The sequence below is a fragment of the Drosophila albomicans genome, chromosome 2R (genome assembly GCF_009650485.2).
Source record: "Drosophila albomicans strain 15112-1751.03 chromosome 2R, ASM965048v2, whole genome shotgun sequence".
NCBI lineage: Eukaryota > Metazoa > Arthropoda > Insecta > Diptera > Drosophilidae > Drosophila > Drosophila albomicans.
The window spans coordinates 29,061,853-29,183,769 of record NC_047631.2 but is presented as its reverse complement, the minus strand read 5'-3'; the positions used below and the strand labels follow the sequence as shown (position 1 = coordinate 29,183,769).

General features: G+C 38.6%; 7 protein-coding genes and 1 long non-coding RNA gene across 10 annotated transcripts; 4 read left to right on the top strand and 4 right to left on the bottom strand.

The window, feature by feature from the left end:
• The first annotated feature begins 1,149 nt into the window (after positions 1-1,149).
• Positions 1,150-2,135, top strand: LOC127566092 (FAU ubiquitin-like and ribosomal protein S30). The gene is made up of 3 exons (XM_052007640.1): positions 1,150-1,299; positions 1,546-1,632; positions 1,707-2,135. Exons 2-3 carry the CDS (start codon positions 1,555-1,557, stop codon positions 2,025-2,027), a joined length of 399 nt encoding a protein of 132 aa, XP_051863600.1. The 5' UTR covers positions 1,150-1,299; positions 1,546-1,554; the 3' UTR covers positions 2,028-2,135.
• On the bottom strand, positions 1,872-5,858 carry LOC127566074 (ionotropic receptor 93a). Its single transcript, XM_052007582.1, has 10 exons — positions 5,549-5,858; positions 5,338-5,490; positions 5,056-5,192; positions 4,882-4,990; positions 4,264-4,811; positions 3,846-3,948; positions 3,641-3,789; positions 3,410-3,583; positions 2,970-3,345; positions 1,872-2,918 (listed from the first exon to the last, which is right to left on the bottom strand). Exons 1-10 carry the CDS (start codon positions 5,658-5,660, stop codon positions 2,182-2,184), a joined length of 2,598 nt encoding a protein of 865 aa, XP_051863542.1. The 5' UTR covers positions 5,661-5,858; the 3' UTR covers positions 1,872-2,181.
• Positions 5,859-6,561: 703 nt separating this feature from the next.
• LOC127566073 (glutamate receptor ionotropic, kainate 2) lies at positions 6,562-12,626 on the bottom strand. Its single transcript, XM_052007581.1, has 13 exons — positions 12,492-12,626; positions 11,962-12,392; positions 11,483-11,638; positions 9,706-9,800; positions 9,549-9,638; positions 9,307-9,464; positions 8,563-9,238; positions 8,326-8,495; positions 8,000-8,260; positions 7,811-7,942; positions 7,543-7,741; positions 7,253-7,484; positions 6,562-7,183 (listed from the first exon to the last, which is right to left on the bottom strand). The coding sequence occupies exons 2-13, from the start codon at positions 12,092-12,094 to the stop codon at positions 6,888-6,890; spliced, it is 2,598 nt and encodes an 865-aa protein (XP_051863541.1). The 5' UTR covers positions 12,095-12,392; positions 12,492-12,626; the 3' UTR covers positions 6,562-6,887.
• A 218-nt stretch (positions 12,627-12,844) lies between these two features.
• On the top strand, positions 12,845-15,078 carry LOC127566079 (nucleosomal histone kinase 1). Its single transcript, XM_052007620.1, has 2 exons — positions 12,845-13,214; positions 13,273-15,078. Exons 1-2 carry the CDS (start codon positions 13,002-13,004, stop codon positions 14,944-14,946), a joined length of 1,887 nt encoding a protein of 628 aa, XP_051863580.1. The 5' UTR covers positions 12,845-13,001; the 3' UTR covers positions 14,947-15,078.
• Positions 15,079-15,223: 145 nt separating this feature from the next.
• Positions 15,224-16,546, bottom strand: LOC127566084 (integrator complex subunit 12). The gene has a single exon (XM_052007628.1). It carries the CDS (start codon positions 16,431-16,433, stop codon positions 15,435-15,437), a length of 999 nt encoding a protein of 332 aa, XP_051863588.1. The 5' UTR covers positions 16,434-16,546; the 3' UTR covers positions 15,224-15,434.
• A 129-nt stretch (positions 16,547-16,675) lies between these two features.
• On the top strand, positions 16,676-43,297 carry LOC127566072 (cation-independent mannose-6-phosphate receptor). Of its 2 annotated transcripts, none has more exons than XM_052007579.1 (16): positions 16,676-17,226; positions 17,977-18,187; positions 18,259-18,422; positions 18,484-18,767; positions 18,831-18,978; positions 19,038-19,159; positions 19,225-19,337; positions 24,936-25,333; positions 25,470-25,583; positions 32,403-32,549; positions 35,104-35,283; positions 35,366-35,492; positions 37,183-37,250; positions 41,750-42,080; positions 42,170-42,300; positions 42,366-43,297. In XM_052007579.1, the coding sequence occupies exons 1-16, from the start codon at positions 17,116-17,118 to the stop codon at positions 42,444-42,446; spliced, it is 2,730 nt and encodes a 909-aa protein (XP_051863539.1). In that variant the 5' UTR covers positions 16,676-17,115; the 3' UTR covers positions 42,447-43,297. The 2 variants fall into 2 exon arrangements, with proteins under 2 accessions (XP_051863539.1, XP_051863540.1); XM_052007580.1 differs by having other exon boundaries at positions 16,677-17,226; positions 41,750-41,936.
• A 629-nt stretch (positions 43,298-43,926) lies between these two features.
• LOC127566071 (protein toll) lies at positions 43,927-95,606 on the bottom strand. The gene is made up of 4 exons (XM_052007577.1): positions 95,069-95,606; positions 63,089-63,246; positions 48,248-49,462; positions 43,927-47,497 (listed from the first exon to the last, which is right to left on the bottom strand). Exons 3-4 carry the CDS (start codon positions 49,456-49,458, stop codon positions 45,400-45,402), a joined length of 3,309 nt encoding a protein of 1,102 aa, XP_051863537.1. The 5' UTR covers positions 49,459-49,462; positions 63,089-63,246; positions 95,069-95,606; the 3' UTR covers positions 43,927-45,399.
• A 19,481-nt stretch (positions 95,607-115,087) lies between these two features.
• Positions 115,088-115,581, top strand: LOC117575020 (uncharacterized). 2 transcript variants are annotated; one of them, XR_007955388.1, is made up of 3 exons: positions 115,088-115,157; positions 115,221-115,429; positions 115,495-115,581. It is a non-coding gene; the product is annotated as an uncharacterized LOC117575020 (long non-coding RNA). The 2 variants fall into 2 exon arrangements; XR_007955387.1 differs by having other exon boundaries at positions 115,484-115,570.
• Positions 115,582-121,917: the final 6,336 nt, after the last annotated feature.

Below are 121,917 nucleotides of genomic sequence, written 5' to 3'. Positions count from 1 at the left end.
AATTCGCGTGCCGGAAAGACAACAAACAATGCCGACAATATGGGTGGAAAGTATCCTAAGCCGATTTTGCAATTGTTGCCGTTTTCATGGTCAAGAATAATTTGTTTTTCCGGCTGCCATTGTTTGCATACAACGGAAAATATCACATTACAAAGCGGCAGCTTCACCAAAAAAGCAAGAGAGAGAAAGAGAGAGATAAGAGGGGGAGCGCCGCGTTTAGAATAGTTTTGCAAATTCTGAAGACGCATATGATTTTGTCTGACAAATGAGTTTACGCAAATCCTTGCAATACTCTACGCCTAATCTCAGTCTAATCCGATCATATGAGTGGCCACGAACTGGACCAAGATGGGCAAAATAAAAACAGAAGATGGATGCTCTCTTTCCGAAATCATATTAAATGAACATCAGCAATAGAAACGGAAGGAAACTATGAAGAAAGGGTGAGTTATTGATACTATTTAGATGTCACTTGAATACAATTTGGGGACATTTGATATAGCTCATGAAACAGCTGGTTATAATAGAGATAGAAACTATTCCATTCGAAAACAAAGAAAGAGAAGGAAAGAGAACTTTTACAACTCATGCCATTTCAACTCTGCACTTAGCAGGCAAAAGAATTGCAAACGAAAAGATCTCTGGCAATACAATTTAAGCCACTCTCATTAGCCACAGATAATTCGTGCAAATTTGTCAAATCGGCTTATGATTTGCGTCCAATGAACGAATGTTTATGTTACTAATCTAGTCCTGTTTGACAAACAATGCGGCAATATTTATTCTAATGGCGTAGAATAACACAGCCATGCGCCGCTTTGGACTGTAAAGGTCCTATTCTTAGGGCCGAAGACTGTCTCTTATGCGCATATGCACATAATAACGGAGTGGATCAAGCGACCGCGACAGGCTAGACATATGTGGATTAACCTAATTCCCATTTTTACGTAGATTGCGGTAATCACAGTATGTGTGGCTTAGTGTGGCGTCAGTCAGACTCGTCCCTTGCCACTCACGCACTACCTAACATTTATTCTAGAATATTTGAAGTACTTTTAAAATGTATTCCATTCTATTTTAAAATCTTGTAAAAAATTAAAATCATAGCGGCTCTGCATTTTTAAAAAAGCGTTACCTTGATTTAGTATTTTTAATCTTCTGGCAACTCTTTAACGAAGTACAGCGTTGCTTCTATGCGTGTGGCGCCCTCTATCGGAAATACGGTACGACGCAAAGTGTAACATATCGACAACAACCCTAGTTTCTTTCTTTTCGATAGATCCGCATAGAAGTGACAAGGTGAGCAAAATTTTTTGCTAAATAAATGCAATTTTAAAAGGTTTTAATAACGAAATAATGACCAAAGCCTAGTAGAAAGTGCGTGTAATGTGATGAGCATAAAATATAATAGTTAGCGTTACGCTAAATTGTGAAAATAGCGATGCACAGTGCTACACGTGTTTTCGTACTGGAGCAGGCGTAGTCTGCATGTGTGTGTGTGTGTGACCGACAATATTAAATTGTATTCCTATTTGATTTCGACAGCACATCAATATGCAGTTGTTCGTACGTGGTTTGGAAACAATTGAGGCCTTGGAGGTGTCCCAGGATGCCACCATTGCTGGCGTCAAGGTAAGTTATTTATACTGGTCACGACAACAAAAACTTCCCCCTAACCTAACTTTTTTGTTTCCCACAAAAAACAGGCCCAGCTGGCTCAGCTGCATGGCTTCGATACCGAGGAGTTCAGCCTGAACTGCGAGGGTGCTGCTCTGACCAACGAGACTCCCGTGACCGCCTTGAGCTCATTCGAGTTGGATCTGACCATTCCCATGATCGGTGGTAAGGTGCACGGTTCTTTGGCGCGTGCCGGTAAGGTCAAGGGCCAGACCCCAAAGGTTGAGAAGCAGGAGAAGAAGAAGAAGAAGACCGGCCGTGCTAAGCGCAGGATCCAGTACAACCGTCGCTTCGTCAACATTGTGCACGGCTTTGGCCGTCGTCGTGGCCCCAACGCCAACTCGACGTAAAGAGGAGATAACTGAGATGAACAACAGAATAAGCTGGAGCTGATTTTTATTGCAAAATAATGTTCATATAGTAAAAACCCAAATTAAAACCACAACTTATTTTACACACTTCAAGTTGTAATATCGGATGCGACTCCATGTCTTGTTGTATTTCTCAATTGGCAAACGTAATGTTCTTACGCTGTCGCTTCACAACAACCAGACGATGATACCAGAACTCAAAGCAGGTGATCAACAGTGCTGCAATGATGCCAAACAGCAACACCATAAAACAGCCTTGCATGTCATCCATGTTCACCTTATGATTGGTGATCTGTCGCTGAACATTTTTAACATTGCACTTGTCCATTGACGGCAGATTGATTTTGTGCCAACGCTCAATGAAACCCATGCGAAACAATCGATCAATGTGTTGATTTATCAAATGCAAATAGGCGCTACTCGATGGTACTATCAAGCCGATTTGCTCATCCACAAAGTCTTCCTTGCCCAGGGCAAAGCGACACTCCTTATCGACTTCGAAGTGCTGCTGCACAATCAGCTGCAGATTGATGCGCCAATCAATGTTAATACGGTCTCCGTGTTTCACTGCCTCGACATTCTCGCCCTGTGCTGTGTTGTAGATAGCAGCACTTTCAACGAAACGCTTGAATTCCTGGCGAGTTGTGGTCTCCACATATTTCTCAAAGAAGGTGCCATTGCGTAGTCCATATTGCTTGATTTCCTTGTGGTTAAAGAGTTGGGACAGATAATCTATACCTGGCTGGAACTTGGGAAACGTGAGAAAAGCAACCAAATTGCCACAATAGGTGGTTACGAGCACAATGACAACGATCCACCAGAAGCCCACAACCAATCTGCCGCTGTCCGCTCTCGGCAAATACATGCCACCTAAAAAAATTGCGTAAATATCTTGTAGGCAATGGATTAGGCATAACTCACCTTGCTGAAGCAGCGCTCCATAGATATACCAGAAGCAGTTCTTGACCGTCGACAGTCCCTTGATTTGCAGCTCTTGCAGTGGCACTAGACGATTGACTGCATACAGCATGGGTGCTGTTAACAGTGTAATCCCCGCCAGGCAGCCCCACGTCTCAAGCGTAAATGGCGCCATAAAGAGATAAATACGACTCACTTCATCCGGTTGACGCAATATAAACGTGTATTTCTGCACACTTATGGGCTGTGTGTAATTGAAGCGCTTCTTGTGCGGCTCATCGATGGTGGCTGCCACAGCGGCCATAAAGTAATCATTGTGTTGCACCAGCTCAACAACGCGATAAGGAATGCGATAAGTCATCGAGCCCATTAGCTCATCCTGCAGATATTGTAATATTGTTACAGGCAATTGAATTATATAATCTTCTCTACTTGTTGCTTACGCTATCATTTGTGCCCTGGATCAGCGAAGGTTGGTATTCGTGAGAATTCGCTTCATGCAGGTAGTAACTAAAATTGAGAGCACGGCTTAGTTCCTTGAGGATTTCCATGACAATGCCTTTGTGCTCGACAATGACGCCGCGACTGTCTTTGGTTAGTATTTGCCAGGGCGGATTCTACGAGCATTGTGAACCAATATATATTAAAATTATATTCCTGATTCAAAGACTCACGTGCACTGTCACAATATCCATGGTAATGTTTCGAAAATGATGCTCGATGTGTGGGAACGTAAGCTCCCGGCAGTTGAAGCCCAACAAAGGACTCCAGTAGCCAATGTTTAGGAACTCGAAGTTACGGTTTTTGGATGTGCGAGTGGGCGCTGAGAACGGGTGGGATTAGGCTATGAAAGGAGTAAAGATTTAAAGCTAAGCTTACCCTGACGATATTTGCGATTCTCCTGACTCTTGCCCCAGGTAATGGCAGTCTCAAAACGCCACCTGGCACAACTGGCGCACTTGCTGTTTAGCTTCAGGTAATCCTAGTGTAAAAGGACTTAAAGGATTAGATAGTCCATAAAGAATTATTTCTAAGTTGAATTTTAAAAATTTCATATTCTTTTATGGATCTATTATGATTAATTTAAAACAAGTGAAAACCATACTCATTACTTTTTTACACAAATAAAATAATATGATTATTTAGGAAAAATAAAAGTATCTAAAATTACAACTGTTAAAAGTAGATCATTCAAAAAGAATTATTATGCTGCAATAAATTTCGTTCTAAGTTATTTTTTTCACTAAAAAACATCATAATCAGGAATCCGTGCCTGGTTTATTTAGAATATCTTCACCTTCATGTACTCCAGCATTTCGTCTTGTTTCTCCTGTTTGGTAAAACGTATCGACTCCCATTCCTCATCTGATATTTTGCCATAGATAGACTGTTCCTCCAGGATCATGCGTGACAATGAGGTGACCAATGCCATGGATACCTCAGTTATGGTGCAGTTCAGCGTGTCAACGCAATTCGCCACAGTTTCGTTGAGAGCAAAGGCAATATTAGCGCCCTCATCGAGATTAATAGTCACTGTATTGGCATCGAAATCCCTTCGAAGTTCATCGAGCACAAAGAACATCCATTGATTGTTCACATGAAACATGCTCAGCGTCTCAGCAATCTCAATAATGTCCTCATGAAACTTGGAAATCACCAAGAAATTCTGACGTTTCAGTTCGTGTTTGAGAGGAGCAAATTGAGCCAATGCCTCCCGCAGGGCAGCACGCTTTTGCTGGCCACGCAGTTTCTCATTGATCTTGTAGAGAATCACCGAAATGGGCGGTATATGATTGGTGGTGCTCTCATGTACTATAGATTTTACCAACATCGGATTGCTTTCAACTACAAGGTAGGAATGAAATGTATCTTTAAAAGCTAAAAGAGCTAAAAGTGGTACTCTTAAGCTACCCACGTATGGATTGATCGACTAGCACAACAACTGCTTTCCACTTGAAAATGCCTTGCACCTTGGCGTCCAGTACGATTTGGGGAAATTCATCGCCATGATCCACCATGGGTATCTTTTCGTTAATGGTAAAAGAAATCTTTAATATAATTACATATATAGTTTGCATAATGTGCTTACCATCAACGCACGATTTAGTGGTAAACGTGGACAATCCGAGTCTGTGATGGCAATTAATAAAACCGAAGTTCTCTGCGTGGTTTTATAAAAATTCCAGGTGTTCTCACAATCTGCCACCGTTATGGCAGCCAAGAAATCTAAAGATTGTCCATAGATAAATTTCAATTAGGAAGGTAACTACTTTTAGCTTTTATTTTTGGTCTAAGATGGGTAGTCTTCCTTATTTCATGATCATAATCATTATTTTCGGGGTTTGCTCTAAAGTATTCTTTTTTTATTTACCCTTTTTAATTTTGATGGAATTCCACGTAAAGTAACGCACATTAATGCCACCATTCTTCATATTCTCGCGCACAATATCGCTCAAGATTTTCTCAAAATGCGCCATAATATTCTGTCTGTGAGTGGCCATATACTCGTAATCCACAACCACGGCTAAAAGGATTATCATAAAGAATTGTCGACTATATCTTTAGCTGTGATTTAAGCTTACCAAGAGAAGCGTTTGCGCTGAGAAACGAGGAAAAGTCATTGGCCCTTGCCGGCACAAGAAAAAGCAATTTTAATCCACACAATAAGGAGAAAAGGTATCCGGAAAACTTCATGTTGATGTCGATAGCACTGCAAGCCAACTGAAAAGTGAAAGCGAACAATGCTTACGAAGTTGCCTTTTGTTTTCCTGTTTTTTTGAGGATATCGCGTAAAACATAAAGCCAATTAAAATCGGAAGCGATTGTAACGCATTTGGAGGAGGCGCATAAAATATTCAATACAGAAAGGAAAGAAAAACCGGTGGAAAACCTACTGCGGTTAACCATCTGATTGACAGTTTGCGGTTAGGTGTCGACATTCACATCCCCATTCACTCATAGACACCCATATTCACATTCACATTCACAGTCACGTCGAATGTCAGTCGAAGTCGAAGCAGCAATTTGCTGCAGGTGTTCAGTCGAAGGATTCCGGATTGAATTATTGTGTTTGCAGTGTTAACTTCGTTTATTTAATTATATTTATGAAATTGTTGTTCATCAAAATTGCGTGTAAGGTAATTACATTGTACAAACTTAAAGCTAGGAACGGATGGGGATCGGAACCATAAAGAGAGGAGGGTTTAAACTATCGAGTTATTATTAAATATACTTGACTTAGGCTTAGCTACATATGTATATAAGTAATCTACCTTAGTTATTATGAGCATTGGTTGGGGAGGTTTACTTCTCGTTTATTTTATTATTAGTATGTTTGTCAAAAGTTTATATATGTATATGTTTTTGCATTGGGGATGTATTAAATGTTGTTTGTGTATAATTTAACTACGCTTATTGGCTAAAGTACAATTCCAAAAATGCTTTTCATTTGTAATATAAATGCATACGATTTCGATTGTAATCTGTATTCTGTATTCTGTAATTGTAATCTATTTATATCATTCCATAATACGAAAGTTCGTTTATCATATAACTTTTGTGTATATATATTCTTGTATATATTTATGTGTTTTTATGCATGTAAGTATGTTTATTATAAGATTGTTGTTGTATATAAATTTTGTGACTATCGCTACTTGTCAAAAGATTTCAAGTGAAACGTTATTTTCTTCTATTTGGTTTTCTTGTGCGATTTTTCATTGGTGGCGCCATTTCTCTCTATATATCTTTCTTCCCAACATTATATTTTTGGTCTGATCTCAAACGTCAGATTAGTAGCTATATACTACACACATACACATGTATTTATTGGGATATCATGCAAAAGTTGCACAATTAATTCCTGGTCCAAAACGATACGACCGATTACTAAACCCATTCGTCTTGGGTTTACAATTTTCCTCATTCATTTAATATGGCACTTAAACGCTCCTCGACGGCAACTTTGCGTGACTTCCACACAAACTCACAGACAGCTATGACACAGGCCACGCCCATGCCGCCCATTAGCACCACAAACACACCGCCCACATTGGCCAGTCCCAGTTCATTGGCAGCCGACGAGGATTTGGATGTTTCAACACGACATTTGCCACCACCTCGTTTCTCCTTCCACCATTTAGTTTTCAGTATATGCAGTTTGCCCTCCTCCTGCAACTTGAGTATGACGCTATTGATGGCAGTGCGATAAGGCGAGTCTGTAAAATAGAATTAAATAAACTCTGTAGTTGACAATCAATTCAATCATCTTTGCTCTTTCCACTCACTTGGCGGTGTGGCTATGCCATAGCTCTTGGTGTCCAGCATGCCGCCCACCTGCGTTAATTCACAATTGCGCTCGGTCACATACTCAATCGATGTGGACTCCATCAGGAAAGCATAGGAGCCTTTGCCTTTGGCAACGCGCTCCACTCCCTCGCCATTGCTGGCCGTAAACACTGATGGACGTGCCGATTCCATGAACGACCACATGCGCTGATATGTGGAGATCTTTGAGTCCTGTAAGCATATCAATTAAATTAGTTATTTGATTTTCAATGCAGACTATTTAGCTTACCCTAAAGAAAGCTGCTGTGCTGCCGCCTTTGAGTGCGCCGTATTTGATTCTAGTTTGCTTGGCCAAATCCTCTGCACTCTCAATGGGCGAGTCCATGCGTTCGACAGTCAAAAATGCAGCCAAATTGGCAGTGTACGAGGAAATCATGATGAGTGTGAAAAACCACCAAATGCCAGCCACCATGCGCGTTGAAAGTGCCCTTTAAAATTAAGACAAATTTGCAATCGATTTAGTTAATTTAATATATATATAGTAGATGGTTGCTTACTTGGGCAAAAAGTCGCATCCCTGTTGCATCAATGAACCAATGGCAAACCACATGCAGTTGAGCAAGGTGAACTGACTTTCGACCTTCTCGCCATGAGCATCAGTATAAGCAGGCCACTCATAGGGTGTGAATCTATAACGAGCATCATTTGTAATTGAAATCGAAATAATTTAGTCTTGATTCACTCACTTGGCCAAGATGAAGAGCAGCACGGAAACACCTAAGTATGCTGTGGCCATGTAGATCCAAACGTCCAACGATAAGGGCGACAAGAAGGAGAATAAATTGGGCGGCTGCTTGATGGGTTTGCGATAGAGTATAGAGACGCCTAGATTCATAAACGGTGTGGTAAAATCAACAGCTTGTTCGCGTTCAAATGTGATTGTAAGATCCGCAATGGCCAGATCAGCGCGTTGCTCCAATAGGTCTCTTATCATGCCATTCCACTCGCTGTAAAGCAAATAAATTGAAAGTTAAAATAATTCACTAAAGAATACAAGCATTTAGAGGCTTACCCAGTCAACTTATTCAGACTTCCATAGCTGCCATCGGGAACCAGTTGTATTTTATAGTTGAAACCCAATGACCTGGATATCTCATGTATAAGATCCACAGCATAGCCTTCAAATTGATCGTTGCCTGTTAACGGCACTGCCGACTCCTTGCGCATGCAGTAAGGATTGCTCTAAAGACATAGAATAAATTTATGAATCGTTTGTTTTTCATCAGCACCGCATTTAAGCTTTACTCACCAATATGGTAGTGACCACTAAGGTCTTATTCTTCAAGTTCGCTTCGATTTCCTGTTGTTTCTGGCTGAACGTGCGCGTAAAGTTGATGCCCTCGGGTAGCGTGGAGTTCCAGGTGCCAATTTTGCGTATGCCACCCGGCGTTAGCTCCACAATGTCTAGCATAAAGTCCGTGCGAAAACCTTGATGGTCAAACTTAATGACATTCGTCAGACCCTTCATCTCAACAATCTTCATATAGTTGATTAAGCTAAAGCCATGCTGCCAAGTGCTTTGTCCATCACAGCTAATCGGATGTATATCAATCTGTTGCGAGGTATCCAGATCATGCAATGCCTTGGCAAACAGATGCACAGCATCATACATTAAAGCTGTCTCAGAGCGCACAGTTGTCAGATTGGCCGATCGCAACAGACCCTTCTCATCGATGCTCCACTGACGCACCACATCCGAGACGATTTTCTCGTTAATCAACCGAAAGCCAGTGATATTTGTTCCTCCATATCGAAACTCATCCAGATTGACCGTGTGTAGATCCAGCGATGTGACCAAATAACTGTGATAATCGCTCATCATGCCAATCTGTTGGGCTTGCTTGAGCACTTCATGTATGCGCTCTGTGGAACAGTCGAGCACAATGTGCGCTTCAGCCGAGTTCTTAATCTGCTTGAGCAGCGGCCTATTAAATAGAGAATGCATTTCATGTTTAAGCTGATTAATCCCTTTGATGGTGAAGTGATATCTTACCGATAATCTCCGCTATCGCTAAGTTGGCGCACAGTGATGGGAAACGGTGTCATGCCGTGAGCTTTGAGCAGCTCTTGCAGTCGCACAATGCCATCGTTGTTCTCATAGATGATGGTAAACGTCTTCCAGCCCCAATGACGCACAATATCCACATAAGCCTGAGTTGCAACACAAATAAACATAGTAAGTATAGTATTAAGCAAACAAGTAGCTAAAGTTGTGCACACACAAAAAGACATTACCTTTGAGAGTGTATTTGGATGGGGATAAAGATTCACCAGGCAACTTTCGCGTCTCAGACGGTAGTCCCAGCGATTCTCCAAATGCGGTATCTAAACAAAGTGAAAGATAGACATATTGTTGGGTGAGTGTAGTCATATTTTAAGACCACCCACTTACCTCCATGTTGTCACAGATGCTCTGCACATGACTCGCGGTATGCGAGGATTGTGGTCCAAAAATTGCAGCGACGCCAATGTTGAGCAAGCCGCAAACTGTAAGATGAAAGCAGATGGAATATATACTATACTATGTGCATGGCAAGGATTTGCAGTTATTGGCCAACTTTTTGTGCAAAATTATACATAAATCCCCGCAGAGCTGGCAAAGACTTAAATAGATTCTCACGTAATGCGCTTTGTGGTGCGCGTTCCCAATCCCAATCCCAATTGCAATCCCAGAGTCTCGGCATCACCATCGTCATCATCATCATGAGTGCCAACGAGATTATCTCGGCGGTAAGTTAACTGTGGGATTCTCTTAGATATAATGAGACCAAGTAGCATGCCACTTGGATGCAGTAACGTTCGGTTTTGGTTTTGGTTTTTGCCTAGTTACTACTACTGCTACATATTTAAAATGCACTTCAGAAAGACATAATTTCATTTTGCTTTTTGGCTTTGCCTTTTAGCAGCCTCACATCCTTTCTGCCTCATCAAATTACGTTGCACGTGTAAGTGCAGGTGCATGCAACCACCTACACACCAGAGCATGTTATGTTTGCCTTGTCTATGTGGGTGGCGGCACCTCAATTTGTGGCAAATAAACCAGTCATCTGTGTGTGTGTGTGTGCCTGTCCTTCTCAACTACCGGTTACTGTCGTATTTTACTTTGGCTTTCTGTAGTGCGCCTCAAGGTATTTCTGGTCATGTGACTCTCCATGTGGTCACAGTGCCCACATTCTCTTACTTGTATGTAGTCTGATAGCTGAGAGCTCTGTGAGTCTCATTTATCACAATCACACGCTTTCGGACAGTTTTTGCCTGTATATTGAATGATTTTTTTTAGTGTTAATGTCGTTTGTCTTAGCTTTGGCCTGGCAAAGCTTTAAAACCTTGCACAAGTTCTTGTCTTCTATGAGATTAACTGCAGGTGGGAGATAACATAAAAGGGTTTTACATCAAGCATATTTGAGTTGTAAAAGAAAATATTTGCTGAATTTAATGGTTTTTAAAGTAAACCAATTAACAACAAGTCAGACTAGTTGAGTTTACTATCTTATAGTTGACTTGTTTTCAAAATTTTGTTTACTAGCAAAATAAAGCTTATCGCGTAAAATAGGAGCAAATTTAAGAAATACGTTACACATTCAATATGTATTCAGAATTTAAAGTATCTGACAAATAATTTTATAGTAATTTATTTCGAAATGTATTTTATCTATTCTATCAATTTCTTCATGCCGCGTTCTAAGAATTCCTTTACTAATCTTTATATTATAAGAAACATATTTTAGGATTAAGCTTTTTAAATATTCCGACCTGAATTCTAAACAATTGTATAGTCAGCCTGATAGTATCATAATTTCCTTCAAGCCATTAATATGAATTGTTTGTGTACTAGTAAATATTTGCTTCGTATTGATGAGATCTGCAGGACAATTTACGATGCAATTGTCAATGACAATTGTTCTGAAGCAGAAAACATTATTGGTTTTCGATTACAAACAACAAGCAAGTTATTGTCTAAGGTAACCTGAGGCAAGCGATTCTATTTGCTATTGATTGGCATCGCATAAACATGTTATTAAATCAAAGTTGTGATGGGAACAAGAGCAGGAATAACAAGCTCAAGCTGGAGTGCAGTAAAGAGAAAGAACAATAACAGGTATATTGAGTGAGGTGTTTGCTTAAGACCTCTCTCCCCATCATCCCCGAACACATAACGGTATGCTTACCTCGTTTGCCGGCATGGAAGCTGTCGAATGGCGAGATGCGCTCAATTTGGGCCACAAGTTTGGAGCGGGGCAAAATGGAGCGGTCGGCATTGATGCGCTCAACAGCCTGGCGAAAGGCGAGCTCCTGATGGTCATCCGAGGGATGGAACAATCCACCTGCGCGACAATAAATTGTATGGGAAAAATGTAGCTTAATACACACACCAAGATAAATAGTAAAGTTTTGAAATGACAACAAACGAACAAGCAAGCAAACAAACATAGTGACACACTTTGTGTGGCGAGTGTACGATGAGTATTTTTGACAAGGATACCAAGGATACACACACGCGCGCTTTTCATAAAGATGATGTGAAAAAAATCGATATGTGCTGAAGATGCTATGGAAAATTCATCAATGAAATCATAACTACTATTGACAGCCCAGTTTACTATTTCGCTTCTGGGCTTTCAGTTGAAAACTCTGTTTGCAAACTTACCAATTTTGATGATGTCGGGCAATGCTTCTACCTTTGGGACATTGAGTGCTACTTGAATTGCCAACAACAATAGACACTTTAGCATGCGATAATGTGCCCCTCTTTTCTGCATCTTGCTCGGATTGTTTTTCATGCACTATATTTTCGTTTATTTTTACTACTTCACCACAATATTCACAAATATTTTGTTGTTTTTTTAGACGCGCGGTGTCATTTTTACTAGCCGTTTGTTTTGCAATTTTGCCCGTTTACGGAACTCTTGGTTTGTCTGCCGAGATGGTGGAACATCTACTGAGCACGGACACGACGATGCTCTGCCTTTTAAATGTGATGGCATTGTCCTGTTGCAGGCCTCCCCGAACTTGCTTTGAGGGTGGGTGGCATCCAAAAGCCGGGTGACAGTTCAAACAGCTGCGCATTGGATGTGGATGCTGTGTGTAGCCGATAGCAATAGAAATGCTTAACGTGTTTAGTTTCTTATACTTCATTTAAATAAATGAAAATTATGTTTATTTATCATCAACACTAACCTCATCCTTAGGTTTTAAAAACTATAAAAGAGTCCAACGGTATTCAGATGAAAATTATACAGATACTGTTAACAAATTCAAAAATTGTGCATCGAGATAGCTGGTAACACTCGAAACACCGTAATGTGCGTATTTAAACTGGTTATTGCCTACGCAAGTAACAGCTTTAAAATTATTATTAGATTATTTTTTATATTAAGAGAGAGTAGAGATAAATCGGATTTTCAAAATTTGATTTGATATTTGATTTGAGTTTTGCTGCTAGCCAAGCTACGCACTGTTAACGCAAAATTGAGAGTACATTTGAAATTCAGATGACGCGACGTTCAAATGTGAATGTCAAATTTTGTGTTTAGAGCGAATGCCACATTGTGCGTGTAATGGCGCGCATTGAATGCCGAAGCGTAGTTTCATTTTGTGTTTGGCTTTGGCTTTGACTTTATTAAAGCATTATTTCGTAATAAGTATTGTGATTTTTGTCAAATATCCGAAAAGCAAATAAAAACAAAAATGCCGCGCGCCGCCAAACCAAAAGCAGCACCGGCCAAGAAGGCCAAAGGCAAATTGTATGCCATGCCGGAGAAGATAAAGGAGGGCACAATTCTAACAGATCTTGCCAAGGGACAATGGCGCATTGGACCCTCCATTGGCATTGGCGGCTTTGGTGAGATTTATGCCGCTTGTCGCAACGGCGAGAAGAATTATGATGCGGTCGTCAAATGCGTGAGTCATTTAAGCATAAGCAAAAAATATGCAGAGTAAACAAAATTGCATTTTACAGGAGCCACATGGAAATGGACCTTTGTTTGTGGAGATGCATTTCTATTTGCGCAACGCCAAGTTGGAAGAAATAAAGCAATTTCAAAAGCAGCGGAAACTCAAATCACTGGGCATGCCCTACATCCTGGCCAACGGCTCTTCGGACATCAATGGCCAAAAGCATCGCTTTATTGTAATGCCGCGTTATGGCAGCGATATCTACAAATTCTATGTTCAGAACGGGAATCGTTTGCCCGAAGCCACCATCTATCGCTTGGCACTGCAGATGCTCGATGTGTATCAGTTCATTCACAATTCTGGCTATGTGCATGCTGATCTCAAGGCTGCCAATATTCTACTGGGCCATGGCAAAAATGATAATGGTCAAGCTTATTTGGTTGACTTTGGACTCGCTTCACATTTTGTAACTGGTGATTTTAAGCCGGATCCGCGTAAGATGCACAACGGCACCATTGAATATACATCAAGGGATGCACATTTAGGTGTGCCTACCAGACGCTCAGATCTGGAGATATTGGGCTACAATCTCATCGAATGGATGGGCGTGGAGTTGCCTTGGGTTAAGCAAAAACTGCTGGCAGTGCCTGTGAAAGTTCAACAGGCCAAGGAAACATTTATGAACGATGTGAATGCCTCATTGAAGGCACTTTTTGCCAAAGGTGTCCCAGCTGCCATTGGAGATTACATGAAATATGTGGTCAAGTTGACGCACAATGAGCAGCCCGATTACGATAAGTGTCGCGAATGGTTTGCCAATGCGCTAAAGCAAATGAAAGTTGCTAATAGCGGCGATTTGGATTTCGCATTGAAGCCGCAGAGCAATAACAATAATAACAGCCCACCGGTTAAAAAGACGGCAGCTAAACGAAAGAAGGAGGCAGCAGATGAGGAGTTGGAAGAGAATGCAGATCAAACGCCACGTGGGAGACAGGCAGCTAACAAAGCTGGAGCAAGGGCAAAGCCTTCGCCTAAGCTAAAAAAGAATGCAGTAGCGGATGAGGATTTTGAAGAAAATGTAGATAATACACCGCGCGGAAAGGTGGCAGCAAAAAAAGCAGAAACAGCGGCCAAGCCTTCGCCAAAGATAAAAAAGGAGGCATCAGTAGTGTCCCTTGATTCTTCAGATGATGTGATTCTCGACACCGATGAGGAAGAGGATGTTGATTATACGCCACGTCGCAAATTGGCAGCCAATAAAGCAGTTGGAGGAGCTGGCGACTCTTCGTCGCTACAGCGCGGCAGCCCGAAAAAACGTGTTAAACTGGACACCAATGGGACGCCCAAGGCACCAACCCCAGCTCCTGCTGCTGCTTCGAGTGCCAAACTCAATTTTAGCCCGATGCCATCAATGCGCGGCCGTGCCGGCAAAACGTTGATCAATGATGATTTAACGCCTCAGCCACGTTCCAACAAAACATACGAGTTCAACTTTGAACTGGATGTGAGCATGGATGCCAATGTCATTGTGAATGTGAAGCGCAAGAAGAAGGGCGGACAGTCATCCAGTAAAGTCTCTAATGGAACGAGTGGAACTCCTTCACGTACCCCAAATAAAGATTCGCCGGCAACGCGAGTCAATCTCCGTAAGGTTACATCGGATATCAGTACGCCCAACTCGGCATCACGCAAAAGTCCCCGAACTCCTGCGGTTACTGTTCGCAAGTTCAGACATTGATTAGTTCTATTTCAATTAATTAATTGATATATTTTCATGTTTCCTTTGTATAGTTTTCATTGATATTTACAATAAATTCTTGTCGCTTTTTGATACAAGTGAATAAAACTAAATTTAAGTATTATTGGAAATAATAATGGGACCATAAGAAATACAGGAAACATTATTATTTTACTTCGAATTATCAATAAACATTTTATTTGTTTTCATTTGTTAATTCCAATAAATTAGTGGCCCACAATTGAAGTACACAATATTATATTTTTCAATTATCCGCTCAAGTCTTATTTAAAAAATAAAATGAGCGGGTTAACATTTAAATAAAATAAAAAATAATATAAATTTAATGGTAATTTATCTTTTTTTTTTTTAATGTAAATCAATGAATTATATTTACTCTTCAATTAAATGAAATCAAATCAGCAAATAATTTTTATTTTCCTATTTTTTTGTTTTTATAAAAATGTTTATTGTTATAGACACTAATCTTATTTATTGCGCCGTTTGCTGCTGCTGCTCTCGTGATGTTTAGAACTCTTAGAACTGGACTTGGCATTGGAGCTGCTGCGTCGTGATGAAGTTCCGCTACTGCTGTGTTTTTCCGTCACGCTGATGGCACTTAAGCTGGGAGCCACCGATTTTGTAGCACGCTCCTCTTTATGCGACTTGGAGGATGATGATGAGGATGATTTGTGGCCATGTTTACTGCTACTGCTGCTGCTGGCATTAGTAGAGCTGCTCGCTTCAGGTTTGTAGAAAGGCGACGATGAGTTTGAAGAGGTCGAAGAACGCGATGAGGGCACCGATGACTTAGCTTTGCTTGCCAGCGGCATCGGTTCATCAGGAATAACAACAGTTGTTGTTGGAGCGGCCACAGTGGCAGTTGGTGTGGCAGCTGCACGACTGGTCGATGGTTTGCTGCAGCAGGCATCGCATTGCCAGATGTGCTCCTGATCGTCGGCAGCCTCCTCGTTGGTAATAGGCGGATTATGACATTCCTGGTGATAAAGTGCACCGCATTTGGAGCACTCAATCAAACGATTGGTGGCTTTGAAGACCATTTCGCCACAGACACAACAATTGAGGTCACCAAAGTCACCTGTATCGCCGGTGTTAAGCACACCGCTTATGGCCAAGCCAACGCCAACGCTGCCATCATCAGAGTCCGCAATCGTGTCCGGCGACTCTGATGGCAATTTATCGGGTGAGTTGGTAAGATTGATAATCTCATCAGTTGCTAGCGTTTGCGCTGGAGGTTGTGGAGTGGCACGTCCCGGGAAGTTAGCTTCGTCATCCAACATGCGTTGGCTCATATTTTTTGTTATGGTTTTCTCTGGGCCGAAGCGCAACTTGAGCGCTTCATCGAGCAACAGGCGCAGCTCGGCGGCCGAGCTTGGGTTGCTAGAGTGCAGTAATTTGACGGCTTTCTTTAGTACTGGATCGACTTCAGCGCCTGCAGCAGTGGCTGCCGCAATGTTGGCAGCCATTATTCAAGACAATAAGCAATAATAATAGTAAAAATGAAATGTAATTGTAACTTGTTTACTGTAGCTACAGGCTTTGGTGTGACCGCAAGTGGTAAATTTGAAAATATACCTAACGAAATTATACTAGCTCAGCTGCATATTTGACGAGGGCACCTAGACCAGTCGATCAGCTGTTTGTGCGCTACATCCCTGGTATTGCTTCTTCTTCAACCACTGTTGCTGTTTTTTTGCATTTCCACTACGGCTCCGGCGCGGCGACCGCTAACTATAATAATAATCAATTTCATCAAGTCCGCTGAACGGTATCGCTTGTGGTATTTACAAATAGAAAAGTAAACTCATTTATATGATTCATATTGTGCGCGCTATATATTTGTGTTTATCGGGTATTGCATTCAAACGGGTTAATCAGATAAGAGCAAAACAAAACGGTCGTTGAAAAATCGAAACACCACCAAAGACTTTTGCCTGCTTCGAGTCTAAATAAACAATACAAATACTTCACAGCCCAATTAACGACCTGCTTGCGATAAGAGTTCCCTAATCAAACTCCAACTTTTAATGTGCAAAACGGGTTAATCGTTATAACATATAAGTAAGAGAACAACAAGAAAGAAGTGCTTTGTTCGTGTTTGGTTGTCGCGGTTCTGTTTAAATTGCAAATGCGGGCACTTCTTGTAAAATGAGTAATGTAAAGAAAATTGGATTTTGTGGCGCCACCACGGCGTCAATAGTGGCCATTATTTTACTTGCAACTTGCAACGTAAGCGCTGCAAATGACGCAAATCAGCTGGTAAGTGGTTGCTTTGGGTGGCTTGCCAGGGGATGTAAAAAGAAAGAGTAGTTGAGAAGAGGAGGAGAATCGTCGGGAGTTTTTGCCATTTGTTTGTTTTCGTTACCATGTTTTGTTAACAGCTGAACGAATTGCGTACTGCGCACTTGTTGCCATGTTAACACGTCAAAAGAACACACAGTTATCGAATTTGACCAGCTAAACATGCGTCTGTGTGTGTGTGTGTATCGTTCTTATTGTTGCCTTTGTTGTCGCGCATATAAGCAATAAATCAGGCAGATTGCCAAGTAACAATAACAACAGCAACAGTGTAAGCACACCTGTTAACACTTTTAACAGCGCCTTAGCAGTGACCGTTATTTTTCAAATGTGCTGTTAATGTGCAAATTAAAGATAACTATTCAAACATATACATAGATACGAAATACGTTTTTTTTAGAATGCTAATTTGCTTGCATTAAAATTAATTGCGCATTTCCAATAAACCCGTAATTTTATGTGCAATATTTTAGTGTGTTGAATAGTGATTTCATCAAATTTTAAATTTTATACAATGAAATGCATTTTTTCAAATGCTAATTAAGTTGCATTACATTTAATTGCAAACTTCTAAAGAATTCATAAATTTATTAGCATTTTTATGCGTACTGAAAAAAGATACATCAATTTTTGTTTTGATTTTTAAATTTCAGTTTATTTTAAGTGACAACTTAATTTTTACAAATATACTATAACTATACTTTTCAATAGGATTTAACATCGCATGATTGCACGATAACGGAACCCGTTTACGGCTACAAGTTCAACTTCAGCGGTTTGCGATCGGAGCTGGCGCATGTGGTGAAGAACTTGAACGACGATGTCTTTGAGTTTAATGTGTGCGGCAATTTGACGCACAGCTGTAACAACGAAAGCAATGTGGCCGCTTGCCTCAAGAAGGGGGGCAAGGAGTATGTGCTGGGTAAGCGAAATTCGATACCCTTTGGGTTAACAATCGCATTTCATGGATTTCTTCTTTCTCATCTCTCACAGGTCACCAGCATGAGTTGAAGTATCACAATGGTAAAATGTATTTCAATTATTTGAGTGGTGCCAAGTGTCCGAATGGAACTGCTGACAATGCCAACTATCAGCTGCATGTGATACTAAGTTGTGACTACACCATGGATGTCAATCAGTTCCATATAACCTCTTATGTGAGTGTGCTGACATTACTGTAAATTGTTGGTTAAATTATCTAATTAATGCTCGCTTTAGTCCGATGACGCGTGTTCCTTCTACATCAACTACGAGACATCCTTGGCCTGTTTGCCTGTACCCGATGCCCTGCAATCGAATAGCTGTAGCGTTCGCTACAACGATGTGGGCGGCACATTTGACCTGATGTCATTGAGCGATGCTAATTATAGGACCATAGACCGTGATGGTGGTTTGTTTATAATTAACATCTGCAAGCCGGTGCTTTATGGCGAGAATACAATGTGTCCTAGTGGCAGTAGCATTTGCCTCTACGATCGCAAGGCGACAGATCTAAAGAAGCGGTAAATACACTTTGTTTATACCTCAATAGGAAGTGTATTAAAAATCAAGTTTTATTACCGTAGTTTCATCAACTTTGGCAACGTGAACTCGCAGCCTGAATTTAAGGACAATCTACTGTTTCTACGACACAATTCATCGACACCGTGTGCAGGAAATTCCAGTGCCAACTACAGCAGCATTGTAAACTTCCACTGCGACAATACAATTATGGTGCGGACTTCCCTGCAGTGAGTGCAACAAGTGCTACAGCTTTTTTGTTTTGCTTGCAGAATGAACATCCAGAGTTTATGGGCACAGATCACGATGGTTGCACCTATCATTTCAACATTTTCACGCCACTCGCCTGCAAGCAACTGAAACCTTGTGCGGTCATCGCTTCGGACAATGAGCTGTGAGTCGATTGTTACACGTAGTTTTTCAATACGAAATGTAATCCTTTTGTGTTTTTGCAAATAGGCTGGATCTGAGTGCGCTGAGTGAGCATCCACCGCACCAATTGACCAAGGATGGCAAAACCTATACGGTGGCTGTGTGTGCCAGCGCTGGGACGCCTTGCTTGTCGGATGGTGGTAAGTCGGTCATTTGTTGCTTGCAATATTAATGAAGATTTTAAGTGCAGTCGCAACACGTACGACAGCAGCTGCTGTTGCTGCTCTTGCTGTTGCTGTTGTTACCTGGAAAAAAGTGTAATTAAAATTTAACATGCAAGCCAGACATATTTAAGTGCGACAAAAGCAGCCAAATGAACTTTATCTGCTTTTGGGCAACACATAAAGCTGTAGCTGCTGCAACGAAACTGTTTTCCCTTTGGCAGCAAACACTTTAATTGCATGTAATTTAGTAATTAAATTTAGCCTTGGTTATCACAGTTTAAAGCGAACGCTGAAGCTGTGTCTGTTATTCCTTGCTGCGCATTGAGAATCACTCATGCGTGCCTATTTACAGCAACAACAACAACAGCAATGTAGGGAACGATGATTCATATTTGTGATGCGGTCATCATATAACGTATTTACGCAGTATACAACCATGTGCATATAGTAAATATATAAACAAATCATGTTTGGGGCATAAAGGGAGAAGAACTCAGTTAGTTTCCCCCTCGATTGAAATTTTGTGTTTTCGAATTAGAGTCGTGAGTGTGCAAATATGGTAAAGAGCGTTATACGAATTCCGATTACACTATAAAGACTTTACATTGTAGTAATTTTGTTTACTGCCGATAAGCGAACGGAAGACTGTTTTTTTTTATTACGTATACGTAATGTTGTCTTTAGCATTTGTGGTGTGAGGTATGCAGCTGCATCGTCTTTTACATTTGTTAATATGCCCAACATAATAAATGCATGCTGTCGTTGCAAATATTCAAGCCATGTGGGCTGTTGGCACTGCAAACGTGCCTGGGCACAAATTCATGAAATATACAATGTCCCATCGCACACACACACACTTGCACACTCTCACACACACACATGGATTGAGTGTGTGCCTGCATTTCTAGTTGACTGCAGACGCATTTCCGTTGGCGCGTCCTTTTTTTGTGCTTGGTTGGCTGCCCGCGGCTCTCAACTGAGCTGGAGCTGCATTGCTCCCAGTTCACGACTCGTCGTCGTTCGCACGTTGAAAACACACACACATACATACACACACACAGAGCGAGTGAGCGCTGCAAGAGTTTGGGCACGAAATCATGGCCACCGCTGGGCCTAAACAAATAAATAAGCTCACTTGCTTTTGGCAACTGACATTGCTATCCGGGCCAGACACCGACGCCGTTGCATTTCTACTTACATACATATACATATGTATGTAATACTCTACATATGTATATATGGGAGATATGTACGATTTGTATGAGCCTTGTCGTTGTCGTTGTCTTTGTTGTTGCTGTTGCTGGGCTGTCTGGGCATGGGGACAACATTTTTGCGACGGGACTACACGAAAATTTCATTTGTTAAGCAAATAGCAGATAGCAGGACACGGTCACGCGAACAGAGCCGTGAACAACGCGTGCATTTCTAATGCAACTCTCGTAACTGGTTGGCGCCCAGCTGACACTGACAGACGCCATATTGCTGGATGTTCTTTCTGACTTTATTGTTGGCTTTATACCCTGTAGACGGCAAAGGCAGCCGGGAGAATCTCTCTTTTGAGTAGAAGCTGCGGAAATTAGTAATGAAATTTGCTGAAAGTGTTGACTGATTAATTTCAAATCTAGTTCAATTGCTAAAAATATTTGCTAATTGTATTTCTCATTATTGTAGTTTAAAGTTGAATATTATATGTACATATATAGTACAATATATCAGAGCAACTTAGGTCTTCAGACTATAACGCTTGGTAATTAAATTGATTAAATTTACGTTATTCAATTAAACCTCAGTTAAGTTCTTATCAAATAATAAGAACATACCTAATTTCACAGAACTTTTTAAATTCTGAAATATTTATTTCACTTAAATTTAACATAGAATTTAAAAAATATAAATGTTTTCAATTCAAATAAGATTTTAAAATATACATAATTTCACAGAACTGGTTAAATTTCTGAAATATTTATTTCATTCATGCACAAAATTTAAAAGTTTTTAATTTAAATTAACATTTTAGCAGAATGTTTAAAAGAAAACTTGACCAAATATCTGACAGAATTTGATTTTATGTTGCTTCTATTTCTGGTCTTTCTTAAATACATTTTTTTGGTAGTATTTACTTGTAAACTTTTACTACACATGTATTTCCTTTTTCTTTTATCAGTAGTTGTTAAAATATATAAAGGATTAGCTTAAATCGAATTCTCAAAAATGATTCAATTCTCATTCTATCAATTTTAATGACAGCTTCTCTGCTGCACCAAACTGATCTTCAAAATCAAATATCTTAACTGTTTTTTTAACTGAGTGACTTCAAGTTTAGCTCACCCAATGCCCATATTTGTATATAGTCTATGCTTTCTCCCATTCAAGAATTCCGCGGCATAGGCCAAAACATTGGAATCAGTTTTGTTTGTTGCTGCAATTGCACTGTTGTTTTATTGAATTCCACATTTGATAGCGCTTTGCACGTTGCACATTGCCAGCCTGCAAGTTATTGCCTGCTGCAAGCTGCTGCTGCTGTTGCCTGCTGCCTGCCACCAAGTGCCTGCTGGGCCACGACTAACAGCAATAAAATGTTGTTAATTGCTTATGCCGCACACGTTGTGCCGTCATTTTATGAACGCGTAATTTGCATTCAACATTCTGCATTTTGCATTTTACATGCAGCATTTCTCTGTGAGTGTGTGTGTGTGTGTGTTTTTGGTATTTATGAACCCATGGGAAATCGTATTGTCCCCTAGTTTTATTTAGAAATTACAATGTGGTACTGTATCACATGCAAAACATAAAACGTTGCGTTGGCCAACGGTGCGTATGATATATGTACATACATATAGTATACACACAAAACTGCTGAAGGGACACAGTCGAGAATATAATCAAATAGCCTGGCAGCATGCATAAAATGCCCAAAAGCAATGCCAAACAATTGCAGCTGGACATCAGCAGCAGCAGCAGCAACAACAGTAGAAACATTTACAACAACAACGACAACAACAACAACAACCACAATGAGCAGGACGAGCACATCCTTGAAATAGTTGAATGTGTGTGTTTATTTGCCATCGGCAGTTGGTACACTTCAATGTTTATAATTTTCAATTTCTGTTTTTGGTATCCTCAACTGCTTGGTTTTATTTTATGCTTTTGTTTTTTATTTTTCATTTCCCTCTGTTGTTTGGTCTGTCGGGCAGATTCAATTTAGAGACACGCCCCGTTCCTGACACTTGGCCAGCAGCTGTTTTGCGCCAGGATGCGCCAGGATGTGCTGCTGTAGCCGCACAGTGGTTGGATTTCGCAAAATACATTGCTAAATTTATAACTTTTTAATTACTTGAGTAGAATTTTGTTTACTGTTTATTTTTTGAGTTTTCCTTATTAAAGATTTACTTTTAATTATAAGTTTTCAATTAGTAATGAAAAAATAGTTTAGTTGGCATCATAGTTGTTCAATTTCTCTATTAGGAAACATTTAATTCGATTGCAAAACAATATTTATATTGAATTAAAGGCACATGATTGAATTTCAAGATATTCTGAATCGATATATTTGATTTTAAGGTTGCTTGACAATTTCTGTAGTTTCTTTGGCGAGTTTCAATCTTTAATATTTGAAATTTATATTTTTAAATAGCTGTCTCTATAATTTCTTTAGCGTATCCCAAACTTAATTTTCGCAATGAGTTTTCGTTAACTCAGTCACTGTGCTTCAGCTACTAAATCGTTTATATATTTGTTTCTTTCCCATTTCTTGTTGAGCCCTTTTCTTGGCGCTTTCTTGACTGTTTTCTTATTGAAATTCAATTTGCCCCCGAGTTTTGTTTCTCGTCTTTTTTGCTGCACACTCGCCTCGTTTTTGCTCTGTCAATCTTAATGTACTACATACAAATATATATATACATATAACATATATATACAGTTGTATGTTATATACTTGTTTATGTTGTTGTTCTTGTTGCTTATCAACGCCACAAAATTCGACTTGCTTATCCCTTGTTATAGTTAACCCTTTCATGCAATTTAAACGATTTGAGCAATTTATTGTTGTTGTTTTTTTTTGTGTGTTGTGCTTGTGCTTGGCTTTCCCTGTGGCCACACATTGTAATGCCCCCGAGGCTCGAGAAGCTGAAGTTGAGATTGCATTGGAATTGAATTTGTGAGTGTTTTGTGGCACAGTTTTTCGGTGCGTCTGCGTTGTGTTTGTGTGTGTGTTTGTGTGTGTGTGTGGCAACAGATCAATCTCCTTTGGCTAATCTCGTCACGGAAATGATTTCAGTTCCCTCCTGCACACTGTCAAGGTGGTCAACAGATTGCCTGTTTCTGCTGGTTTCTTGTGTTTGCCTCAGCTGAACTCAATTGCATGCTTCCGCAGGACACAGACACACAGAGATTGTTATTTGCTTGCATAGTTGCTAACACATATTCTCTCTTTCTCTCTCTCTCTTTAGTATTGTCACGCAGCAACAGAATTGTCATTTATCAATTTAGTTGACAGTCGATTTCTTTTCAATTCACCCTCAAATACAAATACGAGTATTAGCAAAAATAAAAAAAAAGAGAAGGAGATGAGCAGAGAAACCCTCACTTCAATTGACTTTGACTGTGTGTGGCTTTGGGGCAACCTGTGCACAAAAAGCCAATGTTCGACAAGCTAGCTAGCTCGCTAGCTGCTGTTGTTGTTGTTGTTGTCCGGTTGCTGCTGTTGTGGCATGTGCAATAAAGTACAAAAAATTGCCAAATAGAAATCGACGGAGTGAGTGAGTGGAATTACCATATTCTAGTCAAATCACAATCACAATCACACACAGCAACCTGTCCACTAACATAGAAGCTGCTCAATCAAAATCAGACAACACATTGCCAAAGGGAAATGAAATTTGGCTGCAGTTGTGAAAGCAGAATTCAAATGCATTGACAACTGCTTAAAGCAGCCATAAATATGCAGTCTTTAAGCTAAGCAACCGCTCTTGCATAAATACTCTACTCAGCTTTGGCTTTAAGCAGACTTAAGCGGCCTCAAGAGCCGAGTTAATCCATACGCTTTGCCAGCCTAACGCCGCCTGTCAAACGGAATGCGTTGCTTAATTTGCTTGTTAGTTAAATATGCTTAGGCTGGGAAAAAGTGTAGAGTGCGTATACTTAATATGTGAGGGATTAATGTATTCAATGAGAGAGTGAGTCAGGCAAATAAAGTGCGTATACTTAATATGCCAGTGTTTGATGTAGCAGAGATATAAAGCCATATCTAACTCTTGTGTTTGAATACGCTCTCAATTTGCCAAAAGTCAACAGCAGCTCGCTAGAAATCTAAAAGGCAAAAAAGAGCAAAGGCGAAAAAAAGCGAGTGCTGCAACAAGAGCAGCAATTAATTTCGATTTTGATCGGCTGATGGACGTGGCTTTCACAGTACAAAACTGCTCCATTTGCCAACAGCGAACAGCGAATGAAAGAGTGACAAGGGGACGCGGTTTGGCGTGTCATTTGTCGCCGCGTTTTTGTGTCGAAACGAGACGAGTCGAGTTGGGTTGAGATAGTGAACATGAATTGTGCTTGTGTTTGTGCATTTTGCAGGCGCCTGCTATGCTCAGAATGAACAGACCTACAACCTGGGCAACTTCAATACACATTTGCGTTTCAATCAGAGCGGCTCGCCGTATTTACTGTACGAGGAGGGCGCCGTATGCGATGCAAGTGGACGCCGCTGGACGACGAAAATCGAATTTGTTTGTGCGAACAATGCGACGAAGGACAATGGAACGAACGATGCTGTGCAAATAATTGAGGACTCGAATTGTCAGTTGTTAATTCAATATCAGACGCCGCTTGCCTGCCTCCAGCAGATTAGATGCAAGGCAAAGTTCTATGAAGAGCTCGTTGACCTGACTCCATTGGTTAACGCCAACGACAACTACGAGGCACGCATCGAGTTGCCGCCCAAAGAAGCCCAACGGCTGGCCAAGAACACAAAGGTAAGTTTATCAGCATCAGCCATTGTACTGCACGCTGATTTCCCTTGGCGCTGTTGAAACTAATTTGATGCCCTTTGTCTCTGACTCTCTCTCTCTCTCTATATTCTCATCTCTCTCTCTCTCTCTATTCTTGCAGTTCTTTTTGAATGTGTGCCGACCATTAGTGCCGAAATACCAATTAGGCTGTGCTGGCGGTTCAGGTGCCTGCATGGCCAAAATGTCGGCAGCCAATGCGCCCGAGGAGGAGCAGGTAAGTAGCAGACAAAGCCGCTTATAAGCTTAACTTTGCCGATCGACGACCAGATGTGTGTCCGTATGCGTATGTGTGTGTGCGTCGGAGTGTGTGTGTATGATATTCCTCGTAATTGGCACCAATTTGCCAGCCACCAACTCCCATCTCTCATATCACATCTCTTAACATACCGACCATTTTCCCATTTGAACCTTTTGGCTAAACTGAGAGAAAAATCACGTAAATTACGTATTTGTATTAAGGATTTGAGAAGTGTGAAAATTCTTGCAACATGTATGAAATTCTTTATTTAAAAATCTTCTATTGTTGATATAGGGCAAGGGCGGATAAGTCTAGATTGTTTCATTATGGTTTTAAGAAATTTGTGTGTTTGAGATATTTTCTAGATTTGTTGCTAAGTACAATGAATTTAAGAAACAAATATTTATTCTAGTCTTAGATGGCTCTTAAATTTTAAAGTAAGATGTAAAATCAATCTCATAATGCTTAGGTCACTTATTGGTTTTATTTTCCTTTTTTTTTTTGAAAAGCATTTCTCCCAATTTAACAATATTGTTTCATTAACTCTTCAAATTCTTTTTCGTTTCTTTTGAACTAAGCAAAAGAAGCTTCACAGCATTCGTTGCTAATTTCAAAATTAATGGTTTTATTTTTTTAAAACTTGGTCAGCAACTGTGTGGTAATCAAAGATCTCACAGATTTTATGTAAAATGTGCTAATATTATAACGAAGATTTTAAGAATTGAATATTTTTCTAACTAACACTACAACAACGATTCTATAATTGCTCATTTGTCAACATTAAGAGCTACACTTAATTTCTGTTTCTGCTTTTCGTTGTTTGCAAAAATTTTTGACTTACTAAAGATTAATATTTAGAATTGTACAGAGTTTTTGCGAGTGTATTCATACTCATACATAAGTTCATGGTAAATGCTTCAATTTGACCGTTAAGCCGTTTTGGCCAAATGCCCAAAAATTGCGGCTCCATTCATGCATTAAATATGCTGCTGCAAATCCAATTGCTAAGCTCTGCTCCGCTGTACTCCACTTCACTTCACTCTGCTTCAATCTTTGCCTAGTGGCCAGTGGATTTGGTTACTTCATTAGGCTGCCACCAAAATATCTCTCAGTCTCATTCTCAGTCTCAGTCTCATACTCAGTCTCGCTCTCATACGAACCCATCGTTGACAACTGAAGAGCGCAGCGAGAGTTCAGTGTCTAAAAGTTGTTTAATGCCACAAATTGTGAGAATGCTGTTCAGTTACCCATTCCCCAACCTCTCTCCTCGCCCACTGCTTTGCTGACCGAGCTGTTGGCCTGCGCTTAAATACTTAAGCCCACAAAAGTATGCTATGAAATTCGCTTGAAATGAGATTTCAGCTCATGCAACAAAATGGTCACAAACATTGTCGGGTTTTGTGTTGTTTGCTTTAAATGCGAATTGCGAATGCGAATGTGAATGCGATAATTGCAAACAATGTGCTGTTGCTTTTGTGATATGAAATTATATAAAAATTGCTGCAAATTGAGACATTTAGTTAGCGTATTCTGAGAGGTGTGCCAGCTTAATATTATTATTTGTCAAGCACTTGGGTAACACGATTTTCTAAGCAGGGGTAAATATGGTCATTAAGTTGTGAATAGTTTAGTTTATTAGACATAATCGCAAAGACTTTGACGTGGAGAAGTTAGAATATTTCAATGTGGAATTAAAATTAGTTTTGAGTTGAGTTTAGGCAATTTATTGTTTCTTAAATGTTGGTTTGCTAATTTCTGTTTGATAAAAAAGTCGCTTGAAAAACAATGAAAATCTTCTCTGCCTCTTATGACAATATTTGATTTAGTAATAGAGCGATTTTGCCTATAAAAATTGCTTTGAGTTTGACCAAATTAAAAGTACAACTTATTTTTGGAAAACCTTTGTTAAAGCGGCTCAATTCAAAAGAAAATAGGTCTGTCTGTTATTTATACAACATTTTTCATTTATAAGCAACCACTTAAAAGTTTGTTCGCTATATTTTTGCGCTACTTTATTGATGAAAATATGCGTATTATTTCAATCGGATTTAATGCTCATCATTGGAAGCACATTCTTTATATCGATTTAATTCAGTAAACTGTCGCAAGAGAATCGTGAATGTCGCCTGGGAGCACACAGCTTCCACTTGCAACAGCTTCGAACTGTCTGTGGTGCCAGAGATAGAGATATAGAGATGTTTCCGCTTTGGCTCTTAACTTAAAGGCCGTAGGTCGGCTTTTGTGGCATTGAGATGCTCTTATGCAATTATTATGTGAATTATAATGCTATCGCTGTGTCGCTAGCGGGCATGAAGTGCGTGTGCTCAGCCTCAGCCATAGGCGACTGCTCCATGCCGCTGCCCCGAAACCTGGGCATAACTTTTATCACATGCCGAGAGCAAAAACATTGTTCAAGTTGTTAAAAAAAAATAATCACGTACGCGCGCTGCAAATGGCGGGGCCATATGGTCGTTGGGTTGGGAGGGAAGTGGTGGGGGGCAGATAGGGAACTGAGAACGCGAGCGAAATATTTGTGAACGTAACGCAAGGCCAACAAAAACGTAACGCAACGCAACGCAAAGCGAAGCGAAGCGGAGTAACGTTAAGAGGGCGAGGTAACTAAAAGGGAACGGAAGGATATGGCAAAATGCGGCTATGGCGTTGACGATGGTGTAAAAGTACACACACACACACGCACACATGCACAGCTGGATGATATACATATGCATATATAACTGTAAAAACAGCTTTTAGCGGCCAACAGCCATCAGTTGGCAGCAGCCCTTGCCTTTGCCTTTGGCCCTTCTCCCTCCCAAAGCAACCAATACAATACCAATCCAATCCATGCTGCATGAAGAGGCTCCTCTGTGTATCTATGTGTGTGTGCTTGTGTGCGTGTGTGTGCCCCATGCGACGTGCTGTGCAGAACATTTCCGGCTTGCGGTGGGATAAAGAGCGAGTGGTGGGGGGGGGGGAAAGAATGGGGATAGCAACGTTTGGGGCAAAGTGCCGTCGGCTTTTGTTTGCATGCCACTGGCCTAGAAATAACGTAGCCATGGTTATATATATTTTTCTAAAAATTTATATTGCTTTATTTGCACACATGCAGAGAGAGTGAGGGAGAGAGCGTGTGTGAGAGAGGGAAGGCGACAGTCCCTCGCTTGTTGTTGGCGGGCTGCTGTTGACATTTGTGCCACGTTTTGCATTGGGAAAATGCTCCGTTTTCAGCGCATTTCGTGTGCGGAAACGGAAATGTGCTGCTAGCTGCTAACGCGCACTTGAACGTGCAACTCCTTTCGCATTCTCAAACTCAATTCTCTTCTCCCTGACTCAGTTACCCCGTTTTTTTCCTCCCTCTCATTGACAGTTGTCAAATGTCGAATGGCGTTTGGCTTCTTCTGATTTGCGCTCAGCATTTTGCACATATTTTAATGTGCTACAGCTGCAGTTGCACATCCTGCAACGGCATTATCCTTGAGCTGCTTCTGCTGCTCCTTCAACAACCTATTGGCTTGGCGCACATTTGACTTTGCAACCCAATCGAGATTCACGCTGCGACAGCTCATTGTCATGCAGCGACTTCTTGTCATAAATTTTTCGCTGTGCTTTCGCGTTTGGCATGTCTCAACCTGTTAATGGCACAGCGATGGAATTTTTGTTCGAAATTGATCAAAATTGCTCAGCAAACTATGCCATTTATACGCGGTATTTAAGAGTGATAAAAAGGTGTTATAACTTAAGGATAAACAATTCCGAACTAAAGAATAATCTGCTTATTTTGTCTGTCTGTATAAAAGTCAAATTATTAGAGACTCTGCCAGCTAAAACTACATACTCTAACAACAAAACTTCTTAAAGTAGCAAGTCATAAAAATCTCATTTTAAAATGACAAGTGGAATACAAATGATTAAGAAACTTCAAAGCTCTTGGCGAGCATTAAAATCTATTTTAAAATACAAATCTCTTTTAACAAGTATCTCAATGTGGAGCACACGCTCTATTGTCCTATTTTTATACATTTTGTCCTAATTTACAAACCATTGTTATGCCATAATATGGCCCAAAATTATGCTAGCCTTTGTGTTGTTGTGTATGGACACGGCCCATTTGTGGGCGTCTTTGCGGCTAGCCTTGAGGCTGGTCTGCGTGACGCCACAGGACACGCAGCGAATACACGAGATGTGTCCCTCAGTCGCTGTTGATGTCTCAATCCAAACGCTGAACTTGCACAAATCTTTATTGCTTTTGCTTCGCTTTTGTTGTTGTCATCCCAAGCGTGGACAACTTCAGTGTGGTCAAGTGGACACTGAACTGCGAAAGGATATCGCCGAAGAGCATTTGACAACATTTCGAATTGAGATACACGCTCTCAACTCTCAACAACTCGCTCTTATCAGCATTCTGTTTGATTTCAAGAGTTGGCAGCACTTTTAATTAGGGCAACAGGAAATCCTAACATGGCTTAAGCTTACATTTTACGTGTAGTTCAAAAAACTTAGGGGATTCTTTTCTTTTCTTCCCTATTTTTGTTGTGTGTGTGTGTGTTTTGTTTGGCATTTTTTATTTCTTCAATAGATTTCTACTTCTGCTTTTCTTTCGCAACTTATTTATTTATTTTTTTTTTGTTCTGTTGTATCTGCAAACAATTAAGTTGCCCACCCGCCTGTCTGCTGTTTTGTTCTTTTCTTTGCTTTGTCCAGTCAACGCTTCCACTTCGTGTCCTGCTCTTATGAGCGAAAAGTTCACAAAACTTAAAGCAGGCAAAAAAGAAAACATAGTAATAAAATTACACGTCACCTTTGTTTGACGGTTAAATACCCGAAAGTTTAGCATAAGAACAAATGAGAATACATTTGTTTGTTTGTTAAATTCAATCGAGTATTAAATATATTTAATAATATGTTATTTATATATATTACATTTAAATATGTTGAGGCTTCGACCATAATTTGTTAATATTCATCAATAAGTAATTTAAAGGTTGACCATGCAATATAGAAAATAGCATTTACTTCCATTTTTAACCAATGAGAATAAAAATTAGTTTTACATATGAAATTGTAGAATACATATGAATATTGTCTACAAAATTGGTAACTTTAGCGTGTTTAACCTCTGAGATTTAGGTGTTTTAGCTGATGGACAGACGGGCAGACGGATGACTGACTCTTCTGTAATAATCATGCTTCAATGGCAATCAAACATATATAGACTTTTTTGTGTTTAAAAACTAGTCTTTACTTTACGTTACTATCAATAATGGATTGTCGCAAAGTCTTCACACCTCTTTATCCTTAATACTGCCGGGTATCCCCAAAACAGAGCAAAAGTGCCAGGAAAAGAAAAGAAAATATAAACAAGCGACCAGGAAACATAGACAAACAGCACTTGCTTGTGCTTGTACCAATGCGATAAGAAAGTTTTTCAATAAATTTTGGAACAGCAAGTTACTCAAAAGTTGCCGTCTTCAGCTTTAGCTACAGCTACAGCTACAGCTTCAGCTCCCAGCTTTCAGCTACAGCTAAGCTGATAAGCTGGCAACTGGCGCCAGTTAGTCGCTTGCCCCTTGCCACTCTTCCAATTCGTCCTCCACTCTCTCTTCCTATTTGCTCAGCTCAGCTTACTTTCTATTCTAACTATATCCAATGCTAATGAGGATTGCCTGTTGAAGGACATTCCATGCTGCTGGCAGTTGCCAGTTTTGCTTGTTTGCTGACGCCGCATTAGTTCAGATTTTGAGTTTTCAATGGATTTCCGATATAGATATAGAGTAGAGGAGAAAGGAGCGGAGTGTGAAAAAAAAACTGCTCAGCTAGCGAAATGGTTAGCAATAAATAATAGAGCAAACTGCTTAAACCTTGCCTGAGCTGCATACGAAATGAGCTAGCGCCGTCTGCCGCCAGTGGCTAATACGTTTAAGATGAGACGACAACATGTGCAACGTTCGCCGCCATCGACGTCGCCTGACCCGGGCATAAATCTTGTGCCACTCGAGCGCCATTGCATTGGACATTAAGCGCACGTCTCCAGTTGAATGCCCGGTCGACTGGCCAGCTGCCTAGATGCCATCCTCTGCTGCTGCTTCTGTTGCTGCCACTGACAGTATTTAAGCTGCAACAAGAGCAGCAGCAGCGGGAGGAAGGAGGAGGAAGCAGAGTTGGGACAGCAGCAAAAAGAGTTGGGAGTAGGAAAAAGCTTGCATTCAAGGCTGACGCGTGCTTTGAGAGATTGAATGTGGAGAAGTGGGGGGGAGTGGGAGTAGTTGGCACTGAGTGTTGCCTGTTGCAATTGAAGCGTCATTGAACAGGCGACAAAAAGGTCGATCATTGAGCAATTTGCACAGCTAATGCCTCGCTAAGGACATTGCATGCGTTCTTCTCTGTGTTTTTTTCTCTCTATCTCTCTCTCACTTTCTGTGCTTTAAAGCTCGTTAAACATCTAAGGCTAGCGATGCGTGTGTTCGTTCCATCTTTGTCGGTTCGACCATCGAAATCTTTGCAATGCCATCCATTTTGTGCAATTGTCGTTTTGTGCTATGCTGTGTGTCGTGTCGTGTGAGGCTAACTGACGAGGTTACTGTCTGCCAGGGGCCATAACATTTGTCCATCCATTGCCACAGTCGCTTAACGCACTCATCGATAAAGTCGTCGTCGAGTTGGTTTTGTACTGAGAGAGATTTCCACATATTTGCGGGCGAATCTCAGTCATAAAGTTGGACACGTGTTGTTTGCTCATGTCATTTCATGTCACTCTCTTTTAACCCTTCTCTTTTCTTGTCTTCTTTTTCATTGCAGAGCCTTGGCTTTCCGCTGGTCAAACTGTCTGCACTCAACGACACCGCCGCCGAGCTGCTCTATCTACGTGGTGATCCATGTCCGAACGATAAGGCCATGAATCTGTCCACGACCATACACTTCAACTGCAACATGACTGCGGGTCGCGTAAGTATTACGAAATACAAATACATATCGAAAAAAGTTTTATAATTGAGTATGAAATCTTAAAAACTGAAACGAGATGAAGCTAGAAGAGTTATATATTAGCCAGTCATGAAATAAGAATATTTTAAGTTCGTTAGAAGTTGAATGGAAAAAAAATTTAATATCATAAAATTCTCTATAATATCTCAAAAAAAGATAAAGATACTTCTTCCAACTGCTTTTGTATCTTTGAGATACTTTTGTATCTTCCAACTGCTTTTTATGATAATTTTGTATCTTTGAGATGCTTTTGTATCTTTGAGGTGCATCCTTGAGATGCATTTTCAGAGATACTTCTTCCAACTGCTTTTGTATCTTTGAGATACTTTTATATCTTTGAGATACTTTTGCATCTTCCAACTACTTTTGTATCTTTGAGATACTTTTGTATCTTTGAGATGCATTTTTGAGATGAATTTTCAGTACAAAAGTATCTCAAAGATACAAAAGTATCTGCAAGATGCTATTGCAGTTAAAAAAGCAGTTGGAAGATGCAAAAGTATCTCAAAGATACAAAAGTATCTCAAAGTTACAAAAATATCTCAAAGATACAAAAGCAGTTGGAAGAAGTATCTCAAAGATACAAAAGTATCTGCAAGATGCAATTGCAGTTAAAAAGTCATGCAAAAGATTAAAAAGTATCTGTGAGATACAAAAGCATTTGATGCTAGAAATAGTATGTAATCAATTTCAGTTCCATTCTTGAAATAAACGATATGTTGATATCCATAAAGATACAAAAGTATCTCAAAGATACAAAAGTATCTGCAAAATGCATTTGCAGTAGCAGTTGAAAAGACACTTTGTCAAAAGTATCTGCGAGATACAAATGCTTTTGATGGTAGAAATATGTTTCAATTAATTTAAATTAAAATCTATCTCAAAGATACAAAAGTATCTCAAAGATACAAAAGTATCTCAAAGATACAAAACTATCTGTAAGATGCTATTGCAGTTAAAAAAGCAGTTGGCAGATACAAAAGTATCTTAAAGATACAAAAGCAGTTGGAAGAAGTATCTCTGAAAATGCATCTCAAAGATACAAAAGTATCTCAAAGATACAAAAGTATCTCAAGCATCTGCTTTTTTAACTGCAATAGCATCTTGCAGATACTTTTATATCTTTGAGATACTTTTGTATCTTCCAACTGCTGTTTAAATATACTTTTGTATCTTTGAGATACTTTTGTATCTTTGAGATGCATTTTCAGAGATACTTCTTCCAACTGCTTTTGTATCTTTGAGATAATTTTGTATCTTTGAGATACTTTTGCATCTTCCAACTGCTTTTTGCAGATACTTTTGTATCTTTGAGATACTTTTGTATCTTTGAGATGCATTTTCAGTACAAAAGTATCTCAAAGATACAAAAGTATCTGCAAAATGCTATTGAAGTTAAAAAAGCAGTTGAAAGATGCAAAAGTATCTCAAAGATACAAAAGTATCTGTAAGATGCTATTGCAGTTAAAAAGACACTTTGTCATGCAAAAGATTGAAAAGTATCTGTGAGATACAAAAGCATTTGGTGCTAGAAATAGTATTAAATCATTTTCAGTTCCATTCTTGACATAAACGATATGTTGACATCCATAAAGATACAAAAGTATCTCAAAGATACAAAAGTATCTCAAAGATACAAAAGTATCTGCAAAATGCATTTGCAGTAGCAGTTGAAAAGACACTTTGTCAAAAGTATCTGCGAGATACAAATGCTTTTGACGGTAGAAATATGTTTCAATCAATTTAAATGAAAATCTATCTCAAAGATACAAAAGTATCTCAAAGATACAAAAGTATCTGTAAGATGCTATTGCAGTTAAAAAAGCAGTTGGAAGATACAATAGTATCTTAAAGATACAAAAGTATCTCAAGCAAAAGGAATCTAAAAAATTCTATGCAGCACACTCTTAAAATAGGCTTGTTTCTAGCTCAATTGAAAATCAAATACTTTTGCAATACATGAATATAAAATTCTTCTATTTAAAAGTTCAAAATTTAAGCGAAATCAATCTTGAAAATTTCTACATTAGCTGCTCTTAGATATATATTATTATCAGCTCAATTTATGAAAGTATATTTAAGAACAAAACGTTTCAAAATTGAAACAATATCCATATAGAAAAATACTAGATATGCAATTATTGAATTAAGATTTTTATCAGCTTATTTAAAGATGAATGAATAAATTCTTAAATCTAAAAAAACAAAATTTTCAAAATTTAAAGGCTTGAAAGTTGCTTAGAAGGAAATTTTATAAAAATTCTCCAATGTTGTTATTTAAACATGAAAGAATTTATTCTTTGTTATAGAACTTAGAACTCTTAATCTAAAATTTATAAAAATGAAGAAAACAAAATATTGAAACAAAAATCTACTGAAAGCAATCTCGATAACAATTAGGTTGTTTTTAGCTTATATGAAAGTGAAAAACTTTCCGTAGTCAAGAAGACTAAATTCTCAACTTATAGAACTCCATTCTTACGCTTGTTCTCTGTGTAATGTCGTCTTATTGCAGGGCCAACCGGTGTTGACTGAAATTGATGACTGCCACTATCATTTCGAGTGGGGCACGAGTGTCATTTGCCCGCCACATGAGTGCACCTTCAATGCGGACACCTGTGAAATTGTGCAAGAGGAGGCGCATCAGCATTTCAACTTTAAGAACGCCTCGTTCACCAAAGATGGCAAGATTGAGGTAAGTTTGACAGCTGCCAGACAGACAGGGGAGCGACAAACACTCAGGAGTTTATATTGAACACTTCGTTTTTCATTTGCAGATTGCGTACAAACAGCAGAAGGTGCAGCTTAATGTGTGTGGCATGTATCGCAAGACCATGACGGATTATTCGCAGGATCTGGTCAATCTGTTCTTCACACACGACCTGCCCGGTTGTGGCAAAGAGGGTGAGTTGATGGCGTCATTTGATACTTGTGCATCGTAACTAACTAATTCGATTTGCGTTTTGTGAGACTTACTTGAGGAGTTGCTGCCTTGTCGCTTGTCGTTTCCGTATCCGTTTCCGCTTCCCCGCTTCCGTTTGCACTTCCGCTGGCGCAACACGCGCATTTCCGGCCGCCGTACGCCATTTTCTTTTTTGGTCATTCGCCTCTTTCTGTTTTTTTTTTTTTTTTTTTTGAGTGTTACTTTGGCTTTTTGAGCTGCTCTCGGAAAATGACAAAATCGCATTAGAATTGGCGCACAGCCCAATGCACTTTCCATTCGCTTATCTGTCAGACCTTCTACCACATCACTTCCAACATGTTGCACTCCTCCTTCTCCTCGCCGACCTCTTGACAATGTGTTTTTTTTCTGCTTGCTGCCTGCTTTTTGGGCGCCATTGCGACATTTTTCGCGCTGCGCTTGTCGCCATTTCGCCTTTTTTCCTGCTGCTTTTCCACCATTTTCCACTCCTCTTTTTTTGCGGTGCTTTTCGTGCTCTTATCTAGAAAACCTTTTGTGTCGGCTCGCCGACTAAAACGCAAAATACTTGAAATTATCAAAATAGACAGCGGGGCGAAAAAAAAATCTGCAGCAAAAAAAAATGATAAATAAAATTGTCGACGAGATAATGCGGTAAAATAATCTTGCTGTAGATTTTTTTTTGCTGACTGCTGTCGAGCGTTTTTTATGCGACGGCGGCTGCATTCGAGTCATGAATATTTAAAGCAGCAAAACAGAATTCAAAATAGAATAGAAGAGAAGAGAGGTGCCGCCTTCTATCGGTTGTTTCATGTGCATGGCCATGAATTTTATTGGCACTAAAAATCCCCAGCAAAACTTTGTCATTAAATGAAAGTTTTTTTGTGGGCTTTGTTTTGCGGACTGGACTCGTCTCGTATGTTATCTGGCAATAAAAGCGACAATTTAATTATGACATAACAATGAATACAACTAAGTGAGAAAAGCGACCATTATAAAACTCTGTTTCGGCGTCACATTTGCTGTGTGTGTGTGTGTTTGTGTGGTTTGGCAATCTGTAAGCGATCAGACAATTCTAATGTGCTCACTGACATGCGAAATGCAGAGTGGAAAAGCAGCAACAACAGCAGCAGCAGCAGCAAAGCCGAGTGGCAAAAACGGTTTACCAGTTGAGCCCATAACCCAAAAGCTGCCACCCATCAAACACACACAGAGCAGAAAGGAGCTGGAGCAGCCTTTTGTGGTTGTTACTTCCCAGCCAGTCCCCTCTGAGTTGCCTTGCATGCGGCTTTTGTTGTCGTCTCCAGTGATAATTATTTTTAGCTTTTATGTAATAACTTTGCAGCAGTATAGAACACCCGTAGTTTTTTGGGAGCTCGGTCTGGCAGCCTAGACGAGGCTATGATAAGGATTCATTTAAGCATTATTGTTGTGTTGCTGCTGAATGTTGTGGTTGTTATCCTTGATGCTGTTGTTGAGCTTGTTTTTCGGTCAATTAAAATAAAATGCCGCCTTTTGCTTTCTCTCTCTCAGTCTCTAAAATGACTTTCATCACATTTTATTGGGGTCAAGTTTGTGTCATTTGTTTGTGGTTTCATCTCTCTGCTAATTAAACGCCGTAGATTTTTGGCCCATTGCTAACCACAGAATCGGTTTCATTTATTTCATTTGCAGGCAAAATGAATGTGCATTTGCGCTTGATATGCAGCAATACCACGGAGAACACCACAACCATTACAGAGGTAAGTGCAAAACTTTTTCTTGATTTTATGATTTTATGAAACAGCTAAAAGAACACAAATATGTTTAACAAGATTGTGTGCTACTTAGGATTATTCAGGCAATATAAGCAAAGTATTTAACTACGCTTTAAATGAAATAGTTGCAAGTACAATTTGGAAAAAAGAATAGCAACAACTTGAGGTTTAAAATTGCAACAACAGATTTCAGTATCACAAGATTTGCGCCTTCCAATTTAGTTGTTTTTTTCAGAGAATATTTTCGATGTATTCAGCTTAACAAACGAAACTTTAATTGAAGTAGCTGCAACTACAATTTGCCATAAAAAACATCACTGAAATTGAGGCAACATTTTATTGTGCTGCCATCAAAGTATTAAACGACTGTAAGAGGCTTTGGCAACACTTACAAAAATAAGTCTGAAATGCTTTTAGTACAGCAATCAAAATCTTGTGTGTAGCAACATAACTTCATTGCTTTGAAAATTATTCCTTTTAAATGAGTTTACTTTTTAAATTATGTATGCGTGGTGAATGAATAATTCTTTAGAAATGTCCAGACAGCTTGATAAATATCGAACAACAAAAAAGTGTAGCATACTTTTGTGCGCCTAGGGAAAAGCGCATTAAATTGACACACTTAGAAGACAGGAAACTACATACATAGTATAAAGCATAAGTAAGGCGAGAAGCCTGAAGTGGATTTAGCGTACATATTTTTACTGTATGCATGTGCAAGGCGAAAGGAGTTGCTGAAGTTTTGGGTTGAGTTGGGTTGGTGTAGCTGGTGTTGTTGTCAAAGTGAAAATGTATAAGAAATATGCAGAAAAAGGCCGCACACAAGCAAAAGCAAGGCACAGAGCGTGGCAACTGGGCACAAAACAATGTGGCAGGTGTCCTTTGTTATGCTTACCACTTGGCAAATCCGCTTTGCCAGCCATTTGTTGTTGTTGTTGTTGGTGTTGTCCTTGCTGCTGCTGCTGCTGTTGCCTTTCAGCAAAAATGTTGCCTACCAACCTGTGCGGCTTTTGGTTTTGCCACCCCATTTCTTTTCTGTTTTCTGTTCTATTCTTTTTTTTCTTTCTTTTTGCTGCGTTATTCTCTTGTATTCCTTGGTGGTGTCTGTTGCTTTTACATAGTTGTGTAGTCGTTGATGCTTTTAGCTGGCGGGGCATTGCTATTGTTTTGGCCAAGCCTTTGTTGTCTTAACAATCGCTGCTAAAAATGCACGTGCCTGACTTGTTACAGCGAAAACATGCCTGGCCTTTGACTTAGATCGCCAGATATGGCTTTCAGGCAGCTCGCAGCTCGCAGCTGAGCTTTTTTGCGCTCTTTGTAACTGCATTTTGCTGTTGCCCGCTTTGTCCTTTTGGGCCAACACGTTGACCTGTTTTGTACGCATCTGCTTTTGCTTTTGTTTCTGCTTTCGTTTTGACCTCTTTATCAAATAATTGTCATTGCACTTTGCACTTTTGCATATTCTATTGCTGGTGCTCTGATTATAATTAGGCCAGTATTAATCAGCAGTAAGCTTAAGCTTCTAATTCAATTTGCTGTCGCGCGCTGCTGCTTTGTAATTACGATTTATGTAGTATATATATATATTCGCATTCGTCAAGATTGTGTGTGGCATTCGAGATGCTTCTGCTGCTGCTGCTGCTCACTCACCTAACTAATTCAATTAAATTGCTGCACAATAAATTTTCCACAGCAGTTTCTCGCGCACCAAAACCCCAATCTCTTAATTGATTTTGTGTTCTGTTTGCATTATGTACGAATGTGCAGCAAATACATATAGATATATGTACATATATATCTAGAGAGGCGGCAACCGCATGTTGCAGCAAAATTGTCAATTTGCAGCACGTTGTAATTAGTGGTCGGTTTCGACGTATGCAACTTTATTAGCCTGGTCCGAGAGCATGCCAAAAATGCAGCAATTAGTGCCTGAGGTTTAACCAAACACACACCCATATCGACACACACTCATCCACACACGCACTGCAACACACACTCATACACACACACACACAGTCATGCGAAAAGAGCTCGTATAACCGTCGTAGTCCATTACGCACAAATTGCCAAAGGAGGCGCCATCAGCAATTGAAAATATTTGCCTGTCCATTTTGTAGGTAGGCGCTCAGTTGTTTTTATGCCCTGCACTCAGACATTGTTAGCCAAACGGGCTTCATTGATTTGTGCACTGATATGAAACATATAGAGAAGAAAGTAAGGGGTATTTGTGACGGCATGTTGAATATGATAAAAGAACTTTTTGTTTGGCAAAGTTGGAGTTGGAAAGTCTTTAAAATAATCTTGTAAATTTAGCAAAGTTGGAGCTTAAATTCGGTGATATATTTTTCTAAGATTGCATTATGAAATTAGCAATATTAACTATAGTTAACTTAATCTTATTAATATAAGCAATAGAAAGTGCATTCCGATAAGACATTCTACATTGTTTAGTTTAGTTCAGAGAGAGAATAGTTTAGTTTAGAGAATCAACTAGGTTTGTATCTGAGGTTCAATCAGTTCAATCGTTGTCAAAAAAGTTTAGTGTTTCACTTTTTTCATCCTGTATATTCCAGTCGATCACGATTCAATCTTTATTTTACTTTGTTTTATTTAGCAATCTATCTACGTTCAGAATTCATTTTTTAAACTGCAATCACTGGCAAATTGACAGAAATATAAATGCAGTTGAAAGCATTTCAGCATTTGTTTTGAATTTCGTCTGTCATCGACAGCATATCTCGCAGTCGATCACGATTATTCGCTGACATTCTTAATTGTTGTTTTTTCAGTAGCTGTTGTTATTGTAGCACTCGCTACAGTTGTTGCTGCTGGCTGGCGCCCTGTTTGTGCTGGTTAAACAGCACAGCCCAACGCTCGGCGACGTTCTACACTCGGGTTTAGTTGTATTTGCTGGCAGTTAGTAGTAGTCAGTGAAGCTTGTTGCAATACCCAGTGTCGCACACTCGCATGTGGCACAAACCAATTGACCCAAATTTAAACCAGTTCACAAATAGCTGCAAGCAGCTTTTAACCAGAGACCGCCGTCGATGTCGTTTGTCGCATGATAGGGACAGACAGAGAAAGAGAAAGAGGGTGAGAGAGATAGAGAGGGTGGCAGTTCGTTCATTTCAGTTCGGTTCGGTTGAGTTGAGTTCAGGGAGTACTTGCGGTGTCAACTGGACACACACGCATGACTTGGCTATAGCATATAGCTTATAGTACTGCCAAGCTATGGGAGAGTGTTTGTCTGATTGCCGTTAATTGCATTGCATTGCATTACACACTTCACTTGTAGGTGTTATTAATTTAATTTCTTTGTCAAGCATACGTAATGGCAATTGGTTATTCGTTCCTCGTTCCCCGTTCCCTCCCACTTTCATCACTGTTCTATTTGATATGCATTTCATGCTCAATTAAGTGAATGCAACAAGTTACCATGTCCACTTCAAATACTCCATTGAGGCGTGCTCACAATTAAAAAATGATATAAACAATAAGTTTCGTGTGTGGAGATAAGCAAACAAATTAGATTAACCGTGACTATGACATGCAATTAATTAAGCCAATAGTTTACGATCTATCTATAATTCGCTGTGGACTTTGCAAATTGCTTGGGCCGCACACACACACACACACACACACACACACACACACACACGATAGGAAACTTCTAAACAATGCAGCGATAAACAAGCAAGCAACACGGCGACAGCTTTGCTAGTTTAGTTTTAGTTTTAGTTTCATTTTCGTTTTCTTTTTTGGTGTGTTGTGTTTTTCCGTTGTTGCAGAGTTGTCTGCAAGCGGCAGCGACGCTGTCGGAAAATTAGCGATTCAATGAAATGGGATTTTAAATGGCTGCAAACTTTTTAATGCGTCTACCCGCTGTCCGCTTTCCGTGCTGTCTTTTTTTGTGCGCGCTCGAGCCTTGGCTTGGCTTGCCTTGGGTGTCCTCGACATGTTTTAGTTTTGGTGTCTGGGGCGGCGCCACGGCCGGTTGCACGACCCGGGACGTCGACAAAGTTGTGAACGCGCGTCGTGCTCTCGCTCTAGAGAGTTTTTGCCACTTGCAGTTGTTGCCTCCAGTTGCCAGTTGCAGTTCGCGGCAAAAGTTTTTAAATTATGCGCACATTTGCAGCGCTTCGTTTCGCTCTTGCTGTTGCTTTTGCTGTTGGCCCCGCCGGAAATGGTCTTTGGCCGAAAGTGTTACACGCAGCGTGCAGCCGGACGGATGGACAGACTGGCGGACAGGCTGAGAGAGTGTTGGCCTGGCAGTTGTTGCGCCACAGTTTGCCGCCCTTTTGGGTAAAACACGCCATGAACAGAAGACGGTGCACAGAGCACACAGCACAGCAAGAGATACTGGCTTTTATGTTGCAATTTATGTATTTTTCCAATATCAATTTATTTATTTATTTTCTTTGCACTTAATGAAGAAAGTTTCTAATTACTAAAATGCGGTTTCCCCCATACACACACACACACAGGACACACAGTGCAGTTTGCTTTATGTGCAACGTACGCCGAGCATCTGCCACTTCTTGGGTCTCAGTGCGCCGCCAGAAGATACAACAGCAGGAGGAAGCAGCACGAGTTCTACAACTTCAACAACCACAACGACGCCGTCAACGACGACGTCGACGACGACGAGCAGCACACATACAACGCCATTCGGTAAGCCAAGCGAAGCAGTCACAACAACAACTACTCGTACTACTGCAGCCACTGTAAAGGCAACAGAAGCAACAGCAGCAGCAACGGCAGCAGCCGTACCCTCTGTGTTGGCAGCTGTTCCCAGCCCAACGGCCTCCGTGGGCAGTAAGTGCAGCTAGCCAAAATGTGTTTTTGCGTTCTGCGTTCTCTTATGCCATGCATTTCCTTTCATTTGATGTCATTTTTCTGTACAGCCATCATGGGAATTATCCTGTCTGTGACATTCTTTGTGGCCTGCCTGGGAATGTTTGCCTTCTCGCCGGCGCGAAGGCAACGCGTGCGTCGCCTCTTCAGACGCAGCAGCTCAGCGGTGCGCTATTCCAGGGTACGTAACTAATGTTCACAAAGTGCCATCAATCATTACGACTTCATTTTTCCCTACGCTTTTAGGTGCAGTCAAACGAGGAAGCCAATCTGCTGCTGGAGCCGAATGGCGAGTTTACCGAAAGCGATGATGATATGCTGCTCTAGAAGAGCAAATAGTAACAGAAAGTGGGGGAAACTGGACACGAACTCCATCCCAAGGCTGTGGCCGGCAGTGGTGCGTACTGATTGCTATTCAAAAGTTAACCAAAAAAAGATATGTAGAAGAAACTAAAACATAAAACCAAAAAAAAGACATGATAAAACCACAAGTTTGGAACGTTTAACACCAAAGACAAAATAATGAAACACGCAACTGATTGTGAGCTAAAGACCTAAAAAGTAGACAAGTAACGAAATTGTTGAAGGAAAATAATAATTATAAAAATATAATATTACTTACTTATGTACAATACGTCTCAACGACAACGACGACAACATACAAAGCCCAGTTAATGGAATTCTATAAATGTATACATATATATTATATATTTTATATACCTGCACTTCGTATGTAAAGGCAAAACCCCTACCAACAATTATGGCTGCATACAGTACTTAATTACTATATATATATATATATCTAGCATATAGTCAAATCTTGAGAATTGCTGCGACAATTGCTTTCTGAAACTCTGGCAGTAATTTCCACAATTAACTATGCCACTTTTACTTCTCAAAACCAAAATCTGTATTTATATTTTTGTATTTCATTTACACATAATTCTTATCTGTTCTGTTTTCTGTGTTGTCCAAAAACTATTTTTGTATTTTATTTGTGATATGAGACTGGACGATTTGTACTTAAATTTGTTGATTTGTAGTAATTATTTTTGATTTATTAGTTATTTTAAGCCGTCTGTATAAACTACCCAATTTTATTAAATACTAACGTAAATGTACACTTATATATTCTATATGTAAAAAGAAATTGAAAATAAATACAAAATAAAAATATATTTCTACTTTTTTTATTCAGAAAATAACCAGGAAATCAATTTAAACTTATGGAAAAAATTCAAATTTAACGATCTTTTTTCAATTTTTAAAATCTATCAGTCGAATGTTCTAAGCTACCTACGTTCAAGCTCAACGGTCGCACTGTTAAAAAAAGCAACAGTCAGCTTTTAAATTTGGCGCCGCCATAAAATTTTCTGCTTGCTGCTGGTTTCTGTTCCCCTGGTATTTCAGTAGGGATTTTAGCCGTTTGCGGTCATTGCAAACCGCAGCCGACAGACACACACACACACACGTACAACCGCTCACCCACACATGCTCACCAGTTCACATCCACACACACATACACAACAACACACATGTGCACCTGTGGCAGCTGCGCGAACTTCCAAAAAGTATCCAATTGCCAGCTGAATTACCAGGCGAACAGAAAAAACAGCAGGCTGCTAAATTTTTCATGAGTGAAAAAATTGTTGCGTGCTTTTAGGCTGAGGCTGAATGAGTGCGTTGCACTAGCGCATAAATCGCAAAGCATACTTTTAGGCTGGCGTTCTAAAATGAAAGCATTGCATATTTTTGCTTTCCCCTTTGCGTTTAGAGAGAAAAAACACGTTGCGTTTTAAATTTTAAAATATATTTTATTCATTGTATTTGTATTCTTTACATACACAATTATATGCAATAATGTATGTATTAGTAAATGAGTGTGTCTGCATAAATTTGTAGGTACCTTAGGTAATACATTTCAGAGACATATGTATAATATGTATGACATAGCTACTTACTTATGTATATATACGATATTTTAATGCTAATTACATGAGTATATGCTGCTTGATGTATTTTCTTGTCTTCTTGTTTGTAGATTATTGAATTGTGAAGTGATGTATTTATGCATAAAGTTGATAAAGTGATGTAATATGTAGTAAGTATGCCGTGTATCAGAGATAATAGCGTCATTATGAACTTGTCACATTAAACATATATTGCGTTTTGCATTTTTTTTTGTTGAGATTTTGGAAATATACAAAGTACTTCTTATGTGCTATATACAATGATATATTTTGTTTCTGTTTCGATTCTCTTTCTTCATTTACCAAATATGCAATTTTATATTATGAATCGTTTCAGTACACGGCATAGTTTATATGCTACTATTTGGATACGTCATATGTATGTATATTGCATGTGCATTACTCAATAGCCTATAACGATATAATAGATTGTACAAAATAAAGCTCAATTTGTTCAAATGAAAACTTAAGTAAAACTTGAGATTCGTGCAGAAAAAAATGATAAACTAAATTAAATTTCTCTTCAAAAAATTAAAAGCAATTAATTCGTGATGTTTTCATGAAGCTTCGCGTGCTGTGATCTTACATATAAAGTAATTACTAAAAACGTAATACAAGAAACTATAAGTAGTAGTATGCTAGAGTTGGTAGTGATAAATGTACAAATAATTATGATGCTTAAAGTACTTAACGCATACAATAACACTAAACAGAGTGATAAGCTCTTAAATAGCTTAAATTCTGCACATTTTTTGCTTTGCTCTCATTGCCGTCTGCACAATTTGCATTTTGTTTTTTTTTTCTCTTTACTATTTTTTTTTGTTTTCACTTTTTTTTTATGTCAACAAAGGCCACATGAAATATTGAAAATTGAAATTTTCACCAATTTTGTGCTTGGAATTTAACCAGCCGAAATTGCAGAATGCATTTCTAGTTAAAACTATTCTATAGAATGCAGCTAGACATTGTACACACACATACACACACACTTTACATACACACTCGCACTCGCACTCAGACTCACACACACACAGATGTAGAAATATGAATATGAATGAGAGTGCTATTTGAGGTTTTGCTACAAAAATGTTCTCGAGGCTTTTTACATTCAGCTGGAATTTGGAATTGGTCATATAGCATAAGTGAAGTAAGTGACGCGAGCGTGTGTAGAGTTGTTGGAGGGAGACAGAGAGATGGAGGAGAGAGCTTGAGTTAGAAAGTCAGAGCGAGGGGGAGGGGATAGTGTATTTCGCCCTTTCTCCTCAGTGAAACAAGAGCTCCTCGTCGTGGGGCTCCAATTTGTGCCAATTCTATACGTCGCTCTGCTTGGCGTTTGTGTTGATGATAAAGGCGCCATTAACGTGACCATTACCATGATGTGACTTGCCATTGGGCACATACAGATTCGACAGATTGCCGTTGCCATTGCCAATCATGATGGCCGTGTGCGGTGTGCTGCCATTTAATTTGGCCACCAACGGATTCTTTGTGGTCTCACCCGGCGGTGTGGTCAACGTTGGCGTCACCGGCGACGGTTTAATTAGCTCCAGCTTGTCATCGGGACTGCGTTTCAGCAACGATTTGATCAGTGTGCCATTTGTGGAATTTCTGGTTGGACCACGATGCGGCATCGCATAGTTTAACCTATCCCAGAACCATGGATCATCCCACTTGATGTACGTGTTCATGGTGAGATACGACTGCAGATCCTTCGGCAGCTGCTTGTGATCCCCAATGTCCGAGTAGATGATGACAATCACACGCGACACGCAATCGTTGAGCGCCGCTTTGTGCGCCGCCTGGAATTCCATTTTCGCCCACACGGATTCGATGAAATTCGGACTTAGCACAATGATGGTGCGTCGTGAATCAGCCACAGATTGGAAGATATTATCGGTGATGAGGCCACCCACAAGCCAGTCACGACCGTGCACACAGAGTTTGTACTTCTGATTGCCATTCTCCAGCCTGGGCACCAGATGATTCTCAATGAACTCGCGATCCTTGTGCGAATACGAAATGAAGGCATCGAACTTTTTGTCCTTGTCCACATCAGCCTCACTGACCAGCCACAAGCACAGACCATGCGCATACAGCCAGATCTTGATCTCCTGTTGATATTTGTAGTAAACCGCCGCACTGATGCCAATGAGGAAGCCCGTCAACGAGATAACGACAATGATGGCAATGAGCAGAGTTCGTGGCTGCGAGCACAAATCTGATTTGCGCAAATCAATCATACGCGTGGGCATCTCGGCATCGCTGCAGAAGAGATCAAAGCTATCGAGCACCGGATCCTGTTTCGATTGCATGTAGTGCAGCAGATCAGCTGCATCGCAATCACAGACCCAAGGATTGTCGGCCAGACGCATTTGCAGTTTATCCATGCTGCTGTTTAGATAGCTAAACACTGTGGCATTCAGCTGCTCCAGTTGATTGCGTCGCAGGTCCAAATACTGCAGATGACGTGGCAGATGCGATTCCTCCACTTCGGTGAGATTATTGCCGGCCAAATAGAGACTCGTGACATTCGCATAGCCAGGTGCATCGTAAGAAGGCAGCTTAAGTAGTGTATTGTTCTCCACATGCAACTCGAAGAGCGACAGATTCGGCGGCAGTCGCGGCAGTTTGGGTATCTTGGTGAGATCGCTGTTCGAACAGTTGATGATCAGCGCCGAGTCAAAGGTGCGCACAAAGCACTCGCATTTGGCCGGACAACGTCGATCCCTCGGATTGTCGGTCAGATCAAAGTTGCAGAGCAACTCTCGAGGATGCACCGAAGTCATGGAACGCTCGGCCAGCGCTGTTGGTTCTTGGCACTTCAGGCGATCCGCCGAAACGATCCACTTCTTGGCATAGTCCGGTTGGAATTCACCGCGTGCGAATTGCAGAAAACGCAACAAGGTGCAATCACAATCGATGGGATTATCATTGAGATCCACACGCAAAGTGGCGATGCCGTGCTCCAGCTTCGATGTGTCCGTGTCGAGCGTTGAGATATTGCTGATACTCGAGTAGAAATGCACGGTGCGAATTTGATTGTGCGTCAGATTGACTTGCAGTTGCGATTTGGTGAGAAACACCAGATCCGTGTTCTCCAGTATTGTCAAATTGTTGTAGCTCAAGTCAAGTTCACGCAGCTCATTCATCGTGTACTTCCAATCGCTGAAGATCACCATCAGCGAATTGTTCCGCAAATTGAGCGTCTGCAGACTCTGAAGTGAATTGAAGGGCGAACCAACATCGCCATAGGTTAAAGCCATGTATTCCTGCAGATCGATGCGATTGTTGGCCAAGTGCAGCTGTTGCAGCATCGGATTGCCAACAAAAGCGTTGCGACGTATCGTCTTCAGATGGTTGTTGCTCAGATACAGCTCCGTCAGATTGGCCAACCTGGTGAACAGTTTGCTGTAAGTAAAGGAAGTGGGTAAATTGAAGATTAAGATACTGTGTGAGAATGCTAAAAACTTATTAAAAATGTTTATAAATTGGACACTGCTAGAAACTAGGAAACAATCTAGAAATAAACAGAAACTGATCAAAGGTTTCTACATGACAAATTTGAAAGAAAGCCCTAGAAACTGCAAGAAGTAGCTAGAAAACTATTTAGAAAATATCACACAGTCAGAAAAAGGTAGAAATAGCAGTAGAGTAATGCTCAGAAGCATCCAAATATGTATAGCGAGAAACTAATTAAGATCTATTGAAACAGACAGAAACTGATAAAACTGAAAGCTGATAAGGATTACCAGAAACTGGCGGAAATTTAATAGAAATTATAAACTATATAGAAACTGGCCAAAATTTCGAATGATTTCTAGAATCTGTTAGTAGCATACAGAAACTGATTAAAAAGTATTAGAGTTAAGCCTAAGTTAACCATCTGGAAACTTGCTAAGAACAGCCAAATATAGCTGCCAAATAAAACATTTAGAAACTGAACAAAAAATGAGCTCGGAATATTTTTTACTGCTTGGAATTGTTATCTAATATTATGTACACTGACTCTTAAGTTCATTGACATTTCCAAGCTAATAGCTTGGACATTTTGTAAGTAATATTGGAATAGTTGTAATTGTAATTGTAATAGTACTCAAACTCTAATCAAATTATGTTTATAAATGAAAAATTTTTAGTAATAGAGTTTCTTGAGCTTACCTAGATATTTCCGTCAGCTGATTATCGGCCAGATTGAGTATCTGCAATTTGCCCTGATGATCAAAGACGCCATCGGGCAAATGCCTCAGACGATTGCGCTGCAGGTCGAGCAGCAAAAGATTCTCTTGATCATCCAGCAGATGAGCGGGCAGTGTGCTTAGCAGGTTGTCCATTAGCGTCATGTTCTCCAACTTCCTCGATCCCTGAAAGATATCAGCTGGCAACGATTCCAGTTCGCAACGCAAGTAAAGCGAGCCCAACTCTGGCAGATTGGCAAAGAGACGCGATGGCAACTCTGGCAGCGGCGAACGATTGTATTGCAATTTCACCTGCCTCAACTTGAGATTGTGCTGGAAAAGTCCTTCGGGCAACGAACGGAAGTTGTTGCTATTCAAATTGATCTCCGTCATGTTGGTGAGCAAAGCAAAGACATCGGGACGCAGTTGAACAATGCCATTGTTATGCAAATCAATGTCCACCACACTCTGGGCACCCTCAAAGTCATGTTTGCTCAGATTGTGCAGCTGATTGCTCCACAAATTCAAATGCTGCAACTTGTGCAGATCCCGAAAGATGCCGCGTGGCAACTGCCTAAGATTATTGCTACCCAACTCCAAGAACTCAAGATACTCCATATCGGCCAACAATCTGGCGGGCAACTCCACCAAGTTCGCAGAGCGCATATCCAGCCAGCTCAAGTTGCGCAGATGCCGCAACAAATCCTCGGGCACATACGACAAGCGACGTGCCACGAAACGGAGACGCGACAAATTCTGCAGACGCTCCAGATGCGTGCTCGTCACATTCATGCCGAGATCGTTGCTCTCGAAGAACATTGTGTGCGTATTGATGATGCCCAAGTTGTCGAGCAGTCCAGCAATCGGTGTGTGGAAGGGCAGCGGACAACGTTTGATCTGCACCATGGGAATGCTGCCGATTCGCATTTGTGGCATCTGCTTAAATTCCAGCGGATTCGTGATGTTGCATTCAATCATCACTTTGGTGCCCGGTCGAATGGTAATCTTGAATTTGGGACTAAAACTCTGACCCGGACAGCTAATGTCATACTCGCTGACGAGCACAGCGCATTCGCACGATGAGATGTTGAGATCTGTGCACTCATCGCGTCCAAAATCAGCTTCGCTCAGTTGCCAGCTGCTCAGTTGCAGCAACAGCAGCAGCAGCAGCGACGGCAACGCTGCCAAACTCATCGTTCTGCAAAACAATAGAGGGAAATTAATCAATTAATCACAGTGTTGCATACCTTGAGGCGTTAGTCTTTTATTTGCTCAACTACTTAAACAATTATTGTTTGAGAGTTGAGCTTTTGTTGTACATATGTATATAAATGTTTGCGTATATTTTTGAAGAATTGCAAATTGTATTTATTTAGCTGGATTGTGTATTATGCTTTCTTATTTTCTATTTTTAGGCCACATGTTTAATTTAGAATTAGGTTAAGCTACTTATTAGGTTGTACAGGTTCTTCATTATAGATAATGCTTAATTTGTAATTGTGTTAAGCTGAATACTAAATTTATTAAAAGAAACTCTTTAAATCTAAATTTTTAGTTTTGTGGTGGGTTTATGCAAGTATCTTTTCGTCAAAAAGTTGTATATTATGTTTTCAAATTGATTTATTTCTGAAAAAGTTAATCTAATTCATATTCTGTTTTCTTCCTTTCGTTTGACTTGTATATTTCATTTGCTAATAAAGTGTTTAATAAATGAAATTAATTTGCAATATTTTTTTGAATTAAAATTTAATAAATATTATTAACTGCAGCATTTCATGTGCTTGCAACTTTTGTACAGTTAATTAAGCATGCGTTGCATATAAAGAAAAACAAACGAGTTGCAATGCGTATAAGGAAAAAGGAAAATGACACGTGCGAAAAACTCCTGCCGTAGCACATCCACAAATGAAGCGGTCATATGAGAAGCCTCTTTGGGTCTGCAAGTCCCTTTATCCCTCAGCCATGCACCATCCACCATTCACCACCCAACCAACCATCCATCTCTCTGTGTGCAACGCAAGCAATGTTGCATTACATGTCGGTTGGACACACCTCCGAAAACTCCCTTGATGTGTGCTTGGTCGTCTCTTTGGCAACTCTGTGGTGTAATTACGGTCAGGGAGTGCATAAAATGTTGTAAAATGTTTGGCTAGAGTGTGTTGCACTCGCTCTCTCTCTCTCTATGGGCTTTGTGCATTTAATGAATTTGTCATGCACTTCGTGTTAAAGCTTTAAACCCAAATTGCTCTCACTCTCTCTCATTTTATCATGACCAGCGTCGCCCTGCTGCCTGACAATTAAATTGTGCCCATTACAAAGATTTCTGAAAGGAATTCAATTAAAAGTTTCGCCTGCTTTTTCCACTTGTCACTTGGCAATAGCAGTCAACCTCTAGCCAACTCTCCAGTCTCTTCAGTTTAGCTGCAAGTCCCCCATAAATTTGTTGCCTCTGACAGCTGCTTTTGAATGAACAATTTTTGATAAGGCAATTTAATTATGCGCGCCGTAATTTGATTTTCCATTTTTTGTTTTTTTTTTCGGGTGACTTTTTTTTTTATTTTGCTCGCTGCGCTCAGCGCACAATTTACTTGGGCATTTGGCTTTTAATTAGGCTACAACAATGACGCCGACGGCAAGTTCAAATAATTATACATATTGAATTTCCGTTGAGATTGCATTAACTGCGCTCGACTTCCTTTCAATTTTTTTTGTATTTACTTTAGATATTAGCTGGATTTACAACGAGACTTAAAGTTGTCTTGAAGTTTCTTCTTTTTGTGGGAATTGCATTAAATATTGAAATGCGTCTGTCTGGGATTTTTGCAATTTAGTTGATGCTACTTGAACTAATCGAAGTCTGAGCTACTTATTTACTTATTTTGCCATGGCAATCGCTGTTAAGCCATTAGCCGTAAGCGTTAACACGAATTCCACTTGTGTGTGTGTTCCAGTGTTTGTTAAGTATACGACCCAATGTACATAGAGAGAGTGAGAGAGAGAGAGAGTAAGTCGAGTCAGTCAATTCGATACCCAAGCGTCGTGTGCCAAATCTATTTAAATCTCAACACCTGATTTTGGCCTTGCTGTACAATTTGTTTATGCAAGAAGGTTGCAAACTAAACGTCTGCTCGTCGCTCGTCTGTTCATCGCTCTGCAGTGTGTTTGTGTTTGTGTAGCCAACTTCAATTTCGCATAAAACTTTAAGCACTTTTCGCCCGTTGGCGGCCAAGTTAACCGTGCAACAACGGCATATCCTTCTGTCTGCCAGCATTTGCCTTATGCCTTGCCTTCTCTTCCCTTCTCACCTCCTTTTCTTCGCCACAAGGCGCTGTTTTGGCTTTTAAATTTAGCTTGGCTTGGCTTATCTAAACAGGCTACGCTTGCCAGACCAGAAGAGGCTGGCTGGCCAGCTAGCTGAGCTTCTTCTTCTTGTTCTCTTCTGTTGTGTTGCGTTGTGTTGGGCAAACATTTTAAACATTTATATTCACTTAAGAAAATTACTTTTAGCTTTTATGCTACGCTGGCCGTGTAAATAACCTGCACATCTACTTTTGCTGTAGCTTTAGCTGTTGTTGTTTGCTATTTGTTGTTTGTTCATTCGTTGCTGCTGCTTTGCATTGATATACCTCGTCGCTTGTTTATGCAATCCAATCTAAGGCTGCCTTTCTCGTTGACAAGTTTTTCGAAAATGTCCATTCAATTGAAGCAGCAGCAGCAACAATGAGCACCATATTTAATGAGGCCTAAGCAAAAGCAATTTGTGTGTGTCTCTCATTCTCACTTCCTTTCTCCCTTTCTTGTTCAATCTCACACTGAAATTGAAAGCATACTTTCAGGCTGGCAATTAAGTTGCCTCTGCGATTGCAGATGGCCTGCTGTCTCATCTTTTGCCAGCGTCCCATCGGCACCTAATTCCACAGCCTGCCTCTCAATTAAAAATAATTGTTAATTTTAAACGTCACACATACACTCTCTCACACACACACACACACACGACTGCAGAATTATAAAATCATATGGACTGTGGCCCATTTCAGTGCGCTGGCATTTGTCTGCTTTAATTAGACGCACATCGTCCTCCTTCTGCGAGTCGTTAATAAAGGTTAACGAAGTTCTGCCAACGCGCAGATTTCTCACATATTTACACACTCACACACACTCGCTCACACCAGGACACATGTTGGTTTGCCAGGCTAGAAGAGAGTGCGCATTTTTGCACTCACGTGCTCTTTTCCGGTATGTAACGGTACTAAATTCATTAGGCACACTAAATTACAACCGCAGCGCATGATGCGAATGGTGTGAGTGTCAGTGTGAATGTGAGTGCGAGTCTGAGTTTCATTTCAGACGAGACGAGACAGAAGGGAGGAGGGAGGTGAAGGGAACGAGTTGGGGTTGCCGTGCCAGTTGACGCCAGGTTGCCTGCAGACTTTGGTTTTTTATTGCCCGCCGTTCTACAAAGTGCTTCAATGTACGCCTTTACAGTTACACACTCACTCACACACACACACTCGCACATAAACAGGCAGAGCTATATAGTACATTTCACACACATGTGTATATGTGTTGCTGCCTATTAAATAGTCGCGCCGCCCGCAGCGCTGCCTTGGAAAATTGGCTTTCGCATGCCTGCGGTGTGCTTTATTACTGCAAGTAACAACAACAGCAACAGCAACGAATAACAACAGCAACAACAACAAGAACAACTTAGAATAATAGAAACAGTAGTAGCAAAAACAAGTACAATAATGGCAGGTAAGAAAGTTTCACTGGAGTATGATTGACTAAGAGATACTTGATACACATATTCAATCTAAATATTTTATTACAAGCTGAGTTTAACTGCCAAAGCAGCTGCAATTTTATTGTGATAACTTTATTTAATGACTATCGAAATGGCATACAACTTTGTATATAGTATTCTGACGAATTTTACTTCTCAAGTAATGTTACGATTTATTGAAAGTTGTGAGAAATTTGTGTTAATCACATGAATTATTAAGTGATGTGTTGGTATGACCAAATCAGCCTGCGGTCTACAATTGGTTTTAAGATTAATTTTCTATTGTTTATATAATATAATATATTTTTTGTATATAATATATTTGTATTTATTTTATTTATATCTAAGAAGAAAGTATTGTGAAGTTTACAGTAGTTGTAGCTCTTCAATTTAATAATTAAGATTGAGAATAAGCAATACTATTGACGATCGTAACTTATTCGAACTCTAAAATAAACTTGTAAATACAAGATAAACTTATGGGACAGAAGTAAGAAGATATTGTGAAAACTCGCTAGCTAAAGCTTGCTTTAATAAATTCTTAGATAAAGCTGTCGATAATGACGGACCAATAGACATGTTGATACAGCTGTTGTTGCTGATCAATATTATTCATATGTGTTATTAAATACTTTGCAATGTTTCCAATTATCAGTTAATATTATGCATACATTATTTACTCAAAGTTGCTTCCATTTCTCTGTTAAATATATTTTTATCACTCATTACAACACAATACCCTTGTGTCTTTCTTGAGCCGGGTATCACAACAAAGTCCCGTACTGGGTAAGAATTTCAGGCATGGCATTAAATGCTTTAAATATTTCTTAATGCCCTGACAGCTGGATTACAGAGTGCAGAGTGTTTTAATGACGTTGACATTGCTGAGCGAGCTGTGCGCGTGTTTTTCCCCGCATTTCCAATTTTCGTATTGCTTTGAGAGGTTGCCATCCCCGAAAAGTATGCTACAGTAATTGTAAGACTAGAGTTAAAGCATTCATCAATCAACTTGACTAATTACCACAATTGCTGGCGTGCAACAACCAACAGTAAACAGTAAAAGCAATAGAACACATACACTAATACACACACACACATAAACACCCACCCACACCCATTAATATACACAATAGTTGCAGTTGCAAAACGTAAAAAGCAAATAAACTACAACTTGTTTAATAATTTCTTATTAAAAACTTAAGCGAAACGAAAAAATAATAAAACACTTGTGCAAGTTTGCTGCAAAGCACACACATACATAGAACACCCACACACACTCACTATGCACACACATACATTACACACTCGCTCTGCACTCACGTCTAGTGGCAAGTTTGCAGTTTGCTGGCCAAATGCTCTTTGCTCTGCTTGTGGTTTTGTATCTTTCCTGTGAGGCTCGCTGACTGCAACGAGTGTTGTGTGTGTGTGTGCGAGTGTGTGTTGTGTGTGTGTATTGCCGTTGCGTTTTGGCAAAAGATTTCAATACTTGGAAACTTTTGTGAGCCAGTTGTGAGTCAATGTTTATGGCGCCCAACGTGGTTTACAACAATTTGCCTCCTCTCCTCCGCTCTCTGAAAAATTTCGTGTACACAAAAGTGCCAAACTGGCAGCTGGGACATGTTTATACACAGCACTGTTGCTGAGGAGGTGGTTCGAGGGGGGAGGGATGAAGAAGAAGATGCAGCAGTGAAGTACTGTCATATTGGAATTGCCAGCTGAGTGAAGCCGTGAGCAAATATAACTCGCTGTACGTTCTGCTTATTGCTTTCGAACATTGCAGTTCTCTATATTGCCAAATACAGCCGTGACTTCATCTCCCTCTCTTTGTCTCTCTGTCTAGTACAGTGAACACACAATATACTAAACACACATCCTTTGTTTGCATTGCGATAATCATAAGCCTGTTGGCCAGCAATTAAATACAAATTAACAATTAATTAGCTGGATTTTGCTTTATCAATATTATGGCCAGCAGCAAGCCTAATGGCAGCTAATTACAGCAACAGCAACAACAAAAAAAGCAAAGCTCAAAGCATAACTAAGCTGCTTAATATCTAACTAAAGCTATGTGTATTTATGAGAGTGGGCGTGGTCCTGTAAATTCTCCGCTGTTTTGTTATATATGTATCCGGTCTTCGACTTCTTCGATGCTGTTGAGCTCTTGGCGCTCTGCTTGACTGTAATCGGAGTGTTCATGACTAAAAATAAACTGCAAGCTGATTACGCAGCAACGCCTCCAAGTCCAAGACGTTGCCACAGCATCCAACATCGTTGTTGCTGCGGTTGGGCGAAGCGTTCGTGTGGAACAGAGAAGAAAGAGAGCGCAAGCTACTTTGCAACATGCATTGAATTCTCATAATAGAATTTGCCACAACTGTGCGTGCAACATTTTGCCCCATGCATTATTATTTTGCCAACTCTGACTGTGAGATACATCTTTTGGCTGTGTTGCACCTTCACAGCACAGTTGTTCATTATGATAATTTGAGCCAGTTGGTAATGAGAGCTGCTGTTGCAGTTTAACAGACATCTAATGAGCTGTGTAAAGTCGAGGAGAGCACAACTTCAAAGCACAGCGACAAATCCATGAGATATTTTTTCGTGCCCACACCATCAGGCTCATTACTTTCAACGGAGAGGCTGCTGAGTTCATGAGTTGCATGCAACTAAGCAGATGCAAAAACCAGCAAGAAAGCAGGCAAAGAAAAGGGGTTAAGACCTGATTTGCGTTCGCCTGGAAAAACGAAGGGTCTGCTGTGCTTGAAAGGCAGCGCATTGTCTGCTGGTGGAAAGAAAAAACAAAACCAAAGAAGAGACGCGAAGCGAAAAGAAAGGCATGACCAACAGAGAGAGAGAGAGAGAGAGAGAGAGAGAGAGAGAAAGGGCACACAGAGTGTGAGCAATCACAAAGTGAAAGGCTTTGTAATGTCATTTGTCTGTTAATCATGTTGTCTTCTATAAGTTGCTGCAAACTTTTTTTGCATAATGCGCGCTCGTGCCCCAAGACAAACGCGCAGAGCGCAGAACTTGTTGAGCTCTCTCGCTCCGTTTTGAGGCGCCAGCACTTGAGGCCAGGCCAAAGACACTGGCCAACACTTTGGGCCGTGTGCGTGACGCATTCAAGCTTGATGGGCTTTCATAGTTGTGTTTGCCAATGTTGTTGTTGCTGATGTTGCTGCTGATGTTGCTATTATTATGATTATTATGACGAGCATTGTTTGGCTTGTTTACGCAACTCAAAGTCACTCGAATGCTTACTTTAGCGGTCGAGTCGCTGCTTCCTTGACTTGTTTTTAGTTTGCGGGTGGTAAGCCAAAAATTGATGTGCACTTTTGATTTTCTACTTTTGATTAGCCACTTTTGATTTGCTTCTTTTGATTTGCCACTTTTGATTTATACCATTTCCATTTTATGCTACTTATTTACCTTTTAAATAATCTTTAGCTACTTTTAAGTTGATTGAATACAATTAAGCCAAAGCTTAAACTGCTTTTATGCTACGCTAAGCAGCTTTCACTTCAAGCACTTTGATTGTTGAAGCTCTAGTATTTGCCTTTGTCTATGATGATCTGTTTTCTGTTTTCTCAGACATTCTATCTATCCAGTTTTCACTGACCATTTCCTTGGGGCGTCACTTGCCATTTACTCCAACTCCAGCCACTCCCCAAGACTGGGCAACGTTTCCTCTTAAGCAGCTTACTAAATTTATGTGCAACTTCCACACGCACACACACACACGCACGCACACTCACTCACACAGTCATTCACATAAATAAACAAGTTGAAGAGGCAGCTGGCAGCTAAATAGAAATAAAATAATAGACCTGCTGCTGCAAAAAGTAGTGGACACGTCTCCAAATGAAAATGTCGCCCATTGGCTTCAACAGTTTATTATGCAAGCGTATCCCCTGAAGCTGAAGGCTGAAGTAGAACTCTATATAGTCTGAGTCGGACTTGGAGTCGGAGTATACTTGGCATTGTAAATAATACAGCGTAATGCCAACCTGCCAAGTGTGGCCAGAGAGAACTTGGTCTGATTGTCAAGGGACGTACAACGCGAACACTTCAATTACGAGTGGCATGCAGCAGCAGCAGCAGCAGCAGCAGCAGAGGTGGCAGTGGCAACGATGACAACGTCGAAAGACGCGCAGACAGCAGTGAAGAAGACAGAGTCGACTCGCAGTCGGCGATGACTTTGCCGAATGCCAAATGCCGCCTTTGGCGTAGCGCTGTCTTCAATCTTCTGGGACTGGTTCTACAACTACTTAATTTTGTCGTGGCCACAACGCTGGGCAACCTCTCGCGACTAAACGCAGCTCAACTGCCTTCAGTGCGTTCCCTACGTTCCCTGAGTTCTTTCTTGGGTTCTGGGCGCTGTTTATACCCTGCAAAGGCAGTACTTTTAACCCTAGAAGGGCCAGGAATTTATCGCATAAGAAATATTGCTTCTACAGTGTTGTGTTCTGTTTACTTTAAAATAAATTATTCAAAAAACTTAAAATTAATATTTCAAATGAAATACAAATACAAAATTATTACTGAAAATGAATTTAAATGAAAACTGATAGTGAATTAACGAAAAAAATAATTAAAAATTATTATAAAAAATATAAATTATAAATAAAAAAAAATAATATCACTGATTCGAAATGAATGGCTTTTAAAAAGGAAATGGTCAGTGAAAACTAGATACATAGAATAACTGAGAAAATAGTAAAAAGATAATCATACTAAGAATAAAGTAATTATGAATAAAACGAAATTCTAATTAAAAATTGAGTAATATAAAATGTAATTTCCAAGGGAACAAATGAATAATGTTTCAAATGTTTTAAATATTGTTTTCAAGAATAGTTAACAAAAGCTTGAAAAACATATGAATGAAATTTTAATAAATAATTGATTAATTAATTAATAATTAATAGAGATGAACAATAAAATGGAAATAAAATATATTTATAGTAATATCGAATACCATTTTATAGTTGTATTATTGAAGAATTATAATTATATTTTTCCATTAAACATTAAAACAATTGATAGATAAAATATATTTATAGAAAGAATTCTAAACACAACTTTTCATGGTAGTTTGCTGCCTTCAAAAAACGACTCTTAATAATAAAGTCCTGCTGTCTTTAAGGTATTTTTTTCGTCGACTATTCTTGAAGACACTCTCTGACTGTTGCTCGCACTTTTGTTCTATGCTGCTTTGTGTGCCATTGTCCAGTGCTTGGGCCCTCATAATTTGCGCTTTGTTTTATTGCACGAGTTGCATGCTGCTTAATTCGCGGGCAACGCGATGATGTCCCATTGTCCATTGTCCAGCATACATTTACAGTTGGGGCGAACCGAGAACTGAGAACTGCGAACTGAGAACTACAAACTGAGATGCGAGCCCGCAGTTCTTATTGTTGCTTTGAAATGTGAGTCACGTTTAAAGTTGCGCATTCGCTGTGCCCAGCCAGCATTTGTGGCATTTTGGGACCATAAATGGGGTTTGCTTTACAGCGTCTTCCGTTCCATCCTTGCTTGCTTGCAATGAGAAGTCTCGGAGCCCCATTTATAGCGCTAATTGTGCACATTTTGTAGCGCTTGTTATTTAGAAATGTGCACGACTTTCTTGTTCTGTTCTCGCTCTTGTTACACAACTGACTGAGAGAGAGAGAGAGGGATGGAGAGAGGGAGAGAGAGAGACAGACCTTGACACAAGTGAACGCAATGTTGGCATCTGTTTGAAAAGGGCCATTAGTAAATTTGGACAGCTGCCAATGGTCAATGGGCAATTTTATTGCCATGAAATCTATTAAGCCAGGATTAGCTGGCGATTGATGCAGCACTCTACTCAATTTCTATATGCGTGTAATTATATAAAAAGCATATCCAATGCATGAATACAAAAGCGTGAAAAATACCCTTTAATAATGAGTAATTGTTGAGCTCGGTTGAATAATGAGTTAAAGAGTGAAGTCAGTAAGAGAAAATTGTCTAAAGTAAACAGTATTAAAAAGACGTCATATGAGCTTTAATTTAATTATGCTTAATTTATATATATACCATGAATTTATTGTAGAGTACAACGAAAGAAGAAATAAATGGAAGAGTTGAGAGTGATGAATTCAAAAATGAAGTAAATTACAATATAAATTCTCTAAATCAATCAGTATTGTAATGACATCACTTAAGCTAAAATTTAATTAAATTAAATAATCATTTCATCACATGTATTTATTGTAATATTGTAGAGTAACACAAGGTGTTCATTGACTAACGAACAAACATGTGTAATGTGTTGTGGCATATTAAAAATGCCAATATCATGCAATATTTATGTGTTGGCCAGGATTATTTGTGCATATTTGCGCTGATTGCATCCCACGGCGGATATTTAAGCACCGTCCCGACCCTCACACATCCATTACGTAAATACACACACACATTTGCAGTCACACGCAGCTGCAAACAGCGAACAGCTTCCGGTTATTTATTCTATGCCAACACACACCGTCAAACAGATTCCTGTGCTCTGTGTGCGCGACTTCAAATCAATGGATATTAAAATAAAAATAATATTTTGCTAAAACGAAAACAATGCCAAATGTTTTCATTTCGTTTTCTTTATTTTTTTTATAGTCCGGTATTTGATTTATATACTTTTTTTGAGTTTATTGAAAATCTAGCATTCAAATGAATATCTTTGAATAGTTTCGTGTGCGGCTTTTGTTTGTTTGTTGCAAACGCTGTTGTTGCATTAAAAATGCATAAATATGAAAGCGGCTTCGCATCTATCTGCATATTGTATTCTTTTGTCGGCTGATGATGTGTTAAAATCTGCGCTACATTCGCGTATTTATAGGGATATTAAAATGTATATAGCGTTGCTTAAAATATCACCCAGAACGGAGAGCGGACCGGACCGGATCGCAACCGCAGTTGCAGAGGCGATAAATAAAGATTAAAATCTCTGAAATGTGCACAAAAGTGGCTGGCACTTCATTTCAATTTATGTATTTATTTTGTATATGTATATGTGGTGGCAGGCAAACACACACACTCACAGATACACACACACTCATTTGCGCCTTGCAAAAGGATAAATCAAAAATCGTTGCATACTTTATGGCGAACGCCACAAAATAAGCGAACTGAAGCGCCACGTTTCAATTGCAAATGATTTAAGCTGCCAAGTCGTCAGGCAGCGAGTAAAAAGTGAAATAAGTTGCAAGCGGACCAAAGAAAATCATGCAAACGAGTAAATTCCAAAAATTCCATGGCCCACCAATGACATTGTGTATACGCACTGTTGCTGTGCCGCGTGTCCTTTGCCCGCGCGAGTTTTTATATTGAAATTCACAGCGTGCGTTGTGATTTTGTTTTCGATTTTTTACGAGTATGTACGTTCACTTTTGTCACGCTCCCTGCACGTCGCACTTTTTTTTTATGGCCATTAAATCAGAGTGCAAATAAAAGAAAGTAAATAAAAAGAAGTTATAACCTTGGCAGGAGGTCGAAGCTCGGTTTTCCCCGCTACCGAAATGGAAAAGCAAGTGTTGCATGGCCTTTGGGCGTTCCAAATGAAATGCCGTAATGAAATGTTGTCATAAAAATGCGAAAATTCGTAAAGTGCATTTAATGCCCCCAAAAACTCAATGCCAGGGAAAATTGTATTGACGAAAGCACAAATACAATGTGTTTGGTATTAGAAATCAGCGGGATAATTATGTAGTACAGCATACAAAAGGATGTGTGGCATAGTTTTCGGCATGTTTGTGACAGCTGTTTAAATTTTTTGGCAGCCATCCATCAGGCAATGGCCTTTTAATTACATTTTAATATTTGGCCCCACAACACAGCAGCAAAAAATAAAATTGCAATAACGCCATAATCGCTGCACGACGAGTTGTGGTATATACTATATACTAAATACTATATACTGTATGTGTGTGTGTTTGTGCACAAGCCAACACACAATTTGGCCTAATTGGTTGCCACAAAATGTCGGTGGCAGTTGCACGCTCGGTTGCTGTTGCTGCTGCTGGCGACACATTTTGGAGAGCTGAAGCATAAATTTAGTTTATGCTAAATACGCATGAACATTTTGGAAATGCATAATAAAAAGCAATAAACAACACACACACACACACACACATAGGATCAGCTAACGTTGCTGTTGCTGTTGCTGCTTTGACTCCTGTTGCCACCAACAGTTGCATTAATTAGTTATTTACCCCCCACAAACAACAACAGCAACGAGCTTTGGTCTCTGTTGCGTGTTGAAACTATTTCATATGCAAATGTAAATTTAATGAGTCGTTGAAGCTGCTGTCCTTTCACATTGTGGGTGTTAATACGGTGTGTGTGTGTGTGAGGATGCATATTTAATGGCAAATATTTTGTTAATTTTTAATTTTAATTGCAGTCGCTTGTTTGTAATTTTTGCATAATTGTCTGTGTTTGGGGGCGGCGCGAATTGTGCGCTGACAGTCGGCCAATTAAATTATAATATTTATTGGATTGTTAGTCGCACCAACAAAAAAATTATGCGAGAGTTCGAGTTCGAGTTCGAGCACATTTAAATGCGCACGCATTTTTCGAATTGTTTGCAAATAAACAACAGCAAATCATTTATGCAATGCGAAATACGAATTACGAAATGCGAATTGAATTATTTATGCATTAAATACGCATAAAATCAAATGAATGCAAAACCAAAAACCAAAACGAAGTTTGCCTCTTCTTTTGACTTTTCTACTTGCATTTCAAAGTGACTGTGTGGCAAATGTAATTGCATCAGTGTCTCTTTCTCTCTCTCTGCTTCTCTTTCACTCTTTCACTCTGTTATCTTTACGTTTTTTATTTTTTGTGTTTTGGTTGTGCTGCTGAAATTCAATTAAGTGGGCGTCTTTCACCAACACAACACAACACTACACTACACTGCGCTACATGTGAAAAGAGTTTTGGTCAGTTGCGCTTCGCAATTTAAAATATAACAAATAGCTGCGTTGTACTCTGTAAATTTGCGGCAAGTGCCAAAAGGTCGTTTACGACATTTTAATTGCTTTACGTAGTATCTGGCATTCGATCAGCAAACGCCGGCCTTGTGCGAGAATTTAATTAAATTCTTCAGCTCTTTGAGCCGCAGGATCGCACTTGACGCATAATTTGTCTAGCAGTCCAGTGTTGTTTTTTATTTTGGTTCTCTGTGTTGCAGCAATGCCAGTTACGAGTTTGCTTTTGGGGCACGCAAAAGTGTTGCATGCTGCAGGCTGTGTTTGTGCTGCTGCTCCACACACAGCAAAGAATATAAATTGTTGTGCATGTTTATCTCACCAATGCAGCCAAAGAGAATGAACCATTTTTGCTTCATTTTGTTTGCATCTCCCACACACACACTTTCTCTATATTTACGTCTATATATATATATGCATACATATGCATGAATATAAGTAACATAGCCCAGTGAAACCCACCAAATAAAATATATAAAAATGCTGCCGGGCATATGAAAAATATAGTCTACGTTAGTTTCTAGTTTTGTGTGGCGTGACAGTGAGTGATAAAAGTTATGATCTCTTTGGGGAATTCACTGCGTAATTTATGGCTTTCAAGCGTATTAAGCAAATGCTTAAGGTGTGTGTCTCTCTCTGCCTGTATTTAACTAGACGAATCAGATTAGATCATGTTTATGATACTGTGCCTTGTTGATGGTGTTTTTTTGATTAAGATATTGGCAATATTGTTGGAGATAAAATGTGCTAATTTTGTGTTGATATTTCTGTTTATGTTTGCCACAAGAAATAGTTCTTTAAATTAAAAATATTCCTCTACTGCCTTAAATTATAATAAAGTTTGTTGCCTACTTTATTATAGCTTCGTTCTACTTTCTCAACAGTTGTTTTAATTTATGCATTTAAGCAATTTATTTATCTTTTCTTTCTATATTTTTTCTTTTTTGCATTCTATTTTGTTGCAAAACAATCATTAATTATTGTTATTCATGCATATTAAGTGGCTGCTGAGATAATATTTATGTTAACTTACCTTTTCTGTTATTGTATGCGTTATCCCTTTTCTTTTTTTCTCCTTCCTTCCTCTTTTTTCCGTTCCTTTCTGTTCCGTTCCGGTGTGTTTGATTTGTTTCTTTTCACTCCTTTTACTGCAGCTTGTTGTACATTTTTAATGTATTTTTAAGCAATTTACTGCAAAAAAAGAAGAGAAATGGAAAATAAAAAAGCGTGAAAAATATGCAAAATAGTCAGTAGAGAAGAGTAGGGCAAAAGTTGCCTAAAGAAAACGTAGTCTCTAGAGAAGATGTCGAGTGGAGGCATCTTATTAACATTTCAAATGAGCTACGTACAGAATGTGTGCGACTTTTCAACTTTGCCACTTTTGAGCTAGAAGTGGTTTCCACACATACACATATGTACGTGTGTATGTGTTGGTTTTATTATAGCACTAATTATGTCATACATATGCAAAAGTGGCAAACAAGGCGTCGACGGGACGAAGCGTCCCCTCTCACAAGTGTGTATACATGACACGCTCGTGTAAGCCACTTAAATTTTAACGCATACCTAATGTCTATTCATGAGTGCCCTCACTCTCTTCTTGTGCCACCTTCTTACATGTGTGTGTGTGTGTGCATTTAATTTAATTAAGCTCACTGCTACTTAGCATTGCATGGCCATGCATCTGAAAAACCATTTGCAAGTCAAGTGTGTGTTCTCTGCTCTGCTCAGCTCTGCTCAGCCGAAGGTTGCAACACACATCGGTTAAGCTGCTGCCAAAGGGTTGAGTTAAGGATGCCACTTGCCACATACAGCACACAAAAAAAAAGATGGCGTCAAGTGCATGAAAAACGTTCCATATAAATTATATTTCATTTCCATCTAAATGATAATCTGCTGCAATATAAATATGTGCCATATTTTGTGAAATACATTTTGCAATTATTTTCTGCATCATATTTCAAGCTATGCAAATGAAGTACAAATCAAATTATATTTAATTGGAATTCGTATTAAAATAAATAAGCTAGAAGCTCTGTGGTTTGATATCCACTCTCTTTCTCTTTTTCATATTTATATTCATATTTCTTTTCACAACTTTAGGTTCCCGTTTACCCATTAGCTGAAAGCAAAGTTGTAAAAGCACACACAAAACACAACAAATCAAAATTAGGGCAAAAATAAATCCTTTCAAATAAATAACAAATTTATCCATCTTCAACCCAGAAAGAGGTCAAACTTTGTAATTTCAGTTGTGTGTGCGTGTGTGTTTGTGTTTTTTGGAAATTCCAATTACTGTGAAGCTGCATCAATTTAAATATTTTTGAGGCAGCAGCCTCATAAATATGAAATCACAATGTTTTTGTTTATTTATTTATTTCTTGTTGTTGTGCAAACACTTTGTCAACTCCCCCCAAAAAAGAAATGAAAAATACTGTAACCATATGCAAATTTTCACTCAAGATGTACAATTTTAGAGATTTCGTTCTTGATCTATTCATTGCAATTTGGAGCAGAGAATTTATTCATTATGCTAAGTATTTAAGCTGTTGCCACATAATGTTGCATGTTCATGCGAAATTAGAGTGAAATAAAAATGCATTTTGCATAAACTGAGCATTTCTAGCAATTAAATAGGTTGCTGCCTTTGTCCATACATAACATTTTGCGCATATATGTAGACAAAAAAACAGACATGTTATTACATGTCTGCTTTCTATGTATGTGTGAGTGTGTGTGTGTGTGTGTGTGTGTGTGTGTGTGTGTGTGTGTGTGTGCATTTGTATCTGTGTGCTTGTGTGGTATTCTGGTATGGTCTGAAAACCGCAGTCCATTGCTGCTGTTTGCTGTGTCTTTGTTGCCACATAATGTTACTGCTGCTGCTGCTGCACTCGAAACCAGCGAAGCATGCAACAAAACTCCACACACTCCCCCACACTCCCCCGCACACACACACACACAACGCTCCATCCGTCTGTCTGTCTGTCTGTTTGTCTGTCTCCCTTTTTGCATGCATTTTCATATTGAAAATCACTCAAGTGGCAGACCGACAACAACAGCCGCGTGTTTTGTGTGGCAATTTCGGTTCTTTAGCAAAGCAAAAAAGAGAAAAAAAGAATAAAAAATATACGTATGTAGAAATGAAGAAAACAAAAGCAGACTGACTGCATGTTAATGTTAATAGACGCACACAGTGGAGCCGCATAATGAGCGTCTGTTTAGAGCCAAAGTCTCAATGGATGTTAATAAAAGTCGAGCGCAAGAGGCGCATGCATAATTTAAATAGTATATAGCTAAGGTATGTAACTGATTTAATGCAAAATGCAAAAAGCTGAAAGCTACAGCTGGCGATGGTGTATAGAATTATAATTCCTGCGATTGGATATAATAATCTGGTATACTTTTTACTGTATGCTTTGAATGTTGTATATATGTAATATACCAAATATAGTCCGTGGTATATTTCAGTATTTTGGTATATTTTCTAATCTACTTTGAGTGTACAATATATATAATATACCAAATAAAGAGTGTGGTATATTTTAGTATTTTTGGTATATTTTTTTACCGTTTTAATCTATATTACATATAACCAAATATAGCTTGTGATATAATTCAGTATTTTTATTTGGTATTTTTAAAAAGAATATTTTTTAGTATTTTGGTATATTTTTACTCTACTTTGAGTGTAGCACATATATAAAATACCAAATAAAGAGTGTGGTATATTTTTAGTATTTTTGGTATATTTTTTACCATTTTAATCTATATTACATATAACTTAATATATAGCTTGTGATATAATTCAGTATTTTTATTTTGCTCTGTTTTGCTTTTATTCTTTCTTGTTCAATATTTATTAGTTCGAAAATGTCCTTGTCTTTAGAACATGATTTTCTTCAACTCTGTGTCTGCCTTTCATGTAGTGTATTTGCAGTTCGTTAGCTGCTGTCTTTTCCCTAATGAAATGTGCAAATGTGCAGTTGCAAGAGCTCCCTACAGTTTTAATAATTTTTAACATGTTTGCCAGCCAAGTGTGTGAGTATGTGTGTGAGAGTGTGCGTGTGTATTCGTGTGTGTTCTATGGTTGCACGCGCCCTGCATTTGTACATAATTTCATTGCTGCCGGCTCGCTTTTTTTTCCGCAATTTATACAAAAGAATGTCGAAATGGGGGAACAAAATAGAAGTAAGCAACAGCAACAGCAACAGGAACAGAAGCAGAAGCAGGCACTCAACTGCCCCACCCAGCAAAACGCTTTTAACCACTTTGCTTTGTTTTTTAGTTTAGTTGCTAATTTATTTGTCTAGATGTATGCATGCATTTGGGTCTCCCAACCAGACAGCCAACGATGCCAGCATTCAGCCAGCATTCATGCCTTTGTCTCGCTTTTGTGTGTGCCACATTTTGCAGCAGCAGCAGCATTCCCGGCTTTTTCGGGTAACATGCTTAAGCGCATCTGGCGGATGCAGTCGCCCTTTTCTGTGCCCCACCCACATATCCACCACATTAACTTGTTCTTGCTTTCCAGTTTTTGCTTTAGCTGTATCTGTATCTGTTTCTCTTACTTCTATTTGCGCTGTGCTGTGCTGAATATTTATAAACTGTAAATTTGTAATTACGTATAGAGCTGCAGTTGCATCTGTATTTGTATCTGTATCTGCATCTGTTTTGGACAAAATGTATCTTTTACAGTGTGTTGGCTGCATGTGCATAATTTTCGCTTGGCTGCCTTCTGCTCTTTATTCTGTTTAAATGTGCTGCTTCTAACAATGCTAATGAAGGAATATGAAACACAATTTCTCTTGTTGCCTGGAGCCATTCTTGAGGCTTTAACTTTAACTTGTGTAGAAGCATTCAAATGGCTGTAAGTGTGTGTGCTTGGCATTGTTATTGCTATTATTGCAATTGTGGCTTCGATTTCGCACCAGGAAAACTAAGATTGTTGTTTGGTTTTGCATTTCTCTCGTTCGCTTGGTAACCACATCTAACAAACTCAGTTCTAAGCATTCTCTACAGTTTGCTTGCATCGTGTTAATTACACATTGTGTGCCATCGTTTGGCTTCAATCGCCAAGTCAGCAAGTCAAACTCGCACGCATAAAACAACTTCCTTCGTTCTTCAGGGAAGGAATTTTATGCGGCGCGTACATAAATCATTTTTCATTAGCTCACGCATGAGCTGAGCTCAGGCCGACACATAAAGAATTCTTTACTTTTTTTTTCGTAAGTTTGTTGTTGACTTTGGGACAGTGAGCTCCCAAAGTTTAAGCCAAAAAAAAAAAAAAACAAAATTCTTGCGGCCTTTGCATGTTCAACTTTAATTGAAATATATGACTGACCTCAAAACAACATGAAAAAATCAGCGTATGCCAACAAAAAAAAAAAAAAGGAAAGGTAAAAATAAATTTGCCCCCTGGACAAGAGCACGCAAAGTCAGATCCCATTTTCTATCCCATTCCATGTTGTTGTTATTCCTCTTTGCAGGTACATAAACTGCTCACTTGACCTTTGTGCATGTACTTAAGCAAGAAAGCACAACGAGAGCAAAGAATGAAAAAAAAAAGAAATAAACAAAATACTGCCAACAGTTCTGCGCACTGAACCTTGAAAGATTGTATATTTTATTTTAACCCACTTCCCGAAATAAAATGCAAAAATAAAAAAGAAAAGGCGAAGGAATAAAATACGAAATTGGGAGAAAAATTCAACTTTTTGTTAATTCTTTGCTGCTGATTCTTTTTTTCCACTTCGTCTTTTGTGTTTCGCTTTGCAATCAATTGCGTCGTGCATAAATACTGAGCTGGCCGATCCAAAGAAATTGTGAAATTAACTGGGGAAATTGCCGATCAAAAGTTACCTATGACTAAGTGTTTAATCTTAAGTTTAAGCTTGACAAAAGTATCCAATAAATGTTTTATTGGGTTTCTTAGCAGTCTCTGAGTGGATGTAATAAATGTATAATCCTAATTTTAAATTATAAATTTAAGAATGACAAAAATATCTTATAATTGAATCATCGAACTTCTTCGGATATTCTTGATTCCACAATATATCTTCAACTATGACAAAAGTATCTAATAAATGTATCATTGGGTTTCTTAGCAGTCTCTTAATATATCTAATAAATGTATAATCTTAATTTCAAAACATAATTTTAAAGATGACAAAAGTATTTTATAAGTGCATTATGGAACTTCTTCGAAGATTCTTGATATCAAAATATATCTTCAACTATGACAAAATTATCTAATAAATGTGCCATTGGGTTTCTTAGCAGTCTCTTAATAAATGTATAATCTTAATTTCAAAACATAATTTTAAGGATGACAAAAGAATAATTGAACCATGGAACTTCTGCGGAGATTCTTGATTTCAGAAAATATCTTCAACTATAACAAACGTATCTAACAAGTGCTTCATCTTAATTTCATAACATACCTTTATTCATTATAATTGACTTTCTTTTCAGTTTCTTAATTTAAAAACATAGCTTCAACTATAACTACATCTAATCCATTCTCTCGGTCTCAGTCCATTAAGTTCTCTGGACAGCACCACAAGTGTATACCCACTTAATGATGCTGGGTCTTGGGTATAATAAAAATAAGAATAAAGAAAAAAAAAACTGGCCAACGTCGCTCACTCATTATGTACAAGAGCTGCGGCAATAACAACTACAACAACAACAATGCGTTCGGCCAGCTGACGCGGAAATTTGCCAGAGCTTTAAATTAACAGCAATTTGTAGGGCAGGAAAGTGGGGGAGGGTGAGTAAGGAATACTTGTTGGTTAGTGGAGGGTGGCGAGGCGCAGAAAAAAGTAGGCAGCTCTTGGGCAGCTCTGTGTGTCAGCTGTCATCGTCTGGACTTCATTTTATGTGCCGACAATTTCTCATTATAAAAATTACGGCGCCAGGACAACAGCAGCAACAGCAGCAGTGAAAGACAAACAAGGACTGCGACAGTGATGCGTTCGCGTTGGCCAAAAAGAAAATGGAAAAGCAGCGGGGAGGCGGAGACGGAGGCGGAGGGGGAGACAACTGCAGGCAACGTCATGACAAACAAGTCTGCATAAATGTCAACTGTCATGCTGGTGAAATTTGTTTGCTGTTCGCGAAAACTGTCAAGTAATTTATTGTCGGGCGCAACAGTACAAATTATTAACTTTAAATGGAAAAGTTGTTCAAGTAGTTTTCGGCTAAAGGCGAGCTCATTAGCGCCCTCTGTTGTCAGTTGGCAGTGTGCTGGACGTACGCAATTTGGTATTTGGCAAAACAGTCCAATAAATCATGACAGCATGTCATTAAGCAGCGATAAAGCTGTCATAAACAATGCAACACATAAATTTGCAAGACGCAATCGGGCGGTGGGCGATGGGCGTGGCTGGAGGGGGTTAAATGATACATAACAATGTCAAATATGCAAATCACTTGCATTTCGCGATAAACAGTGTAATGCATAGCGAATTTATAGCGCATTGTTCGCCTTCGCCTTCGCCTTGAGCATTTAAAGCACATACTTTAAATTGCTCTAAATTGGCCAAGTTGAGCTATCAAAAGGCTGCCAAATAAAAGTCAGTAACTGTGGAGGAAACACTCAGAAATGGAAAACCGCATTCCATTTCGACTGTGCAAATTCTTTTGCCAAATAATTTTAAATGAAAAGTTGCTTAAACTTTGTTGTTTTTTTTGTTTTTTGGTGCTGCGTGCCTTTAATGACTTAATTTGGAATGCAGCAAAACAAAATGCAAACTGCTGTTGCAAAAAAAGAAGAAGGAAAATAATAATAGAAGAAGGGCACTTTACAAATTACAACGCAGTAAAAATTACAAACTGCAAACTATTTTGGTAACAAAAGTATTTGCGCAACATTCGCCAGATTTGTTGGAATACATGCAAGTGGCAAGTGGCAAGAAAGAAAGAAATCTGGGAAGCCAGAATGACGTGACGTGACGCAGCGAAAGGAGAGCTTCAATTACCTCTTCTATGCTAAATATTGTGGTTGTGTTGTTTGCGGTTGCATTGACATGTAAATGACCTTTAATTGATGGGCTAGCGGTATTGATTGAGTGTTGGCCACCAACAACAACAGCAACAAGAACGACAACATAAAACTACTTAGAGTTTCAGCCGCAGAATTTGCATTTAGCTGTGGCAGGCAGCTCGAAGTCGAGACTTTAGTTTCAGATGCCTCGCCCTCGTCTAGGTTTTAAATTATTTACGTGCATGTCCGTAGCTTCATCTGATTGCGTTCGCTTCGAGTGAATTGTGGGTGAACGAGAGGTCGAGTGAGTGTGTGTGATTGTGTGTGCGAGTGTGTGTGGCAAAAGCGCAGTTTGCCAAAAGGTGAAATGAGAATTTATCGCAGTGAAAAGACCAAACCCGTGGCTTTCAATCTTTGTGCAATCCATGTGCTAGGCTAATGGCTTTTTCATGTGTGTGCGTGGGTGTGTTGTGTTGTGCTGTGTGTGTGTATATATTTCTGTGCGGTTCGCTGTCGCTTCAGCACTTCCGGACTGTGTGCCGGAAGTTTGCATGTTTCTGTATCATTGCTAAGAATCTAAAACGCGCTAAAACGAGCGCTTTAAAAAGCTAAAAACCCAACCAAAAGCCCAAAGGTTGCGCTTTATTGTTGTTTGTTTATAATCTACAATGCCGAGAAGGTGGGGAAGGCGCAGTCGAAGGGAGATACAACAAACAGAGGCAGCAGCAGTGGCAGGTTAAATGGGAGCATGGTACGCTTTTTCCTCCATCCGTTTGTGCTAAAAGTAGTCGATAACATGTCATTTGAGCGTCGCTAATGTCTTCATTTATTTTTAGTATGTTGCCGCGCCGCACCTTCTCCCTCCCCTCTTCCCTAGCAAACTCCATGTAGTTTGCCCCAAATGACCTGCTGCTGCTGGCGAAAACGTAGCTGACCATAATTGGACACGAGTTTGTGTGTTGTTTACACATGCATTTGATGGCCGCTTTTAACGTGTCAGTTTTGTGCGCTCACCGACCTCGCGTCGCTGCGTTCTGGCCCATTCGATTTGAGGTTAATGTGCGGTGGCCAGAACTATCCAACTGGAAGCTGAAGCCGCCAAATACACAGACACACACACACACACAAACGAAGTTTAAGCTGTAGGCAAAGCTATGGCTAAACAAGCTACAACAACTGTTCATTACACTTACAAAGAAGTAAAAAGTTTGCCTTTCATTTTAGACTAATTTTCTACGTTTGTTGGGTTGAAATTTTGAAGAATAAGTTTCGAATTGAATACTTAAACTAATGTTGAAATTTTATTGATTTCCTATTTTATTTTATTGGATAATATTGTTTCTGGATCTCATCATCAGAATAATATAAAAGTTACATTCAACTTAATATCTTTACTCTCTAAATTCCTGCATTTAGTCTAACTACCATTAAAGCAAAAGCCATGGAACTGAAGAGTTAAACTCATATAGTGATAAACTACTAATTATATTTAAAATATACTATAAAATACTACAAGTACAGAAATACTACAAATATATTACAAAAATACTACATACTAAAATTTATTTCAACAATATAATTTGATTTTAATAGATAAATTCAAAAAAAATAATCTTTCTAAATGCAGCACAGTTTTGATTGTCATTCAAATACCTCTAATCTATATTTAGTTCACACTTATGAATTGGATTTGCTTCTCATTTCTGTCAGTGCACGCTTACACTTCTAGTACATTGTATCTAACTTTGTGCTTGACATTCATGGCACGCACTTGCCGCATAAAAGCGAACGGCCAACTTCATCAATGTGGCTCTGTGGCTGTGGCGCAACACAACAAAAAATTTGTTAGTCAAAGCGCCGATTAAGCCTAAGCATAAATGGCTAGTTGCACGTAAGGGCCAAAAGAAAGCAAGGCGGAAAAAAACAGAAATGAACTAAAGTGAAGTGAAGTGAAGAGTCCCCGTCCAAAGTTTTGTGTGGCAATCAACAAAAGTTTGCCAAAAACTGTGTACTAACAATTGTCACGCACACACACACACCAAGTTACATACTTGTTATACACAGCTTGGATCCAGAGGCCAAACATTTGGCTCAAACAGCTGCTGGCTTATAGCAGCAGCTTCAGCGACAGCGCGCGCTCTTGGCAAATGTGCTGCCAAATGGCCAAATGAGCAAATGGACGCACACGCAATCGCCACATTCAGATTCACATTCACGTTCACATTCCCATCGAGCAAACTGGACAACGATGGCTATAATGAAGCTTTTGCTTTTCAACGTTCTAATGCCACAAAGTCCTGCCTCAGACTCGGCTCGACTCCGCTCGGCTAATTTCTCAATCAGCGAGCTAGTGTGTTAGCTACCAAAAATGTACTAATTGCGCTTATGCCAGAGTGTGAGTGACTGCCTATAGTGTGTGTGTTTATGTGTGTGCGTGTGAACGAGTGAGATGATTAAATATTACAGAAGTTAACCAATATTATGTTATGAAAGCTTAGCACAATTTCAACGCCAAGCAGCTAAAGAGACTTATGACTTTAAGAAAATGTGTGATACACAGCACAAAATCTTTGTCAGTTTTTCTGTCCGTCCATTTCTTTTAAGATCTATATTTTGGGATCTATAGGAGCTAGGGTTGTGAAACTTTAAAACAGCATTCTAAATGTATCAATGTATTTAATGCTTTATTTTAAAGTTAAGTATAAATTTGCATAAGCTCTTAAAAAATCACAGGTAAAATCCGTCTGTCCACTTCTTTTGATATTCATATTACAGAAACTTGAAGAGCAAGAGTTATGAGTGAGAGCTCTTTAAGCATATGACTATAGTTAATGCAACTTTTCTTTTTGTTTTTTTTTTTTAGTTTTTGATATCCTAATCTGTCTGTCTGTCTGTCCATTAGCTTGTTGATGTATAACTCAGGAACTATAAAAGCTAAAACTACCAAACTTTTTGCATTATTGTAGTTTATCCTTTACTCAAATGTTGTTTACATTTTCTTAAAAAAAACTCTTTGTTGCAATCGCATTTATGTGTTGTAGAGTCAATCTACAAAACATTTTGGCATTCGTTCAAGCAAAGGTCACTGCCAAAATGCAAGAATGCAGTAAGTTAGACATAAGTGCTTTAGTGCACTCCACGCTAATGCTTCGATTCGTTATACCCTGTATACATAGCTTCTATATGCTTAACGTCGAAATCCATAAATGTAACTCAAGTCGCATGCAAATATGGGTTTGCCTCTGTATAAACTAGACACACACACACACACACAGTGGCAAAGCAACGACTGAGGCAAGTACAAAGTTCAACGTTGCGCCAGCAAATGCCACAAAAGATGCGCTGTGCGGTTTAGTGTTGCAAGTGTCAGGCACTTAACTTCCACCGAGGTGCCGTCTCTGTCTCCCTCACACACACATACAGAGATAAGTTGAAAAGGGGTGAGTGAGAGAAAGAGAGAGAGAGGAGTGGAAAGAAATGTATGCACGGAGTAAGCTCCGCAATACTACTGACAGTTCAAAAGGGCAACAAAGTACTAAAAATAGTGGAAATTACCGCAGGATATTCAAATTTCCACATAAAAAAAGGTGCTGGCGGTGAGTGGCGCCGCCTCCTACTGTGTTAGGGTGTGGCATGTAGCAACTTCGATGGGGGTTGCACATGGGGCATGCAAGTGTGGAAAGTTGCGCCATAATAAACCTCAACTCAAATGCGAGAATGGAGTATAAGGAAAGCAACAAAAAAAAAGCAGGGAAAGAAAGAAAGAAAAGTACTTTGTATCGGGAGTTGGCAGTTGCCGGTTGCCAGTTGCAAGTTGGCCAAAATGCTGAGCAGGACTAAGCAAAAGGGCTGCCAGCGATTTGGTTAGTGTGGAGAGGGCGGAAAGAGGGGGAGGAAAGAGTGGCGAGCGATAAGAATCGAATGCTTTTTGCATTGCATGTTAACACATGCAAATTGAAATGTCTAAATCATACACACACATGCACAACACTCACACACATACATAGCTGTTAGACACTTATACAGTTGCATTGGCCGAGCGCTGCTGGCATAACTTAAATGGCAATTTAATTGCTGACCTCAAGGCGTTCAAACTATGCCGCATCAAAGAACGGAGAAAGGCATGGCAAAGACGCGGGAAACAAAGAGAAAGAACAAAGAGCGGGTGAAATATTGAGAGAAAATGGGGAGGAAATGATGAGAGAATAGCGAGCGAAAGAGCTGGAGGAAAAGCAGACCGCGTTCAGATTTGATTCTAATATGCTTTGACATTAAAATGCACAACAGCAAAGTGTCACACACACACACATATAAAGCGGGGCATTTGAAATCGTTGAGGCCTCATTTTGTGGCATTTGCGGCTCGTTGGCAACGCAGAAGGGAGGCCTGTAAAATGCTGCGTAAATGAAATGAAATACTTGCGGTGCAAACTACACACGCCTTAAGCTGACCCATCTGCTGCGTCTCTCTCTCTCTCCCTCTATCTCTCTCTCAGTCTTTCACTTGCCACACACATACACATATAATTAATTATTGTCGCAACATCATTTATCAGGCTGTGCAAGGACACATTTACTCGCAGTCGCAGTCTCAGTCTCCTCTCTCTCTCCCTGTCTTTATTTATCTGCTTGTCTCACTCGACAACTGACTTGACTGTTTGTGGCAATGAAGTTGCCCCTGCTGCTACTCATTCTTCATCTTCGTGTTGTTGTTGTTGATTATATTAAAGTGTTGTTGTGCAAGTGTCTGTGGCAGATTATGGTCACACTGCGCGACTAAAGCTCGAGCAAACACTTAAGCGAGCAGCAGGAGCTGCTTGCCTCGTTGCCTGGCTGCCGAGAGTTTAACCAACTCGACTCACTGACTGACTGATGACTGACTGTCATGTGCGTGTGTCCTTTTTCCCGTATATCCTGCCTGACTGCCTGCCTGCCTGCTTTCTCCCAACGCACTAACTGTGTGTTTATGGCCATGAAAAATGATATTTTTAATATGTAGAAACAACTTTGAGCAGCGTGAGCTGCTTCGTGACTGTGCGTATAACTTGAGTCAACTTGGCGAAAGTGTCAAATTGGGACGCGTACTTATCTTTCATTCATCTAATTTGAATTTAACCAGTTTCGTTGCGTGGAAAAAACAGCATAGCATAAAAGGATTTTCCTCGCGATTTAAGCTATTGTCAGCGATAATGCTATATTCTATACAGATTTACTCAAGTGGAGAATTCGTTCTATTCAAAAAGATCAACACAGTTTTGCATGTCAAAAATAAAACCAACTTTTTGATGCGATCTAAAAGATTAAAGACTTTGATGACAAATGATGTGGCATAAGTTTTATCAGTTTGAAGTCGTTTAATCTTATATTAATATTAACAAATTAAGTTTAAGTCATCTTGCTGCATCATTTCATATGTTAAACTACTCCGAAATTAAAGTTAAATTCCAAGTCTATTATTATTATAAGACTAGAAGAGCAATCATTCAAACAAAGAATTGGTTGTTATTTATTTGAAGATAAAGATAAATTGGGAAAATCTACTTAGATGTAAAAGTAAAATTCGAAATTGGAAATTGGCAAAAGAATTGATTTTAGTTCTTATTAAAATACTGAAACTAATTTTGAAAATTATATTTATAAGAATTGAAGAAGTTTGCGGAATAAATAAACTAAATTTGATTTGCAGTCAAGTAAAAATTAAAGCTTTAAATCTTCTCCATTTCTTTGTGCTGTGTAAAAGCTAAAATTACTCACACGAATATAATGAATTATCACTTTGACAGACTCATCTCAGTTATTATAAATGTAGTTTATTGAAAATAACGTGTCACGTAGCCTTAATGCGCTTTTACTGTACAGTAAGGCGTATTTTTTAATGACACTTTTTTGTGTTGTTGCGTTGTTTGGTGGCAAAAGTGATATATGATGTATTATCTTTAAGCCACATTATGCAGTTAATGTAAACTATTAAAATGGCAGACACCAATGCGCGGCAGTTGTGCCACAATTGATATGAAAATTAATTGTTTTAATATAACCAAAGGAGCTTTCGGCGATTAATTTAAAGAACGCGCTTTTAATCAGCAAAAATATGCACACTTTATATACATATATTTCGCATTGTATTATATATACATCTATATAAAGAGCAAACAGATAAAGTGGAGTCTTTTGACATTCCATGATGTTCGACGTTGTTGATAATGTTAATAATGTTTATCTGGTGGCATTTGGGGTATTTGATTGTTTAATTGTTGCTGCACGCTGCTCCACAATGCAAAATGTTGCTTAAATTGACTTAATTTTACACAGAGGACAGACAGACACACAACATAACGACAACGACAACGACAACAACGACAACGACGACGAATATTTATCAGCAATTAATTAGTCTGGAAATTATTGAATAACTACAAAATGAGTGGGCGTACATTAAATGCAATTTCCAGCTCATATTTTCTACGTTACACATACATTATGTGAAAATGATAAATTCATGTTTCATATGAAAGGAAGCCTGTGTGGTAATTGACTGGGCTCCGTCAACGTGTTGTGTGTTGGCCCTTTGGGCGCCAAAGTCAAAAAGGGAAGAGTGAAAACTTGGCCATGTTAATGGCAAACAGCAATTGCCCAGACAAGGGCGTTGCTGTTGGAAACTCTGGGGGCGGGGTGGGCGCAACTAATAGCAAATTGTGGGAGGCAAAAATCAATTTCAATGTTGACCAAAGCCTGGGCATAAATATTTCATAAAAAAAAGAGGAAGTTGCAGACAACGGACACAGAATGAAAGACAAACAATGTGCGCTACGGTCCTCGAGCTTGTGCCATGACCAAACCACACAGACCACAGAGCAGATACCAGAGATTCGGAGTTCACAGAATATATATATACATATATAGCGAGCGATATATAGATGGAGAGATATATGCAGACAAGTGCAGGCGAGTCTCGGTTGTCGCTCTGCATTTATTATTAAAAGCAGTGAAGAGAAAAAGGGGAAAGAAGAAAGGAGAAAGGGCAGTGTGGAAACAATTGAAAATCAGCGCAAAGTCAAACGAAATGAAAATCCATAAAATCAGATTTCAAAATCGACAAACAGATAACCGTGCAATGCAACGAAAGATAGAAAGAGAGAAAGAAGGAGAGAGAGGAGATCAGGATACTTGACGCTGCCTGGGCGCCAGGATAAATGTCTGTCAAGTGCGCTCCACCTCACGATGGTCTTCAATCGTTGACTGCGTCTCACAGTCTTCTTCATTGGTTTTGCATTGCATTTTCAAGTTGTTTATCGTTGGCAACGCAACGCAACGCAACGTAACGGAGTGAAGCCTTTCGGCCAGACCAACGAACGTAAATCATTGACGAAGTGCTCAACATCGACGCCCGCTCTCATAAATTGTACAATTTATGTGCGTGTCTCAGCTATGAGTGTGTGTGTGTGTGTGAGTGGCGTGTGTGGTTGTTCGATCCATTTGGATTTGGGGGCGTATAAGTGTAATAATAATAACAATAATAATGGCTTAATGATTGTGTTCGTCATAAGCTGAGCTCTCGACTCTTACGTTTTATGAACTGAGGCGAGGCCAAGGATTTGTCAACACAAGAAAAGCATATTATATAAATATGACATAAAATACAAATAGAGCTTTCATATGCTTTAAAAGCTGCGTTTTATGAACTAAGGTGAAGCCAATAGGATTTGTGAACAATCTTGTTGGATAGTAATGGAATTCTGATTACCAAAGTATATAACACAAATAAGAATTCGAGCTTTTTGCTTTAAATGTGCTTTACATAGACTTTCAGCAGCTTTAAAAGCTACATTTCGAAGGTGATCTAAGACAGCTTTTATATGCTTTTAAAGATGTATTTTATAAACAACATTCATCTCTGCTGGGTAAGTAATTCATATTATTCATATAATATTCGATCTTTTATGTGCTTAAAGCCAGCTTTAATGTGCTTTTAAAGCTACTGCTTAGGCTGTGTTGCCCCATTCTACTTTCGTATTTCCAATTTCTGTCTGGCAGTTATCTGATTGAATGATTTGCTGTTGTGGGCTCAGTCCAATTTTCGGTTTTATGTACACTATGCATTACGATACAAATATTCTAGCATTTGGCTATTTACGCTGGCCTGAGGCCTTGAGGGGGAGAAGGGTGGGGGGGGGAGGCGCCCGATTTCATTGTGTTTATTTGCGTGCGGAAATGAACACATGAAGGCATACAAATGTAGCAGGCATAAAAACGCAATTACGCCCACTTCCTCCTGCCAGTTGAGAAAGAGAGAGAGAGAGAGAGGCATAGAGAGAGAGAGCACAAATCTGCTCATATTGAAGCTGGCTCATAAGTTCGTTTTTATAGCCGCACTGATTTCTATTTTAATATACATCTCGCTCACTCTAACTTCAAGTGTATGTGTGTTTGTGTGTTCGATGAAGCAATAAGAGAAATAATACGTATACGCACATATCAACGTTAAATTATGTGAGTGCGTCTCTATGTGTGTGTGTGTTAAGTATATGTATATAAAAACGAAATGTCATAATACATATAACTGATACATATATAATAAACTGCTTGAGGGTAGCCAAAGAGAGGGGAAAAGTAGCAGTAACGGTAGCCGTAAACAATGTGATATCAAATGTTTACTTGCACACATGCTTAGAGGCAGCTGCCTGCTTGAAGAGTTCCTCACTCTCTTCTTCTGTCTCTCCCCCTCTCTCCGTCTCTGTCAATGTGAGTTGCCCATGGCGGTCGCCAGCTTGAGCTGACAATCAAAACAGACTCTGATGCCTCTTATAGCGATTCTTTGAGCACTGAGCATGGTGTGTGTGTGTGTGTGTGTGTGTGTGTTGGTAATGCTGATGATGAGCTGCTCAATGACACGTGCAGAGACTCGCCTATGCGGCGTATGTGTGATATATGTATAATTTGTTATCGCCTCCTTTTGGCATTTTATTTTTTCGCTTTCGCTCTCTCGCTTCTCGCTGCTTGCTGTTCAATGTAATAATTTCAGGCTGTGTCGTCTGTTTAATATTTTCGCGCCTAATGAAAAGTAGATCCCCACAGCACAGCACAGAGCACATCACATCGCTCCTCAGCCATAAGCTCGGCAAGCCTCGTTGAGTGCTGTGGCAAAAGGCAACTCTAGGCTCTGGCATTTACATCATTTGTCACGACAGAATGCCACACACACTCTCTACACACTCCTCTCTCATCACACACATGTGCTTATCGTGTTTTTCTCATTTTTTGGGATGATTTTTTTCGTTGCTGTTGTAGTTGTTGTTGCTCTTGGCAATTTGTTGTATGCTGATAGCAGATAAGCATTTGATGAGGTTTATTATTAAATTAGAGATTGTTCTTTATGCTCGCACCACACTCAACGCTCAACGTTGAACGCCCAACAACTTGGCAACTAGATTGGAGGCCGGAGTTTTAGCATTAAGCTGCTTATTGCGCGCAATCAGTGCAAAAGCCGCTTATGGATCCTTGCGAAATAAATCCAAAAAAAAACGGGAAACAACTTTCAAATTAAAATGGCAACATTTTGCGCATTTATAATTTAAAATATGCATTGCATAAATCTCAATTATTTTGTTTTCAACAAATACATATAACAGCGCATAAAAAAGTTGCGCATAAAGTATTCATTTCAGTCCAATAAAAGCGGGAGAAATGCGTTTCAAGTTTAGTTTATTGGCTTTCGGTCCGCAATAAGCAGGAAAAGCTAAATGCCACATGCAGATGATGTAATTGCAATACGATTGCGTAAATAATATTCAAAAGAGCTCATACAAAAAAATGTAAACTAATTAGAGAGACAGCATAAACGAGAGCAATTACATAACTGGAATTATATTTAAGCCAAAATGCGTATTGTGTGTGTGTAAGGAACAAAAGCGAAGCTCAAGAGTTAATGGATTACTGTGTGATTCAAATTGAAAATTCCATTTGAAATGCAAATCGAAATTTGTAAGTGAAATGCGGAATTTAATTAGGGGCCGAAATAAATCCACAACAGACTTTTCAGCTCTGTTCTGATGAAGTCGAGCAGGAGAAGAGAACTTTGTATCGTTCATGTGTGTGTGTGTGTGTGTGTGTAATGTAATAAGTCTGTTTTAATAATTTAAAATATAAATTGCTACAAGCATACATGAGAGATATTTTAACCACAAGCAATTTAAATATTAAATGAGTATAAGAAAAAGGCACAAACACACATTTTAGAGATGCTGCCAAATGCACACACACACACATACAGTTACACAATGTGTTGTATATGTGTGTGTGTACAATACATGTTAAACTTCTCATGCTACTGCTCAAATCCAAAGCGGCCTGCTGAAAAATCCCATCTCACAATCTCTCATCCGCTCTGCGCGTCACTTTCTCTTATTGCCTCTGCTCTGTTTCTCTAGCAACCGCAGCCACAGTTCTTGTCCCTCTGCTTCCTTTCCTCCCTCCTTCTCTCTCACACTCTCTTCTTATTATTGTTGCCATTGCCTTCTGTGTGTGCGCACGTCAAGTCAAATAAATTTAATAACGCATACACATACGGTACAGAAAGCAAGGCAACACATATACATCGCACACACGCAATGAATGAGCTTCGCATATGAAGTTATGCATACGCCAAGTGGGACCGAAAACAGTTGCCAAGTCGAGCGCTGCTTGTTTGGCTCACTGCCTCGCTGCTGCCTTTTTCCATTGTTCGAGCTGGAGGAGGCCCAAGACGCGTCAGCGACCGCAGTTTCGCGTTCTGATAACAATGCAAATTCAAAACGTGGCGTATGCGCAATATTTTTGCGTTCTGTGTTGTGTGTTGCTTTCTTTTTTTGGCTTAAACTTAGCATACTTTTGTGCGCGAGCTGTTTACAGTTTTAAGCACTCTGGCAAATTGGTCATAAATATATACACACACACAACACACATTCACCTTTTTTTTGTTTTTTTTTTTGGTTGCCTGGCCTGCATCGATTTTATAGCCGGCCTTTTGCCAATTTTGCGACTGGCGTTTTAACGAGTCGCTCACATGGCGTAGCCATAAAATGCCTTCGCTGATAGCCGCACAACCATAAACCTTACACACATACACACACACACATGCATGCAGGCAGCCATTTACACATCATTTGACTTGCGAGCTGCTTCAAAATTATCAACTGCACCATTAACCTTTGATAAGTGCACACGAAGCGACGCGTCACGACGCCACGAGTGAGAGTAAAATCGATGCGAAAAGCGAATGTTATGTAAACTGGCAATCGCAGGCAGTAATCATTGATTTGGCATCATTTAAGACGCACACACAAAGACAGAGATAGACAGAGACAGACAGAGTGAGACAGATACTTCAAAGTGAATAATCCAAATATTTGCTCAATCACGCAACTGTAAGTGTGGCACAACTGACTACACTAAATATCTAACTGACTCCTTGAATTAGTGTTTAGTCAACGATTCGATGCGAGTTTTGGCTTTAAATCTCAATCGATCAACATTTGGCTGCTGCCTCGGCTGTCAATTCAATTAAATGCCAAGGAATAAACATGCTAAAAGCTGGCTGCTCAAAAAACTATGCATACTAATGATACTAGTTGACAATGCGCTGGCATTTCTATTTATAACCTAGATAAATTGCATTGACGGATTGCAATTGCAAACGCTTCGAATGTTTTACGGTTGAGATAACAGATTAGTTTGATAAGCATTTGAGCAAGTTTGAAAACTCGTTTTAGATGAGCGGTAAGTCAGCTTAATTACGATTAATTGCTTATATTAAACTATAAATATGATTAATCTTATCGTGCTCTTTGTGGGAATATAAGAAAGTTTCATTGAAAGAATACTGAAAATGATTTTAAGCTCTTTCTCTGCAAGCCTTGAGCTTTGAGTTTTGAGCTCATAACTTCTTTAAAAAGTGAAGCTTTGGAATTAAGCTGAAAGTCAGCTTATTTATATTAAATGATTATTTCAATATATAAGTCAGATTAATGTAAGTAAATACTTTATATTAAATTTCAATACATACAAGCTTCTTTGATGATGAGTATATGAACAAGATTTATTCTACTCAGACTGACCTAAAGCTGATTTTAATGAGCTTTAAGCGTTTTAAATCATATAAGCATTTGAAAAGTATAGCTTTACATTAGCCAATAAATCAGTTTGAATCATTTATTTTGATCTATAAATTAGATTAATGCTATCCACTCGATTAAATTAAATTTCAAAAGCTTTTAAAGTTCTTTAAACAGTAGTTTAAATAGCGCTTTCAATCAGTGTCATTTGTTAACGACCCCAAAGCAGAGGTTAAACTTGATGTAGTCTCGGCTACAAAAGAAGAAAAAAAAAACGCAACGAGCGTTGATGGCTAATGGTTGTAGTAGTTGCATGGCATGGCAACATCATTAATTTTAGTCGATTTTCAAAAAAGGGCACAGGCTCACTCGCATTGTATTACAATGAAGCTGAGCGGCTGGATTACATGGCTCAGTTTCAGTTACAGTTTGATGTAGTTCCCCCCCTCCCCATCACCCTCCACAGCCAACACGGCGCTTGTCAATTCATCAAAGCCATCAATTACTCGCACATAGTACAAGTCAAAGTCAATTTCATGTAATCAACGGCATTGCATTTGACAACTGGCTGTAGAGTAGCAAGTAGCAAGTAGTAAAATAGCAAATAGTGAATAGTGAGTAGTGCGTATCGAATAGTAAGAGTCGGATGTGGCATCTTAATCATCGCGGCTGACGAGCGTAATCTCTGGTTCAATTTCGAAGGCAGAGAGTCGAGTTCTGCTTAGTTATGCATGCGCATAGTTCATGTCATCATGAATATGCGAAATGTGCATGTGAATGTTGTTGTTGTTGTTGCTGTTGTTGCAACAGCGCCAATCAAATGTGGCACCGAATGGCAACAACAGACAGACAGACAGACGAGCATCGACTCGTCTCTTTTCTCATCTTCTCAACATCTTGTTAACTGCGACTACCCAGCGTTTGTTTTGCACCAATTGTCTATGCAATTTGGCAAAACAACAATTGTGGGAAAGGTTAGACCAAAAGTCATGAGAAACTTTAATACAAAAAACAAGCTTTCACAGAGTTGTACTGGAATGAGTTCAGTGCAGTTCAGTTCAGCTCAGTTGAGTTTAGCTAAACCTTTGCTTTCGGTTTTATACTTGTGATCCTTTCACATTTGGCTGCTTTGCAGTTTATCAGCTGTTTGCCATCGCACACACACGCACACCTGTGTGCCGTAATCAATAATTAAACCTCACCAGGGCTGCATCAAGATACGTCAGGTGTGTGTGTGTGTGTATGAAGACAAAAGCCCTTCAGGGGAATATGACAGTTTTCCCTTCCAGTCTTGTCCTTTCTCTCTCTCTGTCTCTTGGCGCTATCTATTTCCCATTTTCTATTAGCTACGCTCTAAAAGTGCCATAAATATCACCTCAAATGAGTTTTTATGCGACACTGCAGCAGCAGAGGCAGCAGGCAAAAGGATAAAGCATGTGGGATATGAACACGAATGGCAGACGACAGACGTTCGTTCGTTCGTTCTATGGATCTGGATATGCAGCATATGATGAAAATATTTCATTCATGACGCTTGTAAATCTTCTTTTGATTGCACTTAATACTTGTCGCAGCAGCAAAATAAAAAATTGCACCACACACACACACATACACAGATACGTTGAAACTAACAAGAAGAAGAACTGGCAACGGTAGAAGGAAATCATAATAATCCGAACATGTTTGCATTCAAATTGAGAATTTCTCGTGCGAGTCTCTTCATCTGTATGTGTGTGTGTGTGTGCGTTGGAATGTGTCTGTGTGAGATATGGTTTTGTGTATGTTTGTTTGTGTGTGTGCGTTTGCTATCTAGAGGGAAATCTCATTTCATTTCCATGCAGGCAGGCAGCCATACATGCCGAGCGAGTCTTTTGTAGTCATGTGAGCGCCATTCAGTTTGCCAGTTAAAAATCATGTTTCTCAGCGCGATTTGGGTTATCAGGCAAACAAATCCACACCAGACAAACACACTCACACACACTCGTACACACACATGCAGAGAGAAAAGCCCTTAGATACATATCTGGGCGAATGACAGACACCTTTTACCGCAATTTATCGTTTTTGCGGAATCTTAAATCTTCCCTTTCAAAGTTTGTGTGCTCCAGTGCATTCAATGTTTGTGTCCTTTGTACATCGGATATATCCTTGTGTACTCATCGTCGTTGTACTCGTTGTTGTTGTTGCCTTGGCAATTCATTGAATTGCCGCCGCCTATGCGATGCTATTTGCATGCTTGTATTGTAAGACAAGAATTATGATTTTTATTGAAAGCGAAAATGTCAACGAGGTGAGTTAAATACATGTGACTCAATGTTTGACATCCTCAATATCATCATCATTGTCATCATCTCGTTGCTTGAATTGGTTTCAACTTTCGACAACAACAACAACAACAACAGGTGGCACAAGTTCTTAGCACTTATTACCAGTTACTTTTCGCCATCATCGGAAAAATATATTCAAAAGCGTATTTCTTGTTAACAGTCAGTTTTTGGCAAGTATGAAAGTAAGACATAAAAAAAATGGGAACTTTTCGCATCTACAAATTGGTCTCGCCTCTAGCCACAAAAATGCACGACAGCCTTTTGACTTTCTTTCTCAGTCTGAGCAAAGTTCTATTACTTCTTTTTCTCTCTCTCTATTGCACACATTTGGTTAGCTGTAAAGTTCGTTGGGACGGGGGCAAAATGAAGCATAACAGGGCCAAAAAATGTGGCTAACAACACTAATACCCCAAGAAAATCCCAGCGAACAAAAGAGGAAAGCAACTTTCACAGTCAGTTTGCAACTTCGACCTTTTGAACACATCTTTCTCTCCCTTTCTCTTTGGCTCCCTTTCAAGTTCTTCTTCCTCCTGCTGCTGCTGCTCCGCTCTTCCCCTTTTATTTCCACCAACGACCCTTTTTGCGACAAACAAATCCAACAAGGCAACTTTTGTGTAAAACTTTATGCATTTCACTGCTGATGAAAACGCAAAATAACAAGCAGGGAAAACGACGGCGACGAGAGAGCAACGCAAAACAAAAAGCAGAAAAAAAGTAACGCCAGCTTTTTCTTGATTTTTTAAATTTTTTAAATCTCTTGTCAGACGGTGCGAGGGAACATGTGTCCTGCCCCCTTTTCTACAGATTTTGTATATACATATATATGTATATATCTTTTTTTTTTTGGTTTGATTTCTTGTTCGTACTTTTTTTGTTTTTATTGTTCGCGCTTTTGTTTTTCTTGTAGCGCCGTCGGCTACAAGTTGGCAAAAGGATGCGACGACGAGAAGCGACTAGCGACGTCGAACGAGGCGTTTGTGATAACTTTTTGATGTTTTACTGTTTACAGCTGTCAAGTTGTCCCCTTGCCATGTCAAAATTATATTATGAATTTCTTCGCTCCTCGCTTCTTGCTCCGGTTCCCTTCCCTTCTTGCTCTACACTTCACCCCACACATCCTTGTGCTCGACTGATTTTGTGGTAGCTGCTGTTTGTATTTTTTTTCCGCGCTCATTTTGGTTCTGCTCTCGTCCATTGATTTGCATAAAAATGTTCACAAATATTTTTCTTTTTATTACGCAGAAAATAAAATAAAAACCAGCATATAAAAAATATATACACCATTCAGAGAAAGTGTAAGAAGCAGAGCTGCAGAAGCAACAAACACAACGACAACAACGACGACAAGTGACAAGCGAAATTCAATATGTTTTCCAGTTGACTCACAAAGGGCAAATGCTGGCAAATAGATGAAAAGTCGCTGCATGCAAAACTAGCTGACTTAGATAGGGAACATCGAATAGCAGATGCTCTATGATGTGAAGGTAAAAAGAAGAGAAATGACATAATAATGATAAAGAACATTTGTATCAAGTTGAGTCATGAAATAAATTATGTTTTCAGTTGCCTAAATAAATTTGTATATTACACAAATTAATATAAATGAAGTTGGTTTCTAATAAACATATATCATTTCTTTAAAATACAATCTCTTCCAACAGATCCCTTGTGACTATAGAGCTCAAAAATGCCACAGCAATCGCTCACTTAAGCACCGCAGAGCAGCCTCCAAGCCAGCTGTAGTTTTGTGTAGCGTTTTTATGACAAGAGTCGCGTATGTTTTGTATGCTCTCTCTTGGTTCTTCGATGTCAACACACACACACACAGAAAAAATAAAGAAAATATTGTAGCAGCATTTGCGGCGTAGGGCAGAAAACAAGTCAAGTCGAGTTGAGTCGAGTCGAGTCGAGTCCCTTTATGTTTTGTTTGGCAAAAACGAGGGTATAAAAAATGTATACAAAATTCAATTTGTTTGTGTAAATTTCTTGACTCGCGGCTGTTGCAAATAAAATCTACATAAAATGCCCCTAACTTTGCCCCTCATCCTTACTACCGCAACGCGGCGTCGTTGTTGTCGCTTGATTTGTTTGCTCTGCTCCCGATCCCAGTTCCCGGTCCCAATTCCGGTCTCCTCCTCCTCGACACACATTTTGTGTCTCCTCCTCGTCCTCATCCTCGTCAGGCAAAACGACCCAACACTCGACTCCACACGCCCAACTGCTTGCCTCTTTGACACTTTGACTTTAGAGTGTGTGTGGCGGGTGAGGGGAGGGAGGGGGACAGCGACAGGGACGAGAGGTTGCAACATCACGAGGCCATGCCTCAATATATAAATAAATAAAATGCTGTGCGGCTGCTTTTGTGGTTGTGATGCCGTCGACAAATTAATTGAAAATGCTTTTGCCTTTAAATACATTTTTCAAACGCAAAGCAATTTCAATTATAGCCAGACCCCCAAATAATATTCAGCATATAATAGCTGCAAAAAATCAATGACTTCGACTTCAACTTCGATTCCGGGCTCTGCAATTGATTGAATCAAATGTGCGAGGAGCATTGTGAGCCGCAATTAAGGCGATCTATGGATAAATGAAGCAAAGCCAAAGCCAAAGCCGAAGTCGAAGACAATTTCCAACTCGCTCTCAGGCATTCCTGTCACGATTTTCGATTTGCTTTTGCCTTTTCATTGTGTGAGTGAGTGTGAGTGTGAGTGTGTGCTTATTTACAATCAATTGTACTTTAGACGAATCGAGGCCAGGAAACTTTTTTTTTCGGATTTGAAAATGCCACAGCATATCTTCGACTTCGTCTTCGTTTCAGTTTAGCGAGTAAAATCTTGAGAAACAAGCGCTTAATTTAATTTATTTTTCTCTATTTACCAATCGCCGTTGTTGTTATTGGGTTTTTTTTTGTCTTCTCGCTCCTCGGCACGAAATGTTGCTCATTAATTTTGCTTTATTTCATTTCAGAGCAGAGCCTGCTTTCAATCGCAGGATATTTCTCTGCACAAGAGGAGTCAGCAATTTTTTGGCTATTTAGCTTAAAATTTTATGCAGTTCACGTTTCCACTGTTGTCTGCAATTTTCAATTGTCATCAATTGGCTTTTCTCTCTCTTGCTCTGTTCCTGCTTTTGCTGATAATTGATACTTTTTTCTACGAATCGAATCGAATTGAATCGATATTTGGCTTCCAAACGCCTCAAATTTCAATCTGTATTCAGGATTTTGCTGTGATAAATACCATTCAAAGTGGATGATAATTGAAAATATTATGCTGTTCTCTCCTCTGCCAAACCTCAAACTGAGCTCCTGTGTGATTGTGGGAATAAAAAGCGTTGGTGTGGTGAATTTGAGCAAAGCTGACCCCAAAATGCATAAAGTGCCTGTTCACATGGATCTTTTTTCGGGATTTGATTTGGATAATGAGAACTGTCTAACATTTGAAATGGCATTAAATTTCAAGCAGGAAGCTTCCCTTTCAATGGGATCAAAAAAGAAAGAAAAAGCTCAGGACCACTTCAAGTATTACTCACTCAAAAATCGCAATGCGGGTTCATTCGCTTACCTGCAAAAGAATGAGAAAGAGAGAAGAAAGGAGTTAGTATATGAAATGTGTATTGTTGTGATGATAATAGAGGGAAATACTAATTGCAAGGGGAACACTCAGATACTCAGGTCCGCTGTCTGAGAGGGCATAATTGATCTATATTAAGCATGACAGCGCGGTCCTTGAGTGTCGACAGGCAAAATGGCGCTGACATGCAAACAAGTCATCAGGCTTGGCTAGAAAAAGTTTTCCGAGCTTAGGTATGGATCGCCTTCTAGTCAAATAGTTTTTCTTTTCATTTGTCTAGTCCTATTTTGCAAAGGCGTGCTTTAATGACAGTAATTGACGCTAAAAGGTTGAAAGTAGCTATTAAGAAAATTTCTGAAAATTAAAAAGAAATTCGAATTCAAAATTCGAGTTCTTATTTCAGCATTTGAATCGATATCTTCAACAGTTTTCAAGATGCAATCGCAGCGTTACCAACGAGATTCTTTTTGATTTGAAATTTCCATTAACTCAAGTACTCTAACTTTTGTTTCTCTCTCTCTCTCTCTCTCTCTCTGTCTGTTTCTCGTCCTTTTTCATTATACATTTTGTTTTGCTTTTTGCCGTTGGCAGTGGCATCAAATTAACTAAACTCGAGATGAGTTGAAGCTGAAGCCAAAAGTTGTCTTTGCAAATGTTTTAAGTTGTTTGTTTTATGACATAATTTCTGTATCCTTGTTGCCAGAGTACAAATAATTTTCCATTTCAATTCGCATTCAGAGAAAACAACAGACAAACAACGCAGCATAATCGTCACTATCTTTTAATTAACTTTCTCCAGGCTTTGAAAATGTTGAAAGTTCTCATTTTTTTTTGCTGCTGCTGCTTTTGCTGTTGTTCTAAGCAAAGACTTCGTCTGTGTTTGTATTTGTGTTTATCTTGTGACTTGCTTTTAGTTTTGTGCTTTCATGCTAAACAGAATTTTCATTTTGATTTTCATTTTCATTAACATTATGGCCACGTTCGCGTTCAGCCGTCTAAATAATTACGATGAGATGACAAATGTTGAAAAGTATTTGTCAAAAAAGTGACTGCCAGACATTGAGACAACAGAAAAACACATTGAGTTAAATACACAAATATGCACAAATGTTTTTCCCGCAACTGACAGTTTTTCCAGCAGTTGTTTGGTTTAAGCCGCTTAGAGAATGCCGCTTGTGTTGTCATTCCCACGCTCTGTCCGTATGATTAACATAATCGAAAAGAAAATAAATCTCAAATGAAATATAATTTTGGTCAGGCCACTGAATGTTGTGGCATTAAATCTCCCCGCAATGAAATTGGTTACCCTCTCTCTCTCTCTCTCTCTCACTCCTCGATTCTTCTAGGTTAATTGAATCATAACAATGGCTTTTCTTTCCAGCCAGAAAACATTCACCGCGTAAACGAAGGTGCTGCCAGAAAGTCACGAATCCACGCGACCCCGTTAGCCAATTGAGTAAGCCACAAAAGTCATTTTCCAAACTGTACCTAAGCTGGGAATTCGTTAGTTCTAATGTGGAGAGGGAGATAGAAAGAGATAGAGAGAAAGACCTTTGTTAAGTTGCCACTAAGCTGCTGGTTCATTCAACTTTCAATCTCAGATTCTGATTTCGATTCTGAGTGTGTCTCTCGGACCATTATGGAGCATGAAAAGCTGTTTTTGTCAACGCGACCCGCACATATGATACAATCTACACGCTGCGTTAAATAATTTATGCAGATTGCCCTAATAATAACAGTAATTAATGCATCAAGGTATTCAATATCTATCTGGACATTATCGAAAATTGTTAGTCGCAAGGAACAACATTAAAAAACAATACACAAACCAGTTGAACGACAACTGCCCACGCGTCTCTATTCAAAAATTAAACAAAAGACCTCCGAAAAAGAACAGACATTAAACTAAGTATAGGTCTTAGCAGAGACAGCTGGAAAGAAGATGTAGATGAGCTGGGAGAGAGAGTGTAAGAGAGTTGGGTAAAAACCCATAGACGAAAGCAGAGCCATAAAAAAAACAAGCAACAAAATTAAAATCAATTTTATGTTTATGACACTTTTTTTTATCGTCGTCGTCTTCGTAGTCGTTTTAAGTTCTTGTAGTCTATCGCAGCGGGGCAGTTTTCTGTGTGTTTTTAAATACCTAATTCGATGTTGGTTTGTGCGCTTCCCAAACTCAAGTCTGGCACATCAATAATGCCATGTGACAGGCCTCTGTGGGTCATCGCAGGCCAATACAAATAGCTATCACTGTACTTTAATGCTGTCAAACATTCTGAGTAGCGCAATCATTTGACCCACGACTCTATTTACGTATGCATGTGTGTGTGTGTGTGGGGTTCTATTCATGAATCACTCATTGCATTAAAATTGCAGACATTGGTCAGAGAGAACTGATTGCCATATAATTTGAGCTGTCCCCACCAATTGTATTGCGATTGCTGCACACACTCCGTCATTACAAATGCAAATGTGCCATTTCGTTTTATCGCCATACGATTATACTATATATACCATATATAGTATATATACTCTATATATACTATTTTGTCAATACCTCTTTCGTTTTCTTTCTCTATTTTGTGGGCGTCGTTTGCAGTTGAATTTTTGGGTTTGTCAGCATAATTAAAGGTGAACAGTCGTCGAAATTTTTCCCATGCCCGCAGGGCGGATATCAATTATTAAAAGCGAGAAGTGCCCAAGGGAACAGGGGAAGGGGGGGAAGAATGGTGAGCAGTGTTACCCACGCATTTGACCAGTCGAGCGTTGAGAGGATGAAAGATGACTTCTGGGACTCTTATCAGCAGTTGCGCATCAACTTTGTCCACTTCACAATCACTCACCCCTCACTCCTCATTTGCTTTGTTGCTAATCAGCGCTTCATCTAAAAGTTGTGGCGTAGAGTTTCCTTAAGAGTACCTGAGAGGGGAGAGGGCAACAAAAACACGCATCAACACTCAGCGAGGCATGACCTTTGTTGTTGCACCTACGCACACACATCCGTTGAACTATTGTGAACTATAGCACTTCAATACCTGCGCTTCAATGATATTTGAATAGACTTTAATTTGACTTTCCTTTTGGCATTTTCCGGCTTTGGCTTTATCTTCTTGGCTCTTGGTTCTTAAGTGCCTTTATCATTTGTTTGTTTGTCCTTCATTGTTATGGCTCTATATTCATTTTTAATACAGGGCCGCGCCGTCTTGGTGTTCGCATTAAAATTGTTTTAAATTTAAATAATGGATACAGGTCAGAGGTCAAGTAGTCAGTAACGGACGTCTATCGTCTGTCGACTGTCGCCTGTCGAGCCGAGTTGGCTGTTAATGAAGTTCAAATATTTAGGGAATTAGGCAGAGTCGCAACTCCGACTCCGATTCTGGCAAAGTTGGCCAAAAACCTTTAGCATTTTATGCTAATGACAAATGCTTTTATCTTTAGCAAATACAGAAATGAAACACAAAAAAAAAACGAAACGAAATTATAATGGAAAAAATTAAAAGCAAAATTGTTGGCAACCTGCTGCTGACACTGCGCTGCTGCTGCTACTGTGATCATACTCTATCTGTTAGGGTATATGGCATTCTTTATGGTATATGTAACATTGAAAATTAACGTACAAAATTTAAATGAGAAATTAAACCCAAGCTTAGCAGCTGTATTTTTGGTTAGCGTATTTCAGCTTCGACTTGACAGTCATTAGTTAACTTTTATTTTTTTTAGGCTGCCTCATGCTGACCCTAATCATTATGCTGGGCCTGCCCGGCTAGCTAGTGAAAAGCGGCAGAGGGCATGCGGCACGGGGCACAGGGGCACAGGGGGCAACTGGCAGCTTGGGACCGTGAAAATTACACGTTTTTTGCTTTGAGGTTATAACATTACATGCCAGGTGGGTGTCCACTTCGCAGGGGGGTGTTTGGGCGCTTAAATTTATGCATTTTTTCTTCTTTTTTTTTTGTTTGTTTCGTTACGTTACGTTCATGTTGCTTTAATTAAATTTCTCTTTTCATTTTTCTCGGGTTTGTGTGTATTTTCGTTGGTGTGGTCGCTAATTTCAACGTTTAGGCGCGTCTAATGTTTCTTGTGGTTCTGTTACTTTATTCAAATTAGAAAATATGTTGGAAATGTAGCGAAATGGTGGAGGTGAGGTAGCGAAGGGACAGCTAATTGGGCAGCCAGAGGTTTATTATTTATACATTCCATTCCATTGGAATGACGGTTATATGGCCACTCGTATTTTATGTCTTATTTACACAAACTCCACCTGACAACAGCTGTTTCTGCTGGCCGAGCCGTTTAATTACAAAATCGATTAAAAAGAGACTGCTAATAAAGTGAATGTGGTGGCTACGGACTGATAGTCCAGGTTCTCGCTGGGATATCGCCTTGCTTCGCTGCACAAAATTTCATAACTGCAGCGCCGTAAGGGGAAACGCTCGCAAACAAAAGACATTTTCCGAAATGCGGCTCAGGTAGAAGCAGACGATGAAATGAGATTTTCATTTGTGCAGCTGATGAAGCCATTACAGCACAATCTTCTTCTGCCTTTGTGACGGCAATAAATTCCCAATTGGGAGAATGTCGCACATGGGGGACTTTGGGGTTTTACCTTCAGACGTCATTTAATTAAAAATTGAATAAATAATTTGAATGCTAATAGAGAAGGTTCTATAATTACGAGCGTAAGAAAGTTGCGAAGCAAAGCTTTAGTCACGTCTCAAGTCGGTGACTCTCTTGACATCGCCTAAGCGGCTCTTTAGCTTGCGCTCTTCGCTGATAAACCGAAGAGTGCGAGGGAGAGGCAAGCAGACAGCTGAGCGTCACAGAAAATATGGCGGCCACCGTGCGTTAGAGCAACAGGCGTTTGCGTTATAAGTTTGCTCAGCTGCTGAGTCATCATCAAAGCGAGCGCCAAGACGGATAAAAAAAAAACAAATCGCAAACTCATGCACTGTGCGAAACGCAGTGTGGCCATAACAAGTTAATCAAGCACACTGTGTGACAAATGCAATTGCAATTTAAAACCTTCTGGGGTAAACCAAAAACTCAATATCTGGAAATGCTCTAATTAGAAAATAGCCGTTATTATTTTTTCAGTGTAAATTGAGATTGCTAATTTCCAAACACAGGTGAAAAAATAAACACTTGGTCGTGGCAGTAAGGCTGCAGTTTTTTGTGTTGTTTATTGAATTTGAAAGTTATTTTTACACAAATCCAGAGAAAAAATAGGAGAAACCAAGTACTAAAGCAACAAGGAAAATAAACACAGTCATAATAACATGACAATGACAACAAATAAAATAGACCGAGTGTCATTGTTGCAAAAATAAACAAACCAAGCAAACAATGAACTGAACCGAAAAAAACGCACACATACAGAGAACACAACATAGAGGGAAAATTGCCAAGCCGAATTACAAATGGTTTTTAAATGCTGCTGACCAACTTTTACTGCCCGTTGGACATTTCAGCAACAGTAACAGTAATAGCCAACAATAACGGCCACTTTCAAACATGACCCTAACTACAACTAGATCGGAAAGCAAGCGAATCATCTTCGAGCCAATTCGAGTGCCGTTTTCAACGCTGTGCTTAGCAGACGGTTAAATGACTTCCGTGGCTTTAGCTTCATCTTTAATTTCCTTTAACCATGTATGTGTCTATATGACTTCAGTTCTTGCTATTGTTGTTGTCGTAGAAAGAGAAAATGTAAAAAGAAGATTTGCAATTAACGATAACGACGAGTCGCTATAAATACAAAATCACATCTTAAGCGCCATAATTAACCACGAAATGTAATATATTTTCACTAAGTTTTATTTATTTAGAACACTTGATAATATAATATGGCTTAGACTTTTTCTACATCAGCGAACAATTAAATAAAATTCAATTGATACAGCATATGATTGAACATATATTATTTACTCTAATGTAAATTTTTCTGTTGATAAACTTTGAACTCGCTCTGCTTATCGCAGAATATAAAGATTTTTCTTTAAGACAATACAAAAACACCCTAAAGAAAATAATATTCTGTACTCTTAAGCTCTTTTTAAATTGTTATGGCTTTCTTACATAGTATAAGAATGCATCAAATGTATTTTTATGGCTGTACTTATCAGAAAGCGAGTTCAACCCTCCGCTTAAGACATGTGTTATCACTCAACAAAAAGAATATTATATTAAAGTCGTAATTAAATTTCTTGAAACAAAAACTAGTAAAACACGTTAATCGTCACAATTCTGGGAACACTCTGCTTTTCATATCATGTGCATTTAATAAACTTGCGCCTAATCCAGTTGCTCACGATGCCTCTAACATAGAAATTCCCACCTTTTCTCGCTTGCAAATAACAAAAAGAAAAAAAGCAAACCACAATGTTTCATGCAGTTAAAACCTGTTGAACGAAGCTCATTTAAAAGGCAAAACACTTTTATTGTTGCCCACTGTGCTGTTGTTGTTGGCTTTTAAACTGGTTCTTCGGAAATAAACACACACGCTTACTCACACACACGCACAGTGTGCTGATATGAGCTGAGCTTTCGGCTGAGCTTGGCGCACACTGGAGCGGCACTTTGAAGAGTCGCAGATCAAAAACTTTGGCACAGCGTCGCGACAAAGCGTCAAGGCCGAATGCAGTTATGTCTGTTGATATTTATTTTGTTTTCTTTTTCTTTACGTTTTCCCGCGCTAGAGAGCAATTAAAGAAAGTAAAGTGTTAAACATGTTGTTTTGCAACCACTGTGTAACTGTTGTAACGGTTACAGCGCAAAAACAAATTCATGTGAAGCACAAATTAACCGCTTAATGTGCAATGATCTGTATAGGTCAAAACGGGATAGCAAGAGTGACAGCCACCCAGCCAGTTGTACTTAGATCGAAAGAGCATCAAAAGCAAGCGCAACTTTAAGCACAGCGAATATTAATGTAAAGCAAAATCTAGGCAACAAAAACGACTGCGATGCGAGAGACGGGTTCAAAGTGAAATGTGTCTGTACTGTTCGTACACATGTAATTTATAGCAGCGTAAATACTTACCGTTTTAAAAAGCTCCACGTTATGTTAATTATTTGAACCGCCAAGCAACACTTTTTTATCGTTGTTGTATTTTCGCTGTCTCTAACTGCTTAGCTTAGCCAGTCTTTTCTATTTTTTTTATATTTAGCTCACAATTGTTAAATAAACAGTGAACGAACGACGCACAGTTGGCGCTTCAGTTGTTGGTGTTGTTATTATAGTTGTATTTGCTTTGTTTCAACTTCTTTCTGGCTTGTTTGTAATTCCCTTTTGGCAATATTTATGCTACACTTTCACACATTTTGCATTCAGTTGCGTTACTTGCTTTCATTTGTTGTTCAACGCATCACTTGCCAAAAATTTTGTTGTTGGCCAACTGAAAACTACCAATAATTCCAAAAGCACACACACACGCACACAAAAACACACACGTTTTCTCAGGGCTTCAACTTCAAATTCAACTCGCACTGTTTCTTTGCTTCTTTTTGTTGTGTATTTTTTGTGAAAATTTTGACAAGCGCTTTGCGTGCGCACACGACGGCTTCACTGAGGAGACTGAACTAGCGTAACCGATTGACGGACCAGACGACGCAACACAACGCTCTCTCTCAGTCAGCGGTTCGTTCACATCTTCTACAGCATGTGAGAGAGAGCGCGCGTTTTGCATTGTTGCGTTTGGCTGACGAAGAGCGAGCAAAGTGTGGGTGCATTCCAAGAGAGCGCATCGAAGAGAAAAAACTGTGATTGTTTATTATTGTTATTGTTTAGTTCAAAAAAATGTACAAAATAAATGTACGCACTAGCTAAGCAATTGAACTGAGCGAGAAATGCGTATAAATTAAATATTTATTAACTGAAATAATTTAATAATTTAGTCACGCTTCTTGAACGCAATATTTATGCAAATGAGTTTCGCAATTTAACGATGCTTTTGGCATTTAGAATTCAATGAAGCAGTCAAACACAAGTCACACGTAAAAACCGAATAAATAAATATTTAATATAATCTAAATTGCTAAAAAAAAAATTGCAAAATCACAACAAATCAAAATATGGCATGTGAAATTTATGCAATACTCTTATTAGTCGTTGTTTCTCTTTAGTTTACCTGTGGCAAGTGCAAAGGGCACAGAAAGAGCGCAAAGTAATAATACTGGTTTTTATGCATTCACGCAGTATAAGAGTGCACAATGCTCGCTCTTCTAAGTATTTATATGTGGTGGTATAGATGAGAAACTTGTTTTGTTTTCGGCAAATGCCGGCTCTTGTTGTTGTAGTTATTATTGTTTGTTGTTATTGCTGCTGCTGCTGCTGCCGCTTTGGCTGTCTAGTTAGTAGTTCTGGCCAAAAACTCCAACTCTAGTTGGCAGCCCAGCGGCGGCAGCTGATTACAGTTATTATGCCATAATTGTGAATGAGCGTCCCACTGAGAGAATTCCTCTCTAATGCACTTTACAGTTTACAGTTAACAGTTCACACAGTTGCCTCCGATTATTTGCCTTAAACGAATGCAATTTGAAAATAATTTGCATTTCACATAAGCGCCATAATATGTTTTAATTAAGTATCTACATAATTTGAAGGCATTTTCGCCTAAGTACAGGGAATATTTGCATTAATTTCGTGATGCCTGTGAGGTTATGTAAAATAGTGTTTTCTCTTTCTAGCACGTTTGAAACTTCTTCCGATGCATTACACTGAGCGAAAGGCAGTTATAAATTGAGAAAGATTGAAGAAAAATAATTTGTATGCCTAATAATTTTATGAATTTTTCCTTAATGTGATAACTGTAGTGAAATACAAAATTCAATAAGTTTGTTCTTTTAATGTTCACATTAAATTTTATGGGTGTGAGGTTACGTCGAATATTGTTTTTTTTATATGAGTAATAAATCGAAAAATAATTGCAAATAATTAATTATTATTTAATAATTTAATTTATCTTAATTTATTTCTTACGAATATAAGACACGTATAAAGAGTAGAACTATAAAAGTACTTTAGAAATAAAAAAAAAGAAATAATTAAAAATATTTTTTGTAGCCTATAATTTAATTAAATATGTATTAATAGAATTTTTATAATAAAATTCAACATGCTTCAAGTAGTTTTAAACAAAATAACTTTACATATAACATAAATCAGAAATTGTACAAAAAAAGCAATGCCTTCAATAAAATACATGTTAAACAGCTTGCATTAAGGCTTATAAATAAAATGTTTAAACAACTTTACCACTCAACAATTGTTGTATGCACTTGATTGTGTTTTTTATTTTATTTTTTCAAGTGCTTGAAAAGTGTTTGGGAAAAAAGTGCTTGCATTTTATTAATCCTCAAATATGCAATTGACTTTAAATTTTTTAAGCTTTTAAGTCAGGAATGGCAAATAAATTGCGTAAATTTGACAAATATTTAAATAGATTCCCGTCGCGGTCATTTAAAGTATGGCAACAAAATGCGCACAGTTGTAAGTAATTGTGTGTGAGGAATGTTGTTGCGAGATAGATTTTTGGAATTTTCCAGCAAGAAAATGAGGGACGCCGCAGGTCATTCAATAACAGAATATTCTGGCAATTCCGCACATCATTTCGCCTAACAAGACGCACTTGGGAATGCCCCCGAAGGACAGAGAAAGATAAAGAGAGTGGGAGAGTGGGAGAGGGATGGCCACATTTCACTTTGAATTTGTGGCGAAAATTTAATATGATTTCATTTTCATCAAATACATATAAATAGTGCAACAAATGAATTCTGTACGTGCCACAAATGCCAAAAATGTTGTTAGCTAGGGACACGAGGGAGTCGAGAGGGGGCATTTTCGATACCTACACACACACACATGTGTGGCTGAGATTTGTGAGCATTTGTGCCATTTTGTTGCGTGGTTGGCCACGACACACGCAGCACGCAGGACGCAGCATGCGGCATGCGGCATGTGGCAGGCGGCACGAAGAACCATAAATTCCAGCCGCTCAATAAACTAATGGCAATTTGTATCTGAAAGATACAAAAGGCGACTTTGGATCGTCAGAGTGTGAGTATGGAGTTTTGCTGCCTCGCATTCACGTACCAAATTATTTCTCGTATTCGTTATTAGTTTTCCTCTCTCCCTCTCTTTCTCTCGGTCTCTTTTTTGGCCTCTCTATCCGCTGTGTGTTTGCTTTGCGTTTCAATCCTTGTGACACTTTTATCACACACGTTCGCCTCATCAAAAAGTTAACGATGATAATGACAAACATTTCAAAAGCAAACACCTCCCGAACTCTCTCGGAGATCCAGCTCACATCGCATAACTGCGACCATTGTGTGCACCCTACACTCGGTTCCCTTCCCCTCCTCTCTCTCTATCCACTGGGGAGATAAATATCTCATTTACCCTCGTTGTTGTGTTGTGGGCAAACACCTTAATTAACTTTTTTTTTCCCTGTAACATCTTTTGGCCTGGCAGCTATTTAGCTGTTTTTCCCTTCCTCCATCGACTTCATCTTGGACTCCAACTATCAACTTGTAGCTGCTTATAGCGAGACTTGACTTATTTATTAGGGTTATTTGCTCTGCAGTCCTTTGCCACACACACACACTTGCTTGCTACCTGCTCATTTTCACCTGAGTACGTGTTAATTTTGTGTATTTATCTTATTTTCGGTTTCGACTCTTTTTTCCTTCTTTCACTCTCCAAGTCTCTGAGAGAGATTGGAATTGAAATTCCAATTAACAGTTGGTTAGTTTTTCGGCTGACAAACAAAGAAATGTATCTGTATCTTATGGCCATGTATCTTCTTGTGGCTGCGTCTAGCGACACGTTCACTTCAAGCTTTGACTTTTCCCCTGAACTTTTTGCTACACACCACACTCAACGTGGGAAATGCAAATGCCAAGTGGCAGCTAGAGGGAGATAGATAGATTGAGACAGTGTTGCAGGAACAAACAAAGGCGTCGTCGATTTGTATCTCAAGTGTACACAAATTCAACTTGCATTTTTTTTCCGCTCGATCTTTGTTTGGACAACGTGCGGTGCATTTTCCTTTCCCTTTCGGCATTGTTATGATTATACCCTCTGTCAAAAAGGCATCATAGTTTAGTCACGAATTGTGTGACGCATCGATGCGGGTTTTTAAATCGTTAGTTTCAGGCTCAGTTATTTATAAAATCAATGTTCGTGATCTACCCGAGTGTTATTCTTTTAATTGCAGTTGTGCTGCGTCACTTTTGACTAGTTAATTTATCCGGCTGTCTGTCTGTCCGCTTGTTAGAAAAAGTATTAGTTGCTTCTTTTTAAAGCTAAGCTATTGAAACTTGGCTTAGCTTAAGTTTATTGCTAAAGGTTTAATATAAGTGAGAGCGATTTCGATCGGTTCACTGTAATACAATGCTTTTATAGAAAATAACTCTTAAGAAGTTCCATATATCACACAGTTTTCATAGGAAAAAAACTGGAATTGCATTAGAAATTATTAAATATTGGTTAAAGTTCTTAGAACTTCGTTTATTCCCAATATAATTTTCTTCGTACACTTAAAGAAACGTGTAGATTGAAAAGTAGATTGCAATTCTGGACTTAAGATTTTTTCGATCTTACAAAGACGATCTAAAAATAGATATTTAGTTTGAAAAAATATTAAATAAATTATGCTAAATTTGTATATTAAGCATTAAAACATATTATTTTAAGATTAAAATCTTAATTCCACAATGTTTAATTCTAGATTGATAAGAAGATTTAAAAAGTTTTCGATCTTAAAAATAATATTTTTTTTTTGTTTCTTAAAATTCTTTACCTTTAAAATGCGAACCTAGATTCTGATGGTTTTCCTATTACTTCTTGAACAAGATTCTAATCTTGAATTTAAAATTTGGGCAATCTAGATATTTTTTTCTAAATTTCTATGTTTACTTAAGAGTAAACCTTCTTGGTTCAATTTTGAGATCAAGCAATCTTGATTCGTGATTTTTTTCTTGATTTTAGGTCGTTGTTTATTTCTGTTTATAAATCAGTTTTTGAATGTTGACTTCTCGATTGTTAAATAGCACAACCAAATTACAAAAGCATTTAATTCTTTTAGTTAGTGTATTCGAGATTCGTTTTGTTTCCCACACTAACTCTCGTTTCTAGTTATTATGAATGTTATTATATTTTGCGCTTCGTCTTGTTCTGCAGCTCCCGCTGTTTCTCAAGTAATTTTGCTGCTGTTTGTTTTGGTTTTCGCCTTTGACATTTGATACGATTTCGCTGCCAGTTTCAGTTTCATTCCATTGTTGTTGTTGTTGTTTTCGTTGTAGTTGCTGTTGTCATTAGAGGCGTCGATAGGTGGCACGCCCATTTTAGGGAAACTCAAGTGGCCGCTGGCTACAGAGACAGAAAGACAGGCAGAAAGACAGAGAGTCTTGGGAGTGAGATACATGTGCCCAGCATCTGTAGCTGTAGTTGTATTTGTATCTGTATCTGAGTCAAAGTCTGTTTGGTTTAATCTTTGTTGGGCCGGAAGTGGCGCATCTTTGTGCCGCATCGCAGTTCGCAAATGCGCACACGTAACTTGCCTCATGCTGCATGCCGACTGCTGCATGCTGCACATGCCACAAAGGTCTTGAATTACTTGCAGAAATTATTTGGTGCCTCACAATAAGTGAGAAACTCAGTGGGATGTTGCGAATGTTGCAAACTCGTTGCCGACTGTTGAACTCAATTCAGCGGCACATGCAAATTTGCAAATTGCCCCGAAAGCATTTCACATCTCAAAATTGCAGCCATCTGTCCGACTGTCTTTCAGAGTCGAGTTGTTTGTTGCACATACGGATTGCAGATGCTGCGCTTAGCTCCGCTCACTCATTAAGCTTGTGTTGTATGCAACCAAAGTGTCGGCAATTCTACTGAATTTTTGCCCATAGATTGTTTTTTAAATAATTTATTGTATTTTAAAATTTGAGTTTTTTTTAGGGATTCCCAGAATTCTTGACTTGAGATTCGAGATAATAACAGATTCAACAGAGACATGAAAATTATTCAGTTCACCTTTTTGCGAAGCAAAAAATAAATGATTACGTGAAGCATTAAACAAGTTGATAACGACACAATAAAAAAACCCAAAACAATTTGGATTAATATAGACATATAATAAACATTCTCTTTGAATTAATTTCGGACTAAATCAAATGTTTTTTTTTGATAGTAAGACCTTCTTAATCGAGAGATCAATAAACTAATCAATTCGCATGACAGAAATAATTTAAAGCTTCTTTTATCAACTCAACTTGCTTTTGTCAGCTATTTAAATATATATATTTTTAAGTTATGTGTTTAGCTTTAGTTATATTTATATTAATTTGAAATATTATATAAATTTTATTTAGTCTTTTAAAATTCACAACAAACATTTTGCATGTTAAATACTTCTATATTTTGTTATGTAATTAAAAATATTGTATTGATTTTATTACAATAATATAAAAATCACACGTTATATAGAGAAACATAATTTGTTTTTGTAATTATTTTTATCTTTTCATTTAGAATTAATTCTTTACTACCACATATGAAATTTATTCAAATAAAAACAATATTTCGATGTCTTTTTCATAAGAACTCTTCTGTTTGATTTACGCTTAAAATAATCTATTATTATTTTGAAGGCTATAATATTTTTAATTTTATTTAAATAATGAAAATGTCATGAAATTTATTCAAATAACAAATTATATTCTGAGCGTAATCATTTTAAGTTTAAGATAAATTGTAAACTATCCTCAATAATAAGGAGATCTATAGGAATTCAATATCGATTTCATTCATGAATTTTTCTAAATTTAAATTAAATTGAATGCTCTTAAAAAATAATAAAAAATCTTAATATTTTATTTAGATTCATATAATGCAAATATTGCAAAACTCACATGAAATTATTTTACTATTATTTATTACTTTCATTCTTACTTCATATTGAATATAATTCCCTAGCTTTCATTTTAGTGATGCTAAGGTCAAGAAATTTTAATTTGAAAGTGCCAAAATTATTCTCCATTTATTATTCTCTCCATTCTCCATAATTATTCTCTGTTAAAAATAAATGCAAATTTTATATCGATTTCATTACGATTTTATTAATGCGAAAGTCACGAAATTGATGCGGATAATGAAATGATGGCAGAGCTATTAAATATCTGGCCATTAGCATCACCTTGATGGATTGCTTATCGTTTGGCAACAATCTCGAATATTGCCTTAATTATAATGTTGCTGCATAACGATGTCAATTAGTAGCCAAATCTCTAGCTAGATTCCTTTCTTGTTGTTGCTTTGCGTTGCGTCGCCTTTTGTGAAGTGAAATGAGATGAAATACTAGATGTGATAAACATCCTGTCGCGTGGCACGTAGCAAGCACATAATTTACGGCAATTAGGATTTGTTGAGAACATAAACAGCATAACGGTGCGATTTACGCATTTCAATTGCCATTTCATAAATTGTTGGGGAATGCCTAATTGATGTTTCCTCTCGAGGCGCGACAGAGATCAAGGCGGGATTCATACTCGTATTATATTATAAACAGGAGACATGCGAGTGAAAATTGTAATTTATATGGAAATTTATTAAATCAAATTGTGTGGCATGCACCATTTGCAGCAGCAGCGGCAGCAGAAGCGGTAAAATAAACACAGCAGGAGTGAAGAGAGGAGAAGGGCGGAAAGTGAAGAGAGGAGACAACGATACAGCGACACAAATCCCCGTTGACATCGTTTGTGCCACATGTGGAGGCATAAGCTTCGCTGGATTTCGCTGGAAGAAGCTGCAACTAAAGAAATTAAAAATAAAAATGCGCTTTAAACACGTGCGGCTCCTTGTGGCATGAATGCACTCGCCACTCAACCCCCATCTCTCCCCTCCCTCCCTCTCTCCCTCACTCTCACTTCTTTCTCTCTATCAATTTCCTCCTTTATCTTTTGCCTTTTTCCCGCTCTGTTGCGCGTTGTGGCTGCCACTTTGACTGACAATTAATTTCAATTGCGCATTCGCGTTAATCGCCCTAAAAAGGAACGACAGGAGCAACAACAACAGCAACAACAGCAACAGCAACGTGCAACATCTTTGGGTTGTTTTCTTCTTTTCTTTTTTGATCTAAGTTTTTTTTTTTTGGTGTGGCACGCAAAATGTTTTTCTCATCTCGCTGCTATTTTTAATCATTTTTTTCCCCAGTTTAATTTTTTTTTCTTCCGGAATTATTCAGTGTGTCGTCGTCTGCTGCATGAGATTAAAAATAAAACTGACAGCTCTAACAGGAGAAGACAGCAGGAGGAGGCAAAGCAAAGCAAAGGCAAAGGGAAAGGCAAAGGGAGTATGAGTGACTGAGTCCGTCCAAAAGGAAAATGTCAAGTTCAAGAGTCGCTACAGCTGCTGCTTCAGTTGACTTGGATGCCAACTGAAGTGCGTCATATGTTTGTGTGTGTGTGTGTGTGTGTGAGGGGGCAGCAACATCAGCAGCAGTGGAAGTAGAAGTTGTGCCACCAACTGGCAGCTTGAAGTGGATTAATTTTGACATTTATGATGTAGGCTTAAAGTGTTTTAATTGCTTTACGTTTTGCTGCTAGAACAATGCCAACACCAAACAACAACAACAACAACAGCAGCAACATAATCTGAAGCTGCTGCTTTTAATGTTGCAAGTTCCAAGTGCGTGCATCGTGCCTCTAACTCAACCTCATCATCTTCACGGCGATAACTTAGAGTGGGGCACGTGTCTTCACAATGGCCACTCGAATTCAATTAAGTGCATCAGCCGCATAAAAATTATGCACATTCCTCCAGCTCACAAGAATTTCTGTAGCAAACAAAGTGCAGCTGATAAATACTCTGTAATTGCTTTAAGTGTATTTTGGGTCGCAATAATGTTGAGCTTGATTAAAAGAGATCAATGCAAGAAGCTGAAGCGTGCATGTTGAATTTTAATTAGAAAAGGTTGTGTTTGAAAATCAATTAGATTTATCCGAAGTTGAGGGTAGTCGTTTATAAATATATTGAAAATGCAAATATTTATTTTTGAAATTTAGAGAAGTATTTTCCTCAGTGAATTATAATAAATGGGTATAAATGGATTTATTAGTTAAGATTTTGAACTTTATTTTTCGCATGCATTGCAAATATTTATATTAATATTTATAGTGCAATTTTAATTATAGTTATGATTTGTTGATGTAAAAAATTCTCTAAATCTCAATCATAATTTGCATCAAAATATTGAAATATTGGCTTAACTCAGCAAAATTTGTTAGATTCATTTTTAAACTGCTTCTCCGTAAATATTTTCGAGTATTTCTTGAGAGTATAAATAAATTGTAATAATTGTGAATAATGTTTCCAATATCGAAAACATTAGAAATTCGTGAATAAAATATGTATAAAATATTATTTTGAGTGATAATATATACCATACATTGAACATGTTATAAAATGCATACTACTACTATTATTCATATTTCTACTAAAATTTCGAAAAAATAAAAAACTATATATAATTAAAGGTCTTAAAATGTTACAGAATTGGTAGAATGTTTTACTGTTATTATTTACTATTTTATTAGAATACTTAAGGATGATTAATAAAACCTAAAAAGGATTGAGATATCATAAGCTCTTTAAGGAGACCTATACGACCTTTCTTAAATGTAGTATTGCATATTTTGGCTAACTTTTTAAATATAAATAAGAAAAATAAATATTCTTTCAAACTTCAAAATTGTCAGTAAAATGCCTGCCGCATAAAAAATAACGTGCTATAATATTATCGAAGTGTGGCAAATTTGATGTAGCCTGCCTTCCAAATTTTGAAGCTGCTTTTCAGTTTGAAATCCCAAAGCGATCATTCTCAGCAGACACTTTAAACTTAAGTTCTTTTTCGATATTCGTTGGTAATAAAAAGTTATTAGTTTTGTTGAGCAGTGTAGCTATCAAACACTGCGCTGTTTCACATCTCGCGTTTCGCGTTTCGCGATTCGTGTTTCGCGCTTTGTCGCTCTCAGGTGTTCTCAACTGCTGTTTGCGTTGTTGTTGTTTTAGGCATTTTGGGAGTTTGGGAATAAGTAACATAAACGTGGTCGCCTGCAGTTGAGTTCAGTTCAGAGTTGAGTCGAGTTGAGTTCAGTTTGTTTCACTTGTTTGTTCGATGTCCTGCATCGATGGCATGTCCTTTCGCAGGGCCTTTCACTCACGTAGCGCGCACTCTGCCAAAGGCGATCTGCTCAGCATTCGACTCCTGACACGCCCCCCCCCGTACTCTGCCCTACTCCCACTCCCTCTCACTCATTGGCCGCCGCCCCTCACGTTGCGCGTTAAAGTCACGTATTTTCCAGGTAATTTACGTTGGCTGAAACTGTTGCCACCAATATTTCTGGCCGTGTTGCACGTTGCACGTTGCTGCCCGTTGATTTTGGCCCTCTTGTCTTTTGTCTTTTCATTTTCATTTTCGTTTTCGGTTCTGTAGCCAACTGTTTTTCTTACTCCCTATTTGTTGCCTTTGTTGTTGTTGCTGCGCTGCGCATGAAATGCGTTTTTTGGCCTTTGTACGTGCGCGTTGTCCTTTTTCACTCTTCGTTTTTTCTCGCTATTTTTTTTGCGAGGCGTGTTGCAACGCTGTTCTTCAGTTCAAAAGTTCCCAGCTCGCAACATTCAGTTCCCAGCTCACAGCTCACAGTTTTCCAGTTCACAGTATTCGTCGTTTGGCGTTTGCTTATTGTTTTTCATGCTCGTCGTGGTTGTTGTTATACCCGCCATCAAAATTGCATAAAGGGTTCGTCTGTCTTTCTGTCTGTCCGTCAACATTGGCAACTAAATCTCAGAGACTGTAAGGGCAAGAGCTCTCAAACATTGGGAACAATACTTGTTGCTGTTACACGCAATTAAAAGTTTCATTTGGAATGCGATTAGAATAATATGTTCTAGCAATGAAGTTAAATATACAAAAATTAATAGCAACACAGAACAAGAATAATGTTAATATTATGAAACTATTCAAAACTGAAAAAAAAAACTTTTTAAAATTCCGAGATTTTAATCTAAATTATTGCAAAGGATTTGATTATAAATGATGATTAAAAAACTAAAAGTTGGAAGCTAATTATACAAAACTAATAACCATATTTTAAATGGTTTCAAAGATTATAAATATAAATGAATGGTAAATAAATAAAGTGTTAATAAATATAAGATTATTGTGGGAGTAATTTTCAGTTATTTCAATGAAAGACTACATCGAAAGTTTTAAAAACGATAAAAATTTTATTGGATAAGAAAATATAATGTCAACCTACCTAAATTCATCTTTTCCAAGAATTTTACGGAACATTGAGTAAAGTACGGAGGCTTGCACACATATGAGAATAAATGTACATTTATTTTATTGTAGCTGTATACTAAATAGCTTTTATGAATGTCAGTAAAAGCTCCTTTAGAACTAACATCCATATAACAAAGATAACTTATAATATACACTTACAGTTGAAGCTCCTCCCTCATAGAGCGAATGAAGAAAAACAAAATAAAATGTTACAAAATTTATAACATATTTTAAATAATTTTTGCGAATATATATACAAGACCATATTCTACAGTTCCTAGATTCGGAACTTCAGCAACTTTATTTGAAATTCAGAGTTAGTAGATGGTAAAGATGGTAAAACAAAATTGCTGATTACGTTAAATATTAAAAAGGTTGAGAGCAAAATTAGATTAATAAATACATATTAAACATATAATAAATTAAAACGAAAAATAAACCGTGTTGGAAAATTATGTATAAATTCAGCTGTATTTCTAAATTATCTAGCACGTATTTAGCAGTCAAGCAGACTCTCTCTCGCTGCTTTATTACTTGCCATTTTTTGTTGGTGTTGGCGTTGTCGCTCATCGTTGTCGTCGCCGTCGCCGTCAACGTCGACAGCATCGTCAGCGTCGTCGTTGTGGCGCAAGTGCAGCGAAATGTGCATAACGTGACCGGGTTTCTTAGTTGGCTTTTATCGGCCAGCGAAAGTGCTCGCTGCCCAAGTTCGGATCAGCTGCCGGTGCAAAGTGCAAACTGCACGCCCCCGCATGTTGCACTCATTCACATTATCTTGTTTCCCTCTCTCTCTCCCTTGTTCACCGAAACTTTTCAACAACTTTCGGACAGCTGCAACGGATACGGATACGAACACTGATACTGTAACTTCTGTCGAGTCTCCGCCATTTCTCTCTTCCCCATCTCTCTCTCTCTCTCTTCCTCGACTTGTTTGCGGTGAATTAAGTTGCGACCATTGAAACTCCACTTGAGTTAATCGTTTAATTAGTGTCTGTGCAGCCTGCGGCGGGGAGCATTTCAAATGCATTAAAAAAAACAGAAGCTTCTTAGCTGAAAAACACTTGAAGCAATTTGCTGAGCTGCTTTGAGTTCTTACAGATGAGTTTGCCCCACTTTTATAATTATAGAATCAATCAAAAAGCATAATAAACATATTTAAGTCTAGAAAATATCTTTGTATTTATTACAAGAATCATCAATAAAGGAAAAAATCATTAACAAAGTAAGAAAACTATATTGAAAGAGAATTTATATTCAAAATTTCTAGAATGAATCAATCTGCGACTTAAAAATAATATTTAAATAAAAATGATATATAAATAAAGAACATGTATACCCAATAATTGAAAAAATAATTGTTATCTTAACAATTAATAAATTTCCATTCAACCACTATTAAGATAATATCACAAAAATGCTTCACATTGAATATTGTTTATTTATCCTTTTGAGGAAGCCAATTTTTTGCTAAAGCCTTCGTCCAGTCGATTCAAATTGACCATAAATTATGTGATTTAAAAAATCCATTTCAACATCAGGAGCAATTATTTTTGTTTCAGCTTATGCCATATATTCTCGTATATCATATTATACAGATTCTCACATTTCTTAGCTGTCAAGCACACACACCGAGAAAAAATTGTCATTTTGTAGCCAAGTTAAAATGTGAATTTATGACCTCAATATTGGCGAACCAAAAACTGAACCTCGAACAGAACTGAAAGTTTATTTTACGGTCAATGCAAAAATAAACATAAAAATGAATTAATATTTCATTTGTTTTGCGGCACAGCATGAATTTGCCACCCAACAAATTTCACTTTGCATTGTTTTTATGACCAAATTGAGCTTGCTTCTTCTTCTTCTGTCTCTACCTTTTGCCAGAGATAATTGTTGTGGTGTTTGTTTTTATGATACTCAGTTTATTTGGAAATGCATTTTATATGAAGCAATTTAGATGTTGCAAACGTTGCATTTAGAGTTGTTTTCCAAGTGTTTTCACAAACACTTAGAATTCTCTGTGCTTCGGTTTTTTTATGTGAATCAGTATCTCAAGACTCTTTGGAACTTAATATGAATAGATAATATTTCATTTGCAGTTTTGAATTTTAAGTGAAAACAAATACGGTAGAAATCATGCATTTGCTAAATAAATATTGCAGCATCGAGTTTGAAATTCTTTATACATTTTCTATAGGCTTAAAAGGATGAAAATTGCTGGCGAATAAGCAGAATATGTTTAAGAAATAAATTTATATATGAAGTGCTGGAAAATAAGTAGCGTATATTTAAAAATAAAATTCATTTAGAAACATTATAAACTATATACAACAAAGTAGTGTGATAATATACAAAAATTAAATATATATTTTTGCATACCATATTCTAGCAAGTAAAAAAACTACAGCCAAGTGTGCTCGACTATGAGATACCCGGTACAAATTTTGAAGAAAAAACAAACAATGCTGTATTATTCTAAAAACATACGGAAATTTATACCTAAAAATATTCAAAATACTGAATGCCATATTTGGTATATCGATGAAGTGATACATTCAAAATATACCATACAAAATATACCAGATTGTCAGCCAAATCAACTAAAACCCGATCCCAGAAGGCGGTATTTGCTATACAAAAGTATTTCTTAATATAATATATGCTTTAAGGAAATATTTCATTTATGGATTTCTAAAAAGGCTTTGGTAAATTACTGCTCTTAAGAAATCAATAAATATGTTGAAAAATAAAATTCTATACTTAACCAAAATATTGTAAGACTTTTACAAAAAATAATTATACTTTTTTAAATTTAATTTTTTTAGAAGAAAAGTAAAAAGTAAATAAGTTTTCGTGCAAATCGTTAAATTTTATCGCTTTTTAAATTAGCTTTGCCAAATTAGGTGCACTATAAAAATCAGCTAAGCGAAAGAGCTCTCCACAAACCGACACACACATACTCTACATTATCGATAAGCATTAGAGAAGTGTCTAAAGCAGTTGAAGCGCGTTGAAACTCCACAGTTTCAGCTCTGCTTTCAAATCGCATCAAATATTGAACAATCGAACTGCATGTACACGCTAATGGTGTGGTTAGGAGAAGGGTATAGGGAGGGTAGGGGGCGTGGCAAGGGAATTCGAAGAAGCTGGTTTAATCATTGTTTGCACTTTTGCACCTGCCAACTGGCAACAGGCAAACAGCCAAAGGTAATGCAATCTCTATATACTAACTCCATCTTTTGTCTCACTCCCAAAGACTCTTTCTCTCTCTGTCTTTGGCTGCAAGACTCTGTGCTTTTGCCAGCGAGTGGCAACGTTATTTAGCAGTTTCCGTTTCCGTTTTCATTGAACACAGCTGGCGCATCCTGAACGCGTTTCCTGTCTCTCTTCGTCTGTCTTTCTTGTGCAAGTTTAATGCATTTAACTCTTACAATGTGTGCTCCGAAATTGGCTAAAAAGCAGTTGCAGCTGCAGCAAAAGTTCGCGTCCTTGTCGATTGCTTTGAGATTCCGTCAGGTAAATTTGAAATGCACTCCAAACTCCACTGCAAAGTGAATCGAAAGTACCTCAAACTAACAGCTGTTGCCTCAGCTTTGAAGTGTGAGTGTGCTCGACTCGCAGTTACTCGTTAGCAATTCGAGTATTATATCTGTATTTGTATCTGCTTTTGCAGCTCATTAGTTTGAGAGTTCATATTGCGGTTGAGGTTTTGTGGCCAGCATTTTGGGAACAATAAAGGACACCCGATGTGTGTATGTGTATGTGTATGTGTGTGTGTGTGTGTGTGTGTGTTGTCAAAATTATCACAGCTTGTTGACCACATGCTGTGCGGCGGGGGGCATTCAACTCTTCGGTCGAGGTCAAGCAATGAACTTTAATATCGCATCTCCATCTCTTTTTGATGTTGATTTTGGCCAACTCTCGAGTTTCTAATCTGCTAATGGTCATCATTTCAGTTGCGTCTCTGCTTTCCAATTATGTCCATTATGCAGCCCTGGTCCATGGTCCGGGAAACATTTGTCATTCTTCTGTTCTGTTCTGTCCTGTTCACTTGTTGTTTGTGCAATTTTCTGCTTCATTCTTCTCATCCATGCTGCTGTCCCATTGGCAATTTCATCAAAAATATCGTCGTCCAAGGCAAATGTCGGAAACGAAACGCCAACAAATATGTTATGAAAAGTTTTCAGCTCAAGCCACAACACGCAAATGCCAGGAGAGAGAGGGGTGGATGGAGAGGGGGACGACTGGAAACGGAAACGTAAACGATAAACCCAGCTCAAGCAGCGGAAATGATTTATTAAAAAATGAATGCTCCACTGCCAGACCAGAGGGAGATAGCAAACACAAAGAGGAGGAGAGAGAGGGAGAAGAGTATGGAAGAGGGACAGAGTGAGAGTGAGAGCATGAAACATAATAACAAAAAATGTCAGAAGATAAAACTTGCGATTGTCACACAATAAATCGCATGGAAATCAAAGCAAACGACAAATATCAAGAACATAATAAAAAAAAGAAGAAAAAAAAAACGAACGAACGCAATACAATTGCTCAACAATTACAGTCTGGTTCTGACTACGACTCTGATCCTGGGGCAGTCTAAAGGCAAAGGGGAGACGGAGAGGAGATGCTTACTGACACAGAAACAGGCGCTGCTGTTGACAGTTGTTAGCATGCAAACAATACCGAAATGAAGCCAAGAATCAAACTCGATGGGGAGATACTCTGCACATAGAGCAATTAGAAATATGTCAGCTGGAATTAAATGAAATTTGTTAGCTCAATTAGCAGTAAAACTAAGAATAGATATTTCAAGGTAAATTAAATATATTGGTGATTGGAATTTGGAGAAATGAATGAGTTCAATAAGCAAAAAAATCTACAAACTACATTTCAAAGTTTATAATCTATTGTGCTTCCTTGTAAAGCTGCTCAACATTCTGAAAATTATCCAAAATATTAGATTGGCTAATAAAATATTATATAATATATTAACACTATTTATATTAGCAACAAGTATTGACAAAAAGTTGTTGAATATCTGTTTTCTGTCTTCTGTGTTTCTCACTTAAGAAACATTTAATATATAAGAATATATTTTCTGGCATAAATTAATAATAATATAATATATAGATTCACAAGAAGCATTGACATAATGTAACTAAAAATATCCCAAATGAAATTATATCCAATAAGTAGACCAACAACAAGTATAAAAAATGAATCATATATATAATTTGTATATTTGTTTGGTATATTAATTTAGTATATTTTAAGAATAATACCGCATAGTCAAGCACTCTCGACTCTAGCTCTTTTACATTTTTGTTTGTATAAACTTATTTATTTATATTTTAAAACCAAATTCTACAGATAAAAGTATAACTTCTTCTCCTATTATGTATCTTCTCCTATTTATGTGATATCATGAAACTCTCTTCTCCCTCTCTCTCTTTCTCTCAGGCGCATCATACCCCACTTAAAGTAAAAGCTATTACAAGACAAGACACAAAGTTACAACATTTCTTTCAGCTAAATCGAAGCGTAATTCCATAGGCAGCTTTAAATGTGTATCACAAATTCATGAGAACTTCACAGAAACTTCAACGCGGCACAAAAGTTTTCGACTCAAGGTAACTGAAAAGAAGAAAAAGAAGAAGGCAACGAAGTAAAGCAGCTGATAAAAAAAGGCAGCAGAAGCTGAAAGCCGCCGACGCATTGTAATTTATAATGCATGTGGCTGGCAAAGACGAAAACGAAGACGTCGAACTTATTAAAATGCATTAGAAGCAAATCAAAAGAAGTGCACTGCAAAGTAAAGTAAAAGTGGAAGAAAATTGAATGAAAATTCAACTGCATCGCATCCGCAACTTTGAAGTGCACTCATGAGTGCTTCTCGCATTTGAATTGATTGAATCTGAGACTGCATATTGAATCCACTTCCGTGGGGCATTAACTAATTAAGCACATTCTGTTGTTATTATCAATAAGCAGCAAGCGGCGCTTCCTACCACATGCCACATGCCACATTCAGTTCATTCGTATACAAGATGTTTTTCCCCCCCTCAACGCTGTTAGTTTTCCCATCAATTAGTCTGCATGTATTATGCAGACTGATTTCTTTTTGTGAGTGTGTGTAAACATGCTGCAAGTACAGCATTAAAAATACACTCGAGTGGGAAGCTGCCAGAGCTAATTAGTTGCCCATTTTCGGGGTCACATTTCAGGGGTTATCCTTTTGCCAGTTTCACAGTTTCTCTGCAGTTGCTCAGCTGCCATCATCGGGTATTCAAATGCCACAAAACCTCAGAGAGTAGGAGAGAGAGGAGAGCTAATAAATTTCACTATAATCTCGCATTGTTGCACTAAGTACATTGCATATTCATGCAAAATATATGCTAGGTAAATGTGTGCTCCCCCTCTTTGCCTCCCACTCTGACTCACCATCTCTTGCTTTATCTTCTACATAAATGCAAAAGGCAAACAGTGTGTGTGTGTGTGTGTGCTGCCTTCACATGACAAATAGGTCAGAGAGAAGACGTTGCTGTCTGGCAGTCTGACTAGCTGCTCGACGTTAACCACATGTGAAAACAAAACTTCCGGTGACATAAACACTGACAAGAAGCTTGCTTAGAGTGCCTGCAGTTGCCTCCCCTTCCTCCTTCCCCTCCTCCTTGTCTGTCTTCCGCACTTCCTTCTCCACTTTAGCTAAAAGTAAATGCAGCCGCACAAGCAGCTAAAATATTCAAATGAACAGCCAACGAACGCTGTAAGCTGTAAGCAAGTCTCTGTGTCTGTCTGTGGCAACGGCTGTGTGGCACTTGGCCATGTTGCAGTTGCAGGCTGAGGCACAAAAATGTTGACAACAATCAAGCCGGGCGGGCGGACAGGCGGACAGACAGACAGACGGAAGACAGACTTCAAGCATCCCTTTTGAACTTTTGAACTATTTCCGTTTGGATTTAGCACACACATAAGCAGCAGCAGCGTTGCATGCAACACAAGCGGCACACAGATGATGCCTGACAACGAAATTAATAGCGCACATTGTGTTGTAGATAGTTTTGTGATTGTTTGTGAAATGCCAGCCAACCAGCCAGGCAGCCAGCCGCCTTCTGTTGCTGCGCATTGACAGCAAACGTTGCGCATACGTCGTGTTATCATTAACAGTTGATTGGCACACAAATGATCACAGAGATGAGACGTTGCAGCAGGCAGCAGTTGCTGCCACCACCATCAGTTCAAATAAAACTTTTGCCTTGCAAGTTTTGGGTTTTAAGTGAAAAGTGAAAAGTTTTCGACTGCATTTTGATTAGAAGAAGCCATGAAAAGGGTTCAAGCAGATTTGTTCTTATCTCAGCGGCAAGTGGCAAGCAGCATGTGGCATGCGGCTTTATGGGTCACAGCTATTTATAAAGTCATTTTTGCCGCTTCGAAATTAACTCACAAAACCGTTACGAGGAGCCTCGAAGGCGCCGCAAAATGCTGCCTAGATTCATTGGCTGTGATAAGCATAAGCGAAAGAGAACGACTGCAAGACACTCAGAGAGACAGAGAGAGAAAGAGAATGCTCTCTGTCTATGTCATTTTCAGTTCAACTGCGATAGCTATTTCTCGTAAAAGCCGCTTAGCTGCTCGCCTCGTTGCCTGCCACGCCTGCTTGCCCTTAAATCGAGGCGAGTCGAGTCGAGTCGAGTCGTGCCTTGTGATAGGGGCAAATTGTTATGCCAAGAGATTTTTTTTTGGCGCTCGCATTTTGTGCCGCGCTTACCGCAATCAAAATTGTTACTTTCTAAGCCAATATGTTTTATGATGTATGAAATTTGATGTTGCGATAACATTTTACACACTCGACTGCCTTTTTATTTGGTTCGGCCCCGAGATTCTGTTGGCCAAATGATGCGGCCCATCCGCACAATGGCCAGCCCCAAGTGGCCCTTTTTTTCTGCCTCTTGTATTTCGGCTCACATATTACACATAAATGCTGTTTGGCTCACATGTCTCGGGCGAGAGTTACATTTAAAGCGCGCCACAAGTTTTTAAACACTTCAACTTTTTGACACCCCCAAAAGCAGGCAACGATTTTTCTTTTGCCCGCTGTGTGTGTATTTTTTGTATACCCGATACCCGTAGGGTGAAAGGGTATTATAACTTTGGGCCTCGATAAAATGTAAGTTACAAGCCAAAAGAGTCATCTACAACAAAATATATTTATTCTTCAGCCGAGACGATATAACCATGACCGTCTGTCTGTCTGTCCGTCTTAAAGACTATGAGAGATAGAGAAGCTATTTATACCCGCTACCCATAGGGTAGAAGGGTATTATAACTTTGTGCCGGCAGGAAATGTATGTAACAGGCAGAAGGAGACATCTCCGACCCTATAAAGTATATATATTCTTGATCAGCGTCAACAGCCGAGACGATCTAGCCATGTCTGTCTGTCCGTCTGTGTGTCTGTCCGTCTGTCCGTATGAACACCTAGATCTCAGAGACTACAAGAGATAGAGCGACAGCATTTGTTATGTTTGCACGCAGATCAAGTTTATTTCAAATTTTTGCCACGCCCACTTCCGCCTCCGCAAATCAAAAAAATCGAATAACAAGCGGCTGCGAAAGCCCTGATATGAAGTTTAAATAATATTGAAAAATAACTCAGATACCTTTGCAAACATAATCTTAGTAAGGTTATCTAGACGATTGTATAGACTAGATGTATAGTCTAGAGAAGACAGAGCTCAGAGTCAGTTCAAATAAAATATTTAACTAAAATGCTCCTCAATTTCTCAAGTATATCGGTTGTAAACATTTTTGTAAATATTTTTTTAAATATTTTATTTTGTTTATTTATAGTTCTTCTCGGACAAGCATTATCCAGTTGAATCGGACCCTAATCCGAATCAGCATCAATAGAACCCATAAATTGGTTTCTCATGGAGTCTTTTCGTAAAGAGTCGGGAAAAGACACTTATTTGCAGACAACGAGAAACGGTCAACAGTTATTTGCGAGCTCTGATTTTGATTCATTCTAAATACAATAAAAGTTGAGCTTGATCAGAAAGGTAATGTTAATGGTATGATAAACAATTGTGTGAGTTATACTAATTAAATTGAAGATTGATTTCAGAGCTATTCTTCGAGCTGTTAACTGTTAGATCAGATGCTTACCAAGCCTGTGCCGTCGCGCTTTTAATTCTAGCCCAAGCCTCATCAGAGCTCTGGGAGAATGGTCAGCTTTTAAGTCGCGTATAAGTTTGCGTAAAATTTTGTGAACTCCAGGTGATAGATTTGGCATTGTTCTTAACATGAATTGGCAAGCATCGAAAATTGCATCAAACACACCTGCCCTTTTACAAGAGTAAATAGCGTCTCCAATGTTGTGTATTATGTCCATTGTATTAGTTTAGGTATTAGGTTTTTTATTTTAGAATAATTATTTTCAACGCAAAAAATTTAAAAACTATAATAATTTCTATGAATGTCTGAATAAATGTGAATGTTTTTCTAGAATAAACAATCGTCTATATAACCTTATTAAGATTGTGTTTGCAAAGGTATCTGAGTTATTTTACAATATTATTTAACTCAATTTCGAGTTGTCATTGAATTTGATAGTTCTAGGTGTGTTTTTATATTATTATTATATTATATTATTATAACTTTGTGCCGGCAGGAAATGTATATAACAGATAGAAGGAGGCATCTCCGACCCTATAAAGTATATATATTCTTGATCAGCATCAACAGCCGAGACGATATAGCCATGTCCGTCTGTCCGTCTGTGTGTCTGTCCGTCCGTCCGTATGAACACCTAGATCTCAGAGACTATAAGAGATAGAGCTATAATTTTTTCGACAGCATTTGTTATGTTTGCACGCAGATCAAGTTTGTTTCAAATTTTTGCCACGCCCACTTCCGCCCCCGCAAATCAAAAAAATCGAATAACAAGCGTAATTTTGAAGCTAGAGTTGCGAATTTTGGTATATACAATAATTATTATAGTAATGATTCCTGAAAATTTGGTTGCGATCAGATAAAAATTGTCGAAGTCATTAAAGAAATACTTTTGTATGGACAAAAACGCCTACTTACTAGGGTCTTAGTTGCCTTGGCTGACAATCTAATATATTGTGCCGTCTATGGTATATTTTGAATGCGGTACTATATCAATATACCAAATATACCATTTGGTATATTTTTAGTATTTTCCAGTATATTTAGTATTTTTGAGAAAAATACCGCAAAATATATTTATTTTATTCAAATTGGGTAGCGGGTATCTCACAGTCGAGTACACTCGACTGTAGCTTTCTTACTTGTTTTTTTTTTTACATCACTTTTTTGTTTGCACGCAGATTAAGATTGTTTCAGATTATTACCACGCCTACTTCCGCCTCCACGAATCTATACAAATTTAATAATAAGTGTAATTTTGAAGATAGAATCGATTTTTGGTACATACTATAAAACCTATAGTCTAAAAAGTCTGAAAATACTTTTGTATAAGCAAACGCCCAATTTCTAGGAGTTTTAATTGCTTCGTCTTATAATGTGGTATTTTTTGTACTCTATGGTATATTATGAATACATATTTTTGATTATTTTATTGCAATTTTAGTATTTTTGAGGTATATACATTTTGTATATCGTATTTTAATATTAATACTGCATTTATTTGCTTTCTTTCAAATAAGCACCGGGTATTTCAAAGTCGAGCACACTTGACAGTACCTTTCTTACATTTTTTTGGCTTGTTGCTTTCGTTTTTTTACGGCAGCCGCAATCAACAACAAAGTTCAATGGGCCAAAACGGATGCCAACTGCAAATAAATTTGCCTTTTCACAGTGAAATATTGTCAATTTCAAATCTGCCAAGCTCGCGTATCTCGTTGAGAGTGTGACTGTGTGTGTGAGGGAGTGTATGTGTGTGGGTGTGTATGTGTGTGTGTGTGTGTGTGTAACACTAGACACGCATTGCATGTCCTTTGCAGTAGGTGGATGTGTGTGTGTGTGTCAGAGTGAGAGTGTCAGCGAGCAACGCAAGCGAATTGCAGTTTTTGTCATCAGTTTTTATGCAGTTGCAATTGGGTTTAGGCATGTTGCATAAATCATTCAGCTTGCCACGCCGCATAGCTGACAACGGGGAAAGACGAGCATAACCAATGCAATTTAAGAACTTGCCAGACAAATGTCCTTGGGCTACCTCTTGACTAACAATCGAAAATAGTCTTCGTTAACCAAAACTAAGTTGACCTCCATTCTTAGTTTAATTTGAGAAAACTACAAAAATTTGAAATAAAAAAAGAAATAACTCACAAAATTATAAACTATCTAGCATTTTACATTTATTCAAAGAGGTATCTCGAGTAATTTGAATTTTGATTTATACTTGACATAAAATGTCGATGATGTTTTGTTTTGATATTACAAACTGGAAGTATAAGGATCAAATAGAACTAAGATTCTAAGAAAGCATGTTAGTTTCATAAAAAAACTTTGTGCTGATCATTATCTCATTTGCACTTAAAGTTAAACTGCATTCAATTAAGATCCTTGAGATGCTTATGATGCAGTATATCTTCATATTATTTATGTCCAGTATTTTAGAACTAAAATATTTTAATTAGCTATGATTCTCAAATATGTTCTCAAAAATATCATTCGCTTTGTTAAAGGTTCTCTTTATTTAAAAATGATATCATTAAAGTTAACACTAGCTTATTTCTAAAGCACTGGCTACAAAAGCCATCATAATTCGAATGCTTATTATAAATTTTTGTTAATATGCAGGGTAAATTCACAGCGACTAAAATGTCTGTTATGTTCTGTTATATCTCTTGGTTTGTATTTTTTTGTGAGCCATTGTGTGCTGCCAATTGAAATGTGACGCCATTTTGTAGCCTTATGCATAGTCTCCTCTTCCTCTCTCCCACTCCCCCGCAGCTAAAGCCTATAGCTATGGTCGGCTATAGACTATGGACTTTGCAATACTCGTTTGTAGCACAGCCTGCTCTTATCGTCATTTATGTTGCGTTCTTTTTTGGGAGGAGACCAACAGCAGCAGCAGGATTTTAAGCCGCTCTCTATGCGGGCCATTTTTTGTTGGCTTAAACAGTTTTTTATGCGCTCATGTTTTTAATGCGCTTTGGCCATTTTGATGATGCGCAGCCTTTGTGTCATTTTAAGCGTTTTGCTTTTGCGGATTTGTTTTTTTTTTGTAACGTGAAGAGAGACAAGCAAACATAATTAGTAAAAGCATTTGAACGACAACTAGATGTGAAGTTTAAATGTGAGCAAGCGTGTTTGCTTGGGCTTATTTAACGCTTCGATACGAGTGAGTGAAAATGAAATGTCCTTGATTCGATAAGGATAAAGACGTGACAGTCTGTACGCCGCCCAAGCAGCGACTGCGGCTGCGGCTGTCACATTCAGCTATTGCCTCCTGCACCTGACTGTCGCTGCCATTGTTTATTTATGTAATGTATGTATGTGTCTGTGTGTGTGTGGGAGGGGAGGGAAAGCGCGCATTTCGTGTGAAATTGTCACGTCAGCAGCAAGTTGCGTCTTACAGACAGACAGTCAGGCAGACAGCCAAAGTCAAAAGTGTGACAAAGCGAGGGAGCAGGTGACAAGCTTTTTGCCGTCGTTGGTTTTGACAAGAAATCAAATTAACAAGCCACAGACTGCGGTCGAAACGTTTTGCTTTCGCTGCTTGACTTCGACTCGCTGTCGCTTCGTCGCATCGCAACGCCATTTGCATTTTCTTGGCAGTGTCGGAAAATTACTCATACGCCGCGTGTTGTCGCAAAAAGCTTCAATCATTGGCAACTACAGACAACGAGTTCGCTTTCTGCATGTATGTGAGTGATGTGTGTGTGATGTTTGTGTGCTCTTTGTGTGTTAGTGTGCGTGTGTGTGTGTGTGTGCAGTGCAATTGACTTGTGGCCGCACGCAAAGTGCCTCTTGGCCAAAATGCTGAGCACTCAGCTTTAGCCACTCGGCAAGCGAGCGCACAGAGAGCGAAAGCAGAGCGCTCCAAGCGCATTCAAATGCGTTTTTATGTGCTCCACAATTGAGGCCAAACAGCAGAAGCACTAACAACAACAACAACGGCAAGAACAACTTCAACATGAATCACAAACATTGCCAGCAAATCAGCAACGCAACGAAATGGCTGCTGCCACATAAACCAATCAGTTTGCTGGCCAGATACAACTCAGCAAAGCTTTTAAAACGCTTAAACGTATGCACGTGGCAATTAAGCGAATGAATTATGTTAATAATGCATGCATTAAATGCACAACTGAAACTTATGACTTATAATAATGCGACGGCAAAAGCGCAATTCAACGCTTGAATTAATTAGCTCAGCAACATACAAAGTAGAATGCAGATATATTTTAACTTGATTGAGTGGAAAGAACTGCTCATGAATGAAATATAAATATTAACAATACAATTTTTAAGCGTTTCGTTTGCTTTATTTCATTTCGCTTGCTATAATCAAAATTATATGCAGTTTTCATTATGAACACCTCAAAGTAGCCATTAGAGCAAGCAAAATATAAATATAGTTTTATTGCTCAGACTTCACAAAAATTTCAAGACTTCAATTTATATTTTACTGGTGTTTAAAAGTCAAACATTTGGTTGTATTATACAAATATTATAATTATAATTGTATAGTTCTTCTTTTGTGTTTTTGGAAAAATAACTGAACATAATTTTGATTTGAGCAAACCGAAAATATTATACAAAATTGTTCTTTATTTTGATGCTTATTTTTCAACGAATGAATATTTGGATTAAACAACGTGTTACTATTATATTTTTATATATTTTTATACACAATGTTGCCCATCTTTATCTCTAGCAATCCTTCAACAATAAGTTTTTCAAATGGCCATTTTTCAATTTGAGAAAAGTCTTTAACGTTGCACATGCTTTTAGTCCGCTTAAGCTTTAGAGTTTTGTGACTTTTCCAGCAGAAAATCAATCCGGTTTTATTTTTATTTTAGCTTTGTTTTTGAGCTATTGTTGCTGTTGCTTTTGTTGTTGGCCAACAGCCAATCGGGCACATTGTTAACTTTACATTTTAAGCAGATTACAAACAATGGACGGGCCACACACACACACACAGACACACACAAAAAAGTAGGCGTAGGCGGGGCCGTGATCTGTGTCTCTGTAGGTGCCACATCCTGTGCCTGCCGCCTACTTTTTTGCAACCTGTCAGCTCTGTCAATCCTTCGTTCTCTGTCTCTGTGTCTGTGTGTGTGTGTGTGTAAGTGAATGCTTGAAAATGGCTGTAATTGTTTTTGTAGCCACTGTCAGAGTGTCATGGTGGCTTCAATTTATTTTTTGGGCTGCCTTTGTTGGTGACTAACAACAGGAACAGCAGCAGCAGCCAACTGGCACAACAACAGCAGCATCAGAGCACAAAAGGATAAAAGGACCTAATGGATGCCGGATTTAAGCATTGAATGACAATGTGAGTTAGGGCTTAGTTCTTTTATCATGCCTGATAATTGTTTAATTAATGCCATCATCCGATTGTTTTTTTTCGGGCTTTTACGTCTCACTCATTTCGGTTGGGCACAAAAGCCGCAACAACAACAATAGTAACAACAAATTTCTCCACTTTGCACTTTATCCGTAACTTGATTTCCCATATTTGTTTCACATTTGACATTTGCGGTTGGCTTTTGAGCATTATAAGTGCACTTTTGCACCGGGCTGAGCGACCAAAAGGCGTCGCCGTGGGCGTGGTTCAATCAAATTGATACAACCGCAATAAGCTATATGCGAAATGAATTGAATCGCATCGAATTGAATCGAATCGAATACAAAGTACGCTGAAAGACCGCAAATAATTTTGTGCGCTTTTCTGGCTTATGATTTATATATAAATAGATCCAATTAAACCAGCCATTGGTCATTTATAATAATTGCAATTTTTTGATTTGATTGCAGTTGACAACTTAATTGATAAATGGCTGCGCAATTTAATTGAATAACTCACATACCCTGCAAATATAGATTGAACAAATATTTACTCACCTGCAAAGTTTAGTGGAAATTGCAAAAAAGTTGGGAGGAGCTGAAAAAGAAATGATATATTGTTATTAGATAAGAGTATATTCAGGAGTAATTTGCTATTTATCAAATTTCTAAAAGTTGTTCCAAATAATTTCATCAGATTTAATTTTATAACGAAATTATATATTTATTGTATATAATTATGATAATATTCTAATTTAAATAAATAGTACTGAGAATATTTAGTATTTTTAGTATATACCTAATATTTTAGTTTTATTTAATTTAATTTCTAAAAATGGTTCTAAACTATATTTTCATTTTTGAATTTCGAACAAATTTCAAATTTTCATTCTATGTTCGTAAATTATTCAAATTCAGATATTATCAATATAAATACTATATTATTATTTTAATTTCATTAAAATTCTAAAAATAGTCTCAAAAAATATTTCCACATTCTAATTTAAATATGATCAACAAGAATATTAATATTATCACAACTCTGGAA

What these genes read in the sequence shown, in the direction of transcription:
- LOC127566092 (XM_052007640.1), top strand. Translation starts at nt 1,555, where the DNA reads ATGCAGTTGTTCGTACGTGGTTTGGAAACAATTGAGGCCTTGGAGGTG. An exon ending in CCACCATTGCTGGCGTCAAG is followed by an intron (nt 1,633 to 1,706) that starts GTAAGTTATTTA and finishes CACAAAAAACAG; the next exon opens with GCCCAGCTGGCTCAGCTGCA.
- LOC127566074 (XM_052007582.1), bottom strand. Translation starts at nt 5,660, where the DNA reads ATGAAGTTTTCCGGATACCTTTTCTCCTTATTGTGTGGATTAAAATTG. An exon ending in CAGCGCAAACGCTTCTCTTG is followed by an intron (nt 5,491 to 5,548) that starts GTAAGCTTAAAT and finishes TAATCCTTTTAG; the next exon opens with CCGTGGTTGTGGATTACGAG. An exon ending in CACTAAATCGTGCGTTGATG is followed by an intron (nt 4,991 to 5,055) that starts GTAAGCACATTA and finishes ATTAACGAAAAG; the next exon opens with ATACCCATGGTGGATCATGG.
- LOC127566073 (XM_052007581.1), bottom strand. Translation starts at nt 12,094, where the DNA reads ATGAAAAACAATCCGAGCAAGATGCAGAAAAGAGGGGCACATTATCGC. An exon ending in GCCCGACATCATCAAAATTG is followed by an intron (nt 11,639 to 11,961) that starts GTAAGTTTGCAA and finishes ATTGTCGCGCAG; the next exon opens with GTGGATTGTTCCATCCCTCG. An exon ending in CTTCCATGCCGGCAAACGAG is followed by an intron (nt 9,801 to 11,482) that starts GTAAGCATACCG and finishes TTCATCTTACAG; the next exon opens with TTTGCGGCTTGCTCAACATT.
- LOC127566079 (XM_052007620.1), top strand. Translation starts at nt 13,002, where the DNA reads ATGCCGCGCGCCGCCAAACCAAAAGCAGCACCGGCCAAGAAGGCCAAA. An exon ending in ATGATGCGGTCGTCAAATGC is followed by an intron (nt 13,215 to 13,272) that starts GTGAGTCATTTA and finishes TGCATTTTACAG; the next exon opens with GAGCCACATGGAAATGGACC.
- LOC127566084 (XM_052007628.1), bottom strand. Translation starts at nt 16,433, where the DNA reads ATGGCTGCCAACATTGCGGCAGCCACTGCTGCAGGCGCTGAAGTCGAT.
- LOC127566072 (XM_052007579.1), top strand. Translation starts at nt 17,116, where the DNA reads ATGAGTAATGTAAAGAAAATTGGATTTTGTGGCGCCACCACGGCGTCA. An exon ending in GCGACAGATCTAAAGAAGCG is followed by an intron (nt 18,768 to 18,830) that starts GTAAATACACTT and finishes TTATTACCGTAG; the next exon opens with TTTCATCAACTTTGGCAACG. An exon ending in CCCAACGGCCTCCGTGGGCA is followed by an intron (nt 42,081 to 42,169) that starts GTAAGTGCAGCT and finishes TTTTCTGTACAG; the next exon opens with CCATCATGGGAATTATCCTG.
- LOC127566071 (XM_052007577.1), bottom strand. Translation starts at nt 49,458, where the DNA reads ATGAGTTTGGCAGCGTTGCCGTCGCTGCTGCTGCTGCTGTTGCTGCAA. An exon ending in CAGCTGACGGAAATATCTAG is followed by an intron (nt 47,498 to 48,247) that starts GTAAGCTCAAGA and finishes CTTTACTTACAG; the next exon opens with CAAACTGTTCACCAGGTTGG.